Source organism: Idiotropiscis lumnitzeri, chromosome 5 (genome assembly GCF_059441095.1).
Source record: "Idiotropiscis lumnitzeri isolate Australia: NSW breed Sydney's pygmy pipehorse chromosome 5, RoL_Ilum_1.0, whole genome shotgun sequence".
Lineage (NCBI taxonomy): Eukaryota > Metazoa > Chordata > Actinopteri > Syngnathiformes > Syngnathidae > Idiotropiscis > Idiotropiscis lumnitzeri.
The window spans coordinates 13950328-14094506 of NC_142395.1; the positions used below are offsets into that span (position 1 = coordinate 13950328).

The 144179-nt window shown below is 41.3% G+C and overlaps 1 protein-coding gene and 2 long non-coding RNA genes across 4 annotated transcripts; 2 read left to right on the top strand and 1 right to left on the bottom strand.

Moving 5' to 3' along the window:
• Positions 1–25179: 25179 nt before the first annotated feature.
• On the bottom strand, positions 25180–28142 carry irx5a (iroquois homeobox 5a). Its single transcript, XM_088296422.1, is given in 4 exon segments — positions 25180–25519; positions 25522–26172; positions 26581–27013; positions 27447–28142. Coding segments are annotated over 4 exon segments (1419 nt in total). The 5' UTR covers positions 27744–28142; the 3' UTR covers positions 25180–25481.
• Positions 28143–28325: 183 nt separating this feature from the next.
• Positions 28326–31154, top strand: LOC148337006 (uncharacterized). Its single transcript, XR_015843095.1, has 2 exons — positions 28326–29606; positions 30453–31154. It is a non-coding gene; the product is annotated as an uncharacterized LOC148337006 (long non-coding RNA).
• A 20182-nt stretch (positions 31155–51336) lies between these two features.
• On the top strand, positions 51337–89192 carry LOC148337007 (uncharacterized). 2 transcript variants are annotated; one of them, XR_015843104.1, is made up of 4 exons: positions 51337–51440; positions 51532–51599; positions 57515–57648; positions 89130–89192. It is a non-coding gene; the product is annotated as an uncharacterized LOC148337007 (long non-coding RNA). The 2 variants fall into 2 exon arrangements; XR_015843103.1 differs by lacking the exon at positions 89130–89192 and adding an exon at positions 61968–62058.
• The last annotated feature ends 54987 nt before the right edge of the window (positions 89193–144179 follow it).

The window sequence follows — 144179 nt, forward strand, 5'->3', positions numbered from 1 at the left end:
ATTACAAAAAAACATTGAGATGAGCCACATGCTGCTTCACCAGTCTGACGACAAACACTTATTCAGGTAAAACCCAATACAATGGAATCAAGTATGTGGTCCTCTAGATGTTGTCGTCACGATATCCAGCAATCAAACAACAACAACATAAATAGTGTAAAGTCGAGTAATGAAGATTTCAAGTCTGATTTTGGGGGTGGATAGACTTAGGGCGTATTTGACTTGACTCCAAGTGAAAATTAATTGCGTCTGATGTACTTGAGTGTGTTTGCTCACACATCTCTGACAAAAGGTTTTACACCAGTCACTTTCTCCATTAAAAGAGCAGCAGTCAAAACATTGCCTCGCAGACAGACGCCTCAAAGTCAAAGGCGAAACTACAGTCAAAGACTTACTTCACGTTAACAATTTCATACAACATCTCTCGGGGAAGTCCTCACTTGTCTTTTTCATAACACAAAGCCCAGCAATTAAGTTGTGTACATAAATCTTTCATCATACTGTCCACATTTAAAAAAAAAAAAAATTCCCTCCGGCGTTGAGACACTTTTGCTATGTTGCAGCGTGAAGAGAAAGTAACTAGCGAGTCGGTTTTCAAGTTTGTATGATTGAAAAATGCCTTTGCAAGTGTATTTAAACAAAGATTAGTGCATGTTGACGTACATGTAGATGCACGATGACAGATGTATAAATTTGGTGATCCACTTGCATTGCATGGCGATGTTAAAGAAGACATTCATCCGTCCATTTTGTTTTGCACTTGCCCTCATGGAAAAGAGGAACGTAGGTCAAGCAACGTCATTTTATTTTGATGAGGATCAGGATAAAGGTGCAGATAACTCACAACAAGTATGCTATGTGTCAAATAACTATTTAGTTTTTTAATTTACCCAAAGGGGAAGTCAACCCCAAAATATTCTTTGCAATAATACGTTCTCTGCGTCTTCACTCCTGATTACTATTGCGTATGTAGAACATGAATTAAACAGTAACATCCCCTTGTTTTTAGCCATCTCAAGGGCTAGCCATTTTTGCACTTCTGTCGATTGAAAATCACAGTTGCTCAAGGCTTAGTTAACGACCAATCACAGCTCACCCAGGTTTTGAATCTGAACAACATTTTGCTTTTTGACTGATAACACCAAGCTCAGATGTAACAATTACCCTAACCGCTTCACTGACCTCCAGTATATAGGTTTGCTTTTAGCATGCTTCAAAAACAAGATGGCCCCATTCATGTTGCTTTACGTGGCCCAACGTGGAAAAAGTTTGGACATCCTTGTTGTACACGGTCATTACACACTGTGAGAACAATCATCGCCGCGGTGCGTACGTCTTTCAATCCCAGCTGAGCTTGGAGCAGCCCATGACAAATCTCCACCTGTGCAAAGGATCAGTGTTGTTGTCATACGTGCGGGAACTCGCCTTGATCCTTCAGCCTCCTCACCCGAGGCTCTCCCTGCTTCAACCGACTCACTGACTGACGGGAGAAGCTCACCTGACGGTAAGGAATCAAGTGATTGATCACCCAGGATCACCTGAGCACTCGAGGCGACGCCGACGCAACAAACACAACGCAGGCCCCCCCTTGGGGTGGTTCTCTCTCTCACTCTCTCTCAGCGAGTCCACCTGAGTCCCTGGGGCGGATTCCCCATTGCAGGCACCTGTGTGGTCACCTGCACTGCGCATATTCCAACTATCCATCACCAAATGTCTAAAACACAGTCAACTCCGGGTTCAACAAGCAATAAATAAAGCGGAAGTTAGTCCATTTTGTTGTGTTGTCCGCCGTGAAAAATTTTAATTCATTTGTTCCAGGCTTATTAAACTGTCACTAACATAAAAGCATAATTAACACTTCAGGCGATTTTTTTCCCAACATTACATTTTAACATTCCGAACTGACATACAAGTATAAACAGAGGTTAACCACAGTTGAATAAAAATAAATGAAACTAGGAATAAACTATTCTTTGTAGATGCCAGATGGAGTCTTTCAGGGTGTGCTTTATGTTTTCTTTTGCATGATTTGCATATTGTGAAGCTTATACACTTTACTTATTATTAGACAGTTCAGAATGTTCATGGAAGGATGTCTTGCCTTTACCTCGCCGCCTTTCGTGTCCGTTATGCTTCGATTTGGCACCAACGGTGAGTATTTTTACTTTATTTTAGTTTCATGTAATGTACTGTGGTGATTTTGTTAGTCATTTGTTTACTCTTTTGAGAGGTTTAAAAATGTAATAATGAAATGGAAAAAAAGACAAAAATAATGAGGGGAACCCTACACATGTCATATCATCAAGAGTAATCTATTGTGTTTTTGGTTTATTAAGTCGTATTTTGTTTACTCATTGTTGAGCTTGCAAGATTGCTAAAAAAATTTTAAAAACATTGCGTAAAACCTTTATTGTGCAGTAAATCCATGTTTTCATTATGATTGTGGAATGAGTTAATTAGATTTCATAAAGCATGTTTACTTTGAACGCAAACAAACAAAAGGCTCGTTTGGAGTCGAGTGCTTCCACTCGACTATGACTTGGCATCATATGGCTCAACGTAGCACATGATGAGTTCATAAATGTAATCGTCCTTAAACGCTTTGCTTTAAAAATGTGCCAACATAATTTACTAATTTGAAGCCTGAGAAACTTCAAACCGCGTCTCTGCCTTATTCCCAAAGCCATAAAATGTGTTGCCATACACATAAATGGCCGCAGGACCCCCCCTTAAGCCCGGACAGGTCCTAACAGAGCCGGACCCAAAGCTTATTATTACATTATTGCCGGGATGACGCGTGGCGGGTATAGACTGGCATCAGTCAAAGCCACAATCTGGCCCCCGCGGGGGTCACGCCAAAGCTGGCACTTTAAAAGACAGCACTCACATCATCCAGCTAATGATGGAATTACAGCACTGACTCACCGTGTAGCTACATGTAAGCACCGGGAGGACGGCAATAGATTATAGTCTGAAGGGAGGGGGAGAGCAAGCGAGAGAGCGAAAAAGTACTTCCCGGGAAACGCAGCTGTCAGTGGAGAAGAAAGATGGAGAGAAGGAAAGAAAGGTGGAGGAGGACATAAACTCCCCGAGAATGAAAGCTTAGATTATCGTAATTATGGCCCTCTTTAAAACGCTCAATACTGTAATTATCATTGAGTCATACATGCAGCAGAAGGGGGCTGTTTAAAGGGGACATGCCATCATTGTCTGCGGCTAAAAAAAAAAAAAAATAAATAATGAATTTAAAAAAATGGCTTATAAGATCGACACACTGTCTTTTTTTGAAACGGGGACAGTCAGTAAACAAGAAAAGGACGTAATGGATTATGTCTGGCTGTGGGTTTGTTTTCTGCCCCTTGCGCTGGTTGCTATTTGTTATTACACTTCTCATGAATACATGTGGATATGCTTAAATGTTTAAAAGGCTTGTATGCCCGCCGCGCATTTGGAGAGTCTAAACTGCCTTTTAAAAGCCTTAATGCCAAGAGGCTTGTAAGTGTAAGCGTGGCCACCGTTGGCCTCTGTTGTGGCGGCTCTGTGTAAATGCTGCGGTCGCTCTGTTTTCTTACTTTGCTTTTATTCATTTTTTTTTAAATGGTCTGCTTTGAAGGGGGGGGGGAATTACATCTGTATTTATAACCTCCTGTCATGATTCAAGTTCCAGAGCGCACAGATGGAGTTGGATGGTAGTATATGGGCCTCCGTGGTGGTTCTGGGACAACTCTACGGGACATAATGCCACTTGTGGAGGAAATAGCCTGTGAAGACTAGACTCAAAGTTAACACTGCTGCAACAGAACTTTTGTCGGCTTTTCCCAAACAAACCCTCATTGAATTTCAGTAAAATGTCGTGAAAGGAGTGTCTTGTCGCATTGTTTTTAATGTAAGGATCCTCAATTTAAGAAGGCCACAGGACCAGAATGTTTCACGTTAAATGGGAAGGCAGCATTGGTGATCAGTTATTTACACAGTACTTTTGTCATAGTTATAGACAGATATTCAAGTTTAATTCAAGCCGGTTTAATTGGTTCAAGAATGGTGGCAATTTGCAACAAGCGACAGTTAGGCCTGGTGTAAGGAATTTTTTAAATCTCTTGAGTGCAACTTGTGGATACATTCTGAAAAAAATAAATAAATAAAACATGAGTGAGCGTGGGTCAACTGTACTTCTGCAGCAGTTATTCTGATAAAATTATTGAAAGAAAATCTCTTCCGAAAGTTAACAAGTGTCTTTTTCTAGTATTGGCCATGCCGATTTAAACATGTTGTTTCTGTTAAAGAAATTGTAGCGCAGGTTTATTGTGGTGTGGTGGCTTTTCACCTTCTATTCTCATTGACTTGACGTAACACTCGGCTAGAATCCAGCAACGTTTTGCCAACAAATATCTTGGCTTTAGTCTTCCGTGATCAGTGCTGTTTATTTGATTCCCTCTGTTATTGCGCTTTGAAAAGAAGGGATGTAGAGTAAAGTGTACTGCGACATTAGCTTCTCATGCTAACCGTTAGCTAGCTAGCCAATGGCTGCCTCGCTGCCATACATTTGCCACTTATGATTAAAGTATTAGTCTTATATATTTGAATTTTTCAGCATTTTACGTGGCGAAATTAACCTCTTCATTTGTAATTAAAGAGTGTTACGAGTATTTTATTGTTCATAATTAATACTCTGTTTCACTCCCTAATAAGTTTAAATTGTTATTTAAATATAGCCTAAACAGTAATAATAGTTTTGATATACTGTGCAATTATCCACCTAACAAGACTCCAGTAAATCGTCCAGGCACCTCTCTACTGTGGAGTCGCTGTGTCCTGACAGGATGGATGGGCCCCTGGACAAGGGCCCCTCTTAACTGGCCTATTTTGGTAACACACACCTTGTTGGAGAAGCAGACACCTGAGAGCTTAAGCCAGGCGGCTCGAGGGAACACGAGCACAGTTTCCTTCTGCTTGAACCCTCTTGTACTTCACTTTTGTCAAAGTCTTTGTGTCGATTGTGGGAGTCGCAGGGAGATTATCTACTGACTCTGTTTGTTGCCTTAGGCTCTTGTAATGAATAGACGCAAAACAAGTCTTAAAGGGCAAACTTCGTCCACGGTGTACTCATATGATACAACGCTCTTCTTGAGGTAAACAAAAGTGTGACGTTATCGAGACGTTCCAACGTTGGCACAATTTTCACGCTAGAACAATGATTGAAGAAGCAGAAATTTACTTTAGCACTTATCACCTCGTTTGTCATTGAAATGCTCCTTGATAGCGGGGTGGTTTATTTGTCACCACATGTAAAGAGATGATGCGCATCACGCAGGTCGTTGCTGCTGCTGTGCACTGACTTGCATACACTACAAATAAAGTCCGTACTGCTGCGGAGCAAGATCGCTTTTTTTTTAAGCATTACAGGACTGGTTAATGTGTCTTGCTCCGTGAGCGTGGGGCACAAGAGCCCTTTAAAAAAGGGGGAAAAAAACACAGCTCTGGCTATTTTGTTTCCAAAACGATAAATATTCAGATTTCATTTTCACTTTGTGTTATCAAGGTCATTTTCTAGAACAGCATGGTCACAACAGCTCTTTTCTGGCTTTCGCAAATGAATGTAACTAGCTAGCTAGCTAGTTAGATAAATCATATTCTGAGGTTTTTCATCCATTTTGTGATGACCGTAACCATAGAAACCCCATGTGAGCACAGAAATTTTGTTGCCACTTAAAGATTTGACCACCTCATTCGAATTTAGTCCAATCATTTCGTGAAGGTTTAGCTGAAGTCCAAGGTGACTTCAGAACTTCCGCATTACGTCAATACACCGACATACTCTTCTATTCCTTCCGTGACTGAGAAGGGGCTTCTCTGTTGCCCAATCACTGGCGGCGGCAGAGGCAACGCTGGAACCGACCCCGTTAAAACTTAAAAACATTCCCTCGTCAAACCACCATGACTGAGTCGATTGGGCCCACATCCACAGGCAAACACTCTTATTTCCTGCGGATATTTGGGGCGGTTAATACTAAAACAATGGCGCTTGGCGCACTGAGCCCTCTCGTTTGCCGCATGCTCTATTATCCCCATTCTTGGAGTTAACTGACATAGAGCAAACAAACGCTTGAGTGTCTAAAGCAAACGCAGCCGCGCCAGGTTTAATCATTCCCCCCGATGAGCCGTTTCATATGTCTACAGCCATTAAAGTCACGGGAGTCGAAACAGAAACAAGCGTTCCCTGCCTATGTGGTCTAGCCTTTGTAGAAAGCGTGTCATTGATGACACACGGCTGTATGCATATTTCATCGGGACATGCATATTTTACAGTGTAATCCTTGGCACACCGCTGCTTTGTTCACTGTGTGTGAAGGGGGTGTGGGCGGGGGGGGATGGGGGGTCTGAAGAGTTGGAGGCTTTCCTTTGTGCCGTTTGTGTTGGATCAAGCAAAACGAGAAAATTGACATTCACAACCGTCTAACTTTTGCCGGGAAACCTCTGATAATAATAGAGAAGTTTAACAGGTTTTATTTCCCCTCTCTTTATTTACTGTAATTACCAAATGAGCTGGAGTCATTTTGAGCAAACAAAGCGAGATACAATTGGAGGCTGTGACAGACTACATAGGAACGTGATCGCACGTGATGGTTTCTTGTGTTGTGTCTTGCGCGGCATTGCGGTTGAAGTCGAGATTATACCATGCCAAAGGAATGCTTGTGAGAGAGAGATGCAGCATCCACTCACCATTAAAAGAACAAACAAAAGTCAGCATAGAGGAGTAGTGGTTTATTTCTCCAGGTATGTCGTCTTACTCCCGCATTCCGAAAACATGCATGTTAAATTTATTAATGACCGAAAATTGCCATTGGCGTGACTGTGAGCTTAAATGGTTGGGTTTTTTTTTTTCTGCATATTCCGAGCACTTGCTTGCCAACCAGTCCAGGATGTGTTTTCATATATCATTTGCATTTTATTTCCTAGCCCAGTGAGAATTGATGAGAGAATGAATAAGGACATAAATTCCAATACACCTGCGACCACAATGAAGGCAAACCCTTGTGACGAGTCCGGCAACAAGGATGTGTTGGCGCATGTCAAAAAGTCACATGACCGATACAGCCGCTGGATTGCTCATCACTACCCGTCACTGGGGTCCTGAACTGTGTTTACAAGAAAGCACATCTGTCAACGGAATGCGTGGCCCAAAAAAAAGGACGAAAAAGAAAGAATATTTTAAAACACAATTCTTCCCTTTAACGTCTTGAGATAGGGAGCGGGAAAGAAAGGGTTCCGCCCATTTTGCTCTCATGTTGGGAAATAAGATATTTGCTTTCATTTCCTTGTTGCATACCGTTTCCCAACATAACTCTTGTTGTCCTCACCAGTCTTTAGAGGCTGTCGGTATGGCAGGTTACAGGTATGATTTACGTGATGTATTTCTGCTGTCTTCGTTGCTACAAAGATCCAAAATTCAGTTTCCGCTTAATCTTTCAAACTTCAAATTGATTTAAAACTAACCTCATAGAGTTATTCATTTGATTTTCTGAAGATTAAATTTCACATCTGTTCAATTGAGCTATCCGAAAAAATAAAAGCACTTCTTCAGTGCTGAGGAACTGCGCAGGGCATGGAAAAAGATTCACAATTAAATCGAAAACAACAGACATCTTAGAACTTCCTTGTGGTGTGCCTTACTAATAATTAATGCATTCAAATGATCAGACTCCCTGCTTTAAGCTTTTGTTAGCTTTCTTGCGAGCATCCAACATGTCTGCCACACCCCACAATGCAAAGTTCTGCCCAAGCTCTATTGCAGTCCGTTTATGCAGCAAACTAAATCGGTCACTTTCAAAATGATTTATATTTAGTAGTGTTGTTCCGAAACCGATAACGATACTGCTGGCTGTGCAGTATCGGCCGATACTGTACTGATACTTTTTAAAAATAAAAATATAAGCACAATTTTTCTTGTAATCCTAAAGAATTGCATACTCACTTGGATGTAAAATTATTCATTCACCATGCGCACAAAGGCTGTCAAATGTTCAACATGACCACCTAACACCATCACAACATATATCAGTTATGATTTTCTTTTTCATGTACACTGGGTCATAAGATTACATTTGATTGAAATTTGAAGCCTATTTATGTGTAATTATGTATACTAAAATGCATTTGCTGCAATCGATGCATGATACCAATGTCGATATCCGGTACCGGGCCCATACTGGTTGGTACTCACCGATCCCGATACCAGCTTTTAAGGCAGTATCGGTACAGCTACCGATACCAGTATCGGAACTACACTAATATTTAGTAATGATCCTATCCCTTTTGCCAAGATCTAAAAAAAATTTACAATTCAGTATTCAGTCCTATTCCTCGAGGGCCTCTGTCTTACCTGTTTTCTATGTCTCTCTTCTGCAACACGCCTTATTTAAATGATCAGGATTGTTACGAAGCTTCGGCAGGCCTTCTAGATTATCTGATCATTTCAATCAGGTGTGTTGCCGCATTGAGAGATAAAAAACAGGGCAGGACAACAGCCCTCAAGGAACAGGATTGAAGACCCCTGGTATGGATGAGAGCATAACATTTTACGTTTGCAACTTTGATGCAAAACCTGAAACATGTGTCAGTGTAATTAAAAGAGCCGATATTTCCTGTCATGTTTGATCCACCACTTTTTTTTCTTCTACTTGTACTTGGAGGTGATCCAGTCAGTGTGACAATCGGCGTCTGTAAAAACATGACGCGACACGAATCAAAAACAGACCCCTCTCCTCATTTGAAACACGACTGCTCTTTTGTTCGGGAGGGGGGCGGAGATCACATGTCACGCTTGTCTGTTGCCAAAACACAAAACTTTTCTCAAGATTAAAGCGCAATATAACTTCTCTTAACCTTGTGTTGCCGCAGAGAGGCATTTTGTTTACGTCACTCAACCTTGTGTCGAATCTGGAGCAGATGTTTGTGTCACTTCGACACAAGGTGAACACATTGTAGACAGTGTTTTAATGACTCTGCCCATGCCATCAGTTGGGCTGGCAGAGTCACTCTTAAATGACAACAGTGTCTGACGCCCCTGCCCACATGTCAAAGCCAAAAGGTAAGCAGAGCTGCACTGAGTTTTTTTGTTGAAAGGATCAGCATTAGCTTTCTGAAAAATTGACTGCTCAGTGAAGATGTTGATGCGTTTGGCTACCGCTACTTCATTTTGTACGGTGCTCTTGTTGCGCAAATTCTTTTTGCATTCTGGGTTATATTTGCTATGCCCACCAAGAGCTTAAAGAGACGGACAACCAGATATCCGTTTCAAGTGCCACAATAACCGATTTTGCATCCCAGCAATTCTTGTGCATAAATATACAACTTTTACATTATATTCAATTTATTTATTTGGGCTATTATTTTGGAGAGTTTTGATGAGGACATTTGGGAAAAGATTTTGTTGAGCCAAGGTGCCTTATTTACATTCCAAAAGCCTCAGGGGTAACCAGTAAACCAAATATATAAATGACGTTGAATAATGTATTGAAAAAATGAACTTACTGAACTCTACTCTCAGTTTAGTGACAGATGTACTAAAATGCAATTCGAAAGTATGTACTTCAGTATTGCTAAAACATCATAAAAATCAGTTGCATTAAAAAAAATCCTATTTTGTCACAATACTATCTGGGAAAAAAATTTATCCAGATTTTTTTTCTTTTTAATCATGACAGAAACTCAATTCAGAATCCTTTTTGGTGCACATTCCTTTTTGTCCTCAGTCGTCAGTGTGCCCTTTGGATAATATCCTCAAGAACGAGACAAGGTCAAATGCTTAAACGATCGCGCCACGCTATCGATGGACGCTGACTTACAAATCATAAGTATTGATCACGGCGCGAAGGTTCCTGAATGCAGGCAGACGGTAAAATCATACCCACTTAGGCTTAATAGCCCACATTAAAGCAATTATGCACACAAATTGGGACTGTCTAACTGTATGCATATAATGCCAATCCATATATCTTTTTTTATTTCCCTTTTACTTTGCATTTTTTACCCATGCAATTTTGATAATGAATCAGTGTTTTACTCTGTATTGACTTGCTCGACTTGTAATTGGGTGGGCGACCCCACATCAGCTCGCGGCCACGTCGTCTTGTAGCTAAAACAGTTAAAGTCGATGACATAATGAGCATAAGTTTTTTATATGTGTGTGTCAATACTCTTGTATTCAGTAATGAGAGTGCAAGCACCCAAGTGGTTGACCCGCTAATGAAGTCGCTGTGTTTGAGAGTCTGTCAAACAGGTCAAGGACTCCAAAGAGTTGTCCTGCTCGTCCTCGGTAACGGTGATGGCACAAATGAAGACTTTTAAGCAGCTTGGAATTCTTTTGATGCAAACACTTCGACGTGTGTGCGTGCACGTGTGTGTGTGGGTGGGCGCATCAACATTCTTCACTAAATTGTTATTGTACAAAAGGCTACAGCATACATTTTATTTTCAAATTACATTCAGAAATAATGCATTTGTTTTAAATTAATTAATTAACCATAATCGTCTGTTTGGTTTGATAAATAACAAATTACCGTGCAACATAAATCTTTTTGCTTAAGATCTCCCCGCCACCTATTCGCTCTAGTCCTCAAAACGTAAATGGTTCGGATTTCAGGACTCCCACCGCCGACAGTGTGATTATAACCTATCGGTGGTACACACCCGTGAACTTGCCGACCGCCGGTTCAATGTTTTTCAAATAAGAGAAACGGGAAAAAAAAATCCTTTATGCATTTAACCTCCGGAGAAGTTGACGTGAAGATGATGTGGCTGATATACATCTTAATTGCATAATTGCATCATGGGACCATTTCTTGCCTGTAGATGATTGTCACAGGCGTATGCTAAATCAGTCTGTTTTTCTATTCTATTTTCTATTTTTAAGTTCATTTCCATCCCCTGCGAGCTTATCAGAGCCAACGCAGCCGCTAACGGGGAATACTTAAAGCGCCACGCCATTCCTATAGCTTCTAATTTTGACTCCCGGGCAGGGCTTGTGATATATGGGCGTGTTATTTAAGGATTTGGAAGCTGAGGCAACATCGTACATACATCCTTGAAAGAGTGCAAGGCTACTTCCTCAGTAAAAAAGCCAAAGAAGAAGCAAAGGGAGGTGTTACTTTGTGTATTTATGCTGAAATAGAAAGCTGAGTTGAATTTACACCATTTTATTTTGTTCAGTGGTTATACACAAAAAAAAAAAAAAATAATAATCTAGATCCACATTTTTTGAGTAGATGATACATCTATGACGAAATGTGTTTGAATCCATATGAATTTACTTTGCCCAACCACATGATGGAATAAAATGGAGTAAATCCGACAAAAACTTTCTTCAGTGTGATTAATCTTTATTTGTTGCTCATGTTAGTGAGCAGCAAAGCAACTCCTATGTCACATTGAGTTCAATTTCCTGCTCTAGGGTTATTGAGGCGTTTACTTCATATTCAGTGGAATGAAACAAAAATAAAGGGAAACACATTTGAGCTAAAGTATTGCATGACTGAAATTTTATTGGCATATTTTTATTGAGCGATATTTCCCACTCAGTTTTGGTTGCCCTCCAAATGACACCATACTGTCATTTCCAGATCTATGGTTATCATCGCGCATTAACGCATATTGAGTGAAGTTTCTGTGAGACTTGTGTCAGGTTGGTTGGTAGTCAGGTCCAAAAGTGCAGTGAAGCAGGAAGGCATAAAACAACGTTATTCTCCTCCACAACAGGAAAGGAAAACAAGGAACATGGAATTACATAAAAAAAAAATGAAAGAACTGAACAGAAATAAGCCCCCTCCCCACAAAAACAAGGTTCAAAGTAACACACTAACAACTGAACTTGAGAACTGATAGAAAGACGCAACAAGCATAAGCAGCAAATGTGGAAACTAAACGAGAGCCACCTGGTCAAGATACAAGTGGCAGAGGGAGCTGATTGGGTGACTCAAGACGAGAACAGGTGGACACCAAAACCTAATGAGAAAGACAAAATGTGAAAAAAGAGGAAATGGGGAAAACATGACAAATGTAATCCAAAAATCAACCAAATCTCAGATCGTGACAACTTGCCCAAGTGTCACGTGACTTCACACATGAAGATTGTTCGATATGCCTTTTTAAGGTAATCAACATAAAAAAGAGAATATTATAATAATCACTTAAATAATGCCCCCCAAAAAAGCATTCATTCTTTTGGAATTAATAATTTTATTGCTGAGTATGATAATGTATCCTGATAAAAGTTTTTGTCGTATTTACTCAATTTTATTTCATCAAGTGGTTGCACGAAAATAAATCATCTGGATCCAAGATCTCGATTAGGTTGATTAGATTTTTTTTGAGCCACTTGATGAAATAAAATTGAATCAATTTCAACATATCATTTTTTCAGTGTAGGTTTATTTGAGGTAAATCTTGGTTGAACTAAAAACTTTAGTGACGTTTAACTTTGTTAAAATAAAACATGTCTAATTTGATGTTTGGTTCCTCGTTATCCTCTTTTTTGTCGAAGACTCACACTATGAACATTTGTGGCGATAATCCTTGTTTTCTGAGTTGTTGATATCATAATGATGGTGGTTCAAACTCCCAAATTTGGGGGGATTATTGAGACATGTTCTTACACAAAATTCCACGGGATGCCACTTTTGGCACAATCAACTTCACATGCTCCGAAAATATTATTCTAAAAATGGACAAATGCTTGGTACTCTCTGCAGTTGAGTAACAATTTGCTCATCCTGTACATTCAGCCTCCATTCGGCTTCTAATTTGGACTCAGAAATTAACTGCTTATGATATACGACCATGTTATTTTCAAACTATGGCTTCATGCATCCATCAGAGGATAGGCTGCTTTCAAGGAAAAAAATAAATATATAAATCTACGTCATCAAACTCTTTCATTATCTAATGTTAACACCCAAGAGATGAAGAGTGCCTGGAAGATATGGGTTTATAATTGCTTTTATTGGTTTATTGTGCCAGCCGAGAAGCTCTTTGATGTATTTAAGGGAGCTTCCTAATGAATGAAGAAAGGGATTTGATCTCTAAGGGGGATGACGATGGGGGGTGGGGCGTTTGTGTTCATTGGTGGTGTGCGGTAAAGGGAGGTTGGGGTGTGTGTGTTCGTGCATGTGTGTGTCGTTGCAACAATGCGTTATTTTGTGGAGCTGCATTGGCGGATGTAATGAAGTACATTTTAGCAAAGAGCAAGTGAGAATGTGTAATCGGGGTGTAAACACGCCTCCAATGCATGAGCCAACGGTTATTCTGTAAACTTTATTCATGCAGGAGTGTTTTTCACTTCATAGTGACTGAGTGTCTCACACACACGTACACACACTGCCCACTGAGCATGATTTGTTTTCCAGCATGTTGCTCATTTGAAAGACTGACTATTTTGTTGCACTTGATGTGCCCTTCAAAGTAAGTCATAATGATGCGTCATCTCATTTAGTTTGGGATATATTATCATCATTGTTACGTCGATTGTTTTTTTCGATTACGTTTGCATAAGATTGTGTAAAGAAGAAAAAGTATTTGCATGTTGTAAAATGTTGTTGCTGTTGTTGTTGTTGCTGCGTAGTTTACCCAAATTAATATTAACACATTTAGATATCAGATAATAACTCCGCCCAGTGAGAAAAACATACATTATTATTATTGTTATTATTATTATTATTATTTATTTATTATTTTTATTTTTATTTTTTAAGTCATTCCTCTGCACAGAAGGTATAAAGTTTATATGGACTAAGGCTGTTTGCGTAAAATTTGACCTATGCCAAATAAAATGGCTCTTAGCATTCGCAATGTGTTGAATCCAGAAACTGAGCTACTATGCATTCTATAAATGTTTTTATTTTTTTATGAGACAACGGTAACAGTGTTTAAGAGGGATCTTGAAACAGTCGTGACAAGTGTGTTTGCGTCATATGTTTGCCAGTCTTCTGGGGCTAGCTTGAACAACTCACATCAGCAAAGGAATGAAATATTTTATTGTCTTAGCACTGGTCACGCTAAACCAGTGCTTCTCGATTATTTTTGTTATGACCCCCCCTAGCAAGAAGAAAAAAGATTTGCGCCCCCACCCCACCACCCGCTCTCCGCCGCAACAATAAATAATAGCATTTTCGGTGTAAAACAAACCAATACCGTAGTTAATAATCGCTGCACACAATAGACAATTAGAGCGCCACTGCCAACTACTGGAGTGGATGTGCAATTACACTTTATTGTCGTACGGTGGGAAAAAAGCACGTTCCCCAGGGTCACACGCGCCCTCCCAGGGGGGCCCGCCCCACTATTTGAGAAGCACTGCGCTCGGTCATCAAATTGTGGTTAGCATGAAAAGATATACATTAGCAGTGGTGCTAAAATTCTTCATTTTTTTTTAACTCGTGTTTGTTTCAGTCCTCTCACCCACAAGACACTTAGCTTAAGATGCATTGCCCAGTCAACGTTTCGCTAACGTGATCAGCTGATATATGCAACTCTAGTGAAATGCAACTCTATTTCTAGAGATGCTATAAGTTATTTTTTTTGCCAAGACAGCGCCATTTTAATTTTTAACATGGATCAAACGATTTGTGGTGTTTTGGTGGTGATAGTGGCAGTTCAATAAGTTTAAATTTTCAAAATGTATTGGTTCTACAAGTAAGTTGGGTTGCGAGGTTGGTCAGAGAATTCATTGACCTCGTACGTCAAGGTACCACTTGGCTAGCTTGCTAATGCAAACAGCTAACATTAGCAGTGCACATACATAGGCCGATAGTTGTCGTCTAGTGCGCAAACCAGCACTCATCTGGTTTCCCGCCACACACAAAAAGTCATTTGAGAGAGAGTTCCGCGTGCAAGTTACACTCGCAATAAACTGCCCTTTGTGCTCCTCCTTGCCCACATTCTCATGCCCATCGGATCAGTCAGGTTAACAGCCGTAAGGGAGGAGGTGCATGATGACATTATCTCACGTCTGGCCTTTCGTGGCCTCGCGGTCCACATTAGCAAGCCAAAGAAAGAGCGGAAAAGTGTATATACTACAAGCGTTTGATGAGCGGTGAGGCAATAAATTCATTAATCATCATTATATGCCTCATCAAACCCTTTGCCAGGCTCTCCATGGGAGTTACACAAATTAGCCAGCGAGAAAGCAGTCACTTCAGAGGAGCCGGGTAAGTGCTTTTTGATTGCTTTCTTCGACAATGCTTCCCGTGACAAGCTCATAAATCACACCTTTCTGTACTTAAAAGTGCGTTTTCTGTGGACTCCAAACACACACACACACACGCACACACAAATAACGAGGGGAGGAGGTTTTTACTAGAGTTGAGTCTCTTTCACCGATTTATTGTGGATTCTTCTTCGCCGTACCACAAAGGAGGCCCGAGTATAAAGCTCAAAATAAAATAAGCTCATGTTTGACTTGAGCTATAGCCAATAGTGGCCATTTGGAGCACAATTTCATTATTAGAGGGCTCTGATGTCATAGATGCCGGGCCTCACTTAATCACCGGGTGCGTTGCCATTTGAAATCCTTCCTTTATTTGGTGCCAGGACATGATTAAGTTTACTAATACCACCATGTGTCACTCTACGATAACCAAAATAGCAGCACCTAGTGAGGCTCTGTCAATCAAACAGTCTTTCCTTAATAGTCGGTGTAGTGAGTTTTAAACTTTTTTAAGGTAATTTTGCTGATATTAATCGTTATTATTTATTTGTTGTAGTGTATTGAAGGCTTTTGAGCATATCATAAATGTTACATGTTGTGATGTTAAGTTTGTGATGGGCACGGAACTTCTTTTAAGTGAACTCATTCATTAGAATCAGTTCATCAAAAAGAATCGTTCAAAAAAATAGTTCTCTCAATCGTTTACGCCTCCTGAGCCACCCTTCCCCTGGGCATGGCATGGAGTGTTTAAAAAAAAAAAATTGGGAATTTGTGCATTTGAAATGTTATTGTCATTATTAAAAAAAAAAACGTTGAAGCTGTCATGTATGAACGAGAATGGCAGTACAGCATGCTCTCTCATTGAATCGTTGGCGAACGGGAAATTACATTACGTTCACTCACCAAATCGTTCCTGAACGAAAATGGCAGAACATTCACTCACTCAATAGTTCACAAACAAGAAACTACCTCGCTGATTCTGTAAACACCAATAGCGTGGCAGTATTTTCAGTAAAATCCCTCCTTCGTCTGACACGGGCTCATTTGCGATGATTGACGAAATGCGCGTTTCTGCGCTAAAATGTAGTAAGAAAAGATCATATCACTTGAGGAAGTTATCCATTCACTTACGTTCACTGAAAAGATTTGTTTTTTGTTCAAGAATGACACAACATTAGTGTATGGGCCATACGTAACATGTTAACATCACTTACTGTCATAAAAGTATAAAAATGATTTCGTATAAAAATGAAAATAATGAAAAATGCAAATAATTTCAAAATACAGATGGATGACAGGAAAAGGAAAAAGTGGGTGACACCTGGTGACTGCTTAATTAATGAGTTTTCATGTGGAATTAATGCCTCAATTGTTGTTTTTATCGAACAAAGCAGCTAAACCATGTGACCATATACTTTTGAACACTACTTTAAATTTTGCTCTTCCACTGTATTATGCTTAATGTCATATTAAATATGAATGTAACATGGCGGACCGGTCGTCGGCACGTCTGCCGAACAGTTCTGAGGTTGTGGATTTGAAGCCCTTCTGTGTGGTCTTCATCCTTCGTCCTCTCGACCAAAGATCCGTTGTATCTTCAGGAGGAGGAGTCGAGCTGGCAGGTGACACTTCCCTACTGCAGCGATCGCATCCTACCATCCAGATGGCCTTTCCAGGCAAGACCAACAAAATCAGCCATCAGACCAGAAACGACTCCTTTTATTAAAAAAAGGAGGTCAAGAGATGACTCGGCCCGATCCGACTTGAGCCTCCTCCAAGGCTCCTCGCTGTGTTGGATGGGAAGACTCCTCAGGGAAGGGTTGAGGGCTTGCCCGTGAGGGGTGGTCTTTTTCTATTTGAAGCCTCGCTCTGGTGAGATTACCTATTGGCTGTAAAGCACACCGTTAATCGGGGTGCGGCACGCCAACACACTCCCACTGGCTCAAAGCCACTGTTTTCAAAGATGGTTGAGCCACCACTACAATTTTCTTTCAGAATCTTCTGGGACACTAACATGAAAGGCATATGCGTTAATACATCTCATTTCAATTTGGCCATGTTTTATTGTCGAATCACTACAATCCAGTTTTCCATCCAATTTTTTCAATGTGCATTCCCACAGGACGTAATATAATTTATGAAAATCGTTCCCAGAGTGCAACTGTTGCCATCATTAAGTCTTTATTAACTATACAGGTGATTTTTAGGTAACATTTCTACTGCTCTGCAAGTGTATTTTTTAAAGTAAATATGTCATGTGCAAATGGCACTGCTGTGCGTAACATGACGACGATGTGCAGATGGAGCAAAGCTGGAGAAAACAAACATTATTGAAATGGTAGAAACAAAAATGGACCACAACCAAGGATTTTTTGGGGGAAATTCCGACTGATCTAAGACCGGGGTGGGCAAACTTTTTGATCGGCGGGCCACAATGGGTTCTAAAATTTGGAGCAGATGGAGTGTTTTGGTTACCTCACCTCATCAGAGAAAAAAAAATACATTTAATTTTAAATGAAAGTGAACAAAAAACATTATAATGAAATATATGTCTTTGAAAAACCAGAGTATTTACAAAATCAAATATTAACAAGGTTTATTCTTTTAATTTTTTTCAAGTTCGGCGGGCCGGATTAAAACGTTTGATGGGCCACATGTGGCCCCCGAACCGTAGTTTGCCCACACCTGACCTAAGGGCCTCCTTGGCACCAGTAACAAGAAGGAGTCATGCCATATCACCTATGGCAAACCTCCATTCAAATCTGCATTTCGCCGCATCTGGGTCATTTGAGTTCTGATATTTTGTGCTGGTCTTGCGTGTTACACAGGATGGGCACAAGCCTGTACATCCATTTGCCATATACTTAATAAAGCAAACAAAACATGTCTTTTATGTGGTTGCTGGCAGAGACAAATCAGAATGATAGATTTCATTTCTATAGTTGATCTCTTCCACCAACACTTCCAGTTCCATCTCTTTGATGCCTGTTGCTAACAGTGCGCACAATCTGGTAGAGGGAGTGGGCATGCAATTTCGCCCCTGCTATTTGAAAATGTTATTTTTCTATCAGAAACCGCCGTCCATTTGATGATTTTTGAGTGACATCGCATGACAGCACGTTACCAAATTGCCATTGGGACGCCATTCCACTTACGGGGCCCCTTGATGCCTCCCTGCATCCCTCCCTCCCTTCATTGTGTGGAAGTGAGGGGCTGGCCTGGAGCTCTCCTGCAAAGGGCTCTAAATTCTCAACACCACTTCATTAACACACACACGCACACACAAGCACACATACGGCTCAAAATAACTTTGAAAGAGGATAGTTTAAAAAAAAAAAAAGGTGTTGCCCCATTTACCTCCGTCTTGGGAGCTGGTCCAATTACAAAAGTGGCCATTTGCATCAATCAGGTTGCACCAAGCACATAGAGAAGGTCCATTGTTGTGTACGACGTGGCTACGGGAGAAGCGCGCAATGTCCCAGGCGAACTGGGTGTGTTATGGTACGGTAACACACAGTCTGTGTGCGTTGCTGTGCGTGTCAGGCTTTATTACAGCGGTCATTAGGACTCATATCTGTGTGCTAATGTCGAGCAGATGTTGCGAAGAAAGGGATCATTTGAAAAGGGCAAATGTAAATAAACATCCCTCGCTCACCGGACCCTCTCTGAAGGGGGCTGAAAGAAAACACTTCATCAATCTCCATCAGCGGCGTTAATATTGTCATCTTTAGGGGGTCTCGTTTGAATGGCCTCGTTAATGTTTTCCTCACAAAATGTATCCATAATAACAGATTTTGCGCTGAGTAGCAAAACACATCAAGAGCTATATTTGTCTTCTTATTCCTTCTCACAAGTGAAAGATCCATAAAAAGCATCTTTATGCCATTTTTCTCGGTCAAAGTGCATATTCAAACACAAATGTTGGAGTTTTTTTCTGCACAAAATGGGCAATAGGGAAAGGAATTACCATCAAAGTAAGTTGCAAGGATGTCATCCCTACACTGGAGTTGAAGAACGTAATTCATTTGTGTTGTGTCGCACATCTGTCTTGGCTGCTCAATACAAAATGGCGAAAGTAAACATCTGGTAAAAATGAATCACAACATCAAGCAAGAAAATCAATAAGCCTTTGTTTAAGTGAGCTTACAAAAGGTTTCACGTCATAAGCGTATATTACGGGAAACGGAACTAACTGCCACGTACGGTAGCCGTGGCAACCAAAGTGCTATGTGCAACTCTGTCCTGGCTACTCAGTACAATAAAACTAAGGATGTAAAAAAAAAAAAAAAAGTAAACATGTTTAAGAATAGATCACAATTTACACTATATTTGCGTATCATTTTCTTGGCTTTGAAAAAACAAAAAAACTTGTCAGTGTGATGATAAGTGCAATAAGTTGATGTATTTGTGACGACTGTGTCAGGTCCTAAAAAACTTTCTCTTTGTTTTTTTGTTTTTTTTGCAATATCAGTTAAAAAAGTGTACGCGTAAGGGATGATACCAGATGACCAGATGAAAAAGGTAATGTTGACAATAAAACAACAAATTTAACTAACTGCCACAAAGCGGTAGTGACGTAAGGTATGTGCATCCGTGTGGCTGGCGAAAAGGTTTGGTTTTTTTGTGATGCCATCGACCCAAGAGCATTCACGTAATAGCAAAGAAAAAAGTTGGATGACAACCATAAAATCAGAAACTGGTATCTGCCCAGTATTAAATGTGAACAAAAAAAAATACAAAAATCACAAAATTCCAGTGAGACTTCAGCTCAGTGAGCATCGACTTTGGCTATTTTTTTGTGGTGCACCTGAAACATGGTGACAACTGTACAACAAGAACTACTACTCATCATTGGAAACATGTGCTGAAGGTCCTGGCTGCTCACAGTATTGCTCAAGAAACAATAATAGTAAATAGAAATCTCTAGAATTAGAAATTGAAGCCTCTGTCCTGGCTGTTCATTACAATATTGCTGACACAAATAAAAAAAAATACCCATTATGTTGTTATTTTATTTTCATAGACTGTGTAAAAACTGCCACGTCTTCATTTCCGTGCCCTGGCAAGTCTAAATAACAATGTTTGGGAATTTGGCAGGCCCCGCATATTTCTGGGCATTTTGGTGGACCGAGGGTGTTTTCTAATGCCCGCCCTTGATGCACCTGACAATTAGCTGAAAGAAAGACGACACATAAGACTCGTAAGAAGCTGGTCTAAGTTGTGACGCATGTGGTTTAATGCAATTTTGGTGGATTTGATGGATGACCCTGAGGTCAGCAGATGACGTGGATGTCATTGTATTTAATTCATAAAAAGTGTGAAATCATCCCTCTGCATCTTTGTAGAAAATCATTGAATGCATTATTATTATTATTCTCTTTAACTCATTTAGTACCATTGACAGCTAAAGACGTGAAAGATCCATTTTTTTTTTTTACTCGGCTGGTACAGCTTGACGTGTGTGTGTGTGCATGTGTGCGTGTGTGTGTGTCACAAACATGGCACACAAGGTGGTCACTTTACAAATGTACATCATTCACAAACACACTAATAACATAATTAAATTCAAAATGAAAAACCTAAACAGTTTGTGCATCATGATTTTACTGCTTTAATGCGAAATAACTTTGTAGTCCTTCTGATGTGCCTTGCCCACTCGGGGGCAGTATAATACTGCCATTCATAATAAATGAAGAAGAGTTTCACAACTAAGTGACTCTGCGATAATAGTCTTTTTATTATTAAGTTAAAGAAAATATTGTTATATTGTCTGTCTATACCCTTTCTGTTTATGTTGCTAAAAGGAGTGGAATGGCCGATGCTGGCTTCATTAGATTGCCCGTCTTGGGCGCTTACATTGTATTACAGATATGTTACATTTCAGCATCATTTGAATTTGTCTAGCATTTATTAAGTTAACAACTATTAATTTGTAAGCAAAAAGGATGAAAAGGGGGATTCAAATGGCTCCTTAGCAACGATGATCCCAATGCCAAGAAATCAGAGGTTGACCACTTGTGTGCATACCTGCGGGTTTTGGCATCGGCTTCTTCCTCCTCCTGCTGCTCCTGCTGCTCCTCGTCCTCCTTCAGGGCAGGGCACAGACCCTTGGAACATGACCACCGAGGACAGGCTCTTGAGCAGTAAGTTGGTCAGGGGAAGATCATGATATATGTAAACTATTGTGCCTACTTTACGAGTGAAGTTAATAAGCCGCGTTGCCAAAAAAGCAGCTTCTATTACTTAGCGCTGCGACTGAAACTGTCAGTTTTTGCAACCTCAATTGCCCCTTTGGCCTCCTAAAGAACTTCATAGTTCATCACTCTCACTTAATATTTTGCCCCCCCCCACACCTCCTTCTTCTCCCTCTTGCTCCTCATACAAATGTTTTATTTATGTAGGGGGAGGTCACTTAAAACATCTCGCTGCAGAAAATTACACGTGTAATCTCTCCCCAGAGGATCTCTCTCGGCAGAAATAAGAAAAACAGTCGGTGAAGCGAGTGAGCCGGCGCGAGAGAAAACGGCAAAAGACATAAAAAGTGCTAAATCACTCTGTCCCCTGCCGCCACCTTATCTGCGGTGGCTTTACAGTGTGTCCGAGAGGCTTTTAGAAATCATACTTAACATGGCCGCACTTTACCTTGACATGTTTATTTTTTTCTCCTTCTTTATGTGTGTGCGGGTGCATATAACAGAAGCTAAGTTATTGATATTAGCAGTGAAATTGTTTCAAATTGGGGGTGAGCTAAATCTGGCTCACAGTCCCATTTGGAGCATTTACAAAAATGTGCCTTTTTTAAAACTGCTTGGACTGAAAAAAATTGTTGAATTTACTGAATTTTATAAGTGGCTGTATGGAAGAAAATCAATTGGCCCCAAATACATTTTTTATGCAGCATAGACATATGTACCCTGATACAGATGATTTCATTTTATGCAGCCACTTAATGAAATAAAATGTTGTCATTTCAATGTACCATTTTTTTGTGCATACGTGCTTTGTGATTGCTCGATGACCAGTCCAGGGGGTAGCCCGTCTTTTGTCCCCAGCTCACCTGTGTTCCCTAATGAGGACAAGTGCTCATACCACAAAACTCAACAGACCGCAATTCTGTGTCCTCAATCCACCTTGTCCATGACTCTAAAGAACCGTTACACTGCATAGAAACGAAAGAGGGGCGCTTGAATTGCTGGACATGAAATATCCTGACAACTGAAGGCTTCCAGTCCGAAAGGCAGCCATTCCGACGCTATTTCATTCCTCATTTGGCAATGCTTGTGTCAATGAGTAATCCGTCGTGTCATCATAGCCTGCATTTCACCCCGGTGTGCATGCTTGCTTTTGGCTGTTCTGTTGTCTTTTGTCCCGTCAATAAGTTCCATGTTTGGCTTATTGGGCAAGGAAGCACGTTTTGTGATTTCAGCTTCAGCCTAAATGGCCTCACATTCGATCATGAGAGAATGGCAATGAAACAGATGGAATGAAAAGAAAAAGAAATAAAGAACAGTTTGTCCTCATTCAGGTCACAGGTGAGCTGACTTTTTGGTGAGAGAAGCGGGGTACACCCGGGTCTGATCGGCCATTAATCACAAGGCACATGCAAACAAGCACACACACGTTCACACAGATGAGAAATTGAAAAGTCTTCCGTGAACCCACTGTGCATGTTTGTGGAATGTGGAAGAAAACCCACGCAAGCAATTGCATGCAAACTGCAGGCGAGAATCGAACCCAGACTGAGAAGTAGGCAGGTTAACCTTTGGCCACGACTATTTAAAAGTATTCAAATGTCCAAAAAAAAGTCCTGTCTTGTAGTGCATTCATTCTCCAAGGTCTTTTTTTTAAATTTTATATATGAAAGGGTTAATAATAATATGAGCATATGAAATATTATCGTCATTTTGGACAGGTTCACTCATTTCAAAGAGAATATTTTGTATTTCAGTAATAAAAATTGTTTTTAACCTCCACTTTCATTTAGAAACTGACCATACTTGCTTGATTTGTACTAGATTGTACAGATGAAATACATGTTTTAAGTTTTCTTTTCAATTAAGTTATTTTACACTATTAAGTGAGGCAACTTGTGTTCACTCAGCAATAAATCTGCACAAAAGGTGACATTTTTCACTGACTAATAATAATAATAATAATAATAATAATAAGAATAATGCATATTTTGGGAGGAGATTTGAATCCCCTCCTTCTATGACACTTTCGGAGTCTTATAACCTGAACACACACACGTGCTCGCCAACCCATTTTGACGCGTAAATGACAGGCTGTCTCCATCCACCCTCTCGTCATGTGATTTGCACCTCAGAGGGTGTGGAGATAAATAAAGCACAGCGGGATACGTTTTGTCACTGAAAAAAAACAACAACAGCAGCAAAAGCAGTTATTGACCTTCATAGTAATAAAAAAACGGTAATCACAATCATAATAATAATGATAATAAATTAGAACACGTGACGTCGAGCAGTTGAGCCCCCTGGGAATCGGCAGAAGAATACACACGTCATTACGGATTGATATGTTTCTGCCAATCTGTGAGACGTGAGAGGCCCGAGGGATGGCGGGGGTATTTCAATATGATATATTTTTTAGAATGATGATGATTTAAATATTTACTGACATTATGACATTAATTACGGGCGCGCTCCCCTTGCAGCGGAGGCCTGCACATTTTTTTTGCAGCCACAAAATAAGAATTAAAAACAAGTCAGGTATTATTTTACTTTTTAGAATTTGATATTTCATATTTTTGGGGGAAAGAAAGCACATGTAAACTTATATGTATAATTATCTTCTTAATGTCGTCATAATCCATTTAATCATCATTGAACCTTTATTCAAACATGCTTGAGTATACCTATTATGCTTATGCTTCAAGAAATCTCGTGAGACTTCAGTTCAGTGAGCATCTGCGAGATAAACTCCACACATTTCTCGTGTCACCGTGTTTTGCTTTTTCTTAGTCTTTTTTCCCCTTGACGCACCTCAAAGGCTGGCAGTGATAGCCTGCACGTTTTCTAGCGAAAAAAAATATTATGAAAACTAAAACATATTTATTTTGCAACAAATGTTTTTGATAGTTATTTGTTACCACTCAGTTAGTCATCATTATTACTATTAATACGCAGAATTATTTAAATGATCTTGACAGAGTTGTCATTATTCTTATTGCATTTTATCATACTATGCTAGACTATATTTTAAATCCTCCCGTCAAAGTAGCCAAAATATTTATTATCATCATTATTATGATGATACAACTCTGCGTGACCCGGATGTATAAGCAGCATAAGCAACACCAACAGAACCAGAACCAGTGAGGCCTCCCGTTGTGAAATCAGGAGCAAGTGTGACACCTACCTGCGGAAGTTGGAAGAGTTTTCCACGACACGCGTGACAAACAAGCACCTACCCACCGACTTTTCCTCTCACTCGAGTGTGTGTGCGTGTGTGCGTGTGCGTGCGTGCGTGCGTGTGTGTGTCCAAACAGCCATTAAAAATAGCGAGTGTGTCCCTCGCCTTGCATTAATGGAGCCGCTATGCGGTGAATTCACGCTCTCTCTCTCTCTCCCTCTCCCTCTTTCTCTCTCTCTCTGTCTCTCTCTCTCTTATTTTTAAGAGGTCCCTCTTTGCAATGGTAATGAGGTCTAAATTCGGCATAAAATCGAGCTCATTACCTCGGTCCGCCACCTGATTGCACCGCGTAAAACAAACCAGGTAATTGGCTTTCAACGGCTTATTATTAAGGAAACTTTTAATAAGAATGAATGACATTCTCTCGGTGTCATTTAAAAACATCTACACTGGCCAAACTGCATTCTTGCAGTGTTATTTTTATCTTTAAATTATTTTTTTCTTCGAGTGTAATAGAATTCCACGCGTGCGCCAGGTTACACACTGCCCCCTCTCTTTTTTTATTATTGCTATTTTTGTTTTATAGAAACACATTTCCACCCACAAAATAACCGCTGCACAAATATATTTATATAGCTTTTCTTCTCTCCATAATTTACTTCAAAGATAACGTGTCGTCCATTTTCTTAAATACAAAAAAAATTGCTACATTAAATATACATGTTTAATACAAATCACTTCGGCTGCAGCCTTAAGACCATTCTGCTTTACACTCGTTGAGAAACTAAACATTTTTTTCTTCTTCAATGAATGGGGTAGAATATAATGTTCAGATGTTGGATTGTTTTGTTGTTGTCGTTTTTGTTTTATGCAAATAAATTAAAAAGATGTCCCTTTTTTGTCGGAACTGTTAAATGTTTGACATACCTTTCTTCAGTTCGTAAGGGGGTCTTTACAAAGCTCTACCTGCGTTTGGCCCCTCACTCTGTGGCTCTCCCTCACCAAAGCCTCGGCTCTACTTAACACAGTCTGGTTTAATCCATTGAAGTGCGCCGTGGAGGAGGGGGTGCTGCTGGGGCCGGAGCCGTGGAGGTGTCCGAAAGTGGCCCCGTGGTAGTTCGTGTAGCCCGGGTAGAAGGGCGACGCGTAATAAAGGGGCCGGGAAAGCACGCCGGGGGACGAGCGGGAAGGCGAGCCCGACGCGGGGCCCACGACGACCGAGCAAGGCTGCTGCTCGCCCCGCTGGACATGCTGCGTGTCCCCGCTGCTTTTGCAGCGGTCCGACGAGGTGGCGATCTCCGCAAGGGACCACAGTTTGGGCTTGGGTGCCGAAGGGGGCGAGTGGATGACGGAAGTGGGCGCGTGGCCCAGGTCCGACGAAGGGGCCCCCGGCGTCGCGCGTGGGGACGACGTAGTGGGTTTGCCGCCGCAGGCTGATGAAGAAGAAGAAGAATCCAACAACAAGTCCGTAGTCCGCTCCGGCGTGTCCTCCGGTTCTTTGGACTCGGAGTCGCTCAGCAGGGGGTCTGCGTCCTTAGGGTGCAGGGGATCCTCCTTGAAGCGATCGCAACCCACGTCCACGGGGTGCAGTGCTTTGGCATCTGCAAATTGCATGCAAAGAACATGTTTAAATGCATGAATAATTATTGAAATTTTAAATCCAAACAATATGAAAAAACGACTCTTCATTATTACTAACGAATGTATGACCATATATATAAATACATATAATCATATTTTTTGCTTTTAATGAGGCCAATCCACACTTCACATTACGCATTTAGAGATAAATGGCGTGCTAAACACTTTGCACGAGCAGCAGTTTCATCCACTGGCAAGTCAAACGAGGGCAGTTCAAGGTGATTATTATTTAAAGCGATTGTCCCATTATAAATAATACACCGCCATTAACCAGCAATCAATTTTGCACCCTGAGTAGAAACGACTGCGATGAAAAATTGATGTTTTTTTTCCTCCCTCTCTGCCCACTTTCTCCCTCTCCCACCGACCTGCTTCAGTATCCGATGATTCTTGAGTCTTGTCTCCCGTGGGTTTGAAGTTGTTATTATTATTAGGGGTCACGTCGTCGTCGTCGTTCTTCTCCAGATCGATGTTCTCGTCCTCCTCCTCGTCCTCGCTGCGGTTGCGCGGCGTCCACGTCATCTTGTTCTCTTTCTTGAGCCTCCGGCGGGCGTTGGCGAACCAGGTGGAGACTTGGGTCAGGGTCATCTTGGTGATGATGGCCAGCATGATCTTCTCGCCCTTAGTCGGGTACGGGTTTTTGCGGTGCTCGTTGAGCCAGGCCTTGAGCGTAGCGGTGGCGTCGCGCGTGGCGTTCTTGCGGTAGGCCGGGTCGCCGTACGGGTACGAGCCAAGGGGCGCCGCGTACGGGTGATACCCGATGGAGCCGGCCATGCCCGTCGAGTGGTCGTAGGGAGAACTCTGAATGGCACAATGCGAAATATTCATGCAGTCTCATGATGCGTAAGAGTGGAAATTCTAATAATTCTTCGACATTATTTGTTTTATTTAAAAATAAATAAATACATAAACAAATAAATAAATAAATGTGCAAATATGGTCTTTTCAATAACTAAATAGTGTCAACGTTTGTTGTAAGCAGGCCTGCATGCTGAATGAGAGCTAAAAAAAGCACAAAAAAAAAGGCAACTCATTTTTTTCTGGTGCGAAAAAATATAATAAAAATATAGAATATAATAATGCAAATTAATGCATGCCCCCTTTTTGCTCATCAAAAATCGTTAGATAAACTAAAAAAAAACACTTTTAAATGACGTCTATTCTATAAGAATACTTCCTGATCGATCTAAAATTCCAACATTTTTTGTCAAGTATTTTACTCTCGTGTACTCACCACGTACGAGGTAAAAGTGGCCGCCGCAGCCGCCGCCGCGTCCGCGCCATACGGCAAGTGGTGCGAGTTGTACCCCGGCGAGGCGCCGCTAAAGGCGGCCGCGGCTGCAGCGGCGGCGGCGGCCGCGGTGGAGGCGGTGGTGGATCCGGCGTAGGGTGCGAACGCGGAGCCTGACGACGAGCGGCCGAGCTCCTCCGTCCTGGGTCCCGAGATGACGCTGGTGCCGTAAGCTGCCGGGCACGAGTAGAGGGCCAAGGAGGCGGACGGCTGGTACAAGTAGCCCTGAGGGTACGCCATAGCTGCGGCAAGTTTAACACTGTCTCCCCTCCACTTTAGAGCTTTTTTTTTCTCCCCCCTCCTTGCTTGCGCCTCAGCCTCTCATGGGCGCATAGAGACAGTCGTGTGTGGAGACCTGCTGCCTCCTCCTCCCCCCCAAAAAACCTTCCTCTCTTTCTCCAGTTGTTGTCTCTCTTTTTGGGAGGAGGTGGGGGTGAAAGTTGCGGCAGCTCCTCTCTTATGGTGCCCGCGTGGCTATTTTGCTTTCGGCCGTCAAGCAGACTTTTTAGGGGGGCTTCGCCTGCCCTGCATGGGAAAATCTAGTCGCGTATGCCAAGATGCTAAGTTGGAAATTGAGGAGCCTACTTCGCTGCGCAGCACGCTCCTCCTCCCCGTCCTCCTCTTCCCTCCTTCTCTTGAGGGGTGTAGCCACTGCAAAGTGGAGGGAGCGCTCGCTCAAAGCGCTCTATCTCTCTCCCCCCCCCCTCTCTCTATCTCTCTCTCCCCTCTCTCGCCCGCATCTCTCGCGTTAACTAAGATTCTTTCATTTCTCTCATGCACTTATATATATATTTATTGGTCTTCACACGTTCCCTCCCCAAGTGGAACAATGCAAGGGCTCATTTCGGATGGCGACATCACGCCAGTCTTGTCAACTTTCTTTTTCTTTTCCCCACCTTGTATGTTTTTTTTCCTGCACACCCCACCCCACTGCTTTCAAGATAGAGACACAACCAGGATTTATTTTGTTTCATACTTTAATTTTTTTTCGATCCACTGCTCCTCTTTATCTTATTTATTTTGGTACGTTCTTTGCGTTTTTTTCGCGGAGAAAAACAACAAAGTGCGAATCTGCAATGGGGGCGTTTTCGTCTAACTCATCAGGTGTATTTTTTTAAACATTCTGTTTAATTGGTGCGCGGCAGCTTTGCCTGTAAGCATTCAAAGTAAAAGTGTGTGTTTTTTTGGTGAGTGTGAGCGTGTGCCTGTAATTGCTGAGGTGTGTGTCAGGATCTGTGAGAGAAGTGCATTGCATTAAAAATATTGCGCACATTGGTTATAGGTTTCATTTTATTCCACCCCTTTCATTTAATTATATGTGTATAAAGCACATTGTTTTTATTTTTCCACACGTAATTTTTAAATGTACATTTGTTTTCCTAGTCAGTTTAATGTGTGCCACATATTTCATTTTTTTGGAGTGTTATAAATGAATTATTATTGTAAATACTTTATTAATGTATCTATTGCTTATTATTTTCACGTTAACTTATTTTTAAACTTTTTTTCTGTTAGATTAGCCACGCATTCCTCATTCAATATAGTGCATTATAATGTGATCTTATTTATTATAATACATTAGTGGTGCATTAATCATGTTTACTTGATTTAGCATATACAAATGGTGGAAGAAATATGTTTTTTTTAAAACGGCATGATCTGTCGTGTAGTTTTATTATCATAAAGCAGTGTGTTTTCTCTGCGTGTGTCGATTGCCTCTTTGCCGCCGAGTTCAAGTCCCCGTTAAGCCGAAAGGGATCGCTGTAGGCGCTGCTAAGAAGCGTGTGTGCGCGCGACTGCTAATCACGTGGTAAAAAAAATACAGCGCAAAAAAAAGAGAGAGAAAGAGTGATGACGCTGGAACGGAGAGGAGTGGAGGCAGCCTTTTCAAAAAGAAGGGGAAAAAGCGGAGTGAGGAGCAGGGGAGGGCTAAACAAAAGCGAGTCGAGTGCCTAATGATCAGATGACATCGCGGGGCAGCAGCAAGATGCTGACACCACCACAAGACTCATCGGAATGGAACCTTTTCTTTATTCTTACATTTTAGAGCACAAATGCTTATTGCGTTACACTTGGGAGTCGTTGTGGCAACTGCACACACAGGTGAGTATGTATTTTTATATTCAATGCGTGCTTCTTGGCAGTATTTATTCATTATTTTGCGCACCCTTGAAAACTTTTTTTTCTTAAATTCCATTCAGAGGCTATTATGAATGTGGATTTTTTTAAAGTGGTGCACAAAATGCTTCAAGTATTCATGGGATTTTGTCCTAAACCGATTAGTTGACACCAATTTTTCTTTGATGTATTAGCTGAGGGCTTTTTGCCACTTGGAAGTCAATTGAAATTCAAAACAGTTCCCCCTCAAGCCCCCCTTAAACGTCCCCCCTACCCTGGATCCAAAATAATGCTTTGGGGGATCCAAAATAACCCAAATTGATGTGACTGTTTTTTTTTTACCTTGCATCGTTATTTTTATTATTGTTATTATGATTATTATTTATATTATTATTATTATTACTAGATATTTGACCATTGAAATGTTAAAAGGAGGGAGGGTTGTTATTCAGTGATTAAACACACGTGCAAGACCAGTGATGAGCAACATAGGGCGCGTGGACCATAAAAGGCCTTTGTCAGAGTATTTGATGCAGCTCATAAAAAAAAAAATACCAGAATTTTTTTAAATTTTCAGCATTATATATCTTAGCATTATACACACACGCGCACACCCCCCCACACACACACACCAAATATATATATATATATATATATATATATATATAATTTTTTGGGGTAATTTTTCTTTTCATTAAAAGTAGGTTTATAATCAACCCGTCGAGTAAAAAAAACTAAACAAATAATTTTTGGGTGTTTTGCTGCACATGTATTGTCACTTTTACTGTACTTACTCTTTGTTTTTGTTTTTTTTCTTTTTGACTTATTCAGATGCATGAAGAGGAACTCACCTTCTATCCACATGAAAAACACATCATTTGAATCAATAAAGCATGCATATGCCACTGTCTGACTCCCCTTATAGTGTGAATTACAATGAAAAAAAAAAACAGTTCTTTTCTGATCTGCTTTCCCTTGACTGACCTGGATGAAGATGTATGACGCTCCTCCAACGGCACCGCCCACCCTCATGGGGCTGAATGGCAGACTGCTGGATGCACTAAGTGATGAAATGATGACCCCATTATGAGAAGCGGCTCCAAAATGAGGGGGGATCGGCCAAAGATTGCGGACCACCGCCGTCCTCCTCCTGCTTGCCCTGCTGCACACACCATGATTGATTCGCTCGAGATGGATCACAGGAAGCAGCTATTGATTTTCCCGCTCCGTGCCTATAGTGTTTTATGAAGAAAATACTTATTTACACTTGGGTGTTATCCAGACTTACTCAATATCCACTTTTTAGGGGGAGGATAAAGGATCTAATTGTCCTTGCTCGGTGACGTGACAAATGACCTGTAATATTATTTCAGGAGGGGAGTCAATAGGCGGGCTGACTAAATGAATATTGATTGGTTATAATGAAGCCTGAGTGTGAATGGGAGCGCTTTCCCAAGGCCTTGCAGTCAGCATTCATACTGATGATGCCACGCGTACACTACAGAGACAAAATACAGTGAAAACTCAAACAGGGACACATCTCAGATCTTTTTTTTTTTTTTTTGCTCATAATAATTGTGGAAATCAAACAATCCATTTAACGTTCATACCGTCCCCAGCATCTTATTTTTACTAACTGCTAAAGGAAAGTTTTAAACAACTGATTCGTTTTTGATTCATGTAAAAATAAAACTACAGCATAACCAAATCATAATATCCCACCAGCATTTGTCACCTTATGAAGGATTGATGTGAGTTTTATAATACATTACTAATGACATTATAAACCTTTTGTCCACTTAAAATAAGTTAGCAACAAAAGGTTTCGGCTCACTGCGGTAATTGGCAAATTCAAGTTATGATTGCACGCTGCAGTTCTCTAGTCTACCTCTAATCCTGTGGTTACATGAAGCTAAAGTATACTGTATGAAGTATCATTTGTTTTGTACTGTGGAATTTACAAATGGATAAATGTGGGGTCACTATCTGGCACGCAGGCCATAACTATTGACGTTCTGACCTAGCAACTTATTAGTCTGTGCATTCTTTGATAAAAACTTCAAAATGGAACAATAGTCTTATAGTCGAATAACATCAAAGTAGAAGTCCTCCTCTCAGCTGTCACCCATTTGCAAAATGAAGTTAACCACCGTATAACAAGACTGCATGCAATTACTCACATTTGTCTTAACTGTCATACTTGTGTAAAAAAAAAAAAGAGGATTACAACTAAAGCATAACGAGATACTGCAAAACAACCACCATACCTATATAAAGCATGACCAGTTGAATAACTTATGAAAATTATCGGTCTCTATGAACCAATTCTAAATGAGTTGGCTCTCTATTTGGCAAGTTTAAAATCCACCACACATTATAGCTAACTAGTCTGTGCCTTACGTTTCAACCATTTCAAAATATGAAGCGTGAACTTACTGTAAGTGGAAGAAGTACAAGTCATTCTCACTATATAACCAAATAATTGTGGGTTCACTATATGGCAAGCCTAAGGTTGCATGCACGGTTAATAGCACATTATTAAGCCTGCACAAATCATTCAACTAATTATCAACCATACACAAACCCTTTATATTATGATGATTACAAAGCGGCACCTAAAGACTCACACTGCAGTGCATGCAAAAAAGTTGGGCAGATTTATTGGGAATTCTCCATCGCATTTTAAATTTAGCACCACAAATAACTAAAATGAGGTACCACATTGAGTAGACCTCGTTTTGGCCTCCAGCTCACCTGTGGCCCAAATAAGGACAAACGGGCTAGAAAAATGAATGGAGGGAAAACAACACATTTGATCAAATCAAAAGGACTAGCGAGATGCTAACAACCGCAGCACTGCACATATTTGCACCAAATATAATCCAATCCAAAAGAAGAGGAACGTGCCGCTCGGCCTGCATATATATGTGAGGCGTAATGAAATTTGACGAGGTTGGCGATAGATCACAGCCCAGGTAATGTAAACACATTAATCCCTCAGGGTTCAGCCACTCTTCCTCTCTCTCTAGTCCTCCCAACTCCGGACCCCCACCTTCCCCTCTCCACTCCGTGCTCATCATCTTCGCTAAATGTGTTATTGGAGCACTAAACCAGAAGTAGCCTTAATCTGTCAACATGGCCTTTAATTGGACCACCGGAAGAAAAAAAAAATGGTGCCACTCCTAAGTGCACACATGCCATAAGAAGGAAGTTCCTCCCACGAGAGCTCGGAAGGCATAATTAAAAGTAGCTTTTAATAGGCTTGTAATGCCGAGCTTCCTTTAAGTGAAGGGCGGACATGTGAGGGGGCTTGTAAACGATATGCCGCCGCCATCTGACATGAAGACCCCCTCCTCCCCTCCAATACGGTCACCAAAAACAAGACTGGGAAACCCTTCACACGTTGCATTCTTGTCCTTTTAGGACTCTCCGCTTTGTCCTTCATGGCGTGTTTCACAACATTACGCCGCGGTTTGCAAATTTGACCCTTTCGCGGCGTCACGTCACTGACAATCCAAACTGCATCGACAATGTACTTTGGATGTCACACGCAGCAGCTCAAACAGATGCACACAGTGTAGTGAAATAAAAAAGTGTGGGACAATAACATTGCGGTCTGTGGGATAGCTAGCACGCGATGGTGGCCCGGTCCGAGCCTCATAGGAACAGGCTTGGAGAATGGCGAGTGAGGAAGTTGGCGTATCTGGTGAGTGGTTTGACTTGGTTACAACTGCTGAAGCGTCACAAGCACAAGCAGAACGACAAAGGTGATGTGTTTATTTCGCTGATGTCATACAAGGGTGGAAAGAATTTCACAGCTCTCACAATTCAAAACAGATCCCTAATGTCCTAACAAAAACGACAGCATGTATTTTTAGCCTTGCTCAACTCAGCTTGTTTTCAGGGGGTGGTCTTGTCTCATGGATCTTACTGCTCACACCCGACCACATAAAATAATCAAACTGATACTATCATTATGTGTTGATTAACTCTTAACATTAAAATAATTTTAACAGTTAACATGAATAGAATAAGTCAACGACAGCATAGGGGAATTTTGAAACAATTAATTATAACTTAAAAGTATAATGTTAGCCCTTTACCTACATGAAACAGATTTTTTTTCAGCATTAGTTGCATTTTTTTTTTTGCCAAATATTTGGTTTAAATTCTGATTTGCATTGTATTGTTTTAAACCAAGACCTGTTCAGTTGTAATCAAAGCATGCTTGGAGGAGGTGCGGTGGGGTGTCATGTTCTCTCTTTCGCATTCCGCTGCATTGTTGTTGTTTATTTTGTTTAGGGCGCTCTTTGATATCGTGTCCGTTTCCTTTTTTTTGCTCGCTGACAGCTGTTTCAGAATACCATTAGAAATTTAAATGGGTACACTTTTCATTCTCCCAAGTCAGCAACTTTTACGACAAATGTGGTGTTAATAGAACACCCCCCTCCCTCGTAAAAACTTTCTACCAAACAATTCCCAATCAAAATCTTCTCGCTGATATCCTGCTAACTTGTTTTTCATGACTGGTGACAACAATGTCGATTTGGTGTGATTCGCTCAAGCAGTCGTTTTATTTTCAGTCATTTATTTTTGATAGCACGATACACAATAATTGTCGAACATTACAGTGTTGCACAAAAAAGGTCATAAATTTCGCGAGACTTCAGCTCAATAAAAATGTAACACAACAACTTCACATGCTTTTTGTAATACTTCAAAGTGCGATGATAACCATAGAACCGGAAATTGAACTTATTGTGACAATCCTTTATGAATGTCTCTGTCCTGGCTGCTCAGTTAAATGTGGCGGCAAGAATATACATAACATTTTCATTTTTGAATCTCCTTGAAAGATTACAGCAATTGTCTGGATGCCTGCGTGTACATGTGATGAAGACTCTCCGTAACCACCACTAACAACCCTGGCTAAACTTGGTTCATCACGAACATACAAAGATGTATCCCTTCTAAATAATTCTTTGGTTACCATCTTGTGGCATCTTGGATTCGAATAGAAAGAGCAAAAAAAAAAAACAAGCAAAAAGGTGAGTATGAACTCTCAAGGGGGGGGGCACTGTTTTATTAGCCAAATGTAAGTCTTGCTTTTATATCGCGGCACTTGGGGGAGTTCCCCAATGCGATTGTCTTCAAACTGAAGGTTACCGCCTAACGTTATCCCAGATTTTATTTTAATTTATTAACCTTTCAATGCTCCTTATGTCAACGTCTTTGCCATCAACTCTCACCTCAGAGGACTAATTGCGGGTGTAATTGAATATTTAAAAGTCAAACATGTCGAAATAACGCGAGTTGTGTTTGGACAAGGTGCAGATGTTCATCTCAGACGTTGCCAAGTCTTCCTCGAAAGAGTGAAGAATGTTTTTGTCCGACATCCAAAGCAGAAAATTCCAGACACCTGGTGCATATTTCGTGGTATTTGAAGGTATTTCCCCTTGCTTTTCGTGCCTTTTTCCAATTTGCTGTCCCACCCAAATATCCACAATTCCAAATACACTGCATATCCCAAAGTGGAACAATGCTTGCAATCTATTCACATTGTTAAAAGTGAATACAATTCACAATTTTATTATAATTTTGAGCCGTCACCGCGCATGATATGCTTTAGCGGGCCACGTTAAAGTAACGCGGTGGGCCGGACATGGGCAATGAGTTTGGCACTTATCAACTGAAGAATTAACTCCATAAATACTTTTCATTTGGCTTTTTTTTACCACCACACTATCAGTAAATATGGATGGCATAAATGCAACTTATGGCGAAATATTGCAGAAAAGGGTCTCAGTATTCAGTACAATATGAGTGTGAGAATTTATTAAGTATCAATTGCATGATGATTATTTTTTGTTAAGTAGGTGCCAACATTCTTAAATAGAATGTAGCTGATGTCTTGTATGGAAATGACCATGGTTATTTTTCTTTTTCTTCATATACTTTAGAAATTAATATGATAGTTTAAATATTAGCTGAGCTTTTCTACTTAGGGAACATATTAGCTCACTTATGATAATTATGACTAGGAAGTCAAGCATTTTGTCGCGTTGAGCTCTGGTCCCGACTTTGTTCATACATAGAGATGGTGTTTGTTGACAGCACAATACATTCAACCTTTGAATCAAACGCTTCTTTAAAGTTTCACGACTGATGTTGATGGCCTATGTAATTATTGGCAGTCGTTTCAAAGGCAGTGCAGTGCGCTCAAGAAAAACATAAAGAAAAGTTCAAACTTTTTTTTTTTTTTGCTTTAATCAGGTGCATGCGATGTCGACGTGTATTTGGAGCATCAAATAAACATCTGCTCCACGGATAAACTAAAGGATTTATGCGCTTGTTCACAAGCATCGCAAACCGTTTCATCACGTTCTGGTTTCAACTTCACGTCACTTTATCAGTCTCACGTCACCTGTCAGATGTGCAAGCATTACAGGACATACTACATTTTTATTGGGGGAGTGAGTGCCTTTTATTGTTTTAGTTAAACAACATACGTAGTGAATTTACAAAATTTTATTTTGTCAAGTGGTTGCACAAAAAAAACGTTTTTATATATATATATATATATATATATATATATATATATATATATATATATATATATGTATATGGAAAATAAATAAATACATTTAATTTAAAAATTGAATTAAATTTGTAAAATGAATACACAATAGAAATACTTCAAAATAGTCATGTTCGCGTGATAAAGTCCATAGGGACTTTCTTCCAGGCTTTTATACGCCCTGAGCCACAAATGAAGTTTCTTAATATCCATTCTTGTCTAGATGCATTCTAAACACTGCACTCATGTTAATAAAGTGCTTTTGGGTCAAAACTGGTCTATGTCGTGTCTATATACAGCTTGATATAACGTGTATTATATTCCAAAATTGCCAAAACCCCTTGTCACTTCCTATAAATTTAAAGGCCAATATTTAGCCTTTTATGTTTGCTAATTCCAAGTAAAAAAAAGAAAACTTGCTGGAACTTAAATATTACGACACATACTCCATCAACACACACTGCACGATTCAGCTCGGGTGAGTTCACTCTATTTATGTTGACACATGCAAGTCTTTCCCCGGTCTCTTGATGCAAATGCAATGGAGACGTTAGCAAAGCAAGGCAAGCGTGGCCCCATAAAAGCTGCGAGCTGCAAACACTCCGCACAGACAACTATCGCTAATCACTCCCAGAGCAGTGCGGCGTGTAATTACTTCGCCAAACCTTTTTTGCCTTTTCACAGCTTAGCACCGGGAGCCCTGACCCCCGCGCTTCCTCGTCTTTCCTCGCCACGCTACATGTGGAAGAGGAGGACGTCTCCCCAAGCTCTCCAACCCCCTTTTCCACTCCTGTTTTTTTTTTTTTTACTCATCACCACGGGAGTGAGCAAGCTCAGCTTCTTCTCAGTATTTAAGGGCTGTTGACATAAGGCCATTTTTATCTGCGAGTGTGTTTTACGCATTGAGGTACTCACTAGGAGGGTAATGGTATGCCCAAAACCATGCTTTGGTACGACTCTTGTTGAAAGGTCATGGTTCGGTTTACATCGGGTACAGTGACTAAACAAACAACTGTTTTTTGTTTTTGCGCGTAAACAAGGACAGAAACCAAATGAAAATGCAAATGAACCGCAGTAAATTCTCTGATAAATGAAAGATTTCTTCTTGACTTCAGAATGCCACAAAATGTGATGCTAGGATTTGAAAGAAACCTGTTTGTTCGCAATTTGAAAAAGTTAGCAGGTGTCGTAATAATATGTGTGTGCAATTCTTTATTCATAACACCAAAGTATCATTAAAGCACATTTTTTTTACCTCAGCCTCTTTGAAAATAAGTCAGTTTGGACGGGGCGGTCCTGTGTTATGCAAAACTGCGGTGGTGCAAACGTTGATCATGATTTCTGTTACCATGACAACCAAGAACAATGCTACTTGTTGAGCTTCAAGTCTAACAAAAAGTTAAATGAATACTAGACCCCTTTTCAAAGTGACAGTGCCCCCAGCAGGCCTGGCATGTAAATGACAGCGGTTTTGCTTTTACTCATGTTGTCTGCACATGCAACCTTTAAAAAAAGAGTAAAAATGGGAGATAACAGCAAGAGGTGAAGAGGAAAAGTGAGATTGGCGCTTCCGGCTTTATGGAAACTCGTTTTGAAGGCACTTTGAAACCTTAGCCATCCGGAGATCAGAAATAGACTTATTGACTGCATGAGTTCTTAGAGCTCACACACATACGATGGGGGGGGGTTGGATGGGTGGGGGTGTGTGTGTGTGTTAGTCATCTACAAGCTGTGTGCTCATTAATTTTACATCAGGAGAAAAATCACATTCTCCCGCCTGTTTTGAGTGTCACCGGGTCGTGCTGTTGTTGTATAATAATTCCTTTCATGTGTCGCCAAGTGCAGGACACGCAATTCCCCGTCTTCCTTCCCTCCTATTTACTCGTATTAGCCATGCGGCTGATCCCGTCGTCTGTCTACTCGCAAGATGACACCATGCAAATGTGCGGCGGCGGCGGGCGAGCGACTCCGCCTTGGCAAGCAGGTAGGCTGCAGGGATCCCATGCATCCCATAATGACTATTAGTTGGATTTCACAGCCTGCTTGTGATCTGCTGCAATGACAGGAAGGGGTGGGTTGGGGGGAGGCAGCCCCAAGAAGGATGGGTGTGCCAGCACCCCTTCTTTAACAAGTCACATGTGGGCCACAAACACAAAAGAAGTTTGACACGACGGCATCTGAGTGCTGTTTGCCCTTCAAAAAAGTGCCCACACTTGTAATCTCTGTGCTTTGTTGCAGTGGGTTCTTTATTGCCAAGGGTCCTAACAAACAGACAATGGGAAGTAAAAATATGTGCTTTTTGTGCAGTGACATTATTATTTTTTTCCTCCACAAACTAATAAATACATTCCTTTTTGTTTTTCTAAAATTCCATACAAACCGATATTAGACCGCTTTGTCCCGCAATCCTAATGGGCACAAATGTTTGTTTTTTTTAATTTATAAAATAAATAAATTTGATTTCAACATGTGTAGTATTATTGAATAACAAAATATTTATTTAGATTTAAAATTGCATTTTATATATTTATCTCAAGTCTATGGGACGTATGAAAAAGTTACCTTAAAAAACTTTTTCAATACAGTACAAGTACAACTAATACGATTCCAATGATTGCTTTGGTAAAAGTGAAATGAAAAGGCCTGAAAAAAGATGTAGAAAACTTTTAAATATTTTGTGAGCCAGCTCCGCCCACTGGCTGCTTGACCCAATGCATTTGTAAAAATCCTGTCCCAAGCCACTTCATAATTTCTACTAATAATGATTTTAAAGTTGCGAGTGGCTGAAAACGATGAGTATCCCTTTAGCAAACACAAAGCGAGGACATGGCGCCAACAGGAAGTTTGAGTCCATTTTGCCCTTCAAAAAATGCCCACACTTATAATGACTAAAACCCACGATTAGATTTGCCTTGTTATTCCTGCCGCTGATTGAGTTATGTCCAACTGAATGGAGTGCCTGTTTTCATATTCCGCCGGCCCGCCGGCACAATGGAAATGGACATTTTATAGCCGAAATGATCATTTCGCCGTATTATGAACGCATAATATATCCTTATCTCCGCTTCACCTCCGAGTCATCTCGAACGTATTGTGGTGCCGCTCGCTGCTGTCGTACAAGTTCATTTAGATTGCCGCCACAGCGGTAAAGAGCGATCTTGTAAAGGCTTTTCACAGAGAGGGCCCCATTTTTTTTTTTTTTTATCACTGATATAGTAATTTCACTTCATCAGTCACTTGTGACTAAAAATACATCAGGGATTAGCTCCACGGCCCAGGCGGCTTTGATAACATAATGGCAGCCGCTTGCAGTCATCTGATATGCGCAGAGTACACATGCAGTAATACCACGGGGCAGAGAGTGCGATCCGTCTCGTGAAAATGACGCGTCTTGCCTTTTTAATTCCTTTGTCGGAGCGTTTTGCAAAGATGAAAACACTCGCGCTAGCGCGCGTTTCCACTCTACACAAATTAGCTCTGGTCCTTAAGGGCAAAATGACAAGAGGTTACTGGAAGACTATGTGTTTAATTAATTGAAAAAATGCTTAAATTGCTTTTACAGTTGTTATGGGGGGGTGGAAGGAAAAAAATGTGAATCGGTGTTGCCAGTGCTCTGTAATTAGCACCCGCGGGAATTAAATATTTAGCATTAGCTGCGTTACAGCGCGCAGGACACAAATTCCCCGTTTTAACTCTGAAAAGCGAGCCTGTCTGGAGCGTGGGGAGTGTGTGTGTGGACAGCTGTGCAAAAGAGGGGAACGGTGAGACTTGCCCCCACCAGCGGCATCCGGGGGTCCTTCCACATCACACGTGTAAGAGATATGGCAGTTGTACTCCCGAGGGCCGCGGCGTTACTCCTGACTATTTAGTTTTCTAATTAGGCTGAAGGCCTTCGTCCACGCCTGCCACCGCCGCGGCAGCCAAAAGGGAATTTCCTCTCATACGTGTCAAAGGCAAAGAGAGAGCCAAAGACGAAAAATTAGAGAGGAATGCGCACCGAGAGGACTCAAGGGCTTTTGTTTACCGACTTTAATTATACGTTTGCCCTATATAGCCACTCCGCTGCAGTGTTAACGATGTGTAACGGCGGACGGCAAACTTTTAAAAATGCCATATTTTTAAAGGCTTTCTGGTCAAGCGGACCGCTCGGAGACGTCAGCTGTTGGCTTTGTCGGCGTGCGTCACGTTGCCCACTAATGAGACAAAATAAGGGTTATCCCAACTTTGCATGACACGGTTTTTGTGTGCACGCTCAGGGATTTAGGCACAAAGTGAAAGGGGAAGGTGTGTTATTGGATTTAAACTCCAGTCCAAAGAGCGTTGGAAGTCATTAAAAGCTCTCGTTTCAACTTTAAACCCTAATCGAGCCTCCATTGAAATGGACACCTTTGCTTAGTTACTCAAGGGGGGGTGTGATAAACTATCCATTTGGGTCAATATAGTGAGAATCACCCTTTAAAGCAGGTGTGGGTAAACTACGGCCCAGGGGCAACATGCGGCCCATTAAACCGTTTAATCCGGCCCGCCGAACTTTGAAAAAATTAAATGAATAAACCTTGTTAATGTTTTATTTTCTAAATACTGAAATACTGAATCTATATATATATATCTATATATATATATATATATATATATATATATATATATATATATATATATATATATATATATATAAATATATAAGTTTGCCCACCCCTGCTTTAAAGTGTACTTATTATGGAAATGTTGAATTAGTTGTACACAAATATAGCCACCCCAGATGTGAAAACTGCAAAATGTAAAAAAGTGTTCAGAATGGGATTTATTAGAAGTTTAAACCACATATGTTCCACAAACACCCAAAATGGATGTGTTCGGATCGAAAAACACTTGAATATCATCTCAAATGCATACAGCTTCAACACCTGGAACAATACTAATAATTTCCAAGAAATTAACAACATCTGTCATGTGTTAGCTTCAGTATAATAATAGCCACTCAGCAGAGCAAAAACATATACATACGGCGAAGACTTTTCTTAATGGCTGCTAAAAACTTGCAGCTCTCCCAGTTTAGATATGTCACTTCAACATACCTCCTTGACATCAATTACTACTTCCCCATTAGCCAGAGCTTTGGAACCATGTTAAGCCCTTATCCAACTGAGCGGCGGACATTTACAAGCTTTTGCGAAGGTAGCAAATATTGTGTTTTTTTTTCAATGTTCGTCAGGACTCGTTCAGGTTTGCAAATGTCGGTTGCTGGACGTTCGCTGTACTTTTCTTGTCGCAAGAGAATTTTGATCACATTCAAGCGGCAAGAATGTTTGGTGAACATTTTGGGAACATTTGCGACCTTGAACGAACACTGACATGGATGCACATTTTGCTCCCTTCGCCAACAGCAGCAAATGTGCACTGCTCCGTTAGATAGGGGCTTTAGAGTGTAACCAAAGAGCACAAAAATACCCAGATAGCGAATAGGTGAGTTTTTCAACAAATAGCTGTGGATAAGGTCTACAAACAAACACAAAAATAGATGCATTTGTGAAAAGTGAACCCAGAGAACGTGCAGCTTCACTGTAGTTGGGTTTCTGGAGGGCTGGAACTAATTGGCATAACAGCGCCTCCACAAGGGTCCGCAACTTTCACGCGACTGTAAGACTACACATTGTCAAAATTAAAAGGTAAGCAGAGCTGGAGTGGTGGAAGCACAGATGAGGTAATAGTGTTGTCAATGTTAGCTAAGAAGCACATAATGTGTGGTGAAGATGCTGCCATATTGACAATATAGTATTATTTGTTCAACTATTTGACAAAGTATAATTAAGTGGCTTGGTTTTGCCTCCACCAATGAAAATACAATACATTTTTTTAATTGTCTTGTGGTTTGTGCATGCTTTGCAGTTTGGACTCACTTTCATGAATGTGATGTATTTTACATGTAAAAAGTCACTTTTGCCAAAACTACCACAGTGATCCAAAGCTCTGGCAGTCGCTGTCTCCAAAGAATAGAAATGAAGAATTCAATTAACATAACAACAAGGTAGCGCTGCGTTACTTGTTTTAACACAATGTTGTATATCATGGTTCAAGCACTTCGGAATGTTTATTTAAAGATCAAGAATTGAGATGGAAGGTGGTAATTTTACAATATGTAAAAAATAAAATTCCAAGTGTAAAATTAGCATCCATTTAACGTCAGGCAATATTCTTCTCTAGAGGCCAATATGTTAATTGGTGTTTTCCCAAAGTAGCTCAAACCCCAAATTGGCTTTTGATAGAATTAAATAAAGTTGGATTTTTCAGCAATTCAAAGCCGTTCCAAGGTGGCCACTGAGGGAGAAAATGGACAGCGATTGAAAATATTTAAAAATGAAATTTGAAAATGAAATATTTTTTTCGGCACTAAATCACACTTCTTGGTCTCCTTGACAGTCACTAGCGTCATGTCGCTGTCATAAAAGGCACCTTGGCTGGACGCGTCGCCTCTCGGAAGTTTTTGTGGCCAACCGCTGACCGTCCATCTCCGTCGTGTCAGCGAGAACAATAACCTCCTTTCCTTCCAATTTAGGTCTTTACATTCCCGAGCAAAACAAAAATAAGAAGTTTGCTCATCGTTGAGTCATTTGCCTTGCCCAGATGTTGGCGAAGCTCATCTGGCCTCAACGTGGCCCTGACTCGGTGTCTGTCAGACACAAGCGGGAAGTGTCTATTTAAAGAAGCAATGAGACACTCCATCCACAGCTCAACAGCTGCTAGCTACAGTTAGCGGACTGAAGGTGCACTCACGGTTGCCTTAATGGTTCTTTTCCTTTTTTCCAACTCAGTAGATTAACTTTGTTTTGGTTTCTCAAATTAAAAATTTTGTTCTTCCGTAATTTAAACCTCAGGGGCCCTATATTGGTAGACTGGCGCTCGTGCTCTCCGTGTAAAAACGTCCCTAAGAACTAATAAAAATGGACAAATGATTAATATGATAAGAGCGACATGAATCGTTTGTGTTCTTTATAGGAAAAGTGTGATAAACACAAGTGCGACACTAACATTTTTTTTTAACAATCAAAATGCATTTGTTGTTTTTTTGACTGCAAAGTCCCTGAGAAGCTTTTTTTTCCTAATGCACAGACATTCGCTTGATGCCTCTTTAAATGACTTAAGTTTTATGACTTAAAGCCAAAAGCATATTGCTCACCACAGCATAACATCCTTCAGCCAGACGTTGAGCTCAGAGTACCGATGTGGAGCAAGGAACTCGGCACACCTCTGTATAATATTCAGTATTGTTCCGTACTCAAATATTCGGCTCGCAAAACTGTATCGCCTAAAAAAAATTTAAAATTAAATGAAATATAGAATAAAACAGTGGAGCTCTGCTTGTCATGCCAAAATATTTTTTCATGCTGTAAATTGCATTGGAAGGGGAATCCAGATGGCGGGGAGTTGTACCAAAGCAGACATAAGCAGGGAATGTATAATAGCAGCAACGGCCTTTTGATTTTTAGATTTCCTACTGGAGCACCTGTCACTTTTTTTTATTTTGGCAAGGGCACACCCCAGCGCCAGGTCTACCTTCTTGTGTGTGTGGTGTCCGTGTGTATGTCTGTGTGTGTGTGTGAGTGTGTATAAGATGAAACAGCCGCCAAGGAGCCAGAGTGATCACACAGACAGACGGGGTGAGTGACAGACAATACCTGCTGTAAAATTCCCTCACATCTCCCCCTGATCTGTATTCACATATCTCGCCTGTTTCCGTTGCCGCCGCCGCCGCAGAACCTGAGCCCACGCCGTCGCCCAGCTCTGTTTGGCGCGCCGCCCCGCTCGCTTTCATTTTTTTTTCCACCTCTGTTTCGCATCGCTGAAAACATATTTGCCATCTTTTGTTCGTAAATGACGCAAAAGGTTCATTTATGCTCATTCGAATACCATTTTTTCCGTCTAGCTCCTTACGGATGCAGACCGAGTGATGCAGTACCAGCGGAAAACCGTGGGGGCAGTGTTGAAATTTTAAATGAATAATTACTGTTTTTAGAGGGTAGATGTCAAACTCCAGTCCTCGAGGGCCGCTTTCACCAAGGTCTGTAGAAGCCTGCTAAGTATCCTGCTCATTTGCATCAGGTGTGTTGCAGCCGGCAGAGATGGAAAGCATGCAGGAAAGCGGCCCTCGAGGACCGGAGTTTGACATTTGTGTTTTAGAGGAATAGTGGATACCGGTGAAAAAGATTGAGGTGGTGAACAGCCAGGCATACCACCGCCGTCTGCTGCATTAATGATATAATTTATTATTGTCACCCCCCGCCCCATTGCCGAGTTTCACCACCCATGACTTAGAATATTTTTAAAAATGGAAATAAAAGTAACTTTTTACACTCACACATTACTTTTTGGTTACAGTAATCAACAGAGTAATTGAGTTACTTTTGAATAAAGTAACTAGTAACTATAACTATTTTTCAGGAACTAACACATCTATGCTTCACCATTTTTGGAAACTGTGTGACAAACACGTTTGTTCTTTCTTTTGCACTATTTATATAAAACGCTTGAAAGCGTGGACAAGACAGCTTTTTTTCCCTCGATTTTGCCTTCGCACCTCGATGACTGACTCCTGTCCTAAAACTTGCCGAAAGCCCGAGCGGTGTGACGCGACCCCAGGAGGACGCTAAACTCAGAGTAGATTAGGTTTGTTGTGGCAGATCTGGGTTTTAGCTTTGACTCCAGTAATGTGTCGTTTAATTTCTCCGGGAATTGTTTTGACAAAACAAGTTAGCGCTAAAAACAACAAGAAAAAAAAAATCTGAGCGAGTGTGTGTGTTTTTTCCTCCCCGCGCTCATGTGAAGCGCATGTCAGTCATCAGCGAGGTGTTACAGCAAATGTGACATCAGAACCCTGGAGGGCTTGCACTCTGCGAGAGGCTTTTTGATATCATTTCTGAGAACTGAGAGTTTAGCGGAAAAAAGAAAGGCAGCTGCTGGCGTCTCTGTTGTTGGAGAGAGCCAAGGAAGAATAAACTCTGTACAAACACTGGAGGTGAAACAAAAGGTGCTCTCAGCGAATCGCTATCACGGTTGCTGTCAGTTGAGGTAAAAGCCGGGACGGCTGATGCTAAATTACACTTTTACTGTGACAAAGGTAATTACGGCGACATTGGGGAACACGGATAAAGACGTGTTTGTCAGCCGTGATTACACTCGCAATCATTCTGTGATTGTAAAACTGAGCCGTGTTTTTGTTTGATTGACCTAACATGTTGAAACCAATTTGCCACGCCGGCGTGCAATCTTCGCTACATTAAAATGGGGTTCGCTCCAGTTCTCACAAATAGGTCCGAAAAATGCTTTCACTAACATTTGAAAAAAAAGTTTTTTCCCTTCCTAATTCTAAGGCTATTGTTATGGGATGGGAAATAAACAGCAAAGTAAATCTTTTGATGCCTGCCTATTTGCCAGATGGTCATCCCATAACAGTGACGCTAATTTACACAGGGGCGGAGCTACAAGGTGGCCAGGGGTGGCAATGGCAAGCCCCACACCTAGGGGGGATATGAGAATGAGCCATTGATCACACTATGCAAAATGGTGTCGGCCTTCTGTGACAATTGATCACGCGGATTGTATACTGGACTATAAGATACACACACAAAACAAAGCCACAGCAAAGAGAATATCACTATCTCACAAATTAAGCTCAGCAAAATGTCACTCTTTAAGTGTGACAGGCATTGTTCTGGACATGTCTGAGTTTACCCCGTGAAACCCTGACTGTGGATGCTTTGATAAAGAATGACACACATACCCGGTCACCCTTGTGACTTGAACAGCTAGGCTGGTCAGAGATCCTGAGACACATTAAGGCGATGGCCAAGAACCGGCTGCCAGACTATATTGTCTAAAACTCTCTCATGCAAATGCAGTATTATGGATAAACACCCCAATCCCCTAAAGGTAAGCAGAGCTGCAATGAATTATGTTGTATTAACTGATTAGCATTAGCTTCTGAAACCGGTCCCGTTGAGCATTGAGCTGGAGCCTAGCCCAGAAGATTTTGGACAAGAGGACTAAACTGATCGTAGGCCAATAATAGAGCACATACAACTTTCACATCCAAACCTGTGCTCAATTTTAGAGCAGGGTTCTTCAACCCTGTTCCTCGAGGGCCGGTGTCCTACCTGTTTTCCAACTCTCCCTACTGCAACACACCTGTTTCAAATGATCAGGAGCATTATCAAATGTCGACAACATTGCTGATTATCTGACGCTGCAAGGAGAGATCCAAAACAGGCAGTACACCGGCCCTCGAGGAACTGGATTGAGGACTATTCAATGAACGTAACATGTATGTTTTTAGAATGATGTCTCTTAAGATACCGGAGGAAAGCCACACAAGCACGGGAACAATACGCAGAAAGGCCTAAAGGCAAGATTGGAACCTGGGACTTGTGCATTGTGAGGTACACGTGCTAACCAGTAGACTCGCGGCAGACCTGGAAGATCTGCTACAAGTCATAAAGTCCAACACTGAAAAAGCAGTCGAGCCGATCTTTATCCTGGCTCATCTCAGGAAGGAGGCGATGATGCCCGCAGCAGCTAGAGATTGATGGATTTGGGGGCAACCCAAGTGGCCTGGCCTTTGAAGTCATCCACACGAGGGGGAATTGATATATCGGTTTAAGCCCTGGACCCTATTAAGGGAGCCCCCCATGAGATTAATGTGATAGCCTCTATGTTAACCGCAGACCCATCCAGGTCATCCCCGGGCTCTTGCGCGATGGTGTTTTAGTTGCCCATCAGTAATGTGGTTCTCACGAGTGTCAAAGAGTGGATTTAAACCTCCAGGCTGCTCCTTCATCACCAATATGACTTGGACTCTTGTGGAAGTCTCATCTCCTCGGTCGGTCTGGCAGAAGGTCTCCGTGTCTCGTCTCCAGGAGCGCGTGAGCCTTTTCGTGGTCATTCATTTTTAATGGCGTGCAGTAATACATTGACATTAAATATGCAGAGTGGCATCTCTAATTCAGACATATTTATTATTAAACCATTGTCTTGGAGGTCAGATCGCGAGGAGTCTGCCCATCAAGATGAACGCAGGACAGTCAGATAGTTGCCGTGGTTTTACCGCACGTCTGTTATTCACTTTGATTCGCCTCCCGTGTCACAAGTCATCAGGCCAGTCTGAGGCATCAGAGAGAAGAGTAGTGGGACCGGAATTAAACATGAATACAGGGAAGGGGGTGTTTCAAAGAGACAGATGACAGTGGTCAGAGTAGAATTATACATTCACAGGCAAGTGATGCGGTCGTCATCAAGCTGAGGACTTTGGCCCTCGACATCTGTGCTTTGGTCCCATGTTCCCCGTCGCACACAAGCTTGTTGGATTTTCTTTTTCGCGATTTGAGACATTAACTTTCCTGATGGATAATAAACTAATCTCAGAATGAGTCCCAGATATTTGAACAGGGTTCTGATGGTCTTTGTCTTTTTGTCGAAAGGGGATTAAACAAGATTTTTATCAGCTGACTCTTTTGCTCGACAAAGCCTTGTTCTTGGGACAGCAAAGCTTTTACATCTCGACAAGAGAATGGTCAACCTCCAGTTGGTCTGGATTCTCAACATTTTCCCACCTCCAACTCTACAAGCAATTCCTAAATAAAATGTTCTTCTGTATTGTTACAAAATGTACAAAATCAACATAATAATTGATATTGTTATTAATCTCTTTATTCAATATAGTTTTAAAATCATCACACATGCCATGGTACAGCTATGGGGGACATCAGGGTGTCACATGGTGGAAGTGCCCACTTCTCAGATCTCTGATCTCACTGACCGACTTTATTTGATCCGCCCGTGTAGGTCTGCTTGCACAAGTACTTTGTGAGCCTCGAACTGCCGCAGGAGTCATGCAAAACAAGTTTCTTTGTTTGCTGTGTCAAGGATTGTCAGGGCTGTGAATAAAGTCGGCTGTGCTCACACCCACCACGGTGCAAAATACCCTTTTGTTTTTAAAGGCACAATGCTGTACCGGCTTTCGCAGGTCTGCAAAACTACCAGGTCTCAGGTTGATGGTGGGATTGTGGACCCAAATGAAAGAAATCAGGGAACTAAATACAGACAAGTCAACGGAGACAGTGAGGAACACCTGGACAAGACACAACGGGTTGGAAGGAGCTGATTGGCTAACGCCGGGGACCAGAACGAGAAGCACATGTGGACACAAAGAGCGAACGAGACACGTAAATAAACGCAGGGGAATAAAATGAAGCTAAATTCGAAACCGAAATAGCTATCTCGACAGACCATGACACCATGTCTCGAACCAGACTCACTGGACCCAAAAAACAGAGCGAAATGCCTAAAAAAGAAAAACATACACAGTTATTCCTTGAATGACCACCGATTGATGGCTTGCCTTTGATTAAGCGTCAGAAAAAAAAAACCTCACGCAAACATGAAACGGCAATATAAAAAAATAAATAAAAATAAATAAAAAAGAACAGGCCTCCATGGAATCCAAGCCGGAACTCTCAAACTCTGAATTTCATTTTTCTTCTTCTTTTTTTTTTTTTCAGCAATTAGTCTAAGTCTGACCTGAATTTGTTTGACATTTAGAGCCATTTGAATGCAGAGAGCCTTCTGCATTGTTTGTATCAGCTTCCAAAATTACATGGCACACTTCCAACCTTAGCGCAATATTCCTAACTTCCATGGAAGAAGGAAGGGAAATAAAGAGGAATCTCTCAAACAAATGACTTTATGACAATGTCTTTTCACATCTACGCATCCGTGCATATTTTCCCTGGCTGGTGTCGTGATGAATCCCGTGTTGTTCCTATTATTGGCCTCTCCTGAGACTCCACAACGTGAATGACTGTCGAAGCGCCATCAGATCCGTCAATTGCATTCAAAGAAATGCTAACCATTGCTCTCGCCCAACCTAGCAGATGTTCACATTTTTTTTTTGTAAGTGGAATTCCTTTATTATGTTAATAGCACTGTTTTGTCACATGTGCCATTTCCATCTGAGTGGTCTAAAGGAAAAAGGAGAAGGGGGGGAAGAAAAAAAAATCATCAGATGGATTGTGCTCCTTCAATAAGAGATGTTTGACATTTAGCGCGGAAAGAAGAAAAAAAAACATTTGAATGGCAAGTGGCATATGACAATCATGAATGAACACAAGATCACAATAGAAGCTTGGCATCATGCCTTTTTTCTTTTCTGTATAAATTCTGCCATCAAAAAAACGTTGTTCAGGAGCACAAATGGGATGTGAGATAAGAACATTAAACCGAGCTTTCATGGCAAGAAACATACATTAAGTGTTAGTTTATGCTGTCTTTCGTTTTAAAGTAAAGTAGGTAGTTAAATTGCACACGGTCCGGATTTTGGAGGTTGTGTCCCAATGCGCCATTTTATTCATATAAATGTATCATGAGATCAATGGAAAAAATATTCTTAATTCTTCAAAAACAAAAAAAAAATCTCAATTTTACATCATCAGCTCAGCAACAATTGGGCTGAGTATTCTAAATACATGATGCATTTTGCTGTTTGCATTACTGGAGCTTGGGCTGTGCATTTTATTGAAATTCAATTACGATTATTACACTCAACGATCAAAAAATTTGGTATAATGGTAAAAACGTTTTTATGCAATCATAATTCCGCTCGCTTGTGTTGCCAGGCAGGTTTCACAACACCAGTAGCACGCACTATAGTTTCCGAGGCCTTCAGATGCAATTGTGCAGGCATATCTTCTGTCATCATCAACTTACTTTCAGATTTGATAGACAGTTTCGATATACAATCAGGTCACAAGTTGGTTACAGTGAGCCTTACGCTAAAGATGATGAACACGTCTTGCGATTGGATACTCACTCGTGAGGGCAACGCTAAGCAGAATCAACACGCCTGCAAGTCGTAACTGGCTAGTGGTGACCGTTCGAAAATCGAAACTATATTCTTGATTTTTTTTAAACCAAAATGGGCGAAGGAGGGGAAAGTGTAGATTAATAGAAGATACACTTGAGAGGCAATTTTCAAGACGGACATTTCAAGAGAAGCTAGGTCGTCCATCACTCGCTCAGTACTGTGAACACTGAAGGGCCAGGTGTGAAATTCACGGCCCCCCATCGTGTACATATACACACACGCACACACACACAGAAAAGTGGCGAGTGTGCGTGAAAACATGGCGTTAGAGGACCCATCAGCCCTATACAATTCAGCCGTGTGGGAATATTTTGGTTTCCCAGATGATTTCAATGGCAACGGAGTGCGAGTGGTGGACCGAACGAGAAGAACTGCGTGCCGGTGTTGTTTGACCTCCGTGCGGTATATTGCAGGTAATAGTTCCAAAATGCTAACACACGTAATCACCCCGATATGCCAGTTACCGGAGGTAGGAAAAAGTAACCCGCCCAAAACCAACAACCTATCCCTGCTGCTTTCAAGCAGTCTGGAGAAGTGAACGACAGACAGCTCAACAAAAGACGGGGGTAATCGACATATACGTAGCAACACTTCTGCGCCAATCAGTCTATTCAGACGTGAAAGGGTGTTTACCTCTTTATTTTTTAAATTATTATTTATGAACAACCTGAGTTTGTTTTTTAATTATTAATTGGGCTTTTATAACAGGGAATGTTTTTGTTTTATAGCAAATTGAATTGTATCTTGCTATCTGTTAAAACTAAAAAAAAAAACTACAAAAAAAATAGAACTAGTCTTATGTTTTTGAGACTTTTTGTTGCTTTTTGTTGTACCGAACCCATACCGTACTGTTTATTTAAATTTATACGGCTATTTAAAAGTCCAATGCATTGTTTATACAAGGAAACCATACATATACTTTATGTATAGAAAAAATAAATTTGATTTGTCTGAATATTGTTTTTTTTTTATAATCTAGCAACCCTAACTGGAGAACCTTTTTGCATCAATCACCCGTTTAATTCATATTCCACCAGCGCAATTTTAACTACCAAAATATTATTTGTCATTTAATTTATTATAATTTTATTATTCATCAAACAATTGGCAAGTTGACTTTATTGATAATTTCTGCAAAGTTGTCATGCAAGTTTTCTTTTCCTATTTGTGAATCGTTTGTACATGGAACAATAAGAAAGTAATTATATTGTTTGTTGCTCCGGGGACGTGTTGGAGAGTTGCACTGTTCATACTCATGCGCTCTTTACGTGGCAAGGCAAGTGCCGTCGGACATTATTGACAAGCTGAGTCTGTTTGTCGGCTGAATAGGAAGGTAAACTTTCCCCTGTAAGATTACAGGTTAATATCTTGCTAATTTTGTGTCTATAGTGGCAATAGTTAATATTTTCCGTTCTAATTGTCAGTTTCTGAAGTGACTTTTCTGCCAACATTTGAAGCTCATTCCCCTCAGGATTATTGTGCAGTCATCGAGGTATGTTTTGCTGTTAGCAAATATGTTTACACTTGATGGTGCTGCTGTGCTTTTCTTTTCATTATCTTTGTAAATATTGTATATTGCAGTTGTATATTTATATTTTTGTATGTTTTATAGTTTGACGGTGACAAATTAATAAATGTCAGCTGTGTAAGAAGATTCGAGACTGTGATGATTATCTGACGGGAGTGAAAGCAATATTAATCGGAATGCTGTCTTTAGGCTAGTGGAGGGTGGGATTGACTTCCTCTTTAAATCCTATCCGTGTTGAGTATTCAACAAATAAATATTAGTTCTGTGATTTCAAAGAATGAAAAATTGTCACACATTTCTCATTTTATAGACTAAATGTTCAATAAAAAAGCAACAACGTGAAACAGTTCTAAGAAAGAATAATTAAGCAAGAAATGTATTCAAAAGTATCCTTTTTTATGGCAAATGTTTTACTTGGTCTAAAAAAAAATGCAGCAGACTTGTGAAACAGCTCTGAGAAGCAGTTGTTGCGCAACTAAATATTCGGGATTCACAGGAAGTAGGGCTGGGCGATAAACCGAAAATTTACCGTTACCGAAATGTATTAGAATGACCGACATCATTTTGCGCATGTCGGTAAATTCGGTGTCTAAAAAAAAAAAGAAAAAAGAAAAGTCTTTTCAGTCTGCGGCAATGTTCATGCCTCTTTAAGACTGCTACAGCACATGTAGTCACGTGACTCATGCGCTGTAGAAGATTGTAAACAGAAGACGCGTTCTGGCGATTCAAATCTTGAAGCGGCTGACATGGTTGCAGACGAAGTAACATTAGTTGAAATTGTTCCTGTCGCGCTTGTCCCGAAAAGAAATTGGACATCTGTCGTTTGGAAATGTTTTGGGTTCCATAAAGACGATGTTTGAGCAAAACAACATGAACTACAAAGTGCGTCGTAAGCACCTGAAACAGCGCGTCCAACCTTTTCTTTTTCACCACCCACAACACAACCATGCTGTTGACTTGGAGCTTGTGCTGAAAGTTCAAAGTGAGAAGCAAGGTTCGACAAGTGACAACAGCCCACGAACGGAGGGGACACCATACGAGAAAACGTCTCAGTGGTGGACGCGATAGCCTAGCACATACCTAAAGATAGAGCTCCTCTAGTTACAGTGGAGCGCACAGGATTTAAACGCCTCATGAAAGTAGCCGACAAGAGGTACGAAAATATTTGCCGCAAACAGCACTTCCCGATATGGACAACATCGGGACGGGAGCGGAGACATGTCAAGCATTTTGCATCCACATCCGACTTGTGGTCGAGTCGCAACATGGATCCCTGTTTGAGCCTGACTGTGCATTACATAGATGACAAGTGGCGACCGCGCACCGGAGTACTCGAGACGGCACATTTTCCTTATGAAGCACACTTGTTTATTTGGCATTGGTATTCCATTGAAAAAATTTTTCATTTTATTTAGCATTTTGTTTACAGGCGACTAGCGCCTTTGCACATGGCATTATTTATATTGTTTACAAGATACCTTTACACAAATCTAGGCCTTTGCAAATGGCATGACAGCATCTCGGCACAATAGATTTACATAAAAAGATTTTGTGAGAGGTACCCTTTTTCTCCTGTTCTTTGTGACATTGTTCAAGTCATGCAAAGTATGCTATTTTGAATGTTTATTCAAATGATTTTTGTACTTCTATTTTTCATTGAAAGTAATGTGTACCAGTTGGTCAATAAAAAAAGCAGTTAATATGCATTTCCTGCATTTATTTTGATTTTGGTCCTCAGGGGGAATTTATCGTGCATTTATCGTTATCGAGGTACAATTGCCCAATTTATCGCGATATTGATTTTAGGTCATATCGCCCAGCCCTAACTGGAAGGGTAAATATGGTGGTTGCACAAATCGGCAAAATCTTCAAGCAGTTTTCAAGTTCGTGGATACATTTTGTTTCAGTTCGGAAACAATGCATAGCTTTAATTTTTTCGACAAATAACACAAATTTGATACATTTCTTTCTTCATTTATTGACATTTATTTTTAAACATAAAGGGTATGTTGCTTAAATAATAGTTGCACTAATAAAAGTATATTGAGTGTAAATGTGATAAAAATGGACATAAGAGAGTGTCGTACACAGACTCTCAGAGTGTATGCCCGCCCCACCGCCAACTTGCTCAAGGGAGCGTGGCTGGCTCGCGATAGGCCCTCACGCGCGGTGCACTGAAGCCTTTCGCATATATATGGAATTTTTGAATATCTAAACCATTATTTAGCATCCGAATCAGTTCTGCTTGTCTGACTGATGGACAATTTCGGCGTGACCCGGCTCTTTTTTGCATGTGACCTATACCGTGGGGCTGCCTTGCATATATTGTTTGGTGCGTTCAACACGGACGCCGCTCCCCTCCTCTCCTACCATTTCTCCTCTTTGATCCTTTTAGCATGCTCTTTGTGTCGGAATTCATGCAATATTCATGGCTGGACTGCGGCTCCTCCGTATCTTTATGTACAATTATTGGCAGGCGTCCTGTTATGTCGAGCCATCTTAATAGTCACTATTGGGCGCGCTTAAGTGTGACTTGAGATTTTTCTGACAGTTTAGCAGGCCGGGGCCTTTGCTATGAATTGATAAGGCAAGCGGCATTATATTTGCAGATTGTGCCCGCGTGGCTTCCTTCTTAGCCTGACATTAATATTGATAAAGGTAAATAGCCTGTGTCACGTCACAGATGGAAGATCAGCTCTGGAAAATGACATACTGTATGAACCATTTATTGTTGGTATTATTACAATAAAAGTGCTTAAAGACATTTTCGCATCTATTTCAGCATGTTAATGAGGAACTAACTAAGTACTAACTTGTATTAACTTATTTTATTTTATATTAAAGCAGAGAACAAATTCAGTTCTCTCACAATCTTAAACAGTTCCCAGTTATCGCAATATTATGTCTGGTAGAATGTTAGCCCCTGTCTGTAATTGAAATATCTCGGACTGCAGTTTTCGAATATTTTGGTATTTGGCTATCCTATTTTGGGTATTCCGATACAAATATATATAATGTTGTTTTTTTTTCTTCTTTTTTTCTGCTTGGTTAAAGATAGAGAAGACAAAAAAGATTTCCACTAAACAATAACCAGCCAACTGGCTTTAATTTTTAGATAATCAACATTTTATACTTAAATTTAAACTGTGAAAACATTAGCAGCAAGCTATTTTCGTCTCTACCATTTAGACGAATCTCTCCCCACTTACTTTGGTCAACGAGACATAGTGATTTCAAAACCAGAATAGCTATGTTGACAGCCTAAACGGCACATTCGAGTTTTCCTGGCTGGTATGTTAAAAAGTAATCAATTGAAACAGCAACTGTGTCAACTGTAAACTGTTTGGCTGTCGCGAGCCTAACGCTGACCAGCAAATGCTTGACCCGTTACAAAATGCTAGCAACAAGCACCATACAAATACATTGTCAGCATAATTCTGTCATTTTTTTTAGCACCCGAAATTGGCATTTGAATGTAATTTCAGGATGTCATAGAGTTATTGAAGTCACGAGCAAGCGTTTGTTGAGATGGCAAACAGCCCCAAAGAGAGCTGTCAATTGAGCCGTTACCCCGAGACAAGGTGCCGCGAAAAATTTCAAAAGAAAAGCATACCTGAGCATTGATGGCCATGTATTATTTTGCAAGGTTTATTTTGAAGTTGGCCTTTTAAATGTGTTGACGGTATGTTACTGTCATGCACACCATAAAACAATTGTTGGTGTGGTTAGCTTGACCTCTTCTTGGCGGTGTACACGAAAATAAGCAGGTACATGAAGCAGAAAATTAATCAAGATTTCAATTCAGAACCTAAAAAGAAGAATTTTAAAGCCTTGCTGAAATTCGGATTGTTTTCTGCTGCGTACAAATGAGCCTCTGCTTACTCAGGCCAATGTGAGAACAGTTTCCGTTTCAATGAAATTATAAACCCAGAATCTAAAAAAAAAACGAACCGTAAAGCGCACATGAGCCCACATAATGACAACAGAAGCATGGATTACATTTTCACTCATGGTTGCAGCACTTCTTCTCCAAGCTGACAAATTACACTTATCAATTAGTTTTGCCCACTGTTTCCCAAACTTTACAGAGCCAAGGTAATTTAAACTTCTAATTAGGTACCACAAAAGAAAGCTACAACAGTGAAATGGCACACTAACGACTTCCGAACAACAAGTGGACAGGTTTCTTGAATGTAATTAAGTCGGGTAGCATCTGTATTTTTTTTCTCCCAGCAGAAGCAGGAGGGTTTCTGTGTTGAACACGATTCTTGAAAGTCTGTATGCGAGGGAGGGAAAAGTGCATTTCAGAAAGCGGCCTGTTTGTGCTTCGACGTCTTCGGGACGCCTGTCACATTCATATGACTTCACCTGGAATGCTACGCCGTTGTGCTCCGACGAGCCGGGGAAACATCACAACAGGATCGGATCGGGGCGGGGGTGAAGACGAGAGCCTCTTTTAACTTTCCTAACTCCTCAAGTTCTCCAAGCGACGCCTGTGCGCCCGCAGCTTCTTTTTTTTCCCAACGACGGCGCCCCCGCCTGCCGTGAATGAAGAAGGGCTCGCGAGAAAGGAACAATGTAGTCATTACCAGTCACTTTTGTGTCACTTTGTCAGGCAGCAGTTTTCCCTGCTGCTCCGCTTGTGATGCATACGCCGAATCGCACCTTCGTCGCGCGGCCTCGGCAGCTGCGCTATGTAGAAGCGTAAACAAAATAAGAAAAAAAGAGAACACAGACGGCAGTTTAGTCTCCGACAATGCATTCTGTATTTCAGTGTGTTTGGATTTGAGGTGACAAAGTGTCACAGTAATCCATCAAAGGGGTCGCACTTCTTCTCAGATTCACAATGTCAGTGGTCTCCAACGATAGGGGCTCGAACCGGTACAGAGCCGCGGGGCACTTTGGACCGGATTGCGTCCGGCCACACAGATGAAACAAAGAAAAACTGACAGTACTTTTTATTTCTTGTTTGATGCTGAAAAATATTTTGTTTTGAAAGCGATCACCTCTCTGTTACATGCATCTATGACGGACTATTGACGCATGTCAAGATGCTTAATGTCTCAGTCGCATTACGCTAATATTAAACCCTCAATCTAGCGCAAGCTAGCTAGTTTCCCCCCTCCAACGAACCTTTTAAAAGTGAGCATTTAAGACAAAGAGCCAGCAGAGGCTTATATAGAACTTAACAGCTCATGAACCAAAATGCTCACGCTCTCCTATTAAAGTGAGGCCCAGTTTGCAAGATTAGCCAGCTAAGCTAACATGTCTTCATGTTGCAGGCTGCAACATTTGTTTACAAAACAAATGCCAATCTAGAAAGTGGTTAGTTAGGTTAGCAACATGTCTCTGACCAGGCTGCTCAGTACAGTATGGGTAAAGCACATAAAAGTATACGTTCCAAATGAGTACTGCAAAGTATGCTGTGTTTGGTTGGCAATGTGAAGATATTCAGCTTCGAAGCTATCTTGGAAGGGTGAATATGCATGAAACATTTTTTTTTTTACTTTCTTTCTATGACAACTGTCGATTCTGTTAAATATTCACCAAATGGCAACTGTGTAGCAAGCATCAGCCTCTTGTTCCAGTAAAATAGCAAAAGGCAACCCAAAGTAATTGCTAAATTGGAATTGCTTCTATAAAAACAGTTGTGTCACAGGACCACCTGCTCAACCATTAAGGATGAGATTAAACAAAATAAATTTGGTGTTACAATGGTGTTTCTGAAAAGCCATTTTGCCAATTGCGCTGCCTGTGCCACATGCACTGATCTGTGACACTACCTGACAATGTATTAGAAGTGCTTGCCCCACATGGTAAACTACAGCCACGCGTTTTACTGTCTTTATGAGTGCTCAACTGTTTTCTTTCCACTCCAGGCTAGCTTACTCTCTTGCCTCTCCGGAACACCTTAGCTATTGTCCCCATTCATCATGTGGACGAGATCTGTTCTCTGCGTTGGCCCTGCAGTCGAGAAGAACAGCACGAGACAGGATCACACCTTCGAAAAAGGGTGAGTGCAGCAATGACAACCAAAGAAGGTGGAACGTGTTTCGCATTCTTGATCCTTGGGGAATTTTGTCAGAAGCATGTCACTAATAAGACACCTGGGAACTGTTTTGAACTGCGATAAAAGGTCCAAAATGTCTTCTTTAAAAGCAACAACATAAAACTGTCTTCGGTGGTGGAAAAAAGGCTGAAGCAGCAAAAATATTTTTCATCATCAGTGACTTCCACCTCAAGGGACTTGGGCAATTCCAGATTAAAGACTTTGCGACCAAGGAAAAATAACCAATTACGCTACTAGTCGACGGTTTTAATGACGATAAATAAACATGCCCAAGTATCTTCGCCATGGCCGAGTTATTTGCTTTGATTAGCAGCAGCATGCTCAGACGTCCCCGTCCGATTCGAGTCATTGTCGACGTTCAAAATGAAATTATGCCGCATCTCGTGCAGATATTAGTGTGAAAGAGCGACTGGCCCGCGGCTACAATAATCCTCTCTTAATCCTGACCTAATGAGACCACGCAGAAGAAGAGGGTTCAAACTTGAGTAAATGAGAGTGTTGAGGGCTGATACAGTACATTACAGTACACATTCTCAATCCATTAATCAAAAATTCTGCCCCCAGAGAGAGGTACACTGGTGCGAGGCCAGTTAATGATTTAAAGACAAACAGAAGTATCTTAAAATCAACTCGAAAGTGCACTGGGAGCCAGTGAAGAGAATCTGAGATTGGGGTTCTGTGCTCCCTCATGCAAGCTTCAGTTAAAAGGTGAGCAGCAGCATTTTTGACCAGTTGGAGACGTTTGAGGAAGGACTGGCAGATTCCAAATTAAACATTACAGTAATTTAGCCCAGATGTAACAAAGGCATGGGTTACTGTTTCTAAGTGCTGCTGGGAAAGAAAGGACTTCACCTGAGCCACCTAGCTAAAATGAAAGAAGTTGGATCGAACAACAACACTGATTTGACGATCATGAGGTTATCTCTCATCTCACATGAACCTGTTCCGCGGTTATGATCGTCTCACATCCGTGACATTCGTCCAAATATAACAGCGATCACAATAATTTAAATCACATTGAAACTGCCTGCATTTGTATGGTATCATCAATGACTTGGAAGCAATATTTCAAAAAGTGTGTGTGTGTGTGTGTGTGTGTGTGCACGCGTATATAGGCAGATGTGTATTATCTGACATGTAATTAAGGTTGGAGCTCAACACACACGCACACACGCATATACTCGTGCAGTGCACAAACACGCACGTGACTTCCAGGACTGTCAGATTAGAGCAGGTCCTTAATTTGTGTGACTTTCTGGAGTTTCACTAGCTAATGAGATGGGGCTAATTGCCATCGTTACTGTAATCTCCCGAGGCGCAGCTAGCAAGGGAGGGCTACACGTTTAAAACATACACTCAAGTGATCACACTTAAAAAGCTGCCAGCACAGCTAAAGGTCATTAGCGGCAATGTGATGTCGAGGCGAGTGCGTTTAACGCCGCCGAAGTTCACTGAGGTTAAAACATTCATTTGCTAATTCTAGGTATGCACGTTGCGAAAAAAAAAAAACATGCTGTAATTACAAGAGGGGAGGGTGGTGGTGGTGAAGGGCCGCATGAACAAGAATGCAATTTTCCTGGCAATTTAATAATGGTTCACTCTCACAATACTCGTATTTTTAATAATATGCCTAACTTAAAATACACATACACATTCTAATAATATGAATAGTATACACTAATATACAGCTTGACTAATATTACTGCTACTACCGTCAGAAATAAAAATGCAATTTTTAAAACATCTAATGTTTGTTAATACATTCTTAGTTTAATTTACAAATACTATTAATATATTATATTTATTTCTCTTGTTAATAGAGTCCAAAACATGATTATGAGAGGTTCAACTTTTTCCATTAAGATTTTTTTGTGCCTACAGTCACAGTAGCAGTGATAAAATTAGAAACTAATCAGTATATAATAATTATAATAATAATAATTATTATTATTATTGTTACATTGCAATTATTGAATTGGTCACCTGCTACTAATATTTTATCAGTTTGAGTTTTCCTTTTTTTTTTTTTTAAATAAACCTTTGTAATATTTTCAAGGCCGTAAACAACCACAATGTCAGCTGTTGACGATACCGTGCATTCTGCAATTAACATAATACAGTCAGTCATATCACACTAAGCTGGGTCATCATCATGAGCATGCTATCGACTCTCAAGTCTGGCTCGGTTCCGAGTCATTGGAATGAGAACGGTAGCTAATGTTATCGCTAATGTTAGCATTAGTGTTAGTATTCCCGCCGAAGATGGACGGATCATGCGCGTGGCAGCCGGTGCTCGTCTGTCCACGTCGAGAGACAGGTGGAGCTGCCGAAGCCCTGGCGTTGTGTTACTCCAAGCGAGCAGCCAAGTGCTTCATGCCAACATTAAAATACACGAAACACACACGCAAACACACAACTTAAGGCGCTTGGATTGACAGTGTTCTTTTTCTTAAGTCTGCGTCAAAACAATAATATTGCCTCTGTTGCCACGACAACACAAGTAAACAACATATGCTGTTCCCGTTTCCACTGATATCCAAAGTTGGTAAAAGTACTCGCACTGTGTACTTAAGTACAAGTACAGATAGTAAAAGTTATTGCACTGAAAAAAAAATGCTTTCCTTCTCGGGATTTAGAACTGACGAAACCTTTTGGATCAAAGGTGTTGGAACAGATACCTGAAAAATATACTTAAGTACAAACACAAAGTGTTCATACCTCGTTATTTCTCACTACAGCCGATATCCTCTTCATTTTAAAAACACCCAGCAAGGGCATGCTTGTCATGACACAGCAGAAAAGACGAGCACTTTTTTGGGGGCATGTGTTGATTTTGCTTTGTGATGCTAAAATATGGCGGGGGAAGTTTGCTTTAGCGCCACGGGGGGAAACTAAGCCCTGCCACCTGTTCACCAGATCCACAAGCTTTATTAAATATTCGAATTTAAAAAAAAAAAAAAGTAAGAAAGAAAACAAAGCATTTCCTGTATGCCTGTGGCACAGCATCTGAAGACCTGTCCTATTTTTAGGCCACAGAGGCCCCGTCTTTTAACCTCAAAGATGGTACGACCACATGTTTCCTGGACTAGAAAAAACACAGTAGTGGACTGACTATCTTGATGTCGACAAAATGGACTGATGAATGATGGACAAATATATATATATATACACACACACAAAAAATATTTTAACAAAAGAAAAAGTAGCTCATCCTGCAGTCGCCTGCAGTGAGCTATCAGATGTTTTTTTTGTTTTTTTTGTCGTTAACAACAGGCGTACTGTCAGACTACCCAATTGTTGCATGCTTCGGTCAGTCCATCGGCAAAAGTCCATCAGGGAGGTGGGACAGGCAGCTGCAGCATTATATGCACGTGCGTTTGTTCTCTGTTCAGAAAAGGCAAATAAATAAATAAAATAAAAGAGGCTATGAAGCTATTCCTGGATGGTGGGGAGAGGGCAGTATGTAAATGTATTCATGTGTAACAACAACTGTTTATACTACCATATGTACCACTAAATAAAAATTAAGTTCAAATTTAACTGTCGGCTTATATTGAATATTTGGAAAATTGCACGCTTCCAACTTTGGAGTCCATAAAAGCCAGCTTGGTGTGGAACAATCGGTCGATGTTTCTCCTTGACACTTGCTCTCTGGTCAAAACGACATAATCAACCTTCCACAGACCTTAACCCTTCCTGCTGACTGCAGACAATGTTTACAAAGCGTTCCCGGGCAAGAGATGCCATGTTTGTTTTGCAATCCCATGTGAGAAGCCCCACAAAGCCACGTACCTCCTAAATGAGCGCCCAGTAACGGGCACGGGGGGCGGGAGCACAGGCTCTAAATAACGCACATGTGCCACTGAGCCAAGATGGCTGCCATCCGTGATACGCAGGGCAAAAATAGCGAATCCGCATAGTTAGATCGAGTTCACACGGACGCGCACGCAGACTTGTCTCCTCATAAATTCAAATGGCTTGTAGTGACGGTGTCAAAACACTTTGGAGAGCTCTGTTATGCCAGTTACACGCTACCCTCTGCTTAACGACACGTAGGCATAGTTGATGCTGAAATCAAAGTACACCGGCTCACAATAGGATCTGAGCAACATTTAGCCTTGTAATGGCAAACCTTGACCACCTGTTTTGGTGCTCTGTAATACGCTTGGACCAGCCAGCAACCTCTAATTTGAAAACAAATTTGATTGAATGATCGAAATAGAAATACAGTGACCTCCAAGTTTATTTTCTTTTTCTGACAGAAGGTGGACTGCAGGCCTCCTCGGTGTAATCATGACTTAGCAAACGCCCAGCACCACCACCAGACAAGAAAGCAGCGGAACGTCAAATTCTATTTATCGCGATCAGCAATCATTGAGAGGTTATAGACACAGAGGTCCTGACTGCACTCAATATTCTGTTAAACAGACACAGCATGAAACACGTTGGGTTTTTCACGGAGATCAGTCGGTTTAAACGCTTGTTAAAATCACTCCAAAAATAAAGAGAGAAAAAAAATATAAAATGAAAATGCCTTTGGAATGCCACATCAAGCCAATCAACTGTTCCACTCCACACGGGTAGATCAAACTCGTATTGACTGGAAGGCGGAAGGCAGAAATGGGTGGGTGGGGGCGGGGGGGACAAACACCTGAAAGGGGAGATAAAGTGAGCCACTCAGCGTTCGGCTCTTCAGAAGCACGTCCTCCATTTCCAGGCAGTGTATCAGTTTTTGAAAGCTGCCACTTTAATCCCATTTGCATTCACAGGAAGGCGCTTGGAATACTTTTACTTTAAGAGGGGTATACACATAACAATAATCTCTCCGATTTGAAGCACCCTCCATTCTGACCAAGGTTGGCAAAGACTGATGATCGGATACCTCTGAAAGATGATCCTGCGGTGTAGGGTGTCAATCCGCGACTCAGCCCAAGTAGATGTTGACCACACACATACAATTTTGCAATCATAAACGTTGAACATGTTTTATATTCACCATTGTCGACCCTAATTGTTGTGTTATGAACAGGTTGGGGAGAGAAAAAAAGAATCTATATTAACACCCCTATCTCCACAGGATAATTGCTCAAGATTAACATGCGCATATAAGTACTTCCCTTACGACAAAGACCAAGATTCCTAGCGGACAGAGCAAGACCATGCGCAGAACACAAAACCAATGTATCGTTCCAAGAGGACAACCCAATCCTGTTTATGTGATCAAATATTCTGGTTAAAAAAGGGGTCACCCATGGTTCTTTTTTAAAAACCTTACACGCATTGACGTGGTTTATTTAAAAAAAACTGAATGCTGCCAATATTCTGGTTTTAAAAGGGTCAATGACTGCATGTGAACGACGTCACTGTCTTGAGCAGGTAATGGACTGTCATGCGTGCACATTGGCTGAGAATTAAGTACTTCCAGTGGTTCCCCTGGCGGAGAAAGTGAGTGAGAGCGAGAACAAGAGCCACGGGCTTATAGCTCCACGCCGACTGATTTGTGAATCTCTTCTACTTAAACAGCTCTGCGCCACTGTGCACACGTTTGGGTAAGGGGGGAACGGGGGGAGGCTTCCACCCATTTGCACATTAATAAACCTCGCGAAACATTTATTAAACGCTGGGGGGAAAGAATTGACGGTATTTACACTTGAAGATCCTCCAGGATTCACGAGAGCGTGTTTGCTTGGCGACTTGCAATCGCTAGGCCGCATGCAAGGGAGGCTTTTGCTGTCGTGTAATGACGTCTTCTGTCTAATTACCACGACTGCCAATAAGAGTGGCGATGATGGAGGGGAACACACCATTAACCCCGTTTATTTTAATCGACATGAGCAGAGGCAGTCACACAAGACCTCTGGTACGCTGATTAGAAAATCCAATATTCAATTTGAGGTTGTATTTTGTGAAACGCTCACAATGGAGTTGATATGTGCATTACATGTTATTAGTCTATAGACCTGTAGAGGCAAAATAGAATGGGGTTATTTCTTTTAATGCCCAGTTAGCCGGAGTCTCACATGGTGTCATCTGTGGGCATTCATGCAACTTTACTGGAGATTTAAAAAAAAAGATGACCTAAATAAAATGTCCTTAACAGGGGTGGCGCAACTTTAGCATTTTTTTGTTCATTCATGAAAAAAAAACATTCATTTAAAAAATATGCTTTTGTCACCTCAACATACATTTTTTTTAATCTAATCGTAGGTCTAGTAATCGCGAATTATATTACATGGATGGTGCCTCACGGTTCAGATTTTAGCAAACGCAATTCCTGAACATCATAATTTCAGCATGTAGCAAGTGCAATGCACTTACTTCGTCACTTGTTCACCACTTGATAAGTGCCATGTTTGATTTATAAAATGAACACATGGTCATTTATAGATGAGGTAGAGATAAAATTCCAATGTTTTTGTAAAACGTCGCTGTCGGGCGGAATCCTTGTACTGTCAAAATGACAACTTTACTGTCAAAATGACAACTTTACTGTCAAAATGACAACTTTACAGAGTGTCAAACAAATGCCAGATTGTTTGAGTTCTCAGGAACCGCTTCACTCAGTTTGTATTCATTATATAACTATTGCACACTCACATCAACATAATGCTACCTAAAAATAAAATACATTAATTGGCTAATTTAAAGTTGGCATTGATCAAGAAAACAAGAAAGAAAAACAAAGCCGGCAGCGGTGTACTTCAAAGTCCCTGATCACATAATTTGACCATATTTGGACACCCGAGGTTTCCGCCAGACAGCGACGATATAAATTTAGCAATGAGTATGATAACACAACTCATTCTTATTTTCCCGCTCACTGAGTTGCATTCTCACATGATGTCGTTTGCAATGCCTTTGAAGTATTGTAAAATGTGCGAGACAATATACATATGAACTCACAATTCTACAACCCCACAGTCTCAATAATTCTTAAAAAACAACTTGTAGGTTATCAATGCCGATGAGCTACCTCTACATGTGCCGCTTAGCTGTGAGCCTTGATTAAATGTGTGTGTGTGTTCTTTAAGGGTCCCCCCCTAGCCCATTAGAATGAACGCCAACAGACCCAGACGCTTTTCATGTGTGACACTCACTCGCACGCACACACACTTTAAACCTAACCCCCCCAACACCACCACTCCATCCGTCGTGCGGGAGCTTTGAGGGGGTGCTGTCCATACGGAGGCTGTGGTCCTCTCAGTGTGCCACATCAAACTCTATAAAGGGAATCATTTATGTGCCACTCCCCATTACTGAACAGCATGGAGACAGCTAATGAGGGCCGAGGCAAAAGGAATATATCCACCACTTTGCTGGCAGGGGAAGAAAACTGGCGGTCTTTGGGGAGTCATTGTTTTCAAGGAGGTGGTGGGGGGGTACAAAAGGAATTTGTGTGTGTGTATACCCGCTTCATCTTGCCTTTTTTTTATTTGCCGCCTCAACAGCTTGAGGTGAAGAGTCTGCAAAACACACATCGTTTTGTGAATGGGTATTTACTTCTGTGTGTGTGTGCGTGTGTGTTTCACTGCTAATGTGTAAATAAAATACCCCGGTGGTGAGTTGTGAGGGTGTGTGAGCTAATGGACACCTTCGTGCGTTTGCAGTGTACGCTGAGACACACACACACACACACCCACACCCCCCCCCCACACACACACACGATGAGGTCTAGCACTGCTGATATATATATATATATATATATATATATATATATATAAAAAGTAGGTAGCTGTGACATTTCCAATTTGCCATGCACCAGCCCACTCCATTTTCTTCCCTGCTGCCTCTTACATGCTAGAGTAAGCCTCCAGGATTGACAATAATTACAGCCCGCATAAAATGAAGAGGGTAATATGAACACAGCTTTGCCATAATTGCCTTTTCATTATTTGCTAACAGTGAGCTATTCAGTCATAAGAAAGAGATTGCATAGTAATTGGCTGACAAAGGGAGGCTGCGGCTCTTTTCAGAAGTCTTTTTTTTTTTTTTTTGGGGAAGGGGGTGTGTGCATGTGTGTTACTGTGAAGGATTTCTTCTCCTTTTTTATATGATTATTAAAAATCTCAAGCATTAAAGTGTAATTTAAAACTACGATTTTCATCCGTGAATGGAAATCTGGGTATTAACACGAGCGTCCTATTTAGAGTGGAACATCCTATTAGCAGTATTAGCACTATTTTTGGTAACTTTCCATATCGGGGCCGCCTCTCAGCCCAAATGGGATTTGGAGACAGCTTTGTTTCTGATCAACAACCACACAGTCTTGTTTATATGCGTCTACTGCTAATTTATTGGCTAACATGTGCTTATTCAGTGTTAAGTGAGCATTTGGCAGTGGGAACGCAGCCTCGGTGCACAAAGGGACACGCAGCTTTCAGTGCAGGGTGATCACAAATGGGGAATGGTGGCAATTTAATGAGGAGAGAGTCTTACTTTCATCCTCCCAGACAATATGACAAGGGCTTTAGAGCACACACCGAAACCAATCATTTTGCAAGACTAAAATGCGTTATTTTATTTATAATTACTAACCCTGGCACCCCTTTTTTGTTCGGTTTCTGGCATATTCTTTTTATTTTTTTAATTTTTGGGGAAAAAAAACATTTGTATGTTTATATATGCCATGTTATTTTGCTATTGTGGTGTAATTCTTATGGCAATAAAGTGAGATTATTATATTTTTTAAAAATCTATTGCAGTGGAACCTCAAATTATGAACTTAACCCATTCCGTCAGCCTGTTTTTAATGCTCATAAACCGAGGTCATGTTTCCCATTGAAATTAATGGGAATACAATTAATCCGTTCAAGGCCCAAATGTATTTATTTTGTCTGTTTCTTTTCTAATTCATGTGTTGATTTTGGCAAACCGGCCCAGGAAAAAATAAAATCCGTGGGAACTCACATTGTCATTTAAAAGATAAATTTGCTTCAAATTTCAGTTGATTGTTTTTATAATTTTCCATATTCTACCTGAGACGTTGTTATTGTTTCGCAATTCATTTATGAGTTTATTATTATATTTAATTATATTTAAATTTATTTTATGTGACCGTATGACAACAGTATAGTATACTTGTTTTATAATGACGTTGTATTTAATTTGTATTTGTAGTTTGTGTTATTTTACTTTCTTTTTTTAATTCCAGTTTGATTATTTACTTTTATTTCTATTTTGTTTGAATCAATCAATATTTATGATGACAATATTGTGACTCACACTTTGTCAGAATCATTGCACATTTATTTTTATTTAATTTTATTATTTAGAGATATGAATATTTTATAAGCTATCAAACCATTCCAAAGATGTGATTGTGTGATTGGCATGAACTCATTTCCCTAATGCTCAATATGTTAATAAAATATGATGTGGAATTTTCAAACATTTGTTAGTACAAGTAAACACTTCAACAAACACTTTACTCCTAATAGATAGCCTCTCTGAAAACCATTCATCTTGTTAGCTCAAGTAGCCCCGCCTCTATCATTGAATCAAAACCTCCAAGCCAATCAATATGTATCTCATACAGACCGCTCTTGACTCGCTCGCCATAACCGTTTAGCTCGAGTGCTCGCCTGAGGGGTGAATAAATTACATTTGCAGATTTACAATGCTCTCATTGGTCATCTGGTGTTGCCCGGGCATTAGCACATATTTAGCTGCGGCTGCACATTAAAGACGAGGTCGATAAAGACGAGCGAACAAGGGAGGCCAAGCACATGTAAGAGAGTAAATGGTGGTTAATGTGATTGCGCCACGAGTGCATTATCCACTCTTTAACTTCATATCGACGCTTATGATTTTATTGGACGTATAAATAGATTTAGACAGGTTGACAATTGTGAGTTTAAGCAAAAGCATTATTTTGGTAAAACTTTGTTGAGTGGTGAATCTTGAGGACAACTTTACAATCGAGAATGTACACTTACAAATATATTGCTGTGAACTTTAACATCAAAGAAAATATCAGATAGTGTTTGATTGTAGCGACACTGTGAATGTGCTTTTGCACCACCCACCAGGCCTGGAGGGGAATTAAGACCGCCTGTACTGCAAATGTATGACTTTTATTTGGGCATTGCCAGATAAAAGTTGGCAAATATATTTCAATTAATTTTTTTAGTTAAAGGAGTCATTGGTTCTTAACAGTTTAAAACAGCTACCTGGTGTCCAATTACGCTAATATTGTTGTAATTGTTGCAGTCGGAAATGAGCCTATTTAGAGGGTCAGGTGCCTCTCATATAAAAAAGACATTGTTCTCACCAATGTCAGGTATGGCTCTGGCTATCATAACAAACCTGGGTGAAACTAGCGTGTACTTTTTTCTTTTTTGCAGTTCATAACTGTACAAAATAAAAGTATGGAACACTTACCAGAAGCTAACGCAGATAATGCAGTTAGCTAACGCTAATCAGAGATCATTGGGGATCGTGATGACAGACCTTCCAATAAACTAACAAGGTTTTTATTTATGTATTTATTTTACTGTGTTAAATTGTAGTTCTCAACCTGTTGCCTAAATAATAAGCAAGTGTTTAATTTTTTTGGAAGCACAACTTTTTATTTGATAAGCTATAAATAAGCTAATATAAAATAGCAATGTAAATATTTATTTATTTATATTTTTACATAATGGTGTCAACATATTCGGTCTACTGTATATCTATTCAAGAATACTTACAAATGCAATAAACAAATATATACTGTTCCATATACTGTTTTGAGTGTAAATTTACACGGTTATGATTGTTAGCGAATTTCATGACCTGAAAAAAGACAAAAACGTTTTCGTTATGGATTTTATAAAAATCAATAGTATGCCTTAGCTCCCCTCATCCTCACTTTGTCAAACGTGATATTTTGCTGCTATTTTCGGACAATAGCGTGACTTGACCCATGGGGGCCAGAACATTGGTGTCCAAACTGTGGCCCGGGGGCCATTTGCGGCCCACCGTTCGTTTCTTAATATCTTGCGGCATATCGCAAAAATCAGATTTGACACCACCTCTAATGCTCGTTAATAAAAAAAAAGGTGAAGGTGGCAACGTAAGAATGGTGGGTACTGAAAAAAAATGAGTAAAAGGGTGGGAAGGGTTTGTGACACCCACATCCCGTCGGCGGGTGGGGATGTGGTTGTGGAGACTACCACTACGACAAATAAATACCGTGAAGCTTTTCTTGATGTGTAAATTTCAACATTTTCTTCATTGAGTTAATGACAAGCACATGCCACAGCCCACAGAATTTACTATTCATTTTATGGTCATGGCAAAACATGACCATGGAGTGAGACCATAAACCAAAAAGAATGGACGATACGTGTTTGTATCTTTTATTTTTTTTACTCCCGGTTCCTCGATATTTTTGCAAATTGTTCCAAATTTGTAATTGCAATATCTAGATGTCTTGTTTTTATTGTTCAATTACTGTGCATGTCCCTCCTCTGCTGTCCATGTGACCCAAGCCTCTCTCCCCTTCACCTTCCACCCAACATAGCTGTAGAAGGGCACCCATGTGGGGTGTAGTGGGGGGCCCTGCGTGTTATTGAGGTGAGAGTTGGTGTCATAATTATCTAACACAACGGGGTTTCTGCTCTTATTAGTAATTAGCTCCCACCAAAACTGATTGCTATGCCCCCCCACCGCTCCCGACATCCCCCCCCCCTTCCCCGCTCATCCCTTTTAATGTTTAAACATTTACTTTGTGCTTGAAGGATTTGTTTGTATATATCTCGCGTGTGATGAGCGCTTTTCAAGTAATTGGCTCCTGGGGGACGCCACTTTCCCAACAGTTAAAGAATAATTACAGCCCCTATGAAATGTTAAACTGCCCCGACTGTCTTTTTCGCCTGCGCTTAATTGCGTGCAACAAGTTAGAAGGCAGCCTTTTCATTTTGTTCCACTGTTGCGATGGACGGGACTGAACTCCAGTGGAAAAAAAATACATGCATTTTATTTTTTATTTATTTTTTTTTGCAGGCTTGTAAATAGCCTCTCATATGCTAATTTACCAGGACACCAAAGTAGTTTGAAAGGCGAAGTGCTCATTGATAGTAACTTGTTTTTTTTTTTGTTTTTGTTTTAATCATGTTGGGGAAAACGAAGGCTTGGTGTTGTCTGCATTTCTCTGCTCTCATGGACATTTGCATTTATTTTGTCGTTCTTAAAAGAGAATGCGAGGCTTTCTGTTCATGTTTATTTTGGTTTGTGTAAGTAGCCTATTAACATTGAGTTTTACACTACATTCATTTTTAATTTCATAATTTGACGGATAATATTCAATTTTAAAGCTAAAATGAAGGATTTTACAGGAAATATTTTTCTGTAGGAAAAAATGGAGCTAGATGTGTTGAAGACACAAATTATTGCCACCATAACCTCTTACGCAAACATATTTGAATGAGAGATTATGACACGCCGGCGGGGAGACTCAATCAGCCTCCCGATTGCCACGCTTGCTTTAAAAGTGATTAGGAAGAGAATGCACCATGCAGAACTCTCCTGCAGCTTTCTGCTCACGGATCTTAGGTGTTGATAATCTGTTATTTTGTTTAATTAGCAGATAGGCGTGCCATGCACTCAGTCAGGTATGTGTTGTACCGACAGAGATGTAACGTTCTGGAAAATGTGTTTGCCTTTAATTGTTTTTTTTTTTCCCTGTTGTTTATTTTCCTACCTGTTAAGCAACATGAAGGTGAGACGGATTAGCTTTATTCCTGGTTTGACTGCATCGTCAAGATAATCAGATTAAATTCTCTAAAGAGAGATGACATGCATTTTTTGCTTTCGTCAAAACATCCCGAGGATGCAGAATTAGGAGACATTTTCCAAACCTTTTTTTAAGCCTGTTTTAAGGCCGTGTCCCCCTCTACTGCCGGGTCAACTAGTGATAGTTTCGTTACTGCGGGTTGTACACTGTAGTTGCGATGTATGTTGCTTTTTAGGTCACCTATAAACAATGTGGCTAAATCTCTGTGTCAAAAGAGGTTATATAATTTTAACTGTTAGAACGTAATAGAAATCAAAAAGGAGACCATTTTCATTGTTTTTCTTTTCCAAGGAACTCAACCATCAATAAGATGCAATACGATCAACCACTGACCAGAAAGAAAAGGAAAATCAAAAGCATACCTGTAGGGGGCAGTAATCCATTTCCAATGTGAAAAAATCCAGAAATGCTTATGGGGATGTGGGTAAATTAGCTTCACGCAAAGCCAATCATTTTCTCGCTAGATTTGTCGCTGGTGACTTTTTAAAAAAAAAATGGCTGCTAGATTGGAACCATTTTTAAGATGGCAGCACTGAGTAGCCTTTGCTTTGTTGCATCACCCTAGATTTTCCCATGGTCGTCATGGTAATAGTACTTTGTAGTGGTTGTTGTGAAGAGGTTTCAAAATAAAAGGGGATGGAGGAGGTGTGGTCAGAAAAGTAATTACGTGTGTTCACATATTTCACCATTTCTTTGGGAGTCTGGGGTTCTTTGTTGGGGTCTCACATGAACTTAAAATGTATGTATTTCATCCCATCAATTATAAATAAAACAATCATTTGTCATTATTGTCAGTTTACCATGTACAGTCGTTTTTTTTAATGCCCTGTAGCACAACTGGCTCACTTTGATTGAGACAATACCCAAAGCAAACATGGACTTTTCATTGTTTTCATTTCACTTACTGATTTATTTAGAGGTTCGGCATGCGCATTCAAAAACATGGATCCAAGCTCATCATTTGCTTTTTGTAATCCAATTTGATCGAGGGCATTCCTGTTGAACCGGGGCTGCTCGTGCTAACTCGATGGAGCCCTGTGATCCAGATGGGAAGCAACACAGCCCTTGGCTAAACAAATCCTCCTTTGTTTTGTGTGTGTGTGTGTGCGCTGAGTGATCTCCATTGAGAGGAGGGGACGGGTAAACACTGCAAGCTCTATGGAGCTACACATTGTAAACACACAGCGCTCATTAACTATAATGAGATGTTATGAGCAGCCCTTGAGCTCATTGTGTGCCTTCTACTGAAGAACCTGCCTTGCTATTGTTGTTGTTGTTTATGCAAAGTGAATCGTGGGTTTTTAAGCATGTGGGGGGGAAGGAAAAAAAACAACAACAAAAGAAACAGTGCATTCCTCTTGTAGTTTTCATGCACTAATCAGCAACATCAGGGGAGCTGGTTTAGAAACACCTCACTTGCTCTCCACTGCTACCTTTCATGCCCTCTCTTTGCCCCTTTCAAGTCGTATTCGCTGCTATTCATGTATCCTAATTCCCGACGAGGTCTTGAAAGCAAGAGTTCTGCGGTTGAGAACATCTCCTCCCCCTCGCTAACGGTTAATTAGAGCGAGTTTTTTTTTTTTTTTTAATGAGGATGACACCGACCCATGCTGGGTCACGGTGACCTTTCTTTGGATCTTCCAACCTTGGTAGCATTCCAGCCGATCGTGGCCCGCTTATCATATTTCCTCAAATAGTGGCCGCAGGGTGCGGGGGAGGGGGGGTTCGATACTCAACAACACAGAAGTGTTCATTTGGAGCCCGTGTCTTTTTGAGAGCAGGCCTTAATTATGTTGCAAGGCCAGTGGAATGTTTAGCTGCCTTTTATTCAGCAATCATTATATTCTTAGTTTCTATCAATGACAAAGCATTTGCTTATTATTTTATTTTTCTCTTCAACACAATCTTTATGGACTGTTTTATATGAAGAATAAAAGGCAGGTTAGCACGTTTGCCTCACTGTACTGAGGTTTGGGGTTCAAATCAAGTTCACTGAAGAAAAGTTCCTAAGTTAGGTCAACGTGAACTGAACGGAGTGTATTGTTGTTTCGTGAATGTTTCGGTGTACGAGCTCATTCAGGGGCCAATGAACGGTGTGTGAACGCTAGTTAATTTTTGTCCAAGAGTGCTGACTTTTCTCTTGATGGACTACAAGGAGGAAGAACATTTAAACTCAGTTAGCAAGCTACACCTGCCACCAACAGTTGCACGGCGCATATGTTATCAAAATTCAATACGGTCAAAGTTTTATATATATATTTTTGCATGTGCGTGTGTGTGTGTGTGTACTATTTGTCTAGACTTATGCAAGCTGTGGCTTGTTGGGGGGGTTGATGATTCGCAGAATTCATCTTTGACGGTGATGTTGATAATGCCTCCCCTGATTTTTGTCATGTTTCATCAGAATAGTTGACAAATCCAAAATTCACTACCCACGCAAGCTTTCACTGCGAGACAACACCTTCATGCAGCATTTAAAATGGCAATTTTTTCATGTGCATTTTTAGATTTTGTTATCTGACTTCTCCTGACGGACTTAATAATAAAACTCAACTTTAGCACTTAAGGGACAAGTCACGACAGTAAACCTAATTTAAACCACCAATTGGCATCACCTGTTGTGTTTTGGTACGTTTAGTGATGAATGGAAGCTCACTGTAGAGGCTGACCTTTTTTCAGGAATCCAGAGGATCATGGAAATCCTGCAGGATTCTGCGTGAGTCAACTTTAGCTTTTATTCACAAGATTGGCACGGTACAAAAAGTTCACAGGAACAGACGGCAGCGGGAGAGTTCATGAGGAAGTACGGACGACACACAGTTTTTTTTAGTCTAGCTGGCCTCCAAACTAGGAGTGGTAGGGGCGTAGGAGTCATTCTGAACAGGCAGGTCAGGATGGGAGTCGTTTTCAGGATAGGACGGGACAGGATTTTTAAATATTTTCACCATGATCCAGGACGGAACGGTACAGGATTTCTTTTCTGTGGGAGTGGGTTGGAACGGGAACAAGAATCCACTCCCGTGTCACCCTCTAGTTCACTGTATACCCTGAAGGAAACATATTTGAAGGCAAAGTGTTTATTTCTTCATTTGGACGATGCTCCCGGGGATTAACCGAGATACGGTTGCTATTTAAGAATATAACAATCCCGTCTTGGTAATGACACCTTTGCCAGCATGCTCTCCTACATGCGTCAGTTAAAGCCACTGGAGGGGGTTCTCCACTGTTGCATTCAAGGGCCTAATTACCCCAAAAGTGCCACAGGACACTCCCACGTCATAGGGGGGGGGGTCCGAGTATCACCATGGTGGCTGCACCTTAGGCCATTAATTGCCACCCCCCCAGACCCCCTACACACACCATTCATTGGATCTTCCACTGACTCATTGGACCCCCTCCCCTGCCAGACTGATTGGGAGCAATCTGAATTGGCTGACAGTTGGCTGCGATTTCTCAGCCACATGCAGCCTGACGCCTCCTAATTAGATGCTCCTATAGGGTGGTTTACATTAGACAAACATTTGTGCAAGACCAGTGGAGGTGCCAGCTTTTGTTTGGAGAGCTCGTACAGACAAACACACATACACACAAATAAATTAGACATTTCCAGACTTTGTGTGTGTGTTCAGTGTGGATTTGTATATCTGTGCACATAATGAATTTTAAATCCCGTCCCAGAGATGGCTCATTGGAAAGAAAACCGTCTTAAAGTTAATTTGCTTCCCGAACATCATTAACATATTCAGACTTATTGGCCTTGTGCAGCGCCACTGAGCATGAAAGCATGCGACAGTATTGTTTGACACTCACTGCTTTTGGCGTTGAGGCCTCAACATACCAATCCGACGTCAGCCGTCAGAAAGTCGGTACACGCCGTCTGTAGCGCCCCTCGTCGTAAAGTCTGAGCCGTTGTTGGTGTGTCTCGGGGGCATGTTCGTCCGATTCAACTTGTAGAATCTGGTCCGGCCGTCAAGACAAATAATCATTGTGATTGGCTGTCAGCTAGCGAATCAGTGCACATCTCCTCTATGGGCATAATGGCTGGCTGGACAGAAGAGCGCCCAGACCAAGTAATCAGAGACCTTCGTTATTCGACATCACCTTCAAAGGCTGTGCATTGACGATTGGCGCCGATGGCATGGAGGGGTACTGTTTCTCCTGTATGCTTTGAATGTCCGGAGTCGTTGGCGTCTGCGTCGGTTTTTGCGGTTTGTTCTTCGGTCATTGGTGTGTAGAGGCCTTCAGTGAGCAAGATTGTTCTGAAACAGGACTTTTGCAGAAGAACCAGTCTTTTCATCCATCCAGGCCATTTGGTGCTCTCAATGGACGCAAGATCCATTATTCTTCCATTTTTCTGTCCCACCCCCTCATTTTTGACACCCATACCTCGAAGTTGTTGCAGTTGTGTATAAAATCTACATCAAACTCAAAGTTAACCTTGGTAGCTTGGTTTTTGGTACAAGTGGCATATTTCATGACCCCCTTCATGACTTTGTCGAGGATCTTCATTCGGTTTTGTGTCATGAATAAACTTGATTCTTGACTTCAGCATACCTGTATAACATTGCTTTGTGTGTTTTTCCTATGCCATCTTCCTTCTACATTTCCAAACATGTGTTAGATTCACGGAAGACTCTAAATAGCCCATAGTTCTGATTTTGAGTGTGAATTGTTTATCTGTATATATGTGCCCCACAATTGGCAGTAGAAAATGAATGTAAGAAAGCTTTGGCCGACAATCTTTCTACCTGGGTTTGTGCTCATGTCAGGGATTTACTTTAGTTTTTTTTTTGTATTTTTATTTTTTTACATCATGCTCACAAAAACCTATTGTAATGTTCAATATGGAGCCACGGCCATTGTCTACCACACCTCAGATGATCACATGATAAGTGTCCTGCAACAATACACTTCACACCGATGGGGCCAAATTTCCATCAGGCCAGCTTTTTGATTCCTATTTAATTTTCCGAACAAAAGCACAACCCTTCCCTCCACGACGCACTTTTTCTTGCTTATCAACCGGGCCATCATGGGCCCTTTCAAAGCCAACAAACCTGGTTTGAAATGGACTTGTTGGGCAGGTGACAAGATGTAGCTCATTTCACTCACAGACCGGCAGCAAGGTCACCACTCTGTCAGGTTCATTTTGTGGGAGGTTGGCGGGAGACAGAGGGGAGGGGGAGGCAGCCACTGAATAAGGCCTCGTCCTCTTGCCTGGAGGTCATTCCCGAAGCCAGTCATCATATTTAGTCGGATAAGGGAATTGCTGAGATAAGTGTATCTCTGTATGTGTTTCAAACTATATATAGACACAGTGGCTACACACTTCTCAAGTTTGGCTGCTTTAGTCTGCTAGCATTTCTGTAATTACGACGCCCGCATGGAGGCCCTGATAGAGAGCCGGTGAATTATTAGCATATCCCCACCGTTGGCTATTCTGGGGGATTTTCTGTAATAAGAGGCTCCTTTGTACTTTTGCCTGTCCTCTTGTGTGGCTGCTGGGCTTGTCAGCCTGATAGTTTAATCAGCCGACATGTCACAACCGGTGCTGGAGTGGGACTGCGGCCCTGTAAATGCAGATTTATATCTAAGTTACATCATTGAATTACATTTTCTGTCTAAATAGCAGGGGGGGGGACGCTGGTAGAGGGGCTGTAATAAAACTAATCTACATACAGCTCTGGGTGGATAATCACATCTAATAAGTGGGGACTCACGCCCCTATTAGCAGGCAAACGGTGGGGGGATGACGGAGGACAATTTGAGGAGTCAGCTGCGCTGGCTAATTATGTCTTTCGCCCGTCGCACCGAGTGTGTTTGTGTGAGGGTTCCGCGACATGAATAGGTTCCGCCGCATGTGTGCAGCAGGCCCCGCACGAACGCACGCCTCACTCATTCGTCAGGGTGGCTCAGATCAATGAGCTTGATTTATGGCCAGTTTTCATGTTTTCAGTCTACAGTGGTACCTCAAAGTTCTGAGATATCTCCCACTGAGATCTATTATATTTGCACTAATTCATTCCAGAGTCTGAGCTGCCTCCATCACAAAGCCTTTTTTCAAATTTACAAGAAATGTTTAAAAAAAAAAAAAGTCATACAAGTTGAAAGGGAGTTTAGCTAGAAGCTATCGGGTGGTCGAGATCGTTCTTTGTCAAAAATCACAAATGGATGGACTCAAATGCATGGCACGAGTCACAAATTATAATAATTGGTTCATAAAATATTATACATGTTCAGGATGTAGCAACATACCAAAACAAACAACTTTTCAAAGTCCAGTTATTTGAACTAGGCCTGATTATTATTTTTTTCTCTCATGAATGAAAATTGGCTGTTTAAATGATGAAATCTGGAAAAAACGTGTGTTTTTAAAAAGGCAGCGGGAGAAAAACTGAGTTTGCATGTACTTTATTGAAGAATTTAACACACCAGGCAGGTTTCCTCTCTGGGCGGCTCCTCAGAAATGATGCCAGGTTTTGGGAAAGCTCAGACATCAATGAAAGTATAAACGTTACTCCAACTATCCACAAGTATCCTGCCTCTCAGTTTTAGTAACGCTGTGTTGCCATCTATCATCCATCGCTCACACGTCACTCAAAACTTCACTTTGAGTGCCCTGTTTACACTGATGCCCAACATTCATTTGCTACACTGTACACGGTATCCCAGTACCTACTGGTTGCGTGCCTTCACCGTCCTCTTTCATGCGCACCCTTCTTCCTTTAACATCTGTCCGCTGTCCACAGTCACGTCCGCCTTTCATCTTTATAAGCAGCGTGTGGCCAGGAAATGCTCCCGGTCAGGCGAGCAGAGCGCTCATCAAAGATTTTGGAACTCGGTGCACATGTAAGGTGCGCCGCATTATAAGGCAAGGGCACCCATTTTGGAAAAAAATTAATTACTTTTAAGAACGCCTGTTCAAAATCGTGTCGGAAAAAAGATTGTGCAAGCCGGACAGCAGAAGCAGCTGGATAATAAATGTGTCTCTGAGGGCCGAATTGTCTGAAGTCTTGACTTGTGTGACACAGCTGTCGACATGCGGGCCTTCGCTCCGCAACAGCACATGCGTGTCTTCACCTTAAGACATTTTAGCTATCTCAATTTCCTCTTTTTCTTTGCACCCTGACAGCAAGGCGGTGAAAAGAGGGAGGAAAGATAGAGAAATGCAACCATGTGAGGGCTTTTGGGGGTGTCCAGATATCTTTTGTGATGCTCAACATGCTCACATAATAACCAGCATAACCAAGTGGGCCACTCAAAAATGACTTATATGAAAGCTGCCATTTGCTTTCAATGGCGGCCTCACGTCTTGCGCATCTCTTGTAGGCACCCTCAATGTGACACGCGTAACACGCGTAACACGCCACCTTCTTAATCTGCCCTGACCTCCAGCGGTATGTGCCACCGCCCTTCGGGCACCATTATCCTGACCCGAGGCCTGGTGTCAAGCCCGAGTGAGCCTGTGGCAATACACATCTCTCCCGTAGCGTCAAAGACGTGATTCGGCACAAATATGTTGCATTATGCAAGGTTCCAGCAATGCGTAATGCGTTAAAGGCAAGAAAAGAAAGAAGGACCAACTTTGCTTCCCTAGAGGGAATGCTGCTGAGATGGAACCAAAGAAATTCACTACACTGAAAAAAATGGTAACAGGTGCTTGATCCATGACCAATAAATATACTTGGTGAATTAGTATTGGGCTTAAAGCAGTCGTCTTCATCACACGTTTCACGTTCTGACTACATGACGACATGTAACAACCAAACCATTGCCAGTCTTCAAACAGGATGTTCTTTTAGGGAAGTAGCCACTGAGTTTAGAGTGTCACAGTGGCGCCAGCAGGTTGCAGCAGTGATAGACTAAGACTGGAAGACCAAATGTTCCCGAAGTATCTTTGGTCACACAGTTTGACTCAAACTACAGTAGATTCAAGTGTATGGGACATGAAAAAAAAAGTAAAAACTTTCTTTAAAAAGTACAAATAATAGGATTCCAATGATTACTTTGGTAATAACGAAAATATATTTTTTATAAGCTGGTTCCGCCTACTGGTCGTTGTCAGACTCTGAAGGTGGCAACGACTAGAAGACAAGTATTTGTCGCCTCGTTTTAATTGTTTAATTAAAGGAAAAACTAAATGAATCCAACAAAAAAACCACGATGAGTACACTTCACAGCCAAAATGTCAGATGTTGCTCAATTATGTCATATCTACCTTTGTTACGATTTCATTGTTGTGCTGGCCCTGCCTGGAAGATTTTCAAAGTATATGCCACGATAACGCATATCAATTCGAGGAACTGTTCATTGCCACGTGGATATTTTATTGTCTAATACAACACTTTCAAATTTGTAAAAATCGTGTCCCATGCACTTTAATGATGCAATGGGAAAATTAATCCCATCCCGTGATCGAGATTCACATACAACATCACACACGGAACACTGAATTATTCAGTGGCCGACTCGTGTCGTTTTGCATTAATGACAATATGATAGGAAATTAATGAGGCATTATCCATTTATGATTTTTTTTCTTCCCCCACCTGACTTATTAATACCACACCCACCAGGTAAAAGTTAGCTTTTTAATTGGCGGACAAGCATTAGGAACATGATCTTCATGGCCACTTAATCACTGCTCGTCATCAATTATTGACTGTAAATGTTTCCACTGAGCGCTGGCGCTTCTCTCACATACGACTCACAATCTCACACACTTACTCACACACAATCTCACATTCTTACACACTCACGCTCGCATATTTCCACTTAAACTCACACACGCACACGCACCCCCACACATGTACACACAATATGAACAACCAGGGCCTCTGTGCTTCAAAATGACACGTTTGGGTGAAATTCACAGCGACATTATCATCATCTCAGCTAAGTGGGCAATCTCCAGGCTCCGTCGTGCCGTTAGCTTGCTGCTTTTTTTTTTTTTTTCACCCCGATTGAACTGTCGAGAAGCGATGCGAGGCGTGGCGAGGCGACGCGAGGCCCCCCGGGCGCGCTGTCGCTGCATTACCTCGCTAACTGGAGACTCCTGTTTCACCAGAGAGCTATCACATTTCATAACATGGAAAAATAACACTTTAGCAAGCAAGGGGGGGGGAGTCAGGTGGGAAAATGGCACCTCTAAATGAGGGTTAAGGCCGTATCATTGTCTTGCTCGCCACCGCTCAGCGCCGCCTCCAATAATTCCGCTGACCTTCGGCGCCATGCGGCTGGTTCGACATGGAGGGGTGAGCTGCCGGGGAGGCGATCCTTTTCACGCCGCCCCGCTCCCCTCAAAATGACTTTTTTTTCCCTTCTCGCAGACAATCATCTGATACGCCAGCTGAATGAAATCACAGATTACATAAGAAAAGGTCCTCGCCGCCGCACACTGCCGGCGATAAGGCCGCACCTGAAGTGACTGCTCTGGCAGCGCCGCCATCATCTCCCTTATCTGCGCTCCTTCCTTCCTTCTTCCTTTGCTTCCGCCTATTAACCTCCGCTCTTGATTTAAAACACCGTGATGGTACCCGGCCAAGCAGATTAATATGTAAATGTCTGTAAAGCTTTATAATTACAGAAGATTAACTGTATTGTAGTATAATACAGGAGAGAGATGCTAAATTCCATCCATTCTCAGGTGCATATTTCCCCTCTTTTTTTTCCAAGAGGAAATATTTCCTTTTTCTCCAGAACAAAGCGTTAAATAAGAAATGATATCCATTATGCATTTGGGGGATGAAAAAAATGTATTATCACGTCTGCGTCTGTATGTGTGTGTGTGAGAGACAGAAACAAGAAGAAGACTTCTTTTGATCTTGGCTTTCATTAAGGTAAAAACGCCATGTATGAATTTCACATCCGTTGCTAAACCTTTACAGGGGGACACTGTGGAAGGAAAAAAATATATATAATATTTCCCCGCATGAGGTATTATTCTCCAAGAAATTCAAAATGAAGTGGTTTATGTGGTGGAGCGTCTGTAATGGAATCAGAAGAATTGCCGTTACCAGGGAGCTTAATTAAACGCGCACGCACACACACACCCACGCGCACACACACACCCACACACGCACACTGATATTTGATGGTGTGTGAAGCAGAAGGGAGGGAGGGAATTGCCTCATAAAAGAAAGACATTGAGAGTCGGAGTGCCACACTGTGGGCTGGAGGGATATGAATATTAAACAGTAATACAGGTGTACTAACATATGTTAAGTGAAAGTGGACAAACTAAATACAAAAAGAAAAATAAATGAAATCACTATTGCAGAGGAATGCATGTACCGTAGCGCATAGGGTGTAACTAATAAGGCGTGTAATTCCCCACAGTATCAAAATGGACTCACAAAACATTAAGGAGTGATCGTTTGTCAAGGTTGACTGGAATAAAAAAAGTTTATATAACGTATTGTCGAGAAATCAAGCAAAATGTCAAAAAAGAAACCAGAATTAGCAACACGGTACATTTAATAGCTCCCTGGAACATACACATTGTAGAGTGCATGGATATCAAGGAAATACGGACTTGGCAAGCAGTTTTATTCCAATTACACATTTCATACGCAAGGCAACTCAATGTGCTTGTCACTAGCTAGGAAACAACATCAATGAGCACTGACAAATAAAACAGTTAATCACATTCAGAAGCAAAGGATAAATAATATTTTGTTAATATTATTAATATATATATTAATATTAATATTATTTTTATTTCAACACATTAACAGAAAACTTTAAAAACATCTCAAATAAAATAACAAAATCAGAGATGTTTTTTATTTATTAAATTGTTGTTATTATTATTATATTAAATTATTATAAAAATGATTTAAAGATATTTAAAAGATATAAATATAAGCCATGGCAAAAAATAGAAAAAAGAAAAGAATTTAAAAGCATTTCCACCTGGCCTTACTTCACTTCTGTTAGCAGCTTCTTCCATTTGTGTGCAGCATAACAGCTAAATGCAGCTTCGAATTGACCCGAGTGTGCAGATCTCTGAGCCCTACTGTGCAAAGACTACACTAACAGGATTTTAATGGCGATCCAAAACCCACATGTTTTAAATGAGTGCCACTAAATCACAGTGCATCATCAATATTATTCATATCGCGATCAAATTTAAGTTATATAAGTAAAGTTGTATTGTTTTGCATTCTAAAGTTAAAACTGTCACTTTTACATGCGATATTGACCAGGTACAAATTCATACACTGTCTCCGTACTTAAATATTAATTTCCTATTTTTTTTTTTTTTTTTTTTTTTTTAGAAATCAATCAAATGTATTAAAATGTGATCACCGACCTTATACAAAAACTTTACACACTTACCGCTCAGTAACTAGTAGAACTCAGTAATTAAAGGAGAACACAGCCTACTTATGCTCAGGATGTAACATGTACAGACGGTACATATTTTCATGCTATGGGGGGGGGGGGGGCGGCTTCGGAGGGGGCGGGGGTGCATCTATGCATCAGCAGTAGAAATGGGCTTCACGCGCTCGCATAGATTACTCAAGTGCAGTTTTGACTATTAATATTAAGGTTATTGTTTGGAATAATCTTCCCCCCCAAATGGAACGATGACAATAGCTTAGCATAAATTAGAACAGCAGCTGACTGATCACAGGCTAGCACAGGAACATTGTCGACAAAAGGCGGCTGAAGTTTTGCCATGTTGCAAAGAATCAGATGCCTTTTGCAATCTCCCAAAGTCTCCCCGTCGGCACAGCGACTTCCTGGTATCAAGTGTGTTCGCCAGATAAGACGAGGAAGTCAGGTCTTGTCGGATGCTTCACTTATCTCGGCGAGACGCGAGAGGCAGATTGCATTTCAATCCACATGTATTTATCTCAGACGCTTTGAGGTATTTTGTCGGAGAGCAACTCTGCTACTTAGAACACTTTCAATGTTCATCCGGAGATGCAGTTGACAATGTTTTTTTTTCGTCCCAAAGAAACAAACATCTGCACGGATTAAAAAATTAAAAGATTTCAAAGGCGAGAGAGTGACCTGAATATATAATCTACAAACAATGCTCGCTGACAATTTCATTTTATTTACTCACAATCTTATTGGCTCCTATAAATGCAAATAGTAAAGTCAACTATCCCATAAAGCTATGACATCTGCTATGAAAAAAAAAAAGAATCCTGTCCCGCAAGGGTTTAGCGGTTCACTTCTCCGTATTCTTTGTGTAAGAAAATGTCTGAATCAAACGCGGTTATCTTAAACAACTCCCCCCGATTACGGAATGAGTTTGCAAAACTCTTTCCAACTTATTTAGCCTGATTTGTTTATCTCTGAGTATTTTACCCCCTCCCTTGTTGAAATCCTCTTTAATTTATTGCTTAAAAAGACACAAAGGGAATACAGAGGGGGGCTTTAACGGCGGGACAAACCAGAGTGCACATCCAAGACAATCCCGGCGCTACCTGTGCCATGAAGATTAGACCATTGTGAGGGGCGCAATGTTATCGTGCCAACTATAGACTGTGCACTCGGAAAGTCGCCAGTAAGGTGCTTAAGATATGCAGTTTTGTCACGGGATTTATTGATACGGTTACAGGGAGAAAAGGTGACCTGGTATCTTGGATAAAGTCCTCGCTGGAGACACTTGGGGGATTTTTATGATGGTATATATATTTTTACACCTCCTTGGCAGTGTTTTGGGGGGTGTTTGCGCCTTGCTAACATCCCATCGACTTGCTACGGAACTCAAAATCTTCAGCAGACTAACCCGACATAGCCTGGAAGCCTGACCGCTCTAGACCTTACCCTAAGCACCCTCAGGATAACCCCAAACCTTACAAAGACTTCACCCATCAGCACGCCTAAACACCCTAACCCAAACCCTATCCTTATCCAAAGTGTGACCATCCCAGATCTGAAACGTCATCAGTTTAACCCTATCCCACAGTACACTAATCTTAACACTAACCACAACCTATCGTGGGTCAGTTTCAAGAAACAGGTTCATTTGGACACTTCTGTCGACTGAAAATGACATCACAGTTGCTCAGGGCTCAGATAACAGCCAATCGTGGCTCAGCTTCAGAAAACAAGTGAACCATGATTGGTCATTACCCGCGCCCTGAGAAACTGGGATGTCATTTACAGTCGACAGAAGTGACAAAATGGCTGTCCACGAGATGGCTAAAAATGTATTTTGCTGCCTAACTCATATTCCACGAACACAACATTTAGAATGCCGTGTTTGGACTAGTGAGGGCACATCAAACATTTTAATGCAAAGATCTTTTTTTTTGTTTAACACTACTCTAGATCTCACCTTAACCCCTACGCCCTTAACCATGAACACTCCTCATCCCAACATGAGCAACCATTTCAAAACCACTCCTATCCACTACCGATTGTAAATCCCAATCAACTAAATATAAAATCAAGTTAAAAGACTTTGTAGTTGGTGTGTTAAAACATAACATTTGGCTTGAGAGACTATTAAAAAGCACCGGGATCCTATAACAATAGTAATATATCTGAAGGAGACGGCATTAAACGGACAATCCAATCCTGGAGCGAGGCTACGCTCGAGGACGCTTAGGTGGACTCGGGGCCGGAGCAATAAACAAATGAGCAGAATGGCGTCGGAAGTGGCACAGGGTTCCGTATCAGAGCTTTGCTGTGTCGGCACTCTGATTCCGTTTGTGCTCTTACATAATTAAATTTGGACTTGGAAGGCGCTTTTTAAAGAGATTATGCGAGCATATGTCGGTTGAACACATGCCAGCCTGTGAAGCGCGCCTCCTTTTCATGAGCACGTATTAGCTTTGGAGAGTTTATTGGAAATTAGAATGAAGTTTGCTGCCAACAGTTAATGAATTAGCCTTATGATGTGAGTCCAAAAGGAGGCGAGCTTGGTGCTGGAACTCGCTTGTCGTCAGGATGAAGGAGAAAGCTCTATTAAACAGACTGTATTTTGTTTTTAATTCCACTTTAACTCGCTAGTAAAGACGTTTCATATACTTTCACTTTCAAGCAGCCTTTTATCATGCAGTGTATTGTATCGGGGGCAATACCGTTGTTGCTTCTGCAATTGAGCAATTTGTACGTATGTATCCAGTAAAAGTATGACGTAATAAAATACTTTGAATATTATTGCATCAACGGTAATTTAATTTGTTTTCTACTATAAATGATGACTTACTACCACATCCCCAAAACACACATTAGGTTAATTGAAAACTCAAAATTGTATGCCAACCTGAGTATGAAGTGGATGAACGGACAAACAGTGACGATTCTATTGGGAGATTAGCATTTATATTACAATAAGTATTGTCGTTATTAGTATTGACATTAATTAAATTTAAATGATTTCATTAGCCAAATAATGCATAATGATTGCAATTACTTTGGACTCGATGGAAAGATTTTGTAAAATCGAATTCCAGTCACAGATTTTGTACTTTCATTTATTTATTCATACCATTCTTTCTTTTGTTACTTTGATGTGAGTTTTAATATTTTTCATTTCCATCCTAGTTTTGTGTAAGTATGGCAAAATACATTTTCACAGGAATATGTGTAGCCTCTTTACTATTCACTATTCATCATTGCATCATTCATCATTGCATGGAAGTTTAAACTTATGCATGTGGCATGCCCTGAAGGGGAAGTTAACACAAAAAAGTTCTTAACAAGAATATGTTCTATGCAGGTCCACAATTCTAAACATGGCATCTTGATTGATATTGTGTTTGTGGAGTGTGAGTTGAATGACATTACAGTTTGTGAGGGCTCAGGTAACGACTCATCACCTTTTTTCTGGGGCTCAGCCATGATTGGTCATTATCTGAGCCTCGAGCAATTGTGATGTTATTTTCAGTCGACAGAAGTGACAAAACAGCCCTCCCCCCAAAAAAAACAATGGGTGTATTTTACTGTTTATCTCATATTCCACAAACACAATCAGAATGCCGTGTGTTATTATTGCAACTATTTTTTTTAGGTTGACTTCCGTTTTAATGCAGTTATATGCATGTTTCTGCATGTTTTCCCACTAAATTCTCATTGGGCTGTAATGCATCTTATCTACTCCAAACCAAATACATGGATTCACTTTTGGACGGATTTCAGCACCTCGTCCAAACTTAATGGCGTACTTTCAGTATTATTTTGTTTACTCTCCGCCATCATTCCTGTCTTCACGGCTAGTCCACGGCCTCCCTGCCATGCATTCATCAGGAATGGGAGCGGACAAGCCAGTTGGCTCCCCTTAAATGCGTGCACATATCAGGCCCTGCTCCCCTCCCGCATCTGTCATTTTCTCTTTGCTTGAAACATGGCCGCTGTCAGCGCACCGGCTGAATATATCACTCAGGCGCTAGCTTGACTTTTATTCCCGTCTTGCTCCGCCGTCACCACTCTGGAGCGGCTGTGAGGGTCCGTAAAGGTTTAAGCGGTTATTCCAGTCATTATTGGCTGTTAAATCTGGTGATGGTCGTAAAGGCCCAGCCTGTTCTCCCCCCTCTGTGCCTCAGAGGTCAGCCGATGGTCTGGTTTATGGGCTCGCAGCGGCGTGCATCATGACCGGGGCGGCCGTTTCATTCCCGACCCCTCCTCTCCAGCCACTTTCCATCCCGTGGGTAGGACGGATGGGTAGGCAGGCTATCTATTTTTCCCATGTCGGCCGGGTTAACCCGAAGCGGCGAAAGGCCGCCCAAGTGCCATATTACTCCTCGTGGGCTGATGGGGGCCCCGCTGTGATTTGTGATAGCGCACGATATGAATTGACTGGACTTGCAAGAGCGGAGGCAACCGTTACGGGTGGCGCCGACGTCAAGAGCAATCCAGTAAATTTATGGCGCATTTCAAGAAATTGTCATTTTATTACAGTCCCATAAGCATGCGAGTGAGTTACGTGTGCTCGTAAGGTTGCGACGTTTCCCCATTCCGTTTGTCGGGAAGGCCGAATTCCCGACCGAGATCACCGTTGGGTTTCAAAATAAAAGTGAACGACATCAAATTTTATTTGACGTATTCAAGAATGGCTTTGCCTCACGTTAACTATTGTTATATGAGATCATATCAGTCATGACTCAAGGAGAGCTTCTCTCTTACGGAGCGCTTGTTCATCACATTGACACATTATTAACAACGGTAAAAAGTTTTCGAGCTTGGTATTCAAAGCAGCCGTTTTATTTTTTATTCAAGAATCCCTTTCAGCTGCGTGGAAGCGCTGTTCCTTTCAAGAAAAGTTACATTTAATGGCATTTCTGCCAGAGAAGGACAATATTCTCACTGTCGCTACCGTGTGCTAATAATTCATTGACCTGCCAATTATTATCTGGCAAAATAGGAGGCGGGAAGCATAAGAAGGTTCCACTAAAGGACGGCTGCACCCGTGCCAACGATACTTGGATGTTTTCCTCTTCTTTTTTTTATGGCTCATTTCTTTTTGAAGGCTTTCTTTTTGAGCTGCACACCAAGTGAGCTGTCGTTACTGTGAAGTGCAGGCGCCTTTATTGCTAGTGCTCTCTGGTGACCTCACCCTGCTCAATGAAGTCATTTACTGGGCTGCAAGAAGACAAACCGGCATTCCGGGGTATTAATCGGGTCCATCAGCAGCAAAGCGGCAGGACGGCTGTGCCACTGCCGGCCCTAGGGAGTTGACAGCCAGCCGATAGATCCACGGCCCTCATATTAAAGTACATGAAAGGCCGGCATCGCAGATAAGCTGTGACGGTGAATGGGGGCCTCTCAGCATGAGCTGGATGAGTGGAGAATGACCTCATCCCAAAAGCCACCAAGCAGTGCAATCTGGTTTAAAACTAACCAGAACCTTTGACAGTGTTACAAGCCCCACTATGCGGAGGTTCTCTTGTCTTTCTCATGGGCATCCTGGCTTTGCTCAAGTGTTGATTCAATATGCAATAACATATATCTTTCTAGGTCTGCATTTCCCAATGTCTAGTCCACGTCCAATTAAGGTTTTTAGGCCATAGTCCTCGCAGATTGATCTGGTCTACAAGTTGTAAGAATTTTACCATGAAACCAGCATAACTATCATTGATGAGGTGTTCAGGGCACGTCCCACCTGGTGAAGGCCCCGGAAACAACTCAGAAAACGCTGGAAAGATTATGTCTCCCAGCTGACCGGAGAATGCCTCGATATCTCCACTGGATGGGTTGGACGAAGTGGCCGGGGAGTGGAAAGTCTGGGCAACCCTGCTAAAGCTGTTGCTTCAGACCCAGAAAGAACTTTTGAATTATGCCTTTTGTAACATATAATCACGTATTCTTCACGCTTGTACCCTCGAAAATGTATGTCAAGGACCATTGTATTGTGCTTGAATTTTGGCTCACCCCTTACAATTGTCCTTGTACGATAACTGCTAATGTTGAAACTGAAAAAATAGACATCATCGAATCATAGAATCCGGAACAGAGCCATCAAGTAACTGTTGAGTTCTCACAGTGCAACAGCGTAGTAGTCCTGGTTCAGGTCTCGTCAATTTACTTTGGACAATCTACTAATAATTGTTGTAGCATGAGTATAATTTCTTCTCACTTTGGATGTGCCAGTGTGTAAAATCTGCACTTGACATTGCGGTTTTTGGTGTCTGAAAAAGTAAGTGAAAGTTTCAGATTTATGAGGCCCATGGTAGTTGAAAAGCCAACAAGGCCCTTGTCGAGTATGAGGAGCCATTAGCTCACAGACTTGACGCTTTGTTATGTTAACTGCTCTGCACTCTATGTGGAAAGTCATACCCTATTTTATCCTTTTTCAGCCAAATAGACCTTATTTGACCATTTTATAGTTGTCTTTCTTGCGCGTGAAAGGCAGTCAGTCTGCGATGTTTGACAGTGCGAGCGTGTTTGTGTATGTGCCTCCAAGAGAGAGGGCGGATTTGGGGGGAGGGAACGTTGTGCGTCTGAATTCCTGAGCTTTGTGAAAAAGCATCGCCTTCTCTTGGGGTTGGAATTTAATGAGTTGATCAATGACCCTAAAGATTCACATTCTCAACACGGAGAGGGAAGAATGAGCGCATCATGGACTAAATGGGTTAACTGCGATTGTGTTCATGGGGTCCTCTTGGAAATGCGAATTGTTTCTGAAATCTGCCCTTTTGATTGTAGACTGTTTCTTTTGATGTAGCTGCGAGGCAGACACAAACAGGTCGAATTCTTTTTCAAGTTCCTGTAATCGATGAGTGTCTGATTAGTCAATAGCTAGTTTTGCTATTTTGACCAGGGGTTACTCCAATTGGGTCGCTCCTCTGGCAACAAACGAACTGACATCTCACGGCGCTGCAACAATTTGTTCTGACTGATATTCTGCTAATTGCGCTTACCTTCGCCTCTCCTTTGCTTTGAACTGCAGAGGGTAGAACGACAGAGGGAAAGGTAGGTTGGAAACGGTACTGACAGAGAGCAGCAAGTTCTCACTTTGAATTAACGGCCGCACGAGCCCTTGTCGGATCATGTTGGCGATCACACAACTCTGGTATTTACATTAAGTTGTTGTGCATATGAATGAGCTTACATTCTCTACAAAGTGCAGTAAGGATTACTGCTCCCATACCATTTTTTTTACATCATTGCAATTTTTTAAATGTCAGTTTAAAAAAAAAGAGTGAGGAAACGAACATGTTCTTACCGTGTGTTCTTATTCTAGGGTGTATTCAAGATGACCAACATTTTTGCAAAGCAGTGGGAAACATGCAAGAAGAAACTAACTCTCAACACACCACACAACCATTTGCTCCTCTATTTGTAAACATTCATTGTCATTCAATTTTACATCACGATCAAAGAGTCCGTGGCTCGAGTGAACTGTGTTGACCACACACATAAGTATCTATAATTGTAAATATCAAACGGGTTATCACATTTTATCACACCACGGAATAATCAATCAGGATCATTTTCTTGAGAAACCTGATAATCAAATTTTGATAGGTGTGTAAGTGAGCAACCACAAAATAAACCGTCGACTATGTTGTGGGTCACATGTCATGACAAAGGAAGGTCACAGCCCTCTGCTGCTGCCCCCCCCTTACAATTTGCCTATTGTGAGAGTGAAGTAGGGGCGGTAGAAAGCGATGACATCACGCAGAAGTCAATGTTTGAAGTGCCAGTCCTGAAGAAACCACTTACAGCAATTAGGATATCCTTGAACAAGCGTTTGCGCAACATTGGCTGGTTTTTGGCATTTGCCTTGCCGTCCGTGCCTACTAACTAGCGAGGTTTGATCTCCCGTAATTATCAGCCCAACCGGCTCCTCACTCCTGACAGCTCCCTCCCCGGAGAGGGCTGAATGCCGCGGCTACTCGCTGATTGCATCAAAGTGTCAGAAATTGCAACATCAAAAATAATAACTGATATTCCGGCAAGCAGGCGGCGCTTTGAATATTTCCTTTAAAACGTCCTCTAATTTGTGTCTCTTTTGGTGCCAGCCAGCCAGCAAGCTCGTGTGTGACTGCGGCGGGCTTAAAGCAAATAAAAGCAGAGGAAGTGCATTCATTATTTAACGGCTATTTACATATGGCAGGCTATTCTGTCTGAACTGGCATGAAATAGATAAATGCTCATTCTGGTGTTGCTTCAACACCATCCTGCGCTTCTTTCAGCACTTGTTCAGCGTCTGCACTCTTGGCCGCCTTCCTCTCGGCGTGCCTTGCCATTCTTAAGTCTTTGTTATCCTCGCTCAGCAAAGCTAATAGAAAGACAGGTGGTGCGCAAGCTAAGATAGCAATCTGCTAAAATCGTGAAAACAACACCAAAGAGACCTCGATTTCCCTTGCGGGATTAATAATGTCTACCATCAAGCTATTTATCTATTGTCATTTTCTCACACTGTTTACCTTTCATACTTGCAAGAGCTCACATTTCACTGCCATCAGTAGTTAGTTTTAGTCTATGCATTTCTTTTCACAATTTTAAAATCATTCATATGAGACTGAGTAACTGTTTCTGTGGATTCCAGCTATTCCATTGAACATAATGGGTCTTCACCCACTTGCCTCCAAGTCATGGCTTGAGGACCGTTCTCGAGGCGGTGTGATATTAATAAACCAAAGAGTAATAGTGCAGTCCAGCAAAATTCGTAACGGCTTGCTCAAAGGCACATTTTTGGAAACAGGTAGCCAACTTGGTTGTTGAATTTTTTTGTTTGATAAGTAGGCAGCAATTCCAGAGACTCAACTATGTAAGGAATTAAAAAGGCAATATTCCGTAATTTGAACCTTAACACAGTGGTCCCCAACCACCTGTCCGTGGACCGTATCAGGCCACTTTGGACCGGGCCGCGACAGGACACACAGATGAAAGAAAAACAAATCTTCTAGCACATCCAGTGTATTAATCAAGGCCGAAAATTATATTATTTTGAAAAGTGACCAATTTCTCCCCATTACATTTCTTGACACACGTGAAGATGCTAATTGTTGCATTACGGTAATATTAAACCCATGAGATAGCAAAATTAGTATGTTCTCGTACGAAAACCGCTCTGCACAATATGTGGCAAACACCACCTTGTTGACGGTCCGCAAAATTGAGGGACTGGCAAGGACGGGTCCGCGGCGGAATATAACAAGTAATAAAGTTGCCAATCCTCAAATAGTGGTATGGTTGTGTGTCAATGCATGCGGACTGCGATGGTCACTGTCAAAGGGAAGCCTCGGGTGGTGCCGCCGGTACCATTAGCATTGGCTCCACTGTCCACAGCTGTACACTGGAAAAAAAAAACATATCAATATTCTATCACCCAACGTGTGTCCAGAGGGTCCACTTGGAGCGATGTTGGCCTGCTCTTTGAGGGTGACATTCATATTTCAACACACATCTTGACTTTGCCGACCTTGCCGAGTTGTGCATTAATAACACATTCATAATACATCATCTTCCGCCTTGTTCCTGGCGTGTACCCCGTTCGGTTCAACACGGGTGTAATCCGTTTTTAATTGTGGACATCAGAGGAATCATTTGCAAATGCTTCACACGCTTAAGTGTTGCACAAAAAGGCCATTTGCATCCCATGCCCGCCGCCTGCGGATGGGCTCGGTAGAGGCTCGCTCATGGTGAGTATCACTTCCGCCAATTGAAAGGGACAATTGTGTGTTCAAGCAATGAATCGAGGGAGACAGTTGGCCGAGCTTTTTTTTGCAGGAGTGAAATTAAAATCAGCGCGGCGGCGAATGGGGCTGCTTCAGCGGCATAAATTAATGCCAGACGAGGGAGAGGAGGCAGGTTTGCTTTGCGATGACAAATGTTGATTTCCCCTGAGGTATTTAAAGTGATTTGACCCAGTCATTCTTTTAAATCACAGACAGGAGAGGATAAATGTGTTCCTAATGAGGCCTCTGCATTTTATCTTGTGCTCTTCCTCTTGCGGGAGGATTGCCCAACATTCAATAGGGTGCCTGCTTGGACAGGGTGGCTGCAGTTACCTTGAAAAAGTAACTGAGTTACTTTACTGATTAATTGTTTTGGAAAGTAACAAAGTTAGATTACAGGTTACTTTATTAGTTACTTTCAGGAGACGCACCAATTGTGTTTCACATAAAAATGTAATAATAAAAGTTGTTTTTGACAGTACTTTATTGGAAGTTGGAGGATTACGTTTTAAAATAAATAAATAAAATCAAGACAGCCTTTTTGAATGAATCAACTTCATTATTATAATAGTTCCAACTTGAAAATGCAAAGGTCTCTACTTACTTCTTTAGACGTCAATGTGCTGAAAACGTGACTTGGCGCTTGAGTGACGTCACTCCCCCAGACGATTGGGCGGAGATGACCTCATCCCATAATGCTTCACGGTTTCAGATTAAATCTGTAGCTTTTATTTCATGTTCCAAAAGGTTGAGTTGTGTAGTGTGTGCCTTTTTTTTGTAAAAGCATGTGTTTTACTACTATTTTTTTTAAATTTGTTAACAATTAATTTTGTTTAACGTGCAACTATTCAATGTAAAATTACCATGGCTGAAATTGGTGTGTTGACTAAGCATTATGGCATTATGGAGGTTGATGTCTGCCATTGTCTCACTTGATAAAAAACTTTTGAAATTTACTCTGTCGTGAAACTATCATTTTGTTTCATTGGGAGTGCTTTATTAGTAAGCAAAGTAATGTGGTAAAATTTCAAATAGTAACGTCAAGCAGATTTTCCAAAAAGTAGTGCGTTAGCTAGTTACTCAAAATGGCCGCCATTATAGAAATGGTCTTTCACTTGTATAGTGCCTTTCCACCTGAGATACAATGACAAAAAAAAAAAGCAATGAACAAGATTGACAGCGTCCAATATGTTCTTTATGACAAAAATCTAGGAGAAACATTTTATCCAGAGAAGAATGAGGGCAGTGAGAAAACAGCCAACAGCAGCAAAGCGTAGCCCGCGCAGTATAATATTACAACATCCAGTGCTGAGGCAAAATGACAGCTAATCAAGATGAGCTCAGGCTCAGAGAAGCCGGTGGCGTTTCTCTGTATTGTTGAGCTACTGTATGGCTTTCGCCTTGCGTGCTACGGTTTTAGCAAACATTTGTAGATGTAGCGACAAAACTTTGCTAAAGGACAATACTTTTTGAAAGAGTTCCTGAGCCCACGTGGCAAGATCTTTTCCACAATGATGCTGTTTTTTATTGCGGTGCCGCCTAAGGGATTGAAGGTCACGGGCATTTGATGTAGGTTTTCAACCTTGCCACTTACGCGTAGAGCTTTCTACAGATTCTCTGAATCTTTTAATGCCATTATGGACCATGGACGATGAAATCCCTGAATTCCTTGCAATTATACCTTGAGAAATGTTGCTCTTGAACTGTTGGACTATTTGCTCATGCTGTTCTTCACGAAGGGGTGAATCTTGACACATGAACAACTGAGCACTTTTACTCATTATACTCACCTGTTTACAATTAACTTGTTCACCTGTGGAATATTACCAACATGTTTTTGGGAGCATTACGCAACTTACTTATGTTGTCCCTGTCCCAAGTTTTTTGCTCCGTTGACATATTTATGAATGAAATAGATGACATCTACTGCACACGTCCATGGAATACAGAATGTGTCTGCCTGCGCCTCAATCAAATACAGTGCACTGGAAAATAGACTTCCCTTTTTTTTTTTCTTTACATTTAATCTACTTTTGGTCGCCAAATTTTGAAATGCACCGGGGGCATCTCAGACACGTCACCTAGCATGCCCACTGAAACAACACACTAATCTGAATTTATCACGGCACAAAAAAGGAAATGTGACGGTTTTCACACCAAGTCCTGTATACTTTGTGTTAACAAATTAGCAGGTGCGTCGAGGGGTGCAGCTCAGTGCACCGGAACGCCCAACGAGCGGCATCGCTGTCCGAAACATGCAAGACTAGATTTGCCCCAGCAGCAAAATGAAGTTTTACTAGCTCATGAGGTTGAGTCTGTATTGCCCCCCCTTATATTCATGATGTTACATTTGATCCAAAGAGTCTTAAAAAAGAAAAAGCACTAATATACGGTAACCTCCCATAGCTAGTAGTGCCGAGCAGAGGAAACCAGGGGGGCTTGGATCCCAACAATGCATACGTCGGCAAATACATCCTGTTCATGCTGCGAAAAATTGTCGGAAAATTAAAAATCAAACACGTAAATCGCATTGTTCTGCACATACACTTGCCCCCCCCCAAAAAAGCCCAGCTAATCTCAAAACGAGTGAGTGGAATTCAACCCTGTCAGCGTTTGTAGATATTATGCTAATCTTCCTAGCATAGGCCCCTCTGTTTTTTTTTCCTCTCCCACCTCACATCTCAAAGCTAAGCACTTTGCCTTATATACACATGACAAAAAGCAGAGCTCCAGGAGCTGTTAACAGCGCGGCTCTCATTATCTGTGTCGCCCAAGGAGACGAGGGACTCCTTTCAGGTGCAGATGTAGAGCATCATTGATAGGCTCCTCCTTTATAGCCACGGCACCCCTCTGATCAATCAGTGCTGACAGGGCGCCGGCTTTTGTGCGTGCCACACGGTGGGGACAAACGTCTGCCATGGAGCGGGGGGCACACCTGAAAAGAGGAAGAAGATTAGACCCCCAGTCTGCTTTGATGGATTAGCATGTGGAGAAATTGCTTGATTATTGATATGAAAATGTTTTTTTGCAGAGGTACGGCTAAAAAAAAAAAAAAAAGAAAAAAGGTCCCGGCCTGGTATGTTTCTCTCCCTGGTGATTATCTACCTCATTTCCCCTTCCTCTCACCGAACCCCCTTATACGTCCTTCGAGAAAAGTGGTGATACAAAGGAAGGACATGGGGAGGAGACATAGCAACCCCCACCACTCTTGAGGCGTGACATGTCGAAGCGCCCTCCACGAAATATTGTTCATCATCATATTAACAGGGCTGAACGTGCGGAGATAAGACACAAAAAATAAAGTAAGCAGAATGTCCCGGTGAGATATTTCAATCCCTAACCCATCACCCTTCTCACCATCTGCTTTGCTCATTCATTCGTTCGTTCATCCACAGTGAAAATGAAATATATCAAGACCTTGTCCCCGGCGATGGAGATGATGACATAATCACCTCTCCCTTTAATTGCTTAATTTGTCAAACCCCCTTTTTTGCTCTCGCCCTCAAAAATCTCTCCCGCTGACAGACCTAACACTCGCTTTGGCTAGTACAAACTCAGGTTGATATTGCCTCGGATAGGAACAGTTCAATCAACAGAAATTTGGGGCTTGAAGGCCTTCTCAACATAGATGAATTGTATTAATTTATTTCCAACAGCTTATTGTCACCATTTCATTGCAAAAGTCTTGACTGTCCAGATTCCAGAAGTTCACAATAAATGTAATTTTTTTTTTTTTTTGTCCAATCAGATTTCAGTTTTTGAGTTTTCCCACCTGACCAAGGGCTTCACAGTACAGACTGTTGGTATGCTGCCAGAGAAATGGCTGTTTCTCTTTTTCAACCACTCGGATTCTAGATTCACCAGTCTGTGCTTTTGTAGTGTCAAGGTTTGGACGTGTTTGGAGGTGATGCATTGGAAAACAAAGGTGACAGTGTTTTTTGCTTTAGGAACAATGGAATTGCTCTTCAAAATACAGGAAATGCTTCTGTTGCTTCTTTAATTAATAAAGTCAGACATAGCTATATTTCTTTTTGTAGCTTATTTTGCAACATTGATTGTGTCATTATTATTTAGTTCCTTGGACTGAGTGCAAGTGATCTTAAATCCAAGCAACGTACACAACAGTGATTGATGACTTATCGTTACACCCTAGATAATTTCTCTATCACTTTTATCTTTGTTATATGAACAAAATGCACATGTTTTTTGACACTGTGCACAATTGAAATTGACAGAACCAATTCTCTTAACTAGATTTAAAAAAAAAAATACACATTACCGAGAACTGTCCAGAATACAAAAAGAAAAAAGGCAAGTAATTGACACCCACATAAACAGGTTTATAATTCATAAAAAAAAGAAACACCTTACATTAGTAGAAATTTACTTTTTTGGTCCAGGCTGGGCTATGACCTCGCTGTATGATCACAAAAAAAACAACCTTATGTTGTACGTGAGGCTTGTACGTATCATATGATGAATGTCATCAGTCCTCTCATCACTTATTCTTGATGTGTGCTGCCATTCACTATTGAAGCAAGAAATACTAGAAAAATAATTCAGAGTAAAAAAAAAAATCTAAGACATGCTAGGTAGGCACATGCACACAATGTCATATGATTATATGATTATGATTGCTCCTCTAACCAGTTATTAATGATAACCACCACCTTGTACAATAGATATAAACACATTCACTAGAAGTGATTAAAAAAATAAAAGCCAATAAACATATTTTGAGTGACCAAGTGTGAGAACGAGTGCGTCTTTGGTTTCTCTCTAAGAAACACATTCAAGTATCCTGTGATGAGCCAGAGCAAGACCATATTTGCCAAGCTTTAAGGGTCAATTCAGACGACCGCTGATGTCAACCTCTGTTCATCTCTCACCACTCACATCGGGGGATTTTTGTGTGTGTGCGGCAAGCGCTATAGCGATCTCAGGAAATCGTTGCCGCTGCCTGTCGAACGTCAAACGAGAATTGACGGACGGGACGAAGGCTCTCTCACGGTCCAGACGGTGGCCCCCACGAAGGCGCAGTGCCTAACTAATGGAAACAGTGTGTGCTCAGTCTGAACCCCCCCAGAACACCAGTGACAAACATGGGCAACGCGAGAAAAAGAAAAAGAAAAGTTTGTGTTTTACAACCCTTCTCGTAAAGGTCCAGTCGTAAAAAAAGGGGGGGGTGGGGTTACCCCTTCATTAGTGGTAATACAACGCACATAAGTTCCATGCATAACAATTGGGAATAGCTGTAAAGTTTGCATTTTATACCTTCTCAATCTGTGACTTGTTGGTGACCTCTGAGGAGGCCAGCCAAGGGCGACTTGATTTACTTCCACTTTGTATGTCCTCCGATTGGCCGGCCTGCTTGGGGAACTAAAAAGGTGCTAAATGACAAAATAACTGAAACGACTGCACAGTGTCAGCATTATGAATCTCCAAAGAATCATTTACAACTTGTAACTAGGGTTTTTGTTCAAGGAAATTTCACAATAACTCATGTCCAACTTTGATTTTTATGGCCGGCCAGGGAAGGATTGAAACCTTTTGCTCTTTTCCTGCTTGTTTTACCCTCGCGGTCCAATAAGAAGAGTTTATTACTGTTAGCGAATTGAGTAGTGGCTTTACGTATTGTATAGTACGATTTAAGAAAAATGAAGTCATAAGTCGTCAAGGTGGGAACATATGTACTTGGCAAACTTAGAGCTCTACTGTAAATCTGCAATTATGGGATGGTGGCTTGTGATGGGCGGGCCCCAGGTTCAAATCTCAGTCTGTGGTTTTCTCAAGGAACCAAAGGCCTACAGATCATTTCAATATGATCAAGAACTATTTTCCATTTTATTCTAACTTTGTTTAGAGGAAATAAACCATCCAAAATATTAGCAATAAAATGTTCTATGCGCTGTCATTAGTCTAAAAATATCACATTATTATTAATATTAGGGCAGCACGGTGGTTCAATCTCGGCTCCGGCCTTCCTATGTGGAGTTTGCATGTTCTCCCGTGCCTGCGTGGGTTTCCTCCGGGTACTCCGGTTTCCTCCCACATTCCAAAAACATGCATGGCAGGCTGATCGGACACTCGAAATTGCCCCTAGGTATGAGTGTGAGGGCGCATGGTTATTTGTCTCCGTGTGCCCTGCGATTGGCTGGCAACCAGTTCAGGGTGTCCCCCGCCTACTGCCCGAAGATAGCTGGGATAGACTCCAGCGCCTCCCGCGACCCTAGTGAGGAGAAGCGGTAATGAAAATGGATGGATATTAATATTACATTTGTGGAATATATGTGCAGCGAAATCCACCCGTTGTAAGCCATCACACAGGGCGGCCATTTTGTCTCTTCTGTTGACGTTAGCATTTTATTCAGTTGAACACTCAATGATTGACCAATCTTGGGTGTACCTCGCCTCTCACCCCTAAATCTGCTGGCCGACACTCCAGCTCAACTGTGACCCTTATAAGTTTAAGCAGTACATAAAATGGATGGATGGAATTGAATACTGAGGCGCATTTACATTTGCTTGGGGTTCTGTCGCCGTGAGCTGGAGAGTGTCCCGTGCACGAGTCAATCATTCGGCTGCCATCGGTGTCAGAGGCTGGCACACACTGAGCAGACGAGTAAGGTGGGGGGAGGCATCTCGAGTGGAAGCGCGGCGGCCATTGATGAGATGAAACAGGTTGACTTTTCCCTCGTCAGAGTGGAATGAAAAACAAATGTCACGCAGGGTGACGGAGTGCGTCTGCGTCTTATCAGCGCGGCCAACGTGAGTGATGGCTCTTATCTGCCCCACCGCCGCCCCCCAACCCCACACTCTCAGCCTTCTCCCTGGACCCCTTCCTCCGAGGCTGTTTATTATCCTAAGGTGGCAGGGTGGTGCTGGGCCCTTTGCGATCCATCTCTCTGGAGGACTCCTTCCCCCTCGCTTATCTGACCGCTACATGATAGCCGCAGCTCTTGTTTACAGATGCCAGCCCATTTGAATGAGGAGCAGGCTGAAGGATATGACTCCTTTGCTCTTCCACTTCCTGCTATAGAGGGGCCAGGTGAGTTATAGGGAGGAGGGAGTGCACATGCATCATCCTTTAGAACGGCACTGCATCATCACGTCCTCTTTTGCTCCTGTGTGGGAAATAAATGGCGACTGAAGAGGGAAAAACAGCGCACAAGCACGCGCACATGAGAGATTAAGCTGAGTTTATCGCTTCTTGTGAATTACATTCATTTCTGTTATCATGTCTTTTTTATTCTCTGTGTTATCTGAGTCAGCATGTGTCGTCAGTGTATACATGAGTGAGTTGATACGAGAAGAAAGAAGCCATCTCCGCCTGCGGTGGCGAGCGGGTACTCTATTGAGGTTTTTGAACGGGAAGGGTCGCTCCTATATTTGCACGTGTTTTTGAAAGGAAAACCTCAATAAAAGGTGGCAGTTTTTTTTTTTTTTTGCCCCCACCACCCACCCGCCTCGCTTGTTCCATTTCCTTTCACTGTCCATCCCTACCGGGATATTCCTGGTGCCTCCCTGGCAGGGCAGAATGCGCCGGTTTCCATTTCAAACGCAGCGCTAGTGTCCATCACATCACCGGGGGTCTCTCCAAAAATACATACCTTCTGTTAAAGCCCAGGGAGGGAGGGCAATGAAAGGAGAGGTGTTTTGAGGCTACCACTCGTCCGTTTCTTCCCCTCCCTTGAGGCTCGCTGGACTGGCGGGCTTTCTCTTCACATCCCAGTCAGCTTTCAACTAAAGCGGAGATTGAAGGCCCCTCAACAAACACTCCCCCGTTCCCTTCCCAACATCCTCGGCAAGTGGCCGTAACAGTGCAACCACGCTGGTGCAAAACTTTAATTGCAGACTACCAAAAAACAAGTCAAAGGGATGAAAATTCCAGATTGGGTGTATGGTGGTTAAGGTATGAAGGATACAAGACAAGTCATGAGATCAATGCGCACCACAACACCACTGTAGACTTCCTATAGACTTAAAAAAAACAAAACAAAACAAAACATCTGTCATCATATGGGTAGTAGATCAAAACGAAGCAGTGGTGTTATTCCAACAAGATGTTCATATTTAAGAAGCAAAAAAAAAAAAAAAAAACATTTCTATGCCTAGCGTTTAAAGAAAGTGCTGCTACAAATAATGAAAGTGACTAACCTTCAAATCATCCATTAGATTCTTCCAGATAAAATACATCTTCCTATTTAGATTATTGTGGGAATATTGAAAAATGCAAAAATGCCCACATAAATTGAAAACTCTCACAACCTTTTGTTCACAATTCAAAAAATATTCATCACATTGTGACATTATTTATATTTCCCATCATAAAACGTGTATTAAGTGAACCAGCAACATTTTAAGTAACACTGAATCGTCATGCGAGTGAAAAATAACTTAACCAGCTGTCAGTAACTCATGCACAACTTTGTTTTTATGGCCAGCCAGGGACTGATAGAATCCTATTGCTCTTTTCCGGCTTGTTTTTTTTTTTTTCTGCTCTTGCTCAACGAAGATTTATATCTCCAATTGCGAGTAGTGTTTTTCCGTCTTTTTCGTACGAACATGAACACAACGGCAGAAACGGAGTCGACGGTTCTCAGGTGGGGACATTCTACATGGCTAAGTTGCAGCTGTATATTTGTAACTGTAACTGTGTTGGGACAGCTATGGACCAGTGGTTTAGGGTGGGACACGTAACTGATAGGCCCCGCGACTGGCATTGGGATTTACTTCCTATTTTCACAGCTGCCCATGACTCAGATATTAAATTTAAAGGGGAAGTCAACCCAAAAATTGTCTTTACAAGAATATAGGCCAACTTGTCGAAACACGGCATTCTGATTAATATTGCATTTGTGGAATCCACCTGTTTTTAGCCTTTTCAGGGTGTGGCCATTTTGTCACTCCTGTTGAATCACAATAGGATCACATTTGTTGTCCATTAATGCAAATATTAAACAGAATACCATGTTTACACTAATGAAGGCACATAAACCTTATTACGGCACATCTTTTTTTAGGGTTTACTTCCCCTTTAAGAAAAACGTACATTTAACGTTTACAAAAATCCAGTGCACAAACAAAAATGAGTTTTATGGCAGTGCTTTTAAAAGTTAACTTATCTTTATAATGCATATCATTCAGCTTGAACAATGCATGCTCTTTTTTAAATAAACGAAACATAAATAGTGTGACAATTCAGTGGAACGTGTATGGTTTGAATAGTGAATGACTCACAAAAAAGAAATTGAGAAAAAAAAGGGGGGTCAAGACATTGCGCTTGTCCTACAACTGAAAATAAATTACTAAATTTTTTTATGTCAAGCGGTTGCACGAAATATAATCATCGGGATCCAGATACATTTTTAAAGTAACTGTAAAAAAGTCTACTTAAAAATGTATCTCAATCCAAGTGATTACTCTGTGCCACCACTTGATAAAATGAATTTGAGTAAATTCAACAACTTCTTTACAGTCCATGGAAAACATACAAACTCCATACAGGAAAGCTACACGCATGATTTGAACCCAAAACCTCAGTCGCGTGAAGCAGGCATGCTAACCTATAGTACACCATGCTGCCTTTTCTAAAATGAACCTAAATGTTAAAACAAAACTTCTCACATTACCTCGTGGCATGTCTCAATTTGCATTGGCTTTAAAGTCAACCTCAGGTTCGATGTATGAGATGTTGTGTGACTTTAGAGATGTTTTCTCCCCCCAAAATCGTGAACAACCCCAGGAGAGTTAGACTATATGAATCCAAGTTAAATGTTAAATCATTGAACTATTGTGGCTACATTTGGGGCCATGTGGAAGCTTGAGCTCATATGCTCGAGTCGATACATGACTCAAGGTTCACTCTTCTCAGTCCAGGACGTTTAAAAAAAAAAAAGAAAAAAGAAAAAACGTCCCAGTTTGATCTTCACCAGATCATGCTCTGAGGTTTCTCTCCTTCCACTGCATCAAGCTGACACATCCAACAAATCCTGTTTTATTGCTGTGTCATTGTCCAAAGTGGATTTAATGAGCAAACAATTAGTTCATTCTTGCCCGTGGCTCTTTCCAGCACTTTGTCACTTAATTTGTATTGTTAAAGCATCGTCTCTAAACGGGCACGATCCACCTCCGACTGCTAATTAATCACAAGGCGCAGCGGCTCGCTGTCAAAATAATGGCGTTTTAATAACACGACGCATATAGCAGAGTGCATTACCCGGCGTTTCGAAATGTCATGGGCTTGCCTGTAATACACAATGACAGGCAAACGGCTGCCTGTGCAACCCCCACGTAACGTAACAAATGCATCGTCCCCATAGCGAAGAGGCTATGAATAACTGTGATAATCACACCACAATGGATTCATTTGTCAGCATGTGCGGAGCGACGACATTAGCGCGATTAGCCCACATATTTATTTTCTCTTGACAATGATGTCACAGGTGTCTCTATACTGTCCTGTGACCTTTGTTTGCTTGGATGTGGCAGGTAATGATGGTTGTCTCTTGACGAATGACGGTTAATTAATATTTAGTTTTTATTTTTTTTCAACATTAGCTTGTGGCGTTTTGTCATCTTAGTTACATTTTTTATTATCTCTACGAGCTTTTCAAACTCCCAAAAAGTATTCTTTCTTAAATAAGGGAAAAACAATCTGAGAGGGGTTCGACAACTGATATTAGATATCAACATTGATTTTACATCAACACTGGGACAGCATTCAAACGACAAGGAAGACTAAAATAAAACCTAGGATCTTAAATACTCTAACGCGAGTAACGAAAAGCAGATGAGCGGCGAACCAGGAGGTAGGGACCTAATTGGTGACTGACACAGGATGACACAGATGAAGACAATGATCATAACAAGTAGACAAGTTATGTACAAAGCAGACTCAGGAAACACAAAGCACCAGCTATCAATACAAAATAAAATGACTTAATACTACAAAGACAGACCATAACAAATGGAAACTCTGGATAAATCTATGCGTTGTCTGCGTAATAGAATCTGGCAGACATCAACAGGAGCACCTTTTCTCTATGGCAAGGTGAGTCTCATCTGGAAAATTATATAAAATAATCCGAATTAATTCAGATTAAGGATTAAGATATGTGATTTGTCCTTTGAAGGAAGAACTTTTGTTTGGACATTTCTAACTTTTTTGTGTGTGTAACATCATTTTAGCAGGTGAGTACCCATTGACAACAGCCGCGGACAATAATGAATCAATTAATAAATGTTTGGATGACATCACAGTAATCTCTTCAAAATACTCCAACAATAGTTGGTTTGCATTTAATCATGCAATGAACCCCCAAATGTAAAATGGACATTTCTAACTCCTCGTTTAAAAAATAGAACAATCCACTAACTTGGATCAATCTGACCCAATTTTGCACAAAACAACCAAATGGAAGGAAGTTGAGTCAAATTGACCCAAGTTTTTGGGTTGGTCCAGATTTGACCCCAATTGGATTGTTTTTGATTGAATTTTTATTATAATATCTTTATTAAAATTAAGCACTTTTTGTGGCATCAAAACACCTAATACAGTACAAAAATATTGTTTTGTATTGTCTTCATGGCCTTGAGAAGCCCAGTATGACGTCTGAGGGGTACGTCTGATAAATTGAGGACCATTCTATTTACTTTTTAGGAGATTAAATAGAAATGTCTCATGGCACCATTTTTTTGTTTGACATGCCAGCACTCAAATATTTACCAGAGTCTGGCACATTCTGACTCTTATACTAATTTGTGTTTGATTGCATGTATATAAAAATAACGACAAGGATGTGCCAGTTGACAGACAGAGCACCTCAAAACCTGATTGTCGTCAAACCGGATGCAGGCTCACAGTACAAGTCGATGCCCATTACTTTTCATTTTGTGATAGTTACACATAATAGTTACTAGAGAGCTGGCCATCTATACAGGAATTGCGTCATCGGCATATGGAGTTGTTCAGAAGTCATTTCCATAGCGTTCATCAGTTGCATTATTCGCCCGAGTGCAATGTTAACACACCAAGTAAGTGTGTAGACAGCTGATGAGAAGATAGATGAGCTATGGGAACGCGATCTCTTTGTCAAGGGGGGGTTGGAGCACTCTGTCGTAGCTCAGTAAAAGAGTGAGATGGATAGGTTGACAAATGAACAGAGAGCGAGGGAGAGAGAGACTGCAGCGGGGGCGGAGGCCGCTCAGTGGGGATCTGAAAGGAAGGAGGTAGCGCTGGAGCTGACCACCGTTGGGACCAGAGAAAGGTCATGGTGAAATGGAAACTGATTCTCCACCCGGACTCCCTGGGTAGTATCCAGTGACTGTGCCTTTGCCTCCCCTGGATGACGGTGTTGCGCTGCCTCCGCAACCCGAAATATGTTCAGGCCCGACAGAGCAGGTCACAGAGGCTGTTGGCGTACATCCTTTATCATACCCGGAGGGGTTGTCTCAGGTTGGTGGGGGTCTGCGTTCGCTGAGCAAAGTTTCTGACAGCCTTTGAGTTTCCAATGGACACCCCACCGGAGGTTCTGACCCAAGATCCTTTCCTGCACAACTCTTTGAAATGTACAGATCCCTCGCATCAATTACCATAACGGAAACCCACCAGGAGCCTGACAGTGTGGGGTTGTAGAGAGAGATCCATTAGGGATGGACGTTTGATTACATTTCCTGAAATTAATCAATACCATTTATTCAAATAGTCTGTTATTCATTTAAACGAGCGCCGCATAGAGCAGAGTAATGCTGCCTGAACGATTTGAGTACCTTTGTTCAGGTCTGTGGGGACTTAGTAGCTCAATTTCCTATAGCTTGCACCAGGGTGCCCATTCTTTTTCAGCATGCGAGCTACTTGGAAAATAACCAAGTCCAAGTGATCGACTGATTTACTTGAAAATAGAATGAGAATTCTTTATAGTTACATTATTGATAAACCATTTTGAAACCGTACAACTAGCGCACATTTTTTGTCCTTACTTTACTCATGACTTGCTCTGAATGGAATGAGTCAAGGATAGAGTCCCGAGAGGAGCTGTTGATAGCGAGCCTTGCGCACACCTCCCAATGAACATTAGGCATGTTGGAGCGGGTACTTGGACTTCATGTTTGCTCGTGCTTCGGCTACCTGTTGCGTTGGTAGACGGCTCCTCCACCAGGAAAACTGCGAGTGGATGATTTAGTGCATCGCTCGCCTCCCCCTATCCCAAGGCGGAAGTCATCATGATGTAACATTCTTTTTCTTTAGCTAGCAATCAGCAGCGCCAAGTTGTGCACCAAAACATCAATGAACAATCAATTACACCAAACTCTCACCACTATTCCTGTGTGTTTCCAATTTCCGATTTTTGCAAGACTAATCCCATTCCCTAAACGTCACCATCTATTAGACGGTTTAACTTAAATCAACCCAAATGCCCAAGTCGACAGTCGTGTTTCGTCGTCACATTATGGCCTGGCCCTTGAATAAAAGACGCAACCTCAAGCTATATCAGCGTTGTGCTCCTTTTTTTTCAGCCGGCTAACATCTCACGCTCGGGATAACGCAAGACAGATTGGAGGGCCGACTATAGGAAATTCAATGAACTGTACCCAACGGCGAGATTACTTGTGTGAGACATTTAAAGGGCTACCCTTTTAGTGCGACAATGGTGTGGTAAATAGCCATTATAATAGGAAGTGTTCAACTAAATTGCCTCTCATTTTCGCTTTCACGGACGGTTTAAGGATCTCCTGCAGTTAAGAGTGGGGAGCGCTGCTTTTGTCAGATGTTAATCAGTGATGGGGATTGTTGTGGAGAAGTAAAACATTATTAAACAAGTGTAAAGGGCAGCGCGAGCAAGCGGATTCCTGCAATAATGGGCGACTGTTCACGTGGCGATTTGTCTATTTTTGTCTCGGACTTTCATCTTTTCGGTCCGTATTAGCTTACAGTCTGTGTTTACTTTATCTTGTAACATCTACATCATAGTGCAAAGCTACATGCATTTGTCTGAATCACCCCCCCCCCCGATCTCTAACCCAATCATATAAATAACATTCATAGTTAGCCAGCCCAGACCATCACGGGACATTTGCTGCCAACTAACCAGAAAATCTGTTTCTGGTTCCTGAGACTATTATATGCTTTTCAAGCAGCAAGAGGCCGCGAGCTTGGCTGGCTTCCTGATAGAGATTTATATAAGCATCAAGTGAAAGCTGTATGTGGACGTGCACATAGAAGCATGAAAGGTATTTACTTTTCCACCAGGGAAAATATATGATGAAGTCGTTCTTTGGATCTCTTCCTTTAGGGCTTAGTGACCAGTAAATGTGTTTTATTTTAGAACTTGTTTGAGTTGCCATAGCTTCATTGTGTGGGAATTCAATCGTGGTTTATTGCGGCATAACAACACTATGACCATCATATTTAAAAACGGCGCTTCAGTGTTTAGTCTGCTTTGAGTCAACTTGGGCATTAAATGCATTTTTATTCCTGGGACGGAAGGGAACGGACAATGAAGCGCAGGAAAAAGCCAAACATGCTCTATGACTGTAAAACAAGATATTATTTTTGTTGTGGAGTGAGGGTTCAGTTGCCAAAACTGAGTAAAAGTATCAAAGACCATTACCGTACCTACTTGACAAGCCTGGATTTTGAGTGGTCGTGTTTCACAGCGGAAACTGGAAAACCGTGCCACATTGGAGGCATCAATCATAAATGCACACAAAAAACAAACAAGTACAACAATGGTCTTTTGTTGGATTTTCACTGCACAGTACTTACCATGGTCGTTTTTTTAAATCATGGTTAAACACTTCTTTTTAAAAACAAAAACTTATACTGAAACTTAATTAAAACTAATGTATTTGAAAATACTAAAACTAATCAAAACTAACAAACCCTCCCTCAAAACTAATGCAAACTAACTACATTTGAAAAACAAAACTCAAAACTAACTTAAATTAAAATTCCAAAATAATAATAACCCTGCAGGCCAGTGGTACGCATTGGCAAGATGAGTCAAAACGTTGACAACTTATGTCGTGAAGACACAGTCAACGTGGTCTTCCCTTCGCTAACTCCATCATCTCCATTATCCTCCCCCCTCGCTTTCTGATCTCTTGCCCTTGTTTTCGTCCGATCGCCTCTTTGCGGCCATCATTCACGACCGCCTGGCTTTTTGACACGCGTGCAAATTGGCAAATTACAGGATGGTGAGCTGTCACTAGTCAGATTCATGTGGTCACAGGAAGGAGCACGGGGAAGGGAAGGTGGGGTGCCACATTTGCAGAGGGTGTGTGTGTGTGGGGGGGGCACATTAGCCCGGTTCGCCCTGGCCTAATATTGTTAACGCTGACCACTTGATTGACATTCACTGCTGTCAGGATTTCAAAAGGTCCTCTGTGCTGTGCTGCTTTAGGAAGCTTCCTTAAGTGCTACACCACCCTTTGTGCCCATATCCCCCTTAATGTTGTTTCCCTATTCTGCGTCTCACCACTTCATTTGCATCAGTCGCTGAGTTTCCTCTCACACAAACCCTCCAGCAAGTCCTTCTTTGTCTCAGCGTGAACGCAGAAGGCCTCCCGCTTTGCCTCTTCTGCCCCGGGATGGGGCTGGCGTTTTTCAGGGTGGGCTTGCTGGGAGGAACAGCATGATGATGTTATTGTAACTGGGCATGGGCCTCGTCTGAAGCAGAGTCCACACGGCTGCGTCTGGTTCATCCAGCTGATCCCCCAGGAAAGGATGTCTCTCTTCAAGAGAACAGGAAGCCGCTGCGGAGGATGGGATTTCTGGGTAAATAAAAGAACCGCTGTTTGCAATCCCAGGAGAGGCCTCAGGGACAGTCTCCTGTCTCACTCGGATGATTTGTAGTGCCGGTAAAGTGGACTTGTTGAGAGAGTCGGTGCTATAGGGTGCTGACTGAACAGTCCTGGAAGAACAATAAACATTTTATGAATTATCAAAACATAACCATATTTATTTCGCTTGAATTGTGCAAATATTGCGTTTGTGGGCTCATAAAGATGTGATTCATCATTAAGGATACGAGGTTGCAAGAAAGAACTAATCATCAGCAGATTCATACCGATTTACAACTTTTTGATCAGGCCATTGGTCAGTTCAAGTTATATTCAGAGCGATTCATTCGTTTGTATACAGATGCACTCACATCTTTTAAATCAAAACAGATTTTCCGATTCAAATATTTTTTCATTAGACCTTAATGGAGAGATATAGGTACATTTTCTCCAGCATGCTCGCACAAAAGCTTTATCATCAAAGGTAAGATCACTGACCTAACAGCATTATGAGATCAGAGCACATGGTAAGCCAAAAAGTGGACTTGCTGGTATTCCTGAAATACTACGGCCTGCTTTAACAATAGCGCTTTTCTTCGTTTCCATTGACCCTCTCTTGATTTTTGTTAAAAATCCATGTGAACTGAAACAGTCTCTGTTCCCCCTGCAGACAACCCCCCTCCTGCTTTTAAGTGTTTAGGACATGTTCTTAGTCTGATTAAATTAATGGCACCCCTTGCTGCGTGTTTGTGCCCTCCCGCTCAGCTGATGGCTACTGTTTGTGCCGCAAGTGCAGTCGTCAATTTCATGGGTTAGGGCATCTCAGGGAAACAGTTTTAATTAACATGGAGAAAACACCTTTCTCCCTGCTCATCTTTCAACCGGAGAGCTGCTTCCAGGGTGGGAACTCTGACACCATCCCGGCATGCTCCTGATTAAAGCGGTGCGTCATTTACCAGTGCCTGCAATCAACAAAACACCACTCATGGCATTGTGCCCAGGCACTGGTGGTTGGGCAGGCCTCAAGTCTAGCCCCGCCCTAGTCCACAAGAACAAATTTAGCCTGATCTCTGATACAGTAGCTTAATCTCTCTGTGATGTGATCAAGGATGCTTCTCATGTCATAGGACTGAAGAGTCTTAAACAGGTAGAAGCAAGTTGCCAACCCTGGGAAAGAGCATTTGTGCTTCTTTCGTCAGCTGACGGATGGCAGCGTGGATGTGCGTCGCATTCTGGCGATGACCTCATACACGTCCCGATCCCTTCGCCCGTCACTTCATCTAAATATAGTCAGAAGCCATTGTTCAAATAGCTCGGGTTGCCCCCCTTTTTTGATGCTCTGGGCGGAACAAAGCTGTGAGTGACCCTCATGCACTTAAAGAGAACACTCCAGTTTGGAATCCTGAACATGACGCTTGTGTCAACCAGTCCATTAACACCTCGGCGCTCTTGACATTAAACGGATCCATTACATACAAGTTAAATCACATTGTGTCAGAACCAAAATTGCAATAATACAGTTCCAAAAAAACAAAACAAAAACAAATGTACAAGATAAAGGATATTATCGCCCGCAAATGAAAACCTCATAAACTTCAGGATGACATTGTCTTTAAACCAAAAATATTTTTTCGAAGTGTGTAGCTCATCTTTTCAACGATTCAATGATTAGAACAAGTCTCGCTCTCATCTCTATTTGCGAAACCAAGCGCTGAAAACTTTTCGTAATGAAGATAATATTTTGAGCACATGCAGGTCAAAATCAGATGGCTAAAATACTGTAGCAAAATTATTCTAACGTTTTACCCTGATACTCGTTGTTGCAAGATGAGTTTGGAAGTTATCCTTGTTCAGACATACACAGTCCAGATAAGATTGTTTAAACATTTTAAAACATACAAAAAAAATACATTTAAAACAGAACAACAGCTTTACATTTGATACAGACGACAGTGATATATATATATATATATATATATATATATATATATATATATATATATTTACACAATACCTTCTGCTACTCCCAAAGTGCATTTTGACAAAGCCTCCATTTTTAACACGAGCCCATTGCTAGTATAAAAGAATGCAAACCAACTGCAGTGCCACTTTTCTTTTGTGCCCATTGTAATTTCTTGTCTTTGGGTAGTTAACAGCAACTTTACCAGTGGGCTATACCCATAACCATTATTTGGGCTTTTCCCATACTTGTTACCTTTAACAGGGGAATGCTTTATGTTTGACTGAGAGTGCTGATTATTTAGAAAAGTTTGTTTCTTTTAAAGAGGCAGCTCCTGCTTTAAGCAGCCCTTTAAATGTTTATAGCCTACAACTGACCTCAAATTGGAAATTAGTGTTGGCTCACTAATGCAGCTCCCGGCTGTTGTTAATTTTATATTTGTCCAATAAATGGCAGCGGGGTTACGGCATATGCCCGATGCCTCCTCAGTGAACCCCCCTACTATGCCCTCCTGTTCATGTTTTTGAGAAGGGTCTTCCCAATGTTTTATGCGATGGTGTCATTTTAGGCAAGCCCCCTCATTGTCCACTTTTAAAACCCGTTTGAAGACACACTTTTATTCAATAGCTTTCGACTCAACATGAGTCTGTTCTACTGTTCTTCTGGTATCTATTGTATACGTGTTTATGTGTTTTAATCTGTGTTCTAATTACCCACTAATTTATATTACACTATATGGAAAGCACTTTGTTACACCCCCAGCTGTTGTGAAATGTGCAATATAAATAAAGTAGTAGGGCATTGTATGGGTTCACATAGTATTGTGCTAGTTCTTGAATAGAACAACACAAGCTTTAATTTTTAATATTCGCCTTTTTGTGTTTTTTGTGCTCTTTCTGAAGCGTCCCAAGGCACCACAATTATTGGTGCTAAGGAAGTAACACATGTCAACCTAGGATCAAGCTTTGTTTGTCAGGAAGAAGTTCAGTCGGGGTTGTTGGTGGATGTTACAAAGAATCTGTGCCACATGTGCATTTACCTTGCACAATTATGGTGCATTAAAAAAATGATAATTAGATTTGATTCTTTAATGTTGTAAGCTGGGTTTGAAACGATAAACTATTTTGGGAACATTGTTTGTGGTCTATTTACAGTTGGGTGTGAAATACTCGCAGTATTTTTGTTTGTTTTATTTATTTATTTATTTATTTTGCTATTTGCAGCACGGTTCAGTCCCGCGCCACTGGATTGACTGACAGTGTCTTTGGTTACAATTGGGTACCAGTAGACATGTGGTCACTTTGCAAAGCTGTGTGTTGTGTTCCAGGTCTCGCGCTGTTCTTGACACTTTGCTCAATTTTTCCAGAAGTGTCATTGTTATTTCGTTTTCGACTGTAGCTGCAAGTCAAGTCAAATTAATTTATATGGAAGTCTCAAAGGGCTTCACGTGCTCACAGTTGACAATTATCAACAATACCCACTGAGCTTAATCGCCCACCCTTCACTTGAGAGTTGTAATATACAGGGAGTGCTAGAGCTGCTCGATTATGAAAAAAATTATTAATCGCATTTGTTGTCGTAATAAATTAATTCATGATTATTCAAACGGTTATTTTTTTGCTTTTAAATATAAACTATATTTACACAAATCAAATTATTTGAAACACTACAATTGTGTAAGTTGCTTTTGGACTATATTGTTTATCAAGCAGTTTTTTTTAAAGTAAAAAAAAGAGGTGAGAATGTGTAAATTTAAGTATGGTTTTCCTGTATAAAGAAACAGTGCATTGGACTGGATTACTTGCTAGAAATATATAAAATGCCACGGAACTGCCGTAACATTAAATAAACAATGTCAATGATACTGTCATTTTTTTAACTCAAGCATACTAACTTTAGTATTTAGACACTGTGAAATGAGAACTATTTTAACTATTTAACTCCACCCAGCCTCCGTCTGTGGAATCATGTTATTATATCAATTGATATAAAAAGTCTAGCTTCATGCAACTTCCATAGTTTTTTATGCAGAAGTCGAGAGAATGACAAAAGGCAGAATAGGAAGTGCACGGCATTGATTGCTGCCTCAGGCACGCTGAACTGTGCAAACCACTTAAAAAGGAGGAAAACGAAAAGAACTGAAATGATGTGTTTTCAAACTGCGGCCGCCTATTTTGTCAGTGGAAACAATATCAGTGATGTAAAGGAAATGGGACATGAATGGCCCTGTTTACAGTGGCTGGATGTTCACACATAAGCAGCAAGTTCCAACATAAACATCCACTTAGTGCATGTAAATCTTTGGGCTATTAATAAGCTCTTTTATCTGCTCGTTTTTGGAGAGCTGCCCTGCAGGCTTGTGGGTAATCTGGTCCTCGCTAACTCGCCCTCCTCATCTCGTGTGTGTGTTTCTCTTTTGTCACTTTGGCGAAAGGCAAAAGAAACTACTTTCCAAATGTTAACGTCACCACTTCAAAGGTCTCCTTATTTACACATTTAAGTGCGTGCTATGTTTGCACCAGTGATTTATGAGCATCCGATGCTTGATCACAAAACTGTCAGCTTTGTTGAAGTTGATCATGTAACATTCAAATCAATGTTGTATTTGTAATGTTGGCTGAAATGATTTTATTTTCTGCACTTCATTTTGGCCTTTTGTCTGAACGGGTCTCACACGTTTGATGTGGGATCATTTCAAGCCAGCAAATAACTGCGTTCTTTGTGAGAGTTTAGGACTGTTTATACAACAAAACCGCTAAGATAACCACAATAACAAGGCTATCCATTACAAGACGCTGGTTGACCTCCAATTTCTTCAGACATGGAACACTGCTGGTGTCATGGACTGTTGTTGTTGATTTTGGTTTTTGACTTTGATTTTAGTTTTGTTTTCCTTATTCCGTTGTCTTTCTGGGTAGTTTATTACGTCCACCTGTGCTTATTTAGCCAATCCCTCGCATTACCCAATCAGGTGCCTCCTAGCCGTTCTGTCTCCTCCAGGTGTTCCTTGTTGTCTCGTCAATTTGTTTGTATTTAGTTCCCTGTTTGCTTTCAATCTTGGTCTGTCCATGTGTCCATTTGTCAAGTCGCTTTTGTTTGTCTGCAAGTCACGTCAAGTCCTCGTTTCCAAGTGTTTGTTTTAATACATTGATTCTTGTTGTTTTGTATGATAGTATTTTGGATTATCCAAGTCCCTTGTTTGCCTTTTTGTTTTGTTGTTTTGGAAATTAAACACCCTTTGTTTTGAACTTCTCTGTGATTCTTTGGATTTGGGTCCTTCTCCATAACTGTTAAGGCGAACATCGCAGCCCTTGTTAAAGGGGAAATCAACCCCCAAAAACTGTTTTGCAATATTATGTTCCTTGCGCCTTCACTAGTCTAAAAATTACATTCTGATTTATATTGCGTTCGTGAACTCTGAGTTAAGCAGCAAAATCCACCTGTTTTTAGTCATCTCAGGGGGTGGCCATTTTGTCACTTTCCGGCAGCTGAAAATTACATCATGGTTGCTCACGTAACGACCAATCACCCTTACATGTTTGCCGAAGCTGAGCCATGATTGGCTGTTAGCTGACTCCTGAATTACTTTATTTTCAGTCGAAAGCAAGTGGGAAAATGGCTAGCCCCTGAGATGTACAAAAATGGGTGGATTGCAATGTTAACCTGAAGGCCGTGTTTAGACTGGTGGGACTGCATAGAATATATTCTTGTCAAGAAAAAAAATGGGGTTGCCTTCCCCTTTAAGACTAGATGTTAAAATCACAAAAGGCCGAAGAAAAAGCAAAACCCATCAGATTTTGATGGCAGCAAAAGCACACAAGCCCCACTAACACTAATGCAGCGACACTGGAATGGATGTTTTCACTCTCTTGACTATCACTAAACTGATTTCACATGTTGACATTCTCGCATTACGCAAAAGGGAAAAAAAAGTAGGATGGAATTGCAATGTTTTGTTTAGTTGGGTTGCACATATGTGGTTTTGCTCTGAGCCTCAGTCTTTGTTGATTTTTACAAGCAAACTTTGTTTGACTTTTCTTTATACAAGGCAGTTAGTGTTTTTATTGTTTAGCGTATTGTTTTGTTTTGTGTTTTTTTTTGTGTTGGAGAGAGACTTGCTTTATTTGTAGCTGCCTTCATAAATGTTTGTTCCCTTGCTCATTAGCCTCCATGGTCAGGCTGAAGTTGGTTCCGTTTTGGAATGCAGGCAGCAAATAAGCCAAAATGTTGTTTTTATCCACATTTTAGTGTCGTTTTACGTTATTACGGCTTGCTACAGCTTTCCATCGCGCAGCCTCGACTTAGTTCCGAACCACTTGCATCGTTCTGGCATGGTTGGCGTTCCGCCTCAAGACAATACTGAGGGAAACTGCAAAAACCGCAAAGCATTGTACATGTCAGAATGAGGCAATCTATGAAGAAGAATGAGGCACATGTGCATTTACTCCATCACGCTTATGAGCTGAATAATGCCTAAGAAGAAAATCATGCTGGCAAGGAAATGTAGCTAAGTGGAGGGTAAGCTAACATTAGCATGTGTGTTTCTTGTTATTTCACCCATACGGTATCGACTTGGCCCTCATGGGCCCTTGTCTGACCAGGCCAGAGGTGTTCAATCCTGTTCAACCATTTTTTTTTTTTTTTTTTTCCAGCCACCACCCTGAACAGAATAAACAATACACAGTGTCAGTGGATGGATGATTGTGAATTTTCACAATCCTTGGTATCATATTGGTCCACATTCAACCTTTGAATGACGGCCATTCCAAGTTGTTGCCTTCCTAAGTCGCTTGTGATGAACTGCCGTTTGGTGTTCCCTGAATAAGATAAGCGGTCGTAAATTAATGGCTGGTTGAGAATTTTTGCAAATTGAGCCATTGGTCGCGTAGTGCTTGACATGCCATTGGGATCAATTGCCACTCATGATGTGGCCTTGAACAGGATAGCTGTTCATAAATAGATGGATGGATGACTTTAAATTTTCGCAACTGAGCCATTTGTAATGCAGTTTACATAACTGGTGGATTTCAAGCCACAGAGCTTTTTTTCTTTTTCTTTTTTTTTCTTTCCCCACACGCTGTTCATAATCACCGTGTGATTGGTGACCGCTTCAATTTAGTCTCCTTCCGTCAACTTGGATCTCCTGCAGCTTGGATGACCCTGAACAGAATAAATGGTCCAAAATGAATGGATGGGATCACTGAACTTTTGCTATTGCATCATTCGTGGGGCATACATGACTACACACCTGATGTTGGTGCTGCTCAGTTCAAATCCAGGTAGTCCGACTTCCTCCCTCAGTGAACATAATCATTCAAAAATGAATCAATCGATGATTGTGAATGTTCTCAATTGAGTCACTGGTCCTGTCGTGGGTCACATACTGTATCTGATGCGCATGGATTAATTCTCTATCCCATTATTCGCAATCATCCAAGGCTGACTGCGGATACGCTTTCAATAAAATGGATTTTCTCACTGACTGATTTAGATCTTGTTGAGACCTCTATCTGGTCCCAATCACACTTGGTCGCAGACCTTTTGTCCGAATCTAAAGTTCTTTGTGCCTGGGAGTAAGTTTTGTCCTGACTTTCCAGTCTCTCTGAGTGTGTTGTGTTCAGCAAGACGGTGACAGCGCTCCCTTACACATTTTCCTCTGCAGACTGATGAGTTGTGACAGAGCGTATGAATTCATCTCCCACTTTCTCTTGATGCAGGCCGGCTTTCAACTCTTGTTTTTCTCATTCCTCTCGGCACAAAAAGTTGTTGTAGCTTCCTGCCTTCCCTGCGTGTCCGTGACAGGCCTACTTTTTCCTGGGCTTGGGTGCGTCCACACCACTGTGTGTGTGCGTGTGTGTGTGTAGGTATGTGCGCATATACAGTATGTGCATGTCTATGTATGTGCCATTACTTCAGTGGAGTAGAAGCCGCTTTCATGTGCGTGCCAAGAGTGCAGAATGGCTCCACCAGTGAAGGACGGCCTCTCTTGCTGCATTGGGTTTCCCACTCTTTTCGGAAGAGCCAAATAGCTTTTTTTTTTTTTTTTTCCTTTTCATTTTTTTTTCTTTTTTATCTGATGTTGGATCTTTTGTTATTTGTCCATGAAACGACTACTGAGAACATGTTATACTTGAGGGACTCAATGAGTGATCTCCTCCATATCAGCGCGTGGACATAAACGCAGTAGTTTAACATCATATATTATTACCGACTCGCAGCCAGATTCCCGCAGCAGACATTGTTTTGAAATAACAAACGGTGTTCCTGGAAGCTATTCCCGTCAGCTCCGCGAGGGATAAGCCACTTGGCCCAAGCCCGCCACCGTCGCTGCCGTCGCCATCCCAAAGGCTGCGATGTTCATGTCACTGTGTCGTGCCTGAAGTAAACTGACAGCCATCTTGAGACGCATGTTGCGCACTACTGTCTTGTGGTTTGTTGGTCTCAAAAGCAGATGGTGGCACAGTTTCCCACAATTTCCCAATCATCCGCTAAAGCGCTTTAGTTGTGTTTCCTTCCCGGGTCATCGATATCAAATTCTGAATTAGTACGTTACTGACGTTCTCCAGTGGCCGCTGCTTTTTCATCACGGCGTGAATTTGGAAAACAAACTCCCTCTCCGCTTTGTGTAAACTCTCGCCAACACGCACATACTCTTTAGTAGTTTACTGTAGACTTTACGCCATCAGGATTTTTGGTGTCAATCAGAGATGAGTGAGTTTGAAAAAAAAAAAAAAAAACTCGATTGGCAACTTTTTAGCTGGCTTGTATGAGAGGTAGTGAGTTTTTCAAGCCGTTTGGCTCCAGTAACTTGTACAGAATCAGCCCGATCTACTCAAACTGTATTGACTATAAGTAATCGTGTCGCGAGAATAGCTCAAGAAGCGTTCAGTATGACTACAGGCTGAATGTCTGTGGCTGCAAGTGACATAACTTCTGCAATTTTTTTTTTATTAAAGAGATGTTAAAATCTGAGCTGGGCACTTGACCCTTTTTTGCCGGTCAGTCCCTCTAGCCTCGATCTTCCGGCCTTATTCATAAAAATAGTCCATGCATGACGCCGCTGCGGGAGAGATGCTAATGGCAGAGGTTTATTTAAACACCATTAGCTGGCTAATTTATTATTCAAATTTGCTTACCTTATTATTGTTTTATTATTCTCCTTTTTCTTCTTTCCTCCAATTCATGAACGTGGCCAATGAGAGTAAGTATTCACAGTATTTGTTATAGGGATTGTGGTATTGCCCCCATTTTTGTAATCTCACACTGCCCGTTAGAATATTAATGTATTTTGGATAGAACAATACGCAGCGCATTAGATTCATCAGAGTTGAATGACGGTAACAACCACCATCTCTAATATTCATTTCTATTTTGTAAGTAAAACCACTTCTTTTGTTTTGAAATTATAATCAAAAACAAAACCTGTATTGCATGCACAACTCCTTTTGATAGTAAATATATATTGATAGTAAATATATATATATATATATATATATATATATATAATGGATACAGTTAAAAAAAATCAATATGGAATATTATTGTCTCGCCATTTCCCCCCCATTTCGTTCCACGGCATACACAAACAATATGTCAGCCTTTTATCACGACAGTGCAAAAGGGCAAACATTCAACCAGGCCTGGAAAATTAGACCTAGCATGTCCACCGCTGCTTGGGAATAATCGCCACTCCGATCCAAGTAAAAGAATTAAATAATAAAATAAAATCGAAAAAAAGTTCTGCCGTCTCATTTCAACATTGTAAGTGCTTCACACTTGAGATGGAAAGTACAGCCTGGCTGCCAAAAGCTCGACGATCCAGCAGGACGCTTTGATATCTGCTCACATTTCTTTGATGCTCCCAACGCGAGATATGCAGAGATATTTACTAAATCAAAGACGCCTTTCTTTCGACAGCTGCAGAGAATTTAAGATGAATGGAAACAGTTGTCTCGCACTGAAAACACAGTAACGGTACCTTGAGGAGAAAGTGGTGTTTCTATGTCTGGTGTAATGCCATACCCCTAAAAATGGCTTTTATTTCATGTGTGTTTGGGAGTGTGGGAGGGAAAGGTTTTTGTTTTTTAAATGGAAATCACTGGCAACAAGAAGTTTTAACATTTATGTTTAAGTGAACAGCAACAGTGTGTGACGTTATGCCAACAAATTATTTACCAGCAAAATGTTAGCAACATTTGTCTGTCTTCATTTTGACCATGATTTACATACTTTATATAGTTTAATATATATATAACAGAAATCAGAAATCCCTTTATTGTCATTGTACTCAAGTGTGCAACGAGATTAGAGAGCTCCCCTCTCCAGTGCAATACAACAATAATTCAGATAAATATATAAATTAGATAAATAAGAGAATAGTTAGTGCAATGGAAAATAATACTGAATAGGGTATATAAAAACACATCACGTTGCTGTTCTGCAAGGTGCGGGTGGTCGTGTGTGTGTGTGAGTTTAGAATGGAGATGGCTCTTGGGAAGAAACTATATATGTATATAAATATATATATATAAATATATATATATATATATATATATATGTGTGTGTGTTGTGTTGAATTGACTGATTTTACCAAGTGGTTGCACGAAATAAAATCGTGTGGATCCAGATAATTTTTTTTTTGGTTGTTCAGAATTTTATTTTCCACAAACAAAACAATGAAATTTAACTAAATTTTTTTTAGAATAACATTTTGGAACCATTAAATTGATTTATTTAATTAATTTATTTATTTTTAATTATTCTTTTTTACATGGTCATTTTTAGTCATTTCAATTTTTTTTACCCTTATTTATTATATCAAGTCAACTTGTTTCAGGCTCACAAACTATTATAATGTAACCAATACAAAGTCACCCAAAAATAAATCAGGAGAAAAAAAAATCACCCCACTCAAATTTCTCATTTCTATTTTTTTTTTTTTCTTTGGTACTCTATTTGTATTTGGTTCTAATTTTTATCTTCCTCTTGATTGACTTGTATGTTTCTTAATTTTGAACGATCACTCATTAAATGCTGTACGTACTCATTGTCCATATGGGTTCTTTTTTTAGAGAGAATGAAAAAGTAACGACGCAACGCTTCGAGATTGTTTTGATTGACGGGAGTGGCATTGAGTTTGAGCCGCCTTAAGAGCGCCCATATCCCTTTACACTCTGCTGGAAGCGGAGGCAGGCTGAAAATGGCCTCTCCCAGGGAAAGCCGACAACTGGCTTTCAGCCCGACCGTTTGTCTTCATCAATCAACCTGCGCTTGTTGACCGAGCAACATGATGTCAATATTCTTGTCATGCATCCCCTCGACAGGGAGTGGGGAGCCCCCGTCGGTCCTCCCCGATGGGCGTTTCCTGTCCTGTTGCATTGTGGGATATGTCAGCTTCACTTGTATTTTCTATCTCTCCTGCATGCCGCCCCCTTTGTGTGGTTGTTTGCTTTGTCGCAGCTCCTCTTGTGTTTTTCCCTTTCTTGTGACGCTTCCCACTTTACAACGGCAAACCGGATGCTGCGGCGCAGTTTGATCAGCGCCTCAGATAAGCGGCGCGGCACGCTCAGATCAGCGCATTAGTATCTCATTTGAAAGAATGGTGTCACCGTGTTGACAAGCCGGCGATAAGTCGTCGGCTTCTGACGGCGTAGAGAGAGGGGAAAAAGAAAAACAGGTTTAAAGCAGATAAATGCCTTAGGACTCCATCTGTCTGTCTCGTTGTCCCCGTTGTAGTTTTATTTCGGGTGACGCTGAAAACCACTCGTTTAAAACAAGCCTTTTGGGATGTTGGTTTATTAGAAGTGCAACGAGTTAATGTTATCTCCCGCTTGCTTCTGCGTTTACGCTCTACACTGGGAGCCGTTTATCATTGCTTTTTGTTGCGACGCAGAAAGTGTGCATGGATGATGATCTTCCCCTCCTCTCCTGCTTTAAACGAGCACCCAGGTCAAGCTGCCTTTTGCACGTTGCCCGAGTTCTTCTTCTTCTTCCATTACTTGCTCTTTCTTTTTTGTAATTTGAAGCGTTATCTTTGTGAGCATTTTACAAAATGTTGCCCGTCCGTCATTCGTCAGTTCGTCATTTTTCTCAAGGTGAACCAATTTGTAATTGTCAGTTGTTCAGTCGGTCAGGTGGTTCTACAGGTAGTCCGTCGGATCCTCAGTTGTTCCGTTTCACATGCTTATTTAAAGTTTAAAATGGTTTACCTGACCCAGAATCCAGGTTCGTATTGTGGCCAAGGGTAAATGAAAGCCAATCCAAGTTGCGCACTCCTGTTTATAAATGCTGGTCTACTTCTTCTTATTATTATTATTATTATTAATCTTGGTTCATCGGCAGATTACATCTTTTTGGAAAACAGCATGTGGGTTCTGTGCTCCGGTGATTTCTTTACTCTCCAGGACATTCCAAATGGTTTGTGGAATTACTCTGATTCAGTTTTTCAGCTTCTGTCAGTTTGTTTTTCTTCCAGAGACGTATCTTTGGTTTTCACGTTGGTTATACCGAACAAGTATTAATGTATTCTAAAAACGTGGCAGCACAGAGCGGTAAAGTGTATATTTATATCAACGTTAATGCAGATTAACGCCTCGGGAATCACTCTGTGTCATTGTACCCATTGTGTTTGTTTAAGGTGATGGTGAAAACGATCATTTGGAATGATACTTCGTGAGATTAAGTGCAACAATTTTATGTTCTTTCCCGCTTGCTTTTATATTTACTCTTTACACCGGGTGCTTTTGATCATTTCTTTTGATTACGGCACAAGAAGTGTGTGTTGGTGATATTCTCCCTCTGCCCGCCCCCCAGCTTTAAAAGAGCGCATAGCGGCGGCTTAGCGCCCAGGTCAAGCTGCCCTTTGCCCTTCCCGCGGCAGCCTTTTGATGTTGTGCCAGCGCTCTGCCTTTTTTTTTTTTTTAACGGGACGTCCGAGGGTCACGGGAAGGCCCCTGCGTGACGCCTCCCCTCGCAGATGTTTCTCGCGATGCCCCCTTCGCACGCCGCCCTGCCCGCCCCAGTGCCCATTATTATTTTTATAGTTTGGTTCTGCATTCCTTTCGGTGCGAGGCGGACCTTTTGGGCTTTATTGCTTACACATGTCCTTGGCTCTCTCCCTTGACGGGGAGAGGAGATGGCCAATAGAAGCCTTGCCATCCCAACTCTCCCCACCTTGAACTAATCGTTGGGAGGGTGCGTGCGTGGCTCTGCGCCCTCCCTCCCTCCTGCGCAAGTCAATTTGTAGAGACATAAACAGATACTAAAGCCAGCGTAAGAAACGCCGTGATTTATCAGGCCGCTTCACATCAAATTATCACAGCGCCCTCCTGCCGTCAGAAGTTATAATGACGACACCCTCCCCCCCTTCAACCGCGAGCCCCTTCAGAGGTGAACTGTGGTCACACTTCATTTGGGAATGCACAAACATGTGTCCCTCTGTCTGCTTTCTCTCTGAGCGTGACGCTTTTAAACAGCCAGCGATCACGCAGGATGGAGCGTTAACAGATTAAAGAGGACACGCATTGATAAAAGGGAGAATGTGTGATTGTGCTCCTCGTCGATGCTCACATGCAGGGGCGTAGGAGAGGTGTTCACAATTTTTTTTGCCAGTGAGCAGGGTTACACAAATTATTGTGATATATGTCCAATGATAAACGTGTGTCGCCAAATTTTGTGTCTTTCGAGTCAAAACAGAAAATTATGTCACCCATAGCAGTCCCGCAATATTGCTGTTAAAAGTATTTTTACAATTTGTTTTTATGGGTTGAAATGTGTTTACAGTAGAGTGGATTCAATCTTATTTTTTTGAAGTCTTAATTCATTTTTTTTTAATTCTACTATTTGGTATTTTGTATACATTTCATCACACTATTTTTTTCACGCATGACAATCTCTCTGGTTTTCATTTTAGTTCATCACTAATGAGTATAAATGGAATCAAAATAAAATAAGAGGTGGGGATTTGTCACACATGTGAAAGTCATAAGGTTTTCTCCCACATTCCAAAAAACGTGCATGGTAGGTTGATTGAACAAAGTTGTCCTTCGGTGTGATTGTGAGACTGAATGATTGTTCGTCTCTGTGTGCCCTGCGATTGGCTGGAAACCTGTTCAGAATGTACCCTGCATAGTGCTCGATCACAGCTGGGATAGGCTCCAGCACGCCCGCGCCCTTTATGAGAAGCGGCTCTGATAATGGATGGCTAGATGGTCGGTTGAGTTCCATCCTCCATCCTCTAATCTCGTTGCACACTTGAGTACAATGACGATAAAGGGATTTCTGACTTCTGATTCTGATCATTGCATTATTTAAAATTTTATTATTTTTAAAAAAAAAATTTAAGTCGATAGTATCTTCTATGACTTTGTCTTCTCAATTATTCACATGAAATTTAAGTTAACCTTTTTTCGTGGGTCTTATTGTGAAGGATGAAATTGAACGTAGTTGTCTTGTGTTTGAGTTATAAACCTCCTGTTATCGGTTCCATCAGATACTGGATATGCAGATTTTTCAATCATTAGAGTTGAATTGTTGACAGGTTTTAGCCGAGCAAGTCGTACACATGGTGACACGAGTCTGCGCCTTATCAAGTCAGGCGACTCGAGACCCCTGCCTCTGGTCAAAATGGTGGCCCAGAGTCACCACGCGATGAAAAAGCGTCCATTATGACTCTGTCGGGTGGAGTCAATGATTACTTATTACATGCACATCAAAGACTGTTTAATTCGAGAAGACAAGCCGTTTGTGTTCCACTTGGAAAGTCAAGTTTTATTTACATAGTGCCAATTCACAACCAGCGTGACCTCAGCGTACTTCACACATTGAGCATGTCAAGAACTGCTGGCCAGGCACGCATTTTTTAACATTGTCCGTTCTGCCTTGCACTGACTTTCAAAAGCTTTATTGTTTTTATTAGATCGCTGTCATGTAAACGCACCCTAAGTACTGCCATGTTAGTTCTTCTAAATGTCTCCATTTCAACACCTGCAGTGGGCTGCAGAAGTCATTGGCTATGAAAACACCCGCGTCGTCTTCAATTGCGTTCTAGGTACGTTAGTAGGAATTTTTCTGGAAAAGAACATTTTTTTTTTCTGCGGCAAAGTCAGGTTTCAGCGCGACGTGGTGCTCCAAGAGCCTTTGATCCGCGGCAGCTAGAGGCCAGCACATGGATAATATATCTTTCAAAGATAAAAGTAAAAATGTGCAAAGGCCGATGATGTCATGCAGTCGTGGCTGCACGCCCGGGAGTAGAACGCGAAACTTTCACAGCCCCCCACCCTTGCCCCCACTTCCCCTCCCCAAAAAAAACTTTGCAAGGCAGAAAACGAGGAGGGTGCGCTCTTGAGCCTTTTGGGAAATCAATTACACATTGTCCGAGCTGTGATTCGCGCTGTAGGAACTTAATCGTGGGGGCCCTCTGCGTAGGATCATCCTGATGAGTTTGGACACTGTTGTTGCTCCCTGATGTCTGCTCGCTTCTCTCCTCGTCCCCGTAGCCTTTAAAACCTCTTTTTGGGTGTAATTTGCAACATTTGTGCACAGCTTACAATCCTGCAGAGAGTCATTCATCATCATTTGCTGGCATATCTGTCCTGGGCGCTGCGCCTTTGATCACCTTGTATTTTATATTTTACATCTGTTCTGCGTTTAACCTTTTTTTTTTTTTCTCAAGAAAGAAGGAAGAGTTGTACCTGGTGGCTCTGAAAGCATCCGTAAATCTGCTGTTTGAAAGCTTGCGATAAGCGCATATATGTCGACTTCCTGCCTTATGGGACATGACTCACAACAATCTTTCTTTTTGAGGATGTGCTCCTCTTTCAAGAGCTTATCTCCTCCTAAATCAACACTCCCCCACGAGGAAGTTTTTTTTTTTTTTTGTAAACTATTTCCAGGTCTATCATTTCCAGTCACGCTGAGTGCATGTACGGTGGAGCCCCAAGAGCATAAGGCCCTGACCCACCCTCCCCTTCTCGGCATCCCTCTCTCTCCCTTTCTACCAACTTACGAATCATCCTTAATCACAAGTGAAATGCATTTTTCGAAGGAAGTAGCTGGAAAATTTCACAATCTGCATTGGTCCCGACCGGGCTGATTAGGGAAACATTATCCTGCTTTCACAGTCACTTCCAATCTGCCTTTAATCTGTCACTTCAATCGCCTAATTATTTAGTCAATGACCCGAGGACGCAATCTTACAAAAGAATGAAATGCATGCCATATCATTTTCCCTTTCATTTGCGCCTGATATCAACGCTTACATGTGCTCTCCTTCCTTTTCAGTGGAATACAGTATGCAAGGACGGTTGGTGTGCACCGACGTGTGCACACCAGAAAAAAAAAAGGTGTGATGTAGTAACTTTTTTTTTTTTTTTTTTTTTGTCAAGTGGCGGCACAAAATAAAATCATCTACATCTTTTTTTGGTAGGTAGGTATATTCCACTTTAAAAAAAAGTTTATATAGGTCCAGATGATTTTATGTTGTGAAACCACTTGATGAAATTGAGTAAATTCAACTAAAACTTCTTTCAACTGTAACTGTTTCTTCCTGGAGTGGGTTATTCACCCAAATACAGATGGGAGGAGACAACACTTATTTTTACAATGTCAAAAAATACTAACTGAATATTGCAATTCATGTGAGGTAAAGTTGAACTTTAAAATTGAATTAGTGAGTCATTGTGGCGCCCAGGGCAAGATTCTTTAGTGCCCCCTTCAACAGTGATGCACTTACAAAAAACGAAAAGACGATCGTTTGAAAAAAATAAAAATAAATAAAATAAATATTGTCTATTATGCATATGGAATATCAAAACAATTTTCTATGTGTATATGTATTTTATTTTTCTCGTATTGTATACTAGATTGGTTACTTGAATGTCAGTATAATGTTGATTAGAAATTTCCTGTAATTTAAAATACAATAACACAACATCCAACTCAGATTAAAAATCTGACATATAAAGTGAAAGACCAATAGATGTAATTGCAGAAAAAAAACGGTGGCCTGTCAGATGTGAATGCTATCAACCAAAAATGAATTAGTTGGAGACATTTCTGTTTCTGGAGTATAATCCACAATGAAAGCAGATTTTCCTGTGTATGTTCAATGCTCATTTCACACTGTCTACCAGTGTCACAATAGCAGTATGCTGTATGCTGAGCAACCAGGACAGAGACGTGTCTGTGTGCTTTCCCATGTCAAAATATCTTCCATGTGATTAGCTACGGCCATGTTTTTCCACTTTACCATCACTGGTACCGTGTTGTAATTGATACTTTAGATCAGTAGTCTTCAGACCTGTTCCTTGAGGTCCGGTGTCTTCCCTGTTTTCCATCTCACCCTGCTGCAACACACCTCATTGAAATGATCAGGATCGTTATCCAGCTTCTGCAGACCTTGCTGATTATCTGATCTTTTGAATCAGACGTGTTGGAGCAGTGAGAGATGGAAAACAAGCAGGACAGCGAACTTTGAGGAACAGGATTAAAGACCCCTGCTTTAGATGCTCACTGAGCTGAAGTCTCACAAGCATTTCATAAATCTAATTAACAACAAACAGATTTTTGAGATTTTAAGCACACATTTTCAGATTATATCTAAACATGTACGATGTATCTGTTTTTTGAGGTGTGTATGTTTCTTTAAGAGCAGGCGTCCTCAATCCTGTTCCTCGAGGTCCGGTATCCTGCCTCCTTTCCATCTCTCCCTGCTGCAGCACACCTGATTCAAATGATCAGGATCATTATCTATCTTTTGAATCAGGTGTGTTGCAGCAGGGAGAGATGGAAAGCTGGCAGGATACCGGCCCTCGAGGGACAGGATTGAAGACCCCTGATTTAGAGGGTGTGTGCATGAATGACCTCAAGAAGTTCGATAAGAAAGTCCAAAATATTAACAACGGTTCACAGTATGATACAGTACAAACTAAAAACACAACAATGAACATAAGATAAGATAAGATAAGATGTCCTTTATTAGTCCCACAATGGGGAAATTTGAGCAACATATTGTTTAATCAATACCACTTCGACCATATCAAATAATATTTTTGTAAAGGTATGATATTTGATTCATGTCTTGCATTCTGAGTCGTATGTCATAATGTTGTGGCTGCTTTGTGCGCGCGTGTGCATGCCCTGCGTTCATACATGTGTGTCAACAGTAGCTGCTGAGCTGGGAATAAAGCAGTTTAGTCTGAGGAGCCTTCAGGGGGTGAACGGGGCTCAACGGGGGGAGTGGAGTTATTGGAAAGGTCATGATTACAGTAGGAGGTCAGAATAACTCGCTGACACTCTTTATACACAAGCGGCTGTCGGCATGCCCAGAGGCTGTGGAGAACTATATTGAGTATTGACTATATGTCACAGCAATAAAGAGGCAGCCTGGCGAGCCCCCAAAGAGAGCGAGCTTAGGACAAAAAAGGTAGAACGAGCTTCGCTGTCACTGTTAACATGCTAATTTGCCTCTGGAGGGGAAACGTTGACGTCAAACTGTGAGCCGTCTATTTGTCTTTATCATGCTGTAAATGCTGCACCGTATGTACCGTATACATCCGGTTTGCACCCTGCTGTACAATGCTGAGCTATAGCAGGGTGGTTCAAACACCGGGTCAGGGGCCAAAAGGGGTCCTGGCAGGTTTATATTATTTTGACAAGGGGCTTTTTATGTCAATAATAGGACAATAGATATGTTTCCCAGACTTGGAGCCAAGGCACCCATTTTCCTTAGAAAAATCTGCATGCCACCAAGCAAATAAAATAAAATAAAAAAATAAATTACAGTAGGAATACTGAAATTATCATGATGTCTTCTCAAATTACTAACAACTTTATTTACTCAATGTAAGAGCTGGGCCGGATTAATTGGACATGATGCCAAAATACTCACAGGAAGTCTTAACGTATTCTCTTGAATAAACAGCAACAGATGGTTACACAGGTTTGTTGTACCTTCTGCTATTTCTTCTATCTTTTGTTCTGGCTGTCAACCTACGTCACTGGTATAGATAAATAGCATAGATGAACAAATATGTGCAGTTAACGAGCAATCATTTCAAGTTAAATTGGATCCATGGCGCCCACTGCAATAGACTATCATCATAACTTTCAAGGGGAAGTCAACCAAAAATGTTCTTTACAAGAATTTGTTTTATGTAGGCCCACTAGTCGAAACGAAGCATTTTGAATCATATTGTGTTTGTGGAATATGAGTTAGGCAGTAAAATCCACAAATTTGTAGCCATCTCAGAAGGTGGCCACTTTGTCACGTCTGTCGACTGAAAATGATATCGCAGTTGCTCCGGTTTCAGCTAAACACCAATCACGCCTCAGCTTCAGAAAACAGGTTAGCCGTGGTTGGTTGTTACCAGACGTCTGAGCAAATCGGTCGACAGAAGTAACAAAATGGCCGCCCCTGAGACGGCGAAAAGCTGTTGAATTTTGCAACACAATATTAATCAGAATGCTATTTTTAGAAAAGTGAAGGTGGATAGATTTTATCGCACAGAATTCTACTTCAAGCAAAAAACATTAGGAGACCCTAAAGCCGTTATATTGACGGTCTTTATAGACACATGCAGTCGAATTTCTTTCAGAGGGTCAGTGTGCCCTACCTGTAATTGTCCCAGTCAGAGCGATAAGGTCCCAGACCGGGTCCAAAGCAGTCCTTTCATCTCTGCCCTCGCCCCTTCCTCTAATTGTGGATGCCTTGTTCCCCTTATCAAGCACACATTCTGGAGGGCCCATCATGCTTATTTGTTCCTGACACCCAATCTGCCAATAAAGCCTTGTTTAAAAGCGTGTAAGAAAACATTCCAAAGTCTGTCTGGAAGGCGGCGTGTCTACAGCCTGACTTTTTTTTTTTTTTCTCCACCCCTAAAGCCAATGCTTAGCACCCTGAGTGGCAAAACACACCGGCGGAAGAGGTCATGAACTCTAGCACCGGCAGAACACTTTGACTTTTGAGAAAAGCAGTATTTAAGCCAAAATAAACAGACAAAAATGGACATCAAAGAATGAGTCACTCTTGTGGTTAAATTCCATATTTGAGCGGCACTTAAATGACAAGCCCATTGGCATACTTTTAAAATTTTTTTGAGTTAGGTTTTTTTTTTTGTCATAATATTCCTGCAATCTAGACACTTGGAACCATGTATTTTAATCATTTGACATAATATAATGAAGTCCGAATTTGTTTGTCATAGGAAATAACAGAAGAGTAGTCTGAATCCGTTGTTCACAAAAAGTTGCTCAATACAGGCCACAAGTCCTACTGAGTCAGCGATCAGTATAAATTAAAAATAAATAAATAAAATCAATTAGCGGGTTAGTGGCTAGCACGCAAAGCTAACAGGGCACTACATCTTCACTCAGGGCTTCTTGTCAAACAACAACTGATGCTCAATACCCTTTGCAGAAGATCCGAATCAAAGTGCGTTGTTCACAAAAAAGCTGTTCCTATACTGAGATTTACCAATCCAACAGAAATTGAAAAAAGCAACAAAAAAGAAAAGCAAGTTAACCGCTGTATTGCAGTCTGTTATTGACTGACGCGCATTGACCAAATGTAATTTTGTGTCGCCTTTTATTTGTTAAATAATGGGGTGCAGCTGTTACCATTGATGCATTTTGCTGTTGAACGGCTGTGAATATGACTTTAATTTCCGGAGACTTATTGAGTTATTCTTGCATTTGTCTGGCTGGTAGATGCAATGTGATGTGGCTTTAATAACACATGGAGGAAGCAAGTCAATCAATGCTGCAGAGGAAAAGTATTGATCAGAACAGAAAAGAATGCTCCGTTCAAGAACACAAATATGTATTCTCTCCTCTGTCTCCTCTCCTTTTATTTTCATGGCCAGAGGTGGGAAGAAAAAAAATCTCATCTCCATCGGACTCGATTGTGCCAGAGCATTATCAGTTCACAAGAGCTGGGGATTTGACAGTTCTCCGCTCCATGGTGATTAATTACATCTAGACTGTGGTGGGCCCTCGCCTTGCCCTCTCCCCTCCTCTTTTCCTCCCAGCATGCCGCTGCGTGTGTGTTTGCGTGTGGTGGCTGGAGGCAACACCTGATAAGTGCTGCCCTTATTACTGGTCTCATTGGGAGAAGGCCCAGGTGGCTAACGCAACCCAATCACACCTCGGTGAGGCCATGCGAGACGTGCTCTTTTTCTTTACTCTTTACGGCGTAATAGAAAGCTACATTGTAGGCGAGTGTGTGTGCCATGTTGGGTCAAGTCACTTTTGCTCACCAAGTCCAGGATGTAACATAGGACAAATTGCATCTAAAATGATTATTACACATTGCGTGAGTTTCTAAATAAAAGTATTTTGTTTATTAAAATTCTGTTGTATCTTTTAAAGTGTATCGGATAACATTTTTACAAATGTTAAAATCATTCAATCATGAAGAAGACGGATATGACATTGTCGAGCCACATCTTTGTCTTTTTGGCTGTGATGTGTGCTCGTCATGGTTTTTCAAAAGATTCATTTTGTTTCTCCTTTAATGAGGCTAAAATGAAGCATCCAATACTTACGGACAACTTTTTTTTCCTTTTCCCATACACTTTAATGGATATTATTTCGTAGAAATTAATGCAAAACCGCTGGTGGAGGGCCTATTTTCCCGTGCAGTTCTCGCTCTGCATGCGGGTCAGCAGTTATCAAATATATCGGTGCCGAAGGAAAGGCGATGCTTCTCACAAAAAAATCGGAAATGTGGTGCATATTTTGAAGCGGACAATGCCACCTATAGTCTATTAGCATAAGATACGCAGAGCCGTCAAATTAAAGGAGAAATGACTATTTTTATATATTTATTTTATAATGTTTAATCCCATAAAATTACACCACTGGAATAAAATATACAGAATCAGGAACTGTTAAGAGGCAAGGAGCATTGTCAATTTATATATGCAGAGTAACAGCACATCAAAGTTTGAAAACGTCAAAATGACGGCTTTGGCAGTTTTAGGGTAATTCAGTACTTCTACTTTTACGAGAGTTACTTTTAACCAATATTTTCAGCTCTACTTTAAGTAAAGGTGTCTCCCAGTCCCCTTCTCAGTCGATCTCTTATCATTGTAAGCCGGAGACTCTATCATACGGGGAGGAAAGTCTGATGGACAGCCTTAATCACTCCGGGACATCATAGCAGTGTAATCACACAGAAAAAGTGGCAAAACAGGCCCCTGGTTGAGTTAAGCACTTAGCTGTGTACATATTTGTGCTCCTTATTTGCATTCAGCAATCCAGCCGGTCCTCGGGCGTCTTCTCGGTACACGGCCCTGGTGTGCGTCTGAGTGGCACTTTCCCCGAGGCTCTCACCCGCTCACGTTTCTGCATATGTGACGGCGGGGTTGGGAGCGGGGGGTTCATTATATTTGCTGTCAGCGCTGCGGTTCTACACCCCGAAGGCAACATGGCGGGGATGAGAGACGGGAAGACACATGGTAAGGCCACGGTGCGCGCATGCCTGTCACACGCCTGTCCCCACTGGTGGGCACGCAGGCCATGATGATGTCTTCCAGATGGACACGCGTGTGTGTGCGTGTGTCTGGTGAGTCAGTGTGTGTGATTCACCCTGCAGGAAGTCATTTAAAAAGCAAAGACAGAGACTCATGAACATATGACTTTGCTTACATCCATGAATGTAAACATCTCTTGCACGCGCTCTTGAAACTCTTAAGTGTGTTACCATGAAGCGCGACCACAAGTGACAGCACCATTTTGCATTAAGATTAAATTTTTTTCGGGAAAAATGTGGCTCAGAGAAACTTTACTGACTGCATGGACAAAAAGTGTAAACAGTATTATGCCGAACATTAAATGAACCAATGATCTCAAGTAAATCAAATGTAGTTGAGAGGCGCTCACTGTTAGGCCCACAATTACCAAAATTCTTTTTTATTTATTTTGTAATTCAACGGTAAGTAGTTGGGTTTGAATTGACTAGTCAATGCGTCACCGTTACTACTTAACTTTTACTGCTTCAAATTGATTAATCACCAATCACATGTCTCGGTCTCAATCAGCAGGTGGTGATTTTGTGCATCAATCGACCAACGAACCTCAAGCATGTGAAAAAATGTGACTTAAAATGAGGCCGGTTGCACAGCTACCTGCAAAATAACATTTAAAGAGGTGTCACCTAACGCTAGTTGATGAACAGCCTTAGATCATCATGTCACCAAATACTCTCCTGTAATGGTGAAAAGATAGATGAAGTTCATCAAGTAGCATCTCCTTCAATGATGAGACAAATAAAATAGGTGGTTGATCGATAACCTCTTTTATTGTAAAAAAAAAATTATAATAAAAAAAAAGGAGGGGGGGTTGTTGCCACCCAAGACAAACATCCAATTGGCGTTTCTCTCAGCCTGCAGACATGCTCGCAAAACTTGTCCTCCTTCCACTGGTCCTGACTCACTAATCCAGTCACAAATCACAAACTCTTTTATGGTCTCAGAGACAGCTGGATCTCATAAATGTCTTTCAGCAATCCACGTGACACAACTGCACACTTACAAAAATACATTGTTGCAAAGCATTACCACTGCATAGCGAGTACCATCATGGCAGCTGTATTACGCGAACTTATGTTATTGTTTTACAACATCCGACTGTCTGCAAGCCAATGAAGGTGTCAAGTTCAAAGTGGATGCGCAGGTGTATGAGGGTGATTGGATGAAGAAGTTGGGGTGGGGTTTGTCCAACTGTGGACAACGGGAGAATGAAACAGCTTTTTTGGAGGTGCACACATTGAGATATATAAATATATATATGGTTTATTGGTTGAGTTATGTTTGATTAATTTTTTATGAGGATCATTGAGTTTCCTGTTCAAAATGTCACTCAAAAAACTTTTCAGAATTTACTCAATTTTATTGTGTCAAGTGGTTGAGGCATGAAATAAAATGAATAAAATCATGTTTTTTTTATTTTGTGTAACCACTCGGCGAAATACTATTTAGTAAATTGAACAAAAAATGTGTTTCTGCGATAAATGAGGTTCGCTACAATATCGTTAATTAACCTAATTGGTCTCCTCTCATCATGAAGACTAGCTACTGCAGGCAAGGATGAATTGGGTGTCTTCAATTGCTCAAGAAAAAAAAGACATGAGACTCGCTTAAATGTCACACTCAATGGGAAAAAAATTAAATGTATTCAATTTTTTTCATCATGTGTTTGCACAATTGATGATTTGATTTTGTGCAACCACGAGGCAAAATAAAATTGAATAAATTGAACAAGTATTTTTCATTACAGGTGACTTGATCCCATCTCTGCCGTAGCCTGTACAATATGTATCCTTGTACATTTTGCTGATGCGGCAATCCGACGTCAAAGACTCCATCTGCTAACGTGCAGTCTTACTAGCCTGCATCAAGTGACATGTCAATTTCATTCCCAAGTGCGATCAGTCAGGCTGTCCATCACTGCCACATAAACAGCTTTTAGTGCCATCACTGGTTGAGGTGTATTCCCTCCACCCCCTCTTTTGGGTTACCTTGTCATCCTTCATTTGGCGAGAGGGATTCCCAGAATGAATGACAGATGAAGAAGAGGAGAAAAGCCAACACCGAGGGGGGATTTACGGGAGAAAAGACACTCAGGAGCTGTTTGCTCCGCGCTGGATGGACAACAATGAGCAAGCGCAGGCAGCCATTGCGAGGAGATGACAAGAGATGAAGATGAATGAGGGCCCACTGGAGAAGATAAGAGTGTTCCTTCATGCTTTTTCCCCCTCCCCTGTGCTGTCCTTCTTCAGCTCTCCAGCTATGATGAGGGGACAAGGCATCCTGGAAGTGAACATTTCTTAAATTAATTCTTCACGTTTTCCATCACGTTTTTTTTCTATTCACAGCGATGCAAAGGTGGCCACCTTTCCTCCAAGGGGGATGTTTGGTTTTTGTAATTTCATTCACGAAACCTGTGATTACAAGCAAGACAACTTTTTTTTTTTTTTTAATTTTGCCCCCTTTTTTTTTTCCCTCCAGATCGCGGCGGCTGACGGTCTGCCCCGGCAGCCGGGCCTTTTAATCAATCACAGAGATAATCAAATGTCACTGGCTATCTGCTCCATGTAATTACTTTTGCAATTAAAAATCAATCTCCAGTCACCTCGTCTAATTAGAGGGATGGGCAGATCTTCATCTGGATTGATTTGATAATGCATATTGACTCCCCCAAAAAATGCTGTAACGTGGACGCATTTGCTCATTTTCTTAGCCCGTGGAGCAACACCCGACAAAATACCAGCGATTATGCGAGCGTGAGTGTGGCTGAGGCGTGTTGTGATTCCCGCTGTAGAAGGAGGAGGCCTCCTGTTGAAGAAAGGTTCAACCTTGCTTGCTTGTCTGTCATAACAACACTTCATTGGAAGAGGAGGACAAACAGAAGCATGGAAAATGCATTACAGCTGAGATCAACATAATCTTGCTACATGAACAGGAAGATGTTTTCAGGTTTTTGTATAATAATTAATGAGATTAAGACTGATTCATATTCCCACTAATAGTGTCTGGTAGTTTATACTGAATTGCAGAGAGACAACAGATATTTGGCGCAAGCTTTGAACACCTATTACGCCAACTACTTCTTCCCAACACCAGCGCCATCTTGGTTTATATGACTACGACTAACACATACTACTTAGTAATTACACCTATTAATACAATCAGACTGACCCAAAGTTCATCAATCCGTCAGTATTTCAGGCCGACCCATTTGGTCCAGTCTGACCCTCGCTGATGACAGCCAATTGGCGTCGAGAACATAATTTCTACGTCGCACACAGGCGCCGACACGTAGCCGGATAAGGTTAGAAAAAAAATAACAGACACACAAGCATGCGCAGCGTGCTGATTGGTGAAATCAAAACAATATGGGGCACATGTCATTGAGGTTTGTTTGTCTCAAAGGTAGGCAACACTGTTTTATTTGTTATTTTTTCTATATTTGGCTGCATGTCAGGAGTGCGGCAACTACGTGTGATGTACCAGTAAGTCCGTTCTCTATGCAGTATGGCAGTCGCCGATGACTCAGATAGACTGGACAGGCCTGAAATACTGATAACAGCTCACTGGAATGATATTGTCCACTTCTGTTAATAACTATCAACTGATATGTGGACTATTGAATTTGTGTTTAGGTTTTCTAAATGTTTTACACAAATATGCCCACCGCTGCTTTATTCCTGTACAAGTGCTACGAGTCCCGTCCATTATATATTATATATGCAATGCATTATGCACATAAACAGTAGTTAGCAGTGCAAACATTTCATTTAGTCATAAACGTAGTCAGCGTTCAGGAGTAGGCCTCCTACTAAAGCCCCATTAGTACATACCCCATGCCACTTATAGAAGTCACACGAGCATGTTCTGCCCGTTAGTCGTCATAAACGAGAGACCCTTTTTTTGTCACCGGGGGCCATGTCTATAAATCACGCGTGCTTATGGTATCATTTAGCCTGCGCTCTTAAAGCCACTCACTGTCATTTGAGTGGAAGGTTCACTTTGCAGCCAGCGTCTATGTCTTTAATTTACAGCTTTTGCCTGGAGGATACTCCTTTAGCGTTATGAAGTGGTATTAGGGGGCCTATTTAGTTGTCATTGCAGAGCGCCACTCAGTGTGGCGCATCCACAATGAGCCACGCTGACGAGGGGGAGCAAAGGAAGCCATTTCAAATGGGAATGGCTGCGCTTTTAACTCAAAGCCGTGTAGTGTGGCAGCTGAGCAGCAGCGCCTTTGAAGGGAAGGAAGAGAGGGGAGGTGGAAATATAACAGACGTGGGTCAGCCCCGCGTATTATTCCCCCTCAGGACGTACACGGTCTATATTGGCTCAAGCAGCATGATGCCCCTTGGGGTCAGGAGTGCCTTTCTTGGCCCAGCGCTTCGAGGGGCCCTTTACAAACGGGCCGAGCCGCGGTGAACACTTATTAAATTTCCATCAAGTTCGCTTTTCTAACTTTTGGTCCTCAAGGCGCTTCACACTATTACCTCATCTACTTACTGTTCATGAACCATCAGGAGCAACTGGGGTCTCAGTGTCTTGCCCAAGGATACTTGAGGTCACAATGGCCGGGAATCAAACCCACAACCTTTCAGGTGGAAAACAACCACTTTCCCAGAGCCTCGCCACCCCCGATTTGGATTCAAGGACAACGTGTTTTTTTTTTTGGGGGGGGGGGCATTTCTTCTGTTGGAGAGGTTAGGGTTAATTGGACTTTACATTGCTTTTAAATTGCAAGTTTTAATGCATTGGTACTGACAACAATCATAATTATAGACCAGTTCCACATTTGGTAAAAATAAATAAATAATAATTTTCATTCATTTCACACATTTTCATTTAACAGTATAACAAACATACTAAAATTACCTCTCAGGAATTGTGAATGTAAACTTGATTTAAATGTACAACAAAAAAGTTACTATCGGACATACAGGGTTACTTGCAAATGTTCATGATCGAAACTAAGTGCACGGTACCGACTGGTTAGCACAATGGCCTCACAGGTCGTAGGGTTCGATTCCGGTTCCAGCCTTCCCGTGCCCATATTCTCCCCATGCCTGCGTGGGTTTCCTCCGGGTACTCTGGTTTCCTCCCACATTCCATAAACATGCATGGAAGGTTGAATGGACACTCTAAATTGCCCCTAGAAATGAGTGTGGGCGCCGATGGTTGTTCGTCTATGTGTGCCCTGCGATTGGCTGGCAACCAGTTCAGTGTGTACCCCATCCTCTGCCCAAAGACGGCTGGGATCGGTTCCAGCACGCCCGCGACCTTCATGAGAAAATGCGGCTCAGATAGTGGATGGATGGATAAACAAAAGTCAACTTTGGGATTGAGCACATTATGATACAATACAGTATATAATGCATTCCGGAATCCGGACAAGTCAAATGATGACGTTTGCTGCAATGTGTCACTCAGAAATGTGACAATACAATAACGGAGATGGGACAAATAAGAATTCTTCGCAAAATGCCACTGGTCATTGGTTTTATAGGACAAGAGTAAAGTCAACATGACCTTAAAGTGCACATGGGCCCGCCTGTTAGATCGAGATGGAGATGGGGTATACAAGACTGTCCCATTAGCTCATCTAAGCCCCCCCCCACCATAGCACGAGCCCCACTTTCACGATGATGCCGACCAAATGGAGCGATCCTGTCTCCTGATAATGTCTGGGCCATTGATGGGTCTGATGACATCTGCACTGCCCGTCTGCACTAGTAGACAAATGCAAGCCCAGCAAGGTTACGTCTGGCCTTTCTGAAACCTTATCAATCAATTACATTTTGGCTTTGTCAGATTAATTGTATAGAATTGTTTGTCGCAGATAGGAAGCAGGTAGTTTACGGACTGGGGGTGGGAAGTAGGCGTTATTTTGTGCTGGGTTATGTTCAACCTGGTCCACTTTTACTTCCCCTTGATCTCTCCTTTAACTGTTTTGAATGCGTCTGAGCGTGTGTGTGTGCGTCTTTGCTTTTTGTGTTTTTTGTCTGGTTGTTTACAGTAAGGTGGGATTTTGGATTCTGTACAAAAAAAAAATGTGTACATCACCGCCTGAAAAACTGTGTTAAAACCCGGTGTTACGAAAGCATATATTTATTTATGACATGTTTACAGCTTAGGATCTGAAACAATCTTTTTTCATGACCTATTTCTAGATTCTCAATAGGTTTCATTCCAAAACAACTACACTGAAATTGATTTCAAATGGGTTAATTTGACTCGTAACACACCAGAAGAGTTAATGGATTAATTTAAACCCATTTATTTCCAAGTGTAAACCAACAAGACTACAAATAAACATGCAAACATAACCCAAACCCAACAGAACAAAAATGAAGCAATCACAAAAGGCCAATGCATCATACTTTGTTGGTGTTTTACGAACTGCTTACATTTTAGCTATTTTTCAAACTGTCCATAGTTGTGAATGACCAGTCCACAAAGTATCTAGTGGCAACTGACCCTGGTCCTGATGCCCATCAGAAACTGATCGTCAAGAGGGGGTAGCAGGGGGATAGGCGGATGCTAAATGTCCTTTTCATACCGGTCGGAAGATTCGCTCAGCACACCACTGGGTGTAGCCATCCACGAGCCCAAAGTCAGCTTGGTCAGTTAAACTCCCTTTATTCGTGGTTAATTTTCTCCATATTCAAGCAAGGACATTTTGTCATTATAAAAAAAAATACCATCCCTAAAACTTTCCCTAAATTCATGTCTAATGTGGTTCAATTAAACGCTTAAGTATGATTATCAGTTGTCCAGGGAATGCCTCTCACCACCTCCTTTCCTCATGAAAAGCTGAATTTATTACGTAACCCTCAGCACACCGTGCCTAATAGCTGATAATAATGTGTGATGGGTGAGTAGAACGCTGGCGTACCAGACTGCCAAGCGTTGCTGGAGCCAGGGTCAGTCTGTGTTCATCTTCCTAATGAGATGTCGCGCGGAGAAGATGAAGCGACCGAGTGGTCATTTTCAAACTAATTCCCCCTCTGGCTTTGTCCAGACAGACCCGCCAAGTGACCACATCACTCCAAAGATTCATTTGTCAGAAGAATATTTGGCCTGGTCCGCTTAACCCCAGCACGGTAATGGCGGGCCTGGGGTCCTAATTAATCTACTGCAGGGATCCTCAAACTGTGGCGCATGCAACCCTCGGGGTGGCCGAGAGCCCTCCAATTTATTGATCCGACATTACAGCGCTGGTGCCATCAATTAATCAACTTCTTGCAACACAGTTGGGAAGCAGTTCTTATTACACCATTCATAAGGAAGAGAAATATGCAATCATTTATCATTTTTCCAGTAATTGTTTACAGTAAAAAACAACTCTGATGTCAAGTAGTTCTCACCAAATAGTAATTCAGCTGATTCACAGAAAATTTCCACATTCTAGATTTATTTTGCTAATTTTTTTTTTTTTATTAGTAAACAAAGAGAAATTCTTACCTTGATAACAATTTCAGTTGTCACTCCAGCCCAATTTCTGAGCTGTCATCGCGACCTAAAAAATTAATTTCCCCAACCCGACTTATTCCAGTCTCCTCTCCACTGCTGAAAAATGTTATTCCAGGTGTGCGGGAGCGTGTAAAAAAAAAATAGACAGCAGTAGTAGTAATGTCAACCAGGATAGGCAACTTAATGCACTCGATGCATTTTAAACGAACTGTCATTGGTTCAATGTTATTTACTTTATGTACACTCCAGCATGCCTTGTGAACTTTTTCCATCATATGGCATCATTATCATATGTGCTTACATTTTCCGTAGTTGATTTAATGTCTGTCCTATTTAACGTTTGCATTTAATTTAAGTTGAATATTGTTCTTATGAAACTGAGACTTGTGTAAAATATTAACATCCTCACATCCTAAAATTCGTTTCTCCTCCATGTTGAAAGATTCTCCATTGAGCGACTCTAAAATGTCACACAATCGATCACGGCTGACAGCGTTAGTGTACCTTTTTCCATCTCGAATGGAGAAAAGTGGAAGTGCTTCCAAGTGATGTGAGGCATCGAGTGGTGAACAGTGTGATTATAGCTGATCAGGTGCGACAGGGAAGTGTTTTTTGTCATGTTGCCCATCTCTGACCTTGACCGTACTGTACTCCAAGGTACACATGTATTTACAAATTATAAGTGTCCCAATATGTAGCCTCTTTAAGGTGTACAATAGATGAACCTTTGATTGCAGTAATCGTAATCGGAATTGAATTTCGATTAATTGCTCACGCCTATGTTTCAGTTTAGATCACATAGTGCATTGTTCCAATCGTGTGTCCATGGTTGAACATGATGGCTTTAATGGCTACATTTTGGCATTTTTGACATGGTGCACCAACCGCCAGGATGCGAGTAGGGGGTGCGTGGCTTCCAAAGTCCGTGAATGGCTGATCAAATTGGATGCATAGCGAATGATCCGGCCTCCCATCCAGTGTTTACCTCCACTCCCAAGGAGATGAGCCGAGGTTAAGTCAGCGCTTGTCTTTTCCCTCTGAACATCTAAATCTTCAGTGGAGAGAAGTGAGATGTACTCCTCCTTTCATCCAACCACCTCCTCCCCCTTGGGCGAGCTTCTTCTTAAGTTCTCCGCTGCATTTTCAGTGGGTCAGGTTGATCCTCTCCATCATTGAAACTCATTCGGGGGGCATTAAAGTGTAAACTAGATGAAAAAACAAAGGGCTTAGGCAAATCAGATGGCTCAAACAACAACAACAAACCCACACTCTGTAATCTTCTTAGGGAAATTAATGAGGGGGGGAGCCCCCTCGGCCAAGGTGGATAATGATCCCGGACCGCGGGGATGAGAGGCTGCAGTGGATCAGGCAGAAGGTGAGAACGGGAAAGGGGGATTAGAGACGGACTCCCACCAGAATCAAACAGGACTCTGCCAAAGGGATCCCTCCCCTCCGATTGCCCAAACTTCAAAAAGTCCTGCCTAAGCTGGAAGTAGGTGTCTGTAATCCCCTCTGTGGCGGCAGATCTATGCGGCCGACCCGGGCCCGGGCTTTCATGCTGCAGCTTGTTCGCCGTGCTCTTCCTCCATGTCCTGGGAACGTAAACTTTTGCACCGCGGCGGCTCGCTGTTTGCAGATTGCGGGGATGGGCCTGCTCATTACCTCTTCATTAGCGCGCTGCATCGTCGGCTGCCAAGATCAGTCACGTGCGTTGCAGACCCATTTGTTGCACCACACCGCTCATAGGGGCCGGAGACCAGAAGCCTGTAATTTCATGGGCACAACAAAATATTTGCAGCAAAGCATCATCTTCAAGCATCTATTAATTTAAATTGAACATATTTAGACTGAAGTAATGAATCTCTGCTTAACATGTTTTTTTCCATGGAATACTCAAAATGGATGTTGTTTTACATTAAAATGTTACAGGCTGCAAAGAAAGTTTGAGAGTTTCCGTGTCTTGAATTAGAAGTTCAAAATGTAGCTTTAACACTTCATCCTTGCACTGTACTTGAATAATTTAATTTAATTTAATTATTTCAACACCTTTCACTGGGTATTAAACTTTCCTTTTAAGGATATATTTTGTGGCTAGATCTCAAAAATCCTTCTTTTATTTTCTTATACCTGCATTCCTACTGCATGGTTGTCCAATCAAGTGACAGCAGGGGGCAATCTTATAAAAAAAAAAAATAAAAAATAAAAAAAAACATATCCCTGCGTCTTAGATTCTTAGAATTAGTGTCAGAACTGTCACTTACATCCTGCCAGTGGCTTTTTGAGCTACCTTTTGAAATGTGATGCTAGATGCCACTCGCAGCTGGATTTATTTGCACCTCGTTTTACTTTCATACCATTGGTAGAGTGCGTGATTATTTAAACTGAGGTGTGGAATAGATACAAGAGTATCCTTTATGGTGCTTAATGCTCTCTTCCTCCCACTCGCCCCTCCGATTCTGTTCTCTCCCTTTGACACCAGCCAGAATCAGGAGCCAAGTCTCATCAACCGCTCTGCCATCCTCTGGTATGTTAGCAGCAATACATATGTATGCGAGTTGCATTTCAATGTTGGGTCTGATCATGCTGCATTAAATTTGAAATGTGTTTTTTTTCTAAAACTTATGATTGAAGATGCTACTGCTGCATTACTTACTTCGGGCTGCTGCAAACGAATATTTTGGTTGCTAAAACAACACACTTGAGTAAGCCTGATTTATTCATCAGTAGGACCGCAAACTGTGACAGTTTGTCAGTATGAAAGCAAACATTGCGCTTGCTAGCGACTAGCGCTTGCTAGCAGTGGCTAGCGCTCCCATGAGGCTTACCAAAGCCATTGATGCGGAAATTTTATTTTGAAGTTAGCCTTCTTACTACTGTTGCAGCGTTACTGCCATGTATACCATGAAACATTGTTGCTGCGGTTAGCTTGACTTCCTTGTACTGACAGTGTATACGTAAATAAGCGCGTACTCGAGGCAGAAAAAATTCCTTGAGCGTTTTTTTTTTTTTTTTGAACAGAGGTACTCGATTGACTCGAGGACTCGTTTCAGCTCTAATTCCAGACAATACACAAATTGCATTATCCTGACTTAGTTTTGTCAACCTCACTGAAGTGTTTCTGAGCATTACATCTGCTTAAACAGACATTATAAAAATAAACAAACAAAAAAAAAACAAAGAAAAAAAAAATTGAAGAGTTAATTGAAGAGTCGAAATTGTCCATAGGTGTGAATATGAACGGTCATTTGTCCATGGTGTTCTTTGATTCTCACGCGCAGATTGCTAGAATAGGATCCAGTTTGACGCATACATGAAATGAATGCATCTATCTTCACTATCGTTTTCCCAAATGCACTTTTTCCGTCAAAAAGTGCATTTATAGTCTCGTATAAAACACCACCTAAACTAGTACGTAATTCTGTTGTCGCCTGTAATCAAATCCTGCACCGCTTCGCCCGGCGGACATTTCCAAGGCCACGCACACACGCAGTGTTGGTGGCCCCACGTGGTTTTTGACCAGGTGTCGAAGCTCGACCTCTCTGCTGGACAGCCGAGTGACTTTCATTAGAGAGCCCACTGGGGGCTTCCTGCTGACTTCGCTCATAGATTAAACACCGTGGCTGCATTTAAAATGAGAGGAGCGCTCTTTGCATAATCCAATAAGTGTCATGAAGCAGAGATTTGAACAGCGGCACTGTCGTTTGTATGTGCCTTCACCTATAATTGCCATGTCTAACAAAGGACGGGCATTGAACTAAACTGCCATTGGGGAAATTATTAAATGTTCTATTTTGACTATAATTTCCTAAAGTATAATTTTTTTAAATTCCCAGGTTTTTATGATATTAGCCTAACATTAGCATTTTCATGTACAAGCTAGCAACAGCCTACAGTTTTTTTACAGATCCATTGAAAATGTGGCTGACTGTATAATGCATACTGTAGTTCGATCCCACAATGATTTCTCTCAATTTGGAGTATTGTAAACTTCAGCCTTCCATAGTTGATGTCATGTTGTCTTCTAACGACAGAAAATTTGTTAAGATTGACTTACCAGCACCGGTGATGGTTTGCCTTAATTGCTTAATCACCATTCAGTGCAACACAATCCATCGATTCCAAACGATCTTAATGATTCTTTATCCCTGTCTCTTAGAATATTGGCATTTTTCCACTAAATAGATGCATCCATTCACAACATCCACACTTTAAATGCCTCTGGATTCCCCCAGCATGCCTGCTCTGCCTCCCGCCCTGCTGGTGTTGTCACGAATAGCTGCTCACCCTTGTTTTTTGATATTTACATCCACTCGCCAGAGGATATTTATCTGCGGGAGCAAATTGGCTTCTTTTTTCTTCTTTTCTATTTTGCCCTCTCGAAATGCTAACAGTTGCAAGGACACGGCACCAGGAGTGCACTAATTAATGCCTCCAACATGGTCCCTGGAACAATTACTGTGTGTCATTATATTGTAATTGCGTGATAATTCTAAATCTAAAGCACAAGCGGAAACAATAAGCACCATTTTTTGTATTTAGCCCTGAAGGCAGCATTCCACGCTGCTCCTGGGAGCAGATTATGCTTTGTGATTGTTCGCCTGTACAGGATTAATAGTAAACTGTACTGCGTTGTTCTTTTACTATTTTGGGATACGAATTTCACATGAAAGGAGAAAGTAGAGTTCAGGTGCAATTCCTAGAAATGGCAAATGCAAGAAGAAAAGGCACCGTCAAACAAAATCACAAACTTCTATTCACGTGAATGGGGTGCATGTTTCCAGTTTTGCAAAATTTGGTGAGATTTTTTTGTTTTAGCATTCTAAAGAAAAAAAAAACTCCTAGGAGGTGGTTAACGGTCATGTTGCACATAAAAATAAACAAAATAACGAGAAATAATCCCCCATACTAATAACTGTAGTTGGCATAAGGTTGGTTTAAAAAATCAATTTTAATAAATGAAATAATAATAATAAAGAAATAATATACACACGCACACACACATATAAATATATATATTTAAGTACCATATTTGGAAATAGAAACTTTTAAATAATCCAAAAAGGAAATGTGATGCCAAGAGAGATGCAATCAGTCTGGATGTGTTATATTATCTCATGAAAACATAATCAGCGCGAAAAAAATAAACAAATGGAAAGGCGCAGTAATTCGGTATTGTTTAATGACTCGATGACACACCTAAACAGCCCTGCCTTGAGTCGTAAGGTGTCAAGTACGGATTAGTGTGACTGACTATTCCAGGAAAAAAAAAAACATGCTGTGCGGTGGTCTTATCGCCCCCCCTGCACGGACACTTCATGAAGACATATGGGCTTCTGCCTCAGAAGCACCTTGCTTGTCATCCACCCCAAGTCCGCTCACCCTCATCTGTACTTTTAATTCACTAGACAGACTTGAACGTTCCTCGGGGGTCCTTTCACTTATGCCACCGGTGACAAGAAATATGCAAAAGGTACAATCCCTCACCAGGAAGTCTGACGGGGTGCCGTCTCTTTTAGTGTCACTCACCACAGTCTTGTGAAGCTTACCCTACAGAGAGCCCTTTATTAACCCCGTGATCCAAGGGGTCTTTAGGGTGTTTGGCTATTGATCCGCGGAAGAGGGATCTTGTAGCAAAGTTTCCAAGAGTTCAGAGAAACTGCAATGAGTTGACTTCAGATGAGAAGCAGGTTACACCCTGGAGTCATCATCAGTTAATCACAAAGTACAAAGAGAAATAGTGCAACCATTAAAACTGTTTTCTAATGTCGGGCAAAGGTGTTTTCAAATTTGAACGAGCCCTGCAGAAAAATCAACTTTTAGTACCCTGGCAAACATTGGCAAACCTTCGTCGTTCAGTGGGATACGTATTGAAGAAGAATCTTTTGGGGATGTGGGAGGAAACCAGATGAAAACTCAGCCAAACACAAAAACAAACTCAAAAACTCTTTTGAACCCAAATCTCTTGACTGGGAGGCAGGTGGATAATGGTAGAAAACAACCATAATTCTAATCCAGACAACTAAAACGGTTTAGTTTTTCAATAAATGGCAGGTAATCAGTCCAGGTTCAGCACAGTCAGTTGGGATTGGTTGCAGACCAATCGGAATCACAATACAAAAAAATAAAAATCAATGGATGCCTGTGTTATAGCTGCCTGCTAATACAACATTGACTACATTTACATGCAGTCAATATTTGGGTTAAGGTCAGTTTTTCAACTGTTTCCGTCTGAAAAATTCGGAATAACACATAAATGGGCAGACAGCGTTTGTGTCATTTAAAATGACGACGCACGGACGTTGTGACACAAATAGATGTAATCTGTTACTTACCGCCTGTTACTTTCTACCATCAACAAAACATGTTATATTCTTTCTGATCCAATCTGATCTTGTGTATATGGCCAAATATTCAGGTAAGAAACGGATTCACTCTGTTTTCTTATCCTGGTTTTTGCAAACTTCAATAAGAGCATACACTGTATTTTGCTCGTGTTTACATGGCCTTGTGACTACTGCCGGTATTCTGGTTTTCAAAGGATTATTGACTGCATCTAAACATAGTCGATGTTTCGGAGGCACAACTCTGATAGGACAAATGATATTGTTGTTACTTTGTTGCTCACCTTAGTGAACTTTATAGCGCTTTACAGTAGAAAAATATAAAAATATAAAGCCTCGTGGTGAACATAGCTGCTTGAACAGTTCTAAAGTTCATGGTTAAACTCTCGACGCTGGGCAGTTTGCATGTTCTCCCGATGCTCACGTTCTTTTTTTCCCCCGGTATTCTGATTTACCCCTAAATATTCCAAAGACAAGAAATTGATAAGAAATTGTCCACACAGGTATGTGCCTTCCAAATGGCTGGTGACC